The 119799-nt window shown below is 42.8% G+C and overlaps 1 protein-coding gene across 3 annotated transcripts; it reads right to left on the bottom strand.

The window, feature by feature from the left end:
• Window positions 1–3299: 3299 nt before the first annotated feature.
• Window positions 3300–99793, bottom strand: PITPNM2 (phosphatidylinositol transfer protein membrane associated 2). 3 transcript variants are annotated; one of them, XM_065417677.1, is made up of 26 exons: window positions 99716–99793; window positions 72039–72253; window positions 70907–71028; window positions 68922–69155; window positions 58529–58858; window positions 52851–52946; window positions 45965–46066; window positions 44818–44888; window positions 42222–42466; window positions 41514–41703; window positions 40420–40539; window positions 39392–39603; window positions 34889–34894; window positions 34162–34337; window positions 33527–33697; window positions 32088–32237; window positions 23725–23889; window positions 19570–19782; window positions 16573–16721; window positions 11734–11850; window positions 10488–10604; window positions 10047–10195; window positions 8508–8657; window positions 8217–8400; window positions 4348–4476; window positions 3300–3644 (listed from the first exon to the last, which is right to left on the bottom strand). In XM_065417677.1, exons 1-26 carry the CDS (start codon window positions 99791–99793, stop codon window positions 3300–3302), a joined length of 4236 nt encoding a protein of 1411 aa, XP_065273749.1. The 3 variants fall into 3 exon arrangements, with proteins under 3 accessions (XP_065273749.1, XP_065273748.1, XP_065273750.1); XM_065417676.1 differs by lacking the exon at window positions 34889–34894; XM_065417678.1 differs by lacking the exons at window positions 19570–19782; window positions 34889–34894.
• Between the last annotated feature and the right edge of the window lie 20006 nt (window positions 99794–119799).

The raw sequence follows: 119799 nt of genomic DNA, 5'->3' as shown, positions 1-119799 counted from the left end.
AAGGTCTTTAACCTGACAGTGCCCCTTTAATAAGAATGGAAAATACATTCAGCTTTCCCCAACTGTATCCCAATGGAGCCTCTTTTGTGCATTTGGAAAGAGTTTTTGTTTCAAATGCACCACTCCCTAGAACATTTCAGAGCAGTTTATAAACACAAAGTTAAACTATTGCTATTGTTCTTAGAATGACAGAGTAATATACTGATCTTCGCTTCAGACAGACAATAAGAAGACAGGGATGTATGAGACGATATATTCATGGGGAACTACAGTGTACTTGTATGGGTGAAAAAAACTATCCACATATTTCATGTTAATACATGGCCACATCATCGGCTATTATTGCAGTGATGAACAAAGATTCTGCACTACCATTGTTTTCTCTGTATGGATTCTTACAATGGAAACAGATGGGGGAGAAGTTGGAAAATCCAAGAAGCTTAACAAAGGGTCAGAACACAGGTGCTATGATTGTCAGTCTCACTGATTATTATTGGTTTAAAATATGGAGTGATGGAGAGGTGATTATAATATTGCACTTCTGCGGTCATTGACAATTACATTAAACTTGGTCCATAAAATAATTGCTTTGTACATAATGCCTGAAACAAAAAAGCTACATTTTAATATTAATAATCTCTGAAGGTTCTGTTCCCTCCAGACACTTTTTCTCTACATAAAATAAATAACTTTCACTTTGTATATACCCACTTTTGTTTTAACATTTACATTATCCTCAGTTTTACACTATCTACACACAAGAAAATGTTAACATCTCATCTGCATTTTGAAAAAAAAATGTACATATCATGCCTTGGTTTGTGGACTCTTCTTTCAGAGTAAGATTGAACTTTGTAAAGGCCATATCCAAATTTGCAAATACGCTTTGTGATCATGGTTTGGTTACTTTATAGAATGGACTGCAGCTTGCTTCTAAGTCAGATGGCAACAGTTTGGTACAATATTCAACTAGCAAAAAGCTATGACACAATTCACATTTTTACCCAGTAGCTTTGGATATACATTCAAGGTAACTAGGCTGAGTCAGCAGAAAGGGAAGTAATTTTTTCAGTAGTAAAAATCTGTAGGTATGTTCTGTAATATGATAATTATCAAAGATGAATGGTGTAGTAGTTTGCAATGAGGCTAAGAGTAAGTGAGATGCACTGTTAGTGGGTGGATCTGTTAAAGCTCCATCAACCTGGACATTCTCAGTAGTTAAACATTGTCCTCTTTATATCACTGTAGGGATAGAGCACGCATTCTAAATTAGTTTTGAAACTTGAGGTTTAAGCAGTAGTCATGAAATAAGATTTTTGATGCCTGGATGAGTTATGTCTGCCTCCTGCAGCTCTGAGCCAGTTAGCAGAGCAGTGTTCACAGTGCTGTGTGTCTCGGTGCAGAAGTGCTGCACTTAGTACTGAAACAGTTAATAAAATGAAGCAGACAGTCTAAAAAATCTGTTATAAATAAGATCCTTGTAAGTAGAAAGTGATATAAACATAGTATATTGTGGTGGAGGAGAGCAGGATAATACTTAGCCAATGAATGTGCTATGAATATAAAATCTTCATGTGAAATAGGCAGGTGGGAGCCCCAAATATCCCAGTGTGGATATTTCCCATACCCCAGTTGGTGTGTGCAAGAAGGAAGCTGCACCCTTCACCGAGGCTGGAAATTCACAAATCCTGGCTAGTTTGACCTGGGAGGGGGCAGGGCTGTCAGGCAACCCCTCTGTTCTAGGCACTGTTCTCTGCTCCTCAAATTATGTCCTTCACCTTTGAATACCTTGTGGCTGACAATCTCCTCTTCTGCAGTGGTCGGTAGGGGGTGCTAGCAAGCAGCCCAGCACATTGTCCTGCAGACTGGAAATGTCACCTCTGCAGTGCTCCCAGACCCTGGGCATGCTCAGTGCAAGAGAGAGATTCAAGTCATGGCAGCGCACCAAGCCATCAGCTCAGACACATCCACTGAAAGAGGCTAGGAAAATTAAGATATGGCCTTTTCTTAAGCTTGTGCAACTTAGTTGGCACACTTCCTTACAATCTCCTTATTGTTGGAAAAACTTCTGCACAAATTTATATATATATATAGTATATATGTATATATATATATACACACACCCTGGCTTAGTAATATTTAATTGTCATGCACTACAAACAATTAGGTGTAGCTACATGAGATGGTAACAGGTCTCCATTCTAAAAATTATCAGTGCAAAAACAATGAGGTTTTACAGTTGAATAACTACAGTTAAAAGAAGCAAGTCTAATTCCCGTGAAAACTGTTACTGATATCGGAGAGAACCTGGGAAGAAGAAATGTCTCTGAGTTGGGGATAGTGGTGAAATATTTGGACTCTGCATTTTGATGACAGGAAATGCAGTGTAATCTAGCTGTTGAGTACTTTCAGACACTTGCAAATATATGGTGGTTAGTTTCTGAAATAATATACAGCAGTAATACTTGGAGAACTATACAGTAAAGTAAGTGGCTGATGTTTTTAACAGCTAAAATAAAACTCCTTGTTTTTATTAATAGCTTAATGCATTAAATTCCATCACCTTTCAAAATGTTTAAAACAAAAACAAAAAACTAATGACCCCACTTTCTAGAGCATCAATCTGCTGACATACGGCTCCTACCAACAGCAGTTGACACTTCGTTAATGCCTTGCTGATATACATCCTCCTGGGTACAAAGTGGATAAATTCTAAGCTCTCTGTACATGTAAAACACTTGATTGCTTCACCCAGTGCAGAAGAAGCCTCTCGTTTCAGCCTCTCTGCACCTTGGAAATGACATACTTAGTTTAAAAACACACACAAAAGTACTGGTATCCAACAGTCTCTTTCAGTCTGGCTAATGGAACAACCCAAGTGAAAGGTCTAACCAGACTTCTTCTCCTTCCACCCCATGGCACTGAGGATCACACTCAGTCACGTGTATCTAATTGATGGCTAAGAAGGTGAGGGAGGCACATATTTACAGTCACTAAACCTGGATAAGAAAAGGAGGCAGAAGAGAGCATAGTCTTGATCTGGAAACTGTTTGTTTTCCCCCTTGGTTCCCTAATTTCAAATGGTTTTTCAGGCTAGTGTTCTGCAAACCCAACACGCCATTTTAAGGCCTGCACATTCCATGTGGAAAATACACCAGCCTTTCCTCCTAGCATACCATGTTGTTGTTAGAGAGTAGCACCATATTTACCCTTCCATCTCACACTGCTGGCCTTGTCCTTTATTCCTTCTTTCTCTCCTCTGGTGGCTGTGGCCGACTGTCACTGGCTCCTGGCTGGCTCTACTTCTGACCTAAAGTGCCAGATTCCAGTTTTGAGGCTGCGCTCCGGCCCCAGCACCCAGTGGCAATGCTCATGCTTCTTTGGCTACGCTCCCGCTCTCTCTCCCTATCGCTGTCCGACTGGCTCTGCGTTCGTTCAGGTCTGTGGCTGGCATTCCCGGTCGTCCCCGGGGGCTGTGAGGAGATGGTACGTAGCAAATGGTTCCTCTTGCGCAGGAAATCTGGCTGGCTGGGGAGACCAAAGCTGCCTTTTCTCAGTGCCATCCGGGTCGTGTTTTTAGCAGGCCGGGAGCGATGGTTATACTCCAGCTGGGCAAGGTGGGCTGCGTACCCCTCAGTAATGAACTGTGAAACAATAGGTCAGGGGGGTTTACAGGACACAGTCAACTTGAAATCAAGCAACTTTCAAAAACAAAAAATGGAGTCACAGTCGGTTCAGATCCCACATCTGCCTTCAAGTCCCTCTGCCAATTGCGGTTTGACAATCACTTTCTTAAATGTTTCTTTCCCCTGTTGCTTTGTGGAAATCCCACAAAAACAGCAGAGGGAAGTGACTGAGGAGGCAACCGACAGGGACATATGGTGCTGTCACATGCACAAAGGAAACTAGCTCTACAGAGAACTGCCCCCTTCTGATCTTCTGCTTTACTCAGCCTACATAACAGCAGGGACAAGTTCAGACAAAAGGGGGATTTTTAAGTGGACACGACTTCATTAAAAAAAAAAAATCTAATTATATAACACTACAAAACACAATGCAGTGGAACAGCAACTGGTATTTTCACTCCATTATTTCCATAGTGGTGATGCATAAAGCAAGGAACCCTCACACCTCTCAGAGAGATGCGGAGGGATCCTGGTGTGTGGGAACTTCCTCTTTACAAAACAGTCTGATCTTGCTTCTGGTGAAGTTAGTGGGTACGTCCAGATTACCCGCCAAATCGGCGGGTAGTAATCGATCTATCGGGTGTCTAAACTCCCACTGACTCCAGTAGGGGCAGCATCAGCCACTTTAGTGTTCTACAGACGAAATAACCTGGATTCCTACCTGACACTGGTGCTGTAATTTCTTGGTTGGTCGGCCAATGATATAGATGTGCGTGGGTGGCAAACTAATGGCGCTGTAGACCGAAATATCCTTAGTGGATCCGTATGCGGCGTGGATCCTCATGTGGAGCTGTGGGAAGAGGGAACAAGTTTATGCTAGGACACTGCTCAGACACAGCGATTGTAGGAATATCCAGTCAAGAGGGCACTGCAAGTCCCACCTGGACAGTGCTCTGCAGAATTATGTACTAATTAACCAACAGCAGTGCTGAGAGTTTGTACTATAGGCTGATTACTGTTCTAGCTGTACTACAGAATACAAGGGCAGAATGAAGTTAGGAACTACACTCGGAATGTAGCTATGTTTACCTAATGTCCTTTCTTTGTGTGGCGTGCTCCACAGCTCTGTTCCAAGGATTTTTATACATACTGTGGCCAGGGAGGGAGCATTTTTCAATTATATTCAGTACCTATTTACATGCATCTGACGAAGTGGGGATTCACCCACGAAAGCTTATGCTCCAATACGTCTGTTAATCTATAAGGTGCCACAGGACTCTCTGTTGCTATTTACATGAAGAATTCCCTTCCACTGAGAGACCGCCGCACGCAACACTGGCTTGGAGGCTGGGTTAGCCAGACCGCATCTCTAACTTTGTTGGATTTTGAGGCGGTTTAGACAGACAACTATGCATATCACCTTGCATGATGTACTGGATTTTTCTACCCATAAGTAGTTACTGCTCTGTTCCCACAGAGCAGAAGATTTCAGTTACCATTTAGCCAGACATTTGAGGTGGAATAAAACTGGTGGGGCTCTGCAGGAGGAGGTGCTTATCCTGCATGGACCCATCTGGTTCTGCCTGCAGAGCTGCAAGCTGGCCAAAGACCCACTGTAGCAAATCTGTGAACCTTAGTGCTCTCTGGAAAGGTAGATTTCCAACAAGAGATAATAATATAGCATCTTCTGTAACAAGGGGGTTCCAAAGACAGCTCACTCTTGACATTTTCGACTTAGATTTCAAGTTACAGGCTGATTCCAACAGTCATTGTGTTCAGTATTTAATGATGGGCTTTCATTTTGTCAAGGTGGTGGGAGAATAAGGAACAGTGGCCCTAGAATAATGGACATTATATAATAATAATAATAAATGGAGATATCCTATCTCCTAGAACTGGAAGGGACCCTGAAAGGTCATCAAGTCCAGCCCCCTGCCTTCACTAGCAGGACCAAGTACTGATTTTGCCCCAGTTCCCTAAGTGGCCCCCCTCAAGGATTGAACTCACAACCCTGGGTGTAGCAGGCCAATGCTCAAACCACTGAGCTCACTATGCTTGACAATGGCATATGTGATCCAGTGGGCTAGATAACTTTGGGATCACCAAGGTGGCCCCATTAAGTAGCCCTGATTTATCACTGAAATAAAGGGGAAATTCGAACAACCTAGGTCTAAGACATGATAAAAGCCCATCAGTTACCAGGCTGAAATATGACATTATGGAAATCTGTCCAAAGACTGCACTTCGCAGTCACATTGCTATCAGAGCTTGAAAAGCCCTGACAGTGACATCTGCTCCAATCCCAGAGGCCAATGTAGAATCAATCCCCTCAACATATTTTCTAGTATTCAGCCCAGTCCAGTTTTAAATGTCACAAGCTAAAAAGCTTCCATCACTTCCCCCCGGACGCTGTTCCTACAACAAGTAGATCTCATGGCCAGGAAGTTTTTCTGGTATTCAGCATAAATGTTTGCATTCTTAATTCTTTGAAGCCACTCCTCCTAGTTACATCCCTAAATAACTCCTTTCGCTCTTTGCAATTTACACCCTCCTCATGCAGTAGACGTTTAGCATGTCCCATTCTGAGTCATCCTATACCCAAACTGCAGATACAGTATATGCTCTTGTGATCTTTCCTCCAGCTCGCTGATCATTCTTGTTGCTCTTTTCTGCTCTCTCTCCACTCAGGTAATGTATGCAGTATGACCTCGGGGGGTCCCCACAGGCGAAGAGTACAGTGTGCTAGTCTTTACAAACAGAGTCTGTGCAGTAGGTTTTATTTTGTACTTCATTCTCCACTCTCTCTAACAACCTTTTGGATTGACTGGGTTTAACTGCATGCAGTAAAGTTGGTGCCTTTCTATTGCTTTCACATTTATTACACTGTCTGGTCTCCTTGGCACCAACAGCCTCTATAAAAGTTGCTGGTTAATTTCCATGCTGAGTGAGAGCCAGATCTTGTGAGGGGAACATTTGAATGGGGTTGTGGATACTCTGGGCCTTGCAGAATAGGGAGTACAAACCAAGCAGTTAACTCCTATTTACTTCCTTGGTTGTGCACCTGCTACAAAGAGTATGCACAGCCTTTGCTGGAGAGAGGCAAAGTGATCTCATGGTTAGAGCAGAACACTAGGACTCCTGGGTTCTAAGCCTGGCTTTTCAGATGATCCTCTCTGTGATGGGCAACTCCGCTCTGTCTCTCAGATTCTCTCTCTGTAAAAGGGGGATAATATTTACCTACATCAGAGGTGTTGTGAAGGATGGGTGATCGATAGCAATAAAGTGCTTTGAGATCCTCCACGGGAAGGCGCTGAAGCAGTGCCATATCATCATCAGTTGGCTGCTGCCGGGCAAACTCACATGTTCTGATATGCCTGACAACATTAACATCTTAGCAAGGGATGGATTGAAGTCCTGCCATCTCTTGTGACATTCACTGATCTGTCAAAGCCCCTCTCTAGCTGCTCTGCTATCACCTGAACCAGCACTTTCTTTCCATCACTACATGCATCACCCTAAACTACTCCAATTCTCACCAACCCAAAACAGTGAGAGATGGAGACCTGGAGGTCTTCTTAAGCCCTGCAAAGCACTGCCAGGGCAGGCCAGTCTTCAAAAGATAAAGGAAATTATATGGCACTTCTATAGAATCCTGCATCCAAGGATCTCAAAGGACTTCACTAACATTCAACTACAGGAGGAATTAACTATCTCAACTGGCATTTGGCCATGACAACAAGGTGAACAAGCCTTCTCCTGCAAAAAGTGCCAAGGGATTTCTAATGAGCACATTTCACATATGGAGATATACCCCCCTCAAGGATTGAACTCTCAACCCTGGGTTCAGCAGACCAATGCTCAAACCACTGAGCTATCCCTCCCTCCAAAACATTGGTTTTGTTTCATCTAAAGGATGGTATGCACCCTCAGCACCATGAGAGGGCATTCATTCATTAGATCCCCCACCATCAATCCTGCCTGGATGTTCCTTAAAGTTCTCTCATCCAAGTGCTAATCCGGCCCAACTCTCCAAGTAGAGATGAGTCCACCCCAAGCCCCTGAACTGGAACTTTGGATCAGAACTTGGCATCTATATAATGGACCTCACCCAAGCCCCAGATCTTAATGCTCACAAACATGGAGATTCCAGTCCAAATTTTCCCAGATAACGGGGTATTTGGATTCGGCCCAATATGGAGACAGGCTTGAATTCTGGGTTTTGGTTGGCTGCAGGTCACAATCTCTTTGACAGCCCTCTATCTATAAGGCATCCCTTTATCTGCAGATATGACAGGCATCCAGAAATGCACTAAGCAGGTGGGGAGAAAGCACAATAATCGTGATTCCCTCTAGGGCAATAGGCATTTAGTAATGGAAGCAGCAAGGATTGCAGCACAGCGCAGAATGGAGCGAACATATTTTAACTGCACAGACACCTTTGTGGAGTTAGAAAATAAAAAAAAAAGGGGGTAGGGTGGCTAAAAATAAAATGAATGCAGGTTAATCTCCCACTGCAGGGCAGGACTTGACTAAGCCGGGTCAAGTGGATGAACCCTCGCTTTGCTCACATCTCAGTACACCCATGCTTACGTCTGTAATGAGGGTTTTCAGGAAGTTGGCCTTGTGCCGCAGTGGGTCATGGACAAGCCCATCACAGAATGAGACTATCCCATGGGGAAAATTGTGCTGTGCTAACCATGCCACCACCCTTTGCTTCTGCATATCAGGTCGGCCTGTGACATAGATAATGAGGTAGCCAAGGTCTTGCCAGTGCCTGGTGGGGAAAAAAACAACAGCGTATTATGGACCTATATTTGAGGTAGGGTTAAAATATTCATTTAATACGAAAGCATTTCCCCCAGCCCTCCCCCTGCCACTGACCTTACAACATCAACTGCGCCAGCTCTGACTTTGGGGTCACTACCCATTATAGACACGCTGGCTGCAAAAGAACCATCAATGCTGAAGACCACAAATTCCGTCCCCTTAGGTAGAACGGTGATATAGCTATCTGCATATGTGTGGTCACCCCTACAAGGAAAGGAATAGGGGGTTAAAAACAGTGGACAAACCTGGCTGAGAGATTAAAGCTACAAGGCCCATTTGCAATACCAATTCAGCAAGCATACAGTAAACGACCAGGGAATGCAGAAAATTAAGGGCCAGATCCTGCCATCACGTCACACACACAATTCTGCTAAGGCCCTACACCCCCTGCTGTGTCTTAAGGGTTAGATCGTCTCAGCTGATGTAAATCAACACAGATCCACTGATTTCAGAGTTACTCCGATTTATACCAGCTGCAGATATGGCCTGTTGTGTCTGTATCTCAGCACAAGTGGTAGAGAAGACTATCCACTGATCTGATAGGTATGTACTCAGAGAGGAAGGAAGGTCTTGTGGGTAAGGCGCTGGAATAAGACTCAGGAGATATGGCTTCTGTTCCTGACTTGGCAAATCATCTTTCTGTGCCTCAGTTACCCATGTGTCAAATGGATGATGCTAATGATTTCCTACCTGGCAGTGTTATTGCAAGGATAAAGGGACAGATTTTTAAAGGTATTTAGGCACCTAAATTTGCAGATAGCTGCCGAGTGGGAGTTTCAAAAGCACCTAACCCCCACTGAGAGGCAGTGCAGGGCCTTTCCTCAATGGTAGTTGGGTACTTATGAAAATCCCACCAGGTGTCTATTAAATATCTTTAAAAATCTGCCGCAAAGTCATTAATGATACTACAGCGAGAAGCCCCACAGAAAATGCCTATATGTTAGATGAATATAATTACAGTGACTTGGACTAGCGTTGTGGGGGGCTCCAGCTTCAGTATGTTTCAATGCCTCTAGAGCAGATTTGTTCAGTTCACCAATGACAAGATGCTTTTTGGCGCTGCCTGCTCTGAAAGCCAAAAGTCAAGCTAGAGACTTTCTGCATTGTGCATCATCACTAATAACAAAGGCTCTGCCCTAAGGGGAACCTGGGCAAGTGCAAGTTTACAGTCTTCAAGGTGCGCTCAGCTGTGCAGTTCCACTGAAGACAATGAAGTTGCACATCTGGAAAAGGAGGAAAAGTCTGGCCCAGCAATTGGAACTCCGTTAACAATGCTGTTGATGATGCAGGAGGCAGAACAGAATACAGCTCTTTGTCCCATCACTGGTGCTGCAGGGTAACAAGAGTAAAATTGTTTTGTCCATCAAGTCAGCAGATCAGACTCTGATGATACAATAGGGAGAAGAGTGTTTGATAAGAACATGCCACTTTTTAAACACAGTCACTTTTCAGGTAGAATTGCACTTGACCAGTTAACATTTATTGTCTATGATTTTCTATCATGCAATCAGAATAACGGAGAAGTGTCTACAGTCTTTTTCAGAGGGTCCTGTCAAACTGGGGGCTAAGCCAAATGAGCTTAAAGCTCAGCACCTGACCACCATCTTGATGGGATATACGCCAATCCCCAGACGCTTGTTCTCAGGGATAACGTAGGAAATCCGGCCACTGCTGTTGCTGATTTCGGTGTCAAAGTAAATCCACTCTCCAGATGGCGGCTGGGTCATGATGTGAATGTCCACCTGGGAGGCAAAGGAGGTTCAGGACTAAGGAAGTATTAAATAACTTTGATACTAGACAGGATCCTAACCTGGGTCTGAACATGGCGTCCTCAAATCTCTCTCTAGTGTAATGCAATAGATAGGCTGGGCAAAGGGGGCTCTTAGTGGATACAGGAAAAGGTGCTTGATTGTGCAGGTAACTGGACAGTTCTCTCTTTTAATGTTTACAGATACAAAAGGAATATTGGCCAGCAACTACTACTGCCTATGTCTTTTGCTATTTATGGGCAATGCACACCTAAGGCAAATGTACCTTTTCCCCAGTGAGTGTGACCATGTCTAACGGCCCATACATAAACCTTCCTGTTAAGGTCTGGGGTCCGTCTTCATTAGCGATGGCATCATTGATTCTGTGGTTGGCTGTGACATTCTGCAGACGTCAAGGGAAAAACAGAATAAATCTAGTTAGATTCCCAGCAGAACCTCATGGCTAATGCAAAGTTGCTATAGTGATAATAATGCCAAACACATGACAACCAGGAGTTTTTGGAGGAGTAATTTTCTTCTTGTGACATCCTCTGTCCCCCTACACTATTATATATCTATATTAAACAACACACATTTTTAAGGAAAAAAAAGTATTGTACATTTAGGACAAGACTTTTAAAGGGCCTTCTGCACTTGGTCTCCGTTTTAGCTATAGTAATTTATGGCCACATGATTTGCACCCACCATCAATTGTGGGTGTGGATCCTAATGTATTTGGCCAAGGAGCTGATGTCTGGGTGCAGTTAATTACCTAGTCATGTAAATGGTAGAATTTGCACCTACAGTTAATTGAGCCTGCGCATTATTTGAGAAGGGGCCTCTAACTTGGTTTCCCTGCTGCCACTTCTAACAGGCAAAATTTGAGTCTGCAAAAATGACGGTTGTCCTTTCTGGACCTTTATACATGCATATGCCATGATCTCACACAATGATACTGTCACTGGCTAGTAATACTACTCCGGATCCTTCGGGCACAAATACTGTATAGTCAGGGACACAGAACACCTTGAAAATCCGATCCCTTGTGGTGCAAAATTCTGTATGTTGCACCTTCAAATCAGGAGGCAAAATGACTGTCATCGGGAGTCTGCTGACATTATTACTGGCTAAACAAACTTCCCGCTCATGGAATCAGAAAAGCTTCTCATCCTCTGGATTCAGGAACTCCAGGGAATGACAGTTACTGTACAGACAATTCAGGACACCAGACTTTGAAACAATTCCGTCTCCTTTCTTGACCTATAACCAACACTCAGTATTTTATATGGAGGAGACCTTGTGGCAGAAAGTGTCTCTCTCTTCCAGAAATCTATAACTGGGATATCTCACGGACACACCCGATTACTGCAATGCAACCTCTCCAGCCCTGTGTAATTGTGCAGTCAATGGGCAGTAACAGAGTTGTACCCATATTGGTTAACTTTAAAACTGTTCTTATTACAGGCCCAAATCCAGCCAAATCATGTTTAACAGTAGTTTCCTTTGGGGAGACGTAATAGAAACACTATTACCCTTAGCTTAACATGCGTCCTCTTGCGCAGCCACTTCTCCCTGGGCTTTGAAGGAGTGAATACAGAGACCTCCTTTCCATCCAGTTCCAGAATGCTGGAGTTTTCGTGTCTCATCACCTAAGGAAAGAGCAGCCCCCATCAGCAACTCATGACGCACCTGGGCTAAAACCCAAGAGCTGCAGGAATTTCATAGTGAATGCACCCGCTGCAGCTTTAGTATTTATTCCTCTCTGCTGCGTTTGCAAAGCATGTGATGGAATCGCAGCATTTGCTGGGCAGGTGGCTTTATAGAATTTTGCTTGCAGGAAATTTGCATTGTTAGCCTACAAGATTTTTCTGGCCCTCCCATAACTGTATGATGTTAGTGATCTTTAGAGCCAGGAAAGGTTGTTGCCAGAGCTGAGTTATTAACAAGTGGGTTGAAGCTATAAAAGGGAACCTTAGACTGAGATGATAAGTAGGCACATAGGAGGGCAAGTGTGAAAGGGTTTATTGGTGAAGCATGGTTAGGACTAGAACGAGAGAGAGATGAAAAACAAGCCGAGGGAAGCTAGAAAAGGCTGAAGAGAGTCTGGGAAGAGTTAAGGAACAGAAAGAACTATAGGGGAGTTTAACAAGCTGAGTACAAAATGGAGCAAAGGCAACGAAGCACAGATGCTGATCACAGATACATAACTGCTAGGCTGCTAGTGTAACTCTCTTGGCTTCACTGGGCTTATACCAGGGATGGATTTTGTCCCAGATGTTCAATTAACACAAACTGAGAGGTTGTGGCACCCCAGACCCTGCTACTTCCTTGAGACCATGTCCAAAAAGCTGCCCTTGGAAAATGCTCATTCAGCAAACACTGCAGGGGAAGAACTTTGGCACTCAGGTACTTATAGAAAACTGCCTCTTCTGTAGGGAATCCTACAGTTTGCAGCCACTATCTCGCCTGACTATGCTCCAGCCTTGCCTGCCTTCTTGCCAGGTCCTCAAGTCACATACGCATTTCCAGTCATTATTTGCTTGCCATTTCAGTAATTCAGATCCATCGCTACCTGTTCCGACTGTGCTCGCTTGTCTGCATGTGTCATTTCCTCAGGCTTGTTCTTCAGAAGTATTCTCATCATTCCCTCCAGTCCTACTGAGTCTGCCCTTAACGGGTCTGCGCAAGCTGGACCCTACGAGGGCTAAGATCCCAGCAGGCTTCCTGATTGGGCTGGAGTCAATCCCAGTTGCCTGTCATCTAGTGTTTCTATTTAAATACATTGCACATGGCATTCTCCTGTCTTGCTTCTTGTGCTCCTCTCATTTTGATGACGACATTAGGTATTGAGCCAGGTTCAGCATTGGGCCAGCAGTGTTCTGTGATGTAGGAGACCAGAGTTCAGGAGAGGAATGGGGCTCTGGCTCTCTGGGTCCATGGAGAAGTTCCGGCACATCATACAGTGTGATGTTCCTGCACTGGAATGGGGATGAGCGGACTGACACAATGAGATTTGCAAAGTGTGCAAACATTTCCTATGGTAAGCTCACTATCAACCTTAGGGGACATCTGCCGGCTGGACCAAATGGCAGAGGGAAATGGGGTTATGTCCTGGGTTCACATTGTAGCTAGACTGTTCTTAGGTCAGTTCCAGAAGAGGGGAATCTCACACAGAAAACAAAAAAGGACTGGGCAGAGAGATTGCATGGAGCATTTTGAATTGTACTATGATCACATGGTTTTTTTTCCAATTTTCTCCCAGGCCATGAAAAGATTGAAAGGGGCTCTGTCAAGTGAATAAACATATTTTAAAAACCTCACACATTCCCTCACGTGTTACCATTTGCCCCATGTAGATTAAAACTGAAGCAATCTGATAGGCCAGTTTACTTTGCAGAATTTAGACTGTTTGTTTCATTTTTCCATTTCACAGCAAAACAAGACTGGTCAGTTTCACCTCCTGGTTCTCCTAATCCACCTTCCCCACCTCCACCTCACCCCCAATGCTGTTGGGAATGAAAAGCTAAGGGGATGAATAAAACAATGGCCTTCACTGATGAGAAATTTAAATCATGAAAATGTTTCTGATCATATTTGCGTTTATTTGTTTTAATAAAGCCTAAGGTTTTGGGCCTAAATCTACTTTGATTTAGGCCCACTTGATAGTTTCCTTTTAACTTTGTCCGGAATGCCTTTCAATGAGGATTAAAATCATGTCCCTATTATTAGCTTTCCAATGCTGGCATTCTAGGCTGTTGAATAAGAGGGGAGGCAGCACAGGGCCTTGGAAGAATAGGGAGGGGGTGGGGATTGAGAAAGATAATGCTCTAGAAGCAGAGGTGGGGCAACAGAGAGAGACAAGGCTAAATAAACAGCACTGCAGAGGCAGCCACTGCTGAGCTCCAAGGGCTTTGAATGGATGGCAAGGATATTTTTCATGCCACAAGATGTAAAGTCACACGCTGCCTTACACAAACATGTTTTTGTTGCATTCTGAGTAACTGGCTGGGCTATTTCTAGAACAGGACATTTTGTGTGTTAGACTCCTTAAGACTCTGACACACACACACACACACCGTTTCCTTCCTGCAGCCGTTTAGGCGAAGTTCCCCATTGGAGCCTACTGTTCAAAATCAGGAGACATAGCATGTGAGTGCAACATTGGCCCACTGGGTTGGAAACTAGAGACAGGGCAGGGAATAAAAGGTCGAGATCGATTAATATTAGGGTACTGCAGCCACCAGTGCTAACATCCCCATTGTTATGGAACCTACCGACAAACTTGGACGACAGCAATGAAAAAGAGTTTGCCAATAGAGGGCTATAAATAACGGAGAGCTGCAGTCAGATATGCTGTAACAGCGCTGGGGTAATTTAAACAGCTGAGCTAATACACAGCAAACCCAGGCCAATATGAGGAGCTGGATCCTACCTGGTGCTGAGTAGCTGCACAGGTGAGGATGCTAGTACTTCACTTAAGCCAGTTCAAAGGTTTAGACTAAAAGGAGTTGGAGCATAAAATCAGGGTACTGGGATTAAATAATTATTCTCCATCCTTCAGCACAGGGTCCCCTGGGATTTTTTCTGGCAAAAGGGACTAATGCAACCAACACCAAAGTGGATAGATCCCCTCTGAATGCTCCAGCACCATGCCACTGGCAATTCAGAATAAACGGGGGCAGAACCAAAACGGATACAACTGGCTCCAGTTCAGCTACAGTCTGTGGAGTGATGATCTCAGACTATCTCTTTGTACTGGGTGACCTGTCCTCTCGCTAGTGCCAGACAGAAGAGGCACCAAATGAAAAGATGTTTCCAAATCCTTATCAGGGAAAGAACTTGGGACAGGGAAAGGAGGGAGAGAAGAGACTCCAGCCCACTGTGCATCTGGAAGGACACGGCCAGCGGCTTGCAATCCACAGAAGCAGCCCCCTCTCCGCTGTGATGAAAATGACAGAGAGCATCTCTGCTTGAGTTTTAGAAATGAATGATGTTGGGCCATGGCAATACGGTCACTAGAGCAGCCCTTTGGGCTCGTGTGTTTTTTCTCTGCGGACCGCAATGTTTGTGTTGCAGCGAGGGATTGTTATGCTCTGACAATGCACTGTGCTTTAAAGGTACATTGTCAACTTAATAATCTTGGCAAGAGTTTTCAAACCCTGGGGGCTAAAGTTGGGGCTTCTAAATCTATATTGAGACAACCAAAATTCCCAGGGGTTAAGCACTTGCAGCTCCCACTGACTTCAGTGGGAGTGTGGTATTCAGGGTCTCTAAAAAATCAGGCTACGTTGATTTAGCTGCCTAAGCATAAATCTAGGAGCCCAACTTTAGGCCCCTGATTTGAATACATTGGCCCACATGTCACAAGCTAGCAAGTTTCTTCTTTAACTATTTATGCTCCTTGTTTACTCTTTGCATTTCTCTCCAGGTGGACAAGGGCAATCAAGAAGAATGTGTCTCCCTTTTGTTCATGGTTGTTTTCACCTCCAGGGTCTTAGTACTGCTATTTTTGGGTTTCATGCACTTCTGGGAAAACAACTATTTTCAATGTTTGTTTGTTTGTTTGTTTGCTTTAAAGGGAAATATCCCCACTGGTTTTAGAAAAAAAATGTGATTTTGCAAAATTTAAATGTGTCACCAAAGTTAAACTGAAAGAATCCAAAATGTGATGGTCGAAACCATCATTTGTTATTTACCTACCCCCATGAGAAGTAATTTGAACTGTGGTACCAAGTTCTGGATCTTGAAGCAAAAATCCATAGTCCTCAGGGTGTTTAAGTGTTAATTTGAGAGCCCAAATGGAGGACTGAACACTTTAACTTAGCAAGCCAAGTCTGAAACTTGTACAAACTTTTCCTTCTGTTTCATTGGTTTGCACCGAGAGCTTCCCTTTGAGCTTCAGGTTTGAAAGGATGTAAAAATTCAAAGCAAAGTTCAATCCAAACAGGCAAGCATCACCTGGTTTTTGCCTCAAAATCATGCAATGCTGCAAGACTATGATATGAAATGGGCCCAGATTGACTCCAAATGATTTAGATCATTAGTGAACCTCTCTCCAAGAACCTGCTCCAGTAACAAAAGCCAGCACCAAGCAAGTCATGTGTGATTTGGTGGTTTCCATGAAAAGACTGTGCATAGCAGTAAGTATTATTTGCAATGCAGCTGTCTTTGACACAGCATGGGAAGGGAAAAAGATGGATCTGCAGTTGTGAAGTGTACATTTCCCCCCTCCATTTATACAGTAAGCCCCCGTTAGTATCAACAAAAGTTATTCTGGAGGGTGCAGCAAGGCGAAAATAGACTCCAAAATATTTTCCAACCAAAGTTAGGCATAAGGGAGAAGAGAGAGAAGCATGAAATATTGATGGTACCTGTCTCAGCAGGAAGGAGACTACATCTGTCGATTCCCAGTAGCTTGCATGGAAGAGGTGTGGTAAGGCTACCGTCGGAAAGGCAGTCAGTGCATCGGGACAGTAAAGGGCATAGTCTATTCTTTTTGTTCCCCACCATCTGGCAGCAACTAATGAAAGAAAAGGCTTGTTAAAAAGAGAGGAGTGAGCTGTTTTAAATGTTAACCTTAGGCCATGGGTCCTTGCGCTGGGCAATTCTTTCCCCATTGATTTTATTGTTAAGATGGAGCAGACTTTGAACAGGGCTCAAAAGTATTAATGAGCCACCCAAGGATTGTGCGAGGCACAGAGCATGACATCTTCTTTATTCAATCAAACAGGATATCCCTGGAGGAGGCAGTAACTAGCCATTAATCCACACCCCAGGGGAATGTGAGGCACAGATCAAAGGCTGGTGACTCCATGCTCAGCCAGGGTATTAGAGGCCATTAATACATACCCTAGAGTCTCTTGTGGATACTAGAACAGCGATAACCAAAATAACTTTCAGATTAGATGGGGCATGTACATGTCATCAACGCTCCTGGGGACAGCCAGTGGGTGTCCTCAGTGCAGGGTCACTCCCACTCACAGTGAGTTTGTGACAATGTGCTGATACCGTGGTGATGAGGATCAAACAAACCTCTCAATCCGTACAGCAAAAATGGAATAAAAAGAGTCTCTGCCCTGGAGGTGGGACGGGGGAGAACCATGGATGTGTCTACGTACTGCAACCTTTCCCAGACCTGAAGAGCTCTGTGTAAGCTCAAAAGCTTGTCTCCCTCATCAACAGAAGTTGGTCCAATAAAAACTATTGCCTCACCCACCTTGTGTGTCTAATATCCTGGGACAGCCACAGCCACAACAACACTGCACACATATACCTGAGTCATTTTCAGCTCCATGGGCCTGCTTTAAGCAGAGGCTAGCAGATGCTGTTAAAGGCAAAAAACTAAACAAACAGGATGTTTCCCTTTAATTTTCACTGAGGCATAAACCCTCTCAAACCCAGAGAGTTAAAATCCCATATTTTATTATTAATATCAGAAGCAGAAGTGAACAATATAAAGGCAATGGAGTCACAGGTTAGCTGCTATGGAAAGACATGAGCGAAACACTGGGAGGGGGAAAGAGACTGGTTTATGAGTAAGGCCCATGGTGAAGCATTCATCATCACCACCACCACCATTCTGCAGGCGGCCAGCCTCTGGAGGGCTACTGAAGCAACTTGCTCAGCCTCTGCAGGAGCGAGTGTCTTCACAACCAACCCTCCGGCCCAACAAGAGAACCAGCAAGGAGTCGCTAAACCCTGCAGCTCTCAGAACAGAGGCTCTGACGAGCTTTGAGGATGGGGGCATTAAACGGTGAAGCTATGGACGAATCTCCAGGCTTCATCAGCATCTACTGGGACAGGGGCTACAGGGGAAGCCGGTAGCTACAGGGTAATTTAAAACCCAGCAGAAAAGTCAATGACCGTATTTTAATACCAAGTCATTCTCTCTTCTAGTAACAGAGCCACACTGCAGGGATATCAATGGGAGTGAGGTGGTGATGCGGAAGTGCTCAATGGGGGCAGTTTGCACACAGATCACCACCAAAACACAAGGAACTGCCAGTCAGATCCTTCAGCTAGACCAGAGGGTTCCCAACTTCTTCCCTGTAAAATGGATCCACATTCCCTCCCATGCCCCACCCCCACTGCCCAGATCCCACTCCCCAGTGTTGCTCTTCAGAATATCTCCTTCTGCAAGACCACAGTTTGAGACCCACCGGCAGCCCACAAGTGACACCTGGCCAGTGGCTGTCACACTTACCCGACTGGGGCACTGCCACAGTTTAACCCCACATTGAGCGCCATTGTAAATAACCACGTGATCACCTTTTCAAATGGGTCAGACCGAGAGCACTTCAGCGCATAGATTTCAGTGCCAAAAGCAAGAGGCTGACTTTCTAGACGCAGGCAGCCTTGAACTCCCACATGGCTTTGTGATGAAAAAGCACCCACAGAAGGAGATGTAGAGACCCCAGAGCAGTGGTGTTAGGAGGAGTTACTTCTGCATGCAAGTAGCAAGCTGGGGCTTGGACAAGGAGCTTGGGATTCCCTAGAATAGCTTTGCTGGTTCTCTTGAGAACATTCTCCAATAAGGCACCAGACACAAAAACGAGACAGCTTGACATGGGAGGGGATGCGATAGCTGCCACCAAGCAGACACCTCATTTGAAAATCTGGGCCCAAGGGAAGAGTTGCCCACTCTCTCCACAAATGACTCCTCTGCAGGCTGTCCTGGCAGGAGCCACAGCAGGGTGATCTGAGGTATGGCGTTGGTATGTGCATACGCCCCCTGGTCCAGCAATGGTGGCTATGAACCAGGCTTCCCCAGGCCAACTATCCCTGATTCTAGCAAGAATAATGGGCAGGGTATTCTGCTGGCAGCCAGAATACAGGTGCTGCCTTTTCTGAGTATAGGTGTGCCAGTTCCGTTACTCTGCTTTCCCTGCTCGGCCCAGGATTTGACACTCAACAGCCATTTATACAGAGATTTTGACCTATCAAAAGACATGATCTTCTGCTTGCGTTTCTGGCTATGGAATCACCAGTTACTGGTAAAGTCCCAGTTACTGGTAAAGATCCAACTTTCCATTTCTCATGAAAGTCCTATTCTCAGTTAATTTCAGATTCTTTGTACAGATCAGCCAGGAGTAACGCCTTCGTGCTAGGAAGAGATTGCAACAGGGGCTATGGGCCAGTGCGGTTGCTCCCACGTCTTGTCTACAAGCGTTTGTGCCATCGCCAGCTGTTAGCAGTGCTGCTGTTACTCTTTCAAGCAATATGAAAACAAGTATTTGTTAAATAGGGCTAAGTTTGCGAGGGCCCTTGGTGAAAGGAGAAAGCAAACAGATTTCCTCTGGAGAAGAGAACTGCCCCGGTTAGATGATGTAGGAGATTAGCTGGATAGATAAGTCCCCTCTCCAGAATACCTTTCTTGATGTCCAGATCTGGTATTTGTAGAATAGAGTCCGGATCCCAACTTGATGGCCCCTCAAGCCTTCTTCCTAAATGATTCTGGGGTATTTCATGTTTACGTTGCCTACGTCTCTTGGGCGAGGCTTGGGTGGGGGATTTGTGAGGGAGGGCAAGTTGGGACAGAAAGCTAAATCCTCCTCTGGCATGGTTAAGACGATTTTTGTTTTCTAAAGGAACAAAATTAAAAACACACACACACAAACAAAAACCCACACTTATTATCACAGCACGCACATGCAGAACACATCAGTTTTGTCCTCCAGCAATTAACATGATGGAAAAGACACATGGATTAAAGGAACGAGATTGCGATCCTATGTGTGGGAACTATTATTTTGGAGTTGAAATTAAGCATTTACATCTGTTTCCTTATAAAGAGATGAAGGCTGACTACCTGCCACCTTGAGTAGCCTGTCTTTATGGTGGAAATCTAAGGAGGTATACAGCTGGGAATCTTCTTTCCCTAACTCAATGGCTGCAAAGCTGCTGCCACTGTTGATAGGATGTTGCTTTTCCATGGGGAGGAGGGGTTAAGCCTGTGCATCCACAGTTAGCTATCCCCCACCACTCTACGGTGCCATGCAGAGGGAACTCCCCGGGAAGCAGGGCTGTGGAGGCCCATGTTGCGGATTCTCACTGGACTTCACGCAACGGAATCACAGTGGCTTGTTCCCAGTATCTGAAGCTGGCCCTGGAAGGGATATAGAAATGGAAATGTATTTGGAAGGCCTAACTCAAGTGCTTGCTGAGGACGGGCCCTTTCACAATGAGACAAAGTCAAAACCTTCAGTGCTACATTTCTGGCTCTCGAGGCCATCTGTGCAGGAAGACAAAAATCATGTTGCAAACAGAAGTCTTAATAATCAAACAAACGGGGGTGGGGAGGTCAACTTCTCTATTCAGCAACACATGCAGAAGTGCCCCTGAAATGAAGGAGGGAAGTTAGTTTTAAGAGGGCGTCTTTCAGTCCAATACAAAAGCACCAGCTTTCACCTGACGAGCTAGATTCTGCTTTCTCCATTAAACTCCATCAATCCCACTGAGGTCAGTGGGGTTATGTAGGCATGAGCAAGGGCACAAATTGTTCCCACCTTCATATAATGAAGGCACCTGGCAGTCTGAAGAGAGCTGGCCAAATCCATCCCCTGGTGTAACTCCATCAGAGCTTGTGGCTTAATGAATTTGACCCACACTGTCTGCAAAGCTTCACTTCCTCAGGGAAGGGAAATGTTGGCTATTTACACGAAGGCTTTATTCAGCTTGTCAACACCTGAGGGCAGCAATCACCTCGTTCTGTGCTTGTGTAGGCCCCAGCGCACTGGGGCCCTGATCCTGACGGGGACCTTGGGGTGCTACCATGAGATACATCTTTAATAATCAACCCTTAACCACTCCTCCTCCAGGATTTACCTTCCTGACTGGCTGAGCTCAGCAATTACCCCGGGGTGTGAAACGTGCACAAAACAAACCCCCTGGTAAGGAACCTTCTATCCAGACAGATTAACATGTAGCAAGGCAGAACACATTTTATTGGGCAGTCCCACTGTGTGTTTTGTGTATTTGCTCTGATACGATAAACAAAAAATCCTCCTTAAGAAAGAAAAACCCCATTTATTAAAGCGCAGGGAGTTTATTCTCGCCACACACTGACATCTGGCCAAAGAAAATAAGAAGCTACTCAACCCCACTGTGACATATGCACAAAAATGTTACATGGCATAAACACGGGGTGCATGAGAAATCCTAATCCTAATAATACTAGGAACTTATATATACTGCTTTTCATGGTCAAAGTATTTTAGATGCTTTAACTGATTCATTGTCACATGCACATAAGGAGGGTAATATTATTATTCCTGTTTTACAGATGGGGAAACTGAGGCAGAGTGATTCCATGACTTGCCCAAAGCGCTCAGAGGAGGTATATGCACATATCCAGAAGAGCAGGTGCCCCCTTTGTTTGTGGTTTAAAGCTGGAATAGTCAAAGATGCAGGAGAGAATTGGGCAGATTTCAATGGGAGTCAGGAACATACAAACCTTGGGCTCTGTTGAATGTCCCAGCCTACACATTTTACTTCACATTATGATATTTACCTCAGGAGGAACTAAAAACCTTAGTGTTTAATTAGAAACGTCATAGTTCAAAGCCTAGTGGTCCACTAAAGGTGACATGCACAAGTATTTTTTAAAACTGGGATTGTGCCTTTGGGGTTTTTGGCTTCCTTCCAGGTTCTCAAAGTTTTTTTTTGTTTTTTAAAAATTCTTTTTGGGTTTTTGCCTTAGCAGTATCAGGAACATCAGCCAGAAAAGCTAGACCAGCCCAACACTGATTTGTTGGGGTCGCAGAGAATGTCTATTGTTAACACTCACACCTTAATAGAGAGGAGGAAGAGGGTGAATTTTTAGCAAAGGCTGCCTTTCTCCAAAAGATTTCTTAGTCATTGAAGTTAAATGGGCCTTGACAAAAAATTTTTTTAACTCAATCTGACGAAAAACCACTTCCACACTCAGTTGCTCAGCTTTGGTTCTTGTAATGTCATCATTTTGCTAATTCTCTAGTCCTCCGGGCAAAATATGAGCTGAATTTCTAACGTGTAAACCAAACAACAAGAAAAACTTCAGTTCCCTCTCCCCCAGCCTTTTTTTAAAAACAGAAAGCAGCCCAAAAAAGGGACACACACACACCCATTTTTTTCCCTTTGCACATTACCTTTAAATAATACGTGATGTGCCACCTGTCAGATCTTACATTATTTATTGAAAAGTGCTGATCATATACCAGTTGCATAGATCACAATTATCAACTGAAGACTAGACATACCATTTGATTCCTTAATGATGCACAGGGGCCAATGGTTGTTCAAGGTTATCATTTATCTTTTATACATGAACAATTTATGCCCATAATCACTCCAACATGCATAATATAGTGGCAGTCCACTGTATTATAATTGTAGGCATCTGTTCTTCCTAAGGGTGCATTAACAATGTGTCATTGACAATGATAAAATTGGGCTTAGGTGGAATAGTTCTGACTTCTTATTAATCACTGAAAACAGCCTCAGACAAGCAATTACATTCGTTATCCTCCCTCACTGCAAGGCGCCCAGCTAAAAGCAGAGACCGACTCTTGCCATCGAATTCAGATACGGGATTTAAACAGCCCCAGACATTCTGGTTCAGCCCCACCTCCAGTGATAAAGTTAGCCTGTCTGAGTCTTCAGCAATGTTTGACTCCTCATTGCAGAAATTCATGTAAACCTTGTAGGGCTCAAATCCTACCTATTCCAATCCTAGCTGTGGAACGCCTGCTAATGAGGGCGCACTGTATTTTAGGAGAATACATTTAAACAAAACATGCAACTATTGTAACAAGAAATTAAGAGGACAAACAGCCTGATGGTTCACCCATGAATATCTGGAATAAGGGACCTCCATTTCTGCAGACATCAGTTTCAAAGGTGCAAATTAGATCAGTTTTCCCACTGGGAGAAAAAAAGTCGGCCAAACTATTGCATTCACACCCCAATTCCAAAGGACAGGTGAGTCTAACACAACTACAAGAAGTTATTACATTGGTATAGATAATAATAAATAGTAACACCACCACTCAGATGTAAGTATGTATATTCTTCTTGATATTCAGGCAGGGATCAGCTTTACAATGGATCGGAGAGCTCCATCCTTTGCAATAGACAAGGAAGCTGTTTTCCTTTAACAAGGAGCAAAATGCTTTTCAAAGAAGACCCTTGGCCATGCAGTCTGATGTTCTGTGCTGCTATTATTAGACTTAATTAAGCAAGCAATGGGGAGGACCGGCAGGTGTTATGACTGACCCTCACCAGGAAACACTGTCAACAGCAGGAAATACCCTCAGTGTCCTATTCTCCCCAACCCTTTGTATCTGATAACACTGCACAGTGTGGAGTTTGAAGGATCATGGAGCAATACAGTGGCTAACTCCAAACCAGGCTATATGTTAAAAAAACACACACAAAATAAAGACAGTTCTAAAGGTCTATCCTATACATTGAGGTCAGCCTGGTGTGTGGTGATGCTACTTTAGTGCTACAGTGAGAAGAAATCTTGGAGGGTGCGAAACACTTACTGTTAGCTATGTTGGAAGCAGTGTAACTGTCTGCCATTCCTGAGACCTGGCTGGCAATGCTGATCTCACTGGCCCTCCGGAATCCCCTGAACTGAGGGGTTGTAATGGGGGTGGAAAGGGACGCATTTTCCATGAAGACTGCACCATGAGACTGAACAACATCTGCTATGAAGTCGAAACAGGGAAATCAAAATATTAGACCAACAGACAGAGACCAGGCAAGACGAAATCAAGAGGAGAAAAGGAGGCAAACAAGGCAAGGATTGGCTTTCAGATGCAAAACCTTTCAAACCAATTGGAAGGAAAACGCATTTAATCTCAGCTCTATTTTGAAAAGAAAGAAAAGGCAAAAGGAGAGTTGGCATCTAGCATCTCATTGTCCGATTGAGAAAAGCAAAAGAATCAGTTTAAACCCAAGCAAATCAGGAAAGGTTTGCTTGAGCAGCAAGAATAGAAAGATGTGTCATGCAGACCCATGTGAATATATACAGCTTTATATATTCACGTTTAGCCAGAACAATGGGGGGAAAGGGCGGAAGGTAAAAAACTGAATTTAGGAGATACTAGTTTTATAGCATCTTTTAAAGTAAAGGGGAAAGTTTCCAGGGGAGATATTGTCATGCCAGGGTGGGCCTCATGTTGGACTTGTATTTAAGGTGTGTTTACATTGCAATCCAAGGTGTGATTGCAGCTCAGGCAGACATACCCAGGCTAGTTTCAACCTACATAGCCCGGCTAACAGCAACGAAGACGCAGCGGCCCGGGCTTTAATGTGGGCTGTATAAGCCCACCCAAAACCTTGGGGAAATACTAGCGTTGCTGGCCTGCACCAGGATTTGTGCCACTGTCTCTGATATTTTTAGCTGCGGTAGCTGGATTAAAACGAGTGTGGGGCCACCTACTCACACTGCAATCACATTTCCGGCTACGGTGTAGACGTACCCTTAGTTACTAAAAAAATACAGCCACCATTTGTGAAACTGAAGGCCTCCAGTTAGACTCCTAACTCCATATTTAGGCTTCTCAGTAAAAGTAGCCTGGGTGTTGAGCACTCAAATTTCCCTATAATTTAAATGGGATTTGGTGGTGTTCAGCCTTTTTGAAAATCAGGCCACTTTTATTTAGGTACCTAAAATCTGGATTTAGGAGCACAACTTTAGGCCCCCAAGCTTAAAAAGTTTGGCCTTATCCTTCAGGAAGTAAACACGAGGGGAATGAGGAGTAAAAATCACACTCATATGGAATGCGTGTGTGTGTACGTATGTATTATTAGTGGAAAATTAGTTCTATAATGCATGTAACTGAGAAACTGTGAGGTTTATGTGGATCTATTGGGCAATCCTGCTTTTCTGTGGGAAAAACTATACATTAAAAACATTTTAAAGCATGGGGGAGGCAGTGTTACCTAGTGGCTAGCGCAGCAGATTGGGAGTGAAGGTGACTCCTGGGTTCTTTTCCCAGCTGTTCCACTGACTTGCTGTGACTCACTCAAAGCCACACTTAACTTGTGTGTCGCATTTTCCTACCTGTAGTTGCTTATAACAATACCTACCCACCCTACAGAGGCATTGCAAGGCAGAATTAATTAATGTCTGTGATGCACACGGAGATCCTCAATTTAAAGAAACTATGTCCTGTATGTGCAACATACCTAATGGAATGCAAAGCTGACATGGAAAGCAAGCAGGTGAGTTTGCACTTTTATCTGAAGTTCTACACTGCTGCCCATCACCGGAGAATCAGAATATCGGCATCTGAACTTTATTCACAACTATCAATCGATTTTGTGCAAGCAGGCACAAAACACCAAAACAAGGAGGAAAATGCCTCCCCCAGCAACAAAAGTCAGATGTAAATTAGGACTGTCAAGTGATTAAAAAAATTAATTGCAATTAATCGCACTGTTAAACAATAGAATGCCATTTATTTAAATATTTTGGGATGTTTTCTACATTTTCACATAACACAGAATACACAGAATACAAAGTGTACAGTGCTCACTTTATATTTATTTGTATTACAAATATTTGCACTGTAAAAAACAAAAGAAATAGCATTTTTTCAATTCGCCTAATACAGGTACTGTAGTGCAATCTCTTTATCATTAAAGTTGAACTTACAAATGTAGAATTATGTACAAAAAACCCCTTCATTCAAAAATAAAACAATGTAAAACTTTAGAGCCTATAAGTCCACTCAGTCCTATTTCCTGTTCAGCCAATTGCTCAGACAAACAAGTTTGTTTTCATTTGCAGGAGATAATGCTGCCCGCTTCATGTGCTAAAGATTCATATGTCCCTTTATGCTTCAACCACCATTCCAGGGGACATGCGTCCATGCTGATGACAGGTTCTGCTCAATAACAGTCCAAAGCAATGCGGACCGACGCATGTTCATTTTCATCATCTGAGTCAGATGCCACCAGCAGAAGGCTGATTTTCTTTTTTGGTAGTTCGGGTTCTGTAGTTTCTGCATTAGAGTGTTGCTCTTTTAAGACTTCTGAAAGCAAGCTCCACACCTCGTCCCTTTCAGATTTTGGAAAGCACTTCAGATTCTTAAACCTTGGTTTGAGTGCTGTAGCTAGGGTGACCAGACGTCCCGATAAAATCCGGACCGTTGCGATTTTTAGCTGTTTGTCCCGCGTCCTGACCGATCTCGGGTCGGGACGCAATTTGTCTCGATATTTTGCTCCGCCGGCAGCACTCGGGTTTTTTTGGGGGGGAGGTTTGCCCGCCCCCCCCAGTGTCCCGATATTTTCTTCATCTCATCTGGTCACCCTAGCTGTAGCTATCTTTAGAAATCTCACACTGGTACCTTCTTTGCGTTTTGTGAAATCTGCAGCGAAAATGTTCTTAAAATGAACAACATGTGCTGAGTCATCATCCAAGACTACTATAACATGAAATATGTGCCAGAATGCGGGTAAAATAGAGCCAGAGACATACAATTCTCCCCCAAGGAGTTGAGTCACAAATTTAATTAACACATTTTTTAACGAGCGTCATCAGCATGGAAGCATGTCCTCTGGAATGGTGGCTGAAGCATGAAGGGGCATACGAATGTTTAGCATATCTGGCACGTATACCTTGCAACGCCGGCTACAAAAGTCCCACGAGAATGCCTGTTCTCACTTTCTGGTGACATTGTAAATAAGAAGCTGGCAGCATTACCTCCTGTAAATGTAAACAAACTTGTTTGTCTTAGCAATTGGCTGAACGAGAAGTAGAACTGAGTGGACTTGTAGGCTCTAAAGTTTTGCATTGTTTTGTTTTTGAGTGCAGTTATGTAACAAAAAAAATCTACAATTGTAAATTGCACTTTCACGAAAAAGAGATTGCACTACAATACTTGTATGAGGTGAACTGAAAAATACTGTTTCTTTGATCATTTTTACAATGCAAATATTTGTAATAAAAAATAATAATATAAAGTGAGCAGTGTACACTTTGTATTCTGTGTTGTAATTGAAATCAATATATTTGAAAATGTAGTAAAACCATCCAAAAATATTTAATAAATTTCAATTAGTATTTTATTGTTTAACAGTGTGATTAAAAATGTGATTAATCGCGATTAACTTTTTAATAGCGATTAATTTTTTTGAGTCAATGATGTGAGTTAACTGCTATTAATCGACAGCCCTACTGTAAATTATTTATTTCAACTGTGTGGGAAATGATCTAACTGGAAATTAAATATACTTGGATGTGGTCAGTCTGGTGTTGTATTAGCAAGCGCACAAATGAGTCATCTAAATATTGATCCGAGAAGCCCATATGCCCAGTGCTACTGACTTGCTAACTGGAACTCCAAACATTTGTACTTTCTTAGATACCTGCAGTTAACACAGGCTCTGGCATACAACTGACGTGAACTATGCCGTTCTGACGGGAAAGAGAATGGCTGAAAGTAGTAGAGCATGGACTTAAATGTTGGTAAAATCATTTCAGTGCTCGGCAGGAAAAAAAGGCTACAAGCTGATCAACTTAAAGCCATATGGACTGTCAGTGTCTAGGGCCCAGTTGGAGTCTGACCCTGACACTTTGTGTTTCATACACTGTATGAGTTAAGCCTGAAAGGCCTCTGCTAGTGTCACCCTCTCCTCTGATGTACGCTCCCCTCACTTCCTTCCTCTTTCCATTTTGCCTTGAGCTGCCAGCTATCAAGGTTGCTGCACAGCGTCTGTACTGCAGCATGTCTCACTGTGCCACGCTTTGCAGCAGTCTCATGCTCCTACTGGCACTTCCTTCAATAAAAGATTTATCGAAAGGAAACACACTGAAGCCACATTCCAAAAAGGGGCACAAGTCAAGCGTGGGAGCTGATTACAGTTCGGAACTGAATGGAGATCTGGCGTGGTCCAGTGGACAGGGACGCTGGAGTGGGAGACACGTGTCATGGGCTCTATTTCCAGCTCTGACACTAATCTGCTGTGCGACCCTGAGCATGTCACTTCCCCTTTCTGCACCTGATTCCCCTGCTAGCCTTTGTCTGGCTTATCTATTAGATTGTAAGTGCTCTGGGGCAGGGGCCTCTTACCATGTGCTTCTACAATGACTTATGGGGCCCACAGCCCTCCTATAACACAGAATGATACAGCAACAGGGCCTGGAATGTGTGTGATGGGAACAGCTCTCCATTAAATCAGCAGAGACACAGCAGAGCTCAGCTGTACAACCCCTCAGACTCAGAGACTTTATCCTGACTCGGAAAAGCGCTGAGTTTAGGTTGGGCTCAGCTAACGTGCTAGCTAAGCCTGATCTTTTCCCCTAGTGCAGATATAGCCTAACATCCTGAGCTCAATTTCAGTTGCTTGAGCTGCAGCCTAGCTAAATAATTCAATTTCAAGATCTTACCTTGCACCTACACTAGGGGGGGAAAGGTTGAGTTCGGCTCGGGCCTAGCTAGCACGTTTTAGCTACACCCAGCCTAAATTCAACCATTTTTCCCTAGTGAACACCAGGCCAGAGAGGTGGATCCTATTCAAGTCTCCACACTCTTATCGTCAGTGGCATTTGTACAGCTCCCTATTGAGCTACCTGCATTGTGGACCGCCATGCCTCACAGGATCAGGCCCACAATCAAAGATGTGCAGAGAAAGCATGGGTGGAACCCTATTTTCAGGAGGTTTTGCCAGGCTGCAAACATTTACAGAATTGCTGCAGCAAAACAGATTACTGATCAGACTAATGATCCAGCGTGTCTGGTATCCTGACACCTACACCAATGCCAGATGCCTCGGAGGAAATGACTTAACCCGCAAGGCACACACAAGGGGATGGGGGGCACTTTTCCTCCCATCCCAACTGCAGCCGGCAGTAATAGGGAGCAAGGACCAACTTTCAACCATGCCAATACAAGAGCTCCACCTAGTGGTGACAGTGCTGCAGCACTTGTGTAGCTCAAAAGCTATGTGGTAAGAGTGATCCAAAATGGCAGCCTCTTGGCATTTGGTGTCGCCAACTCTTACAATATCTGTTGTTTTTTTTTCTCAGAGCCCCAGCTGCTGGAATCAGAGATTGCAGGAGAATCTCGGCTTTCATGTAACATAAAAAAGCAAGTGTTCTCCACAACCAGGAGGGCTAGAAAGCTGGGAAACATGACGTGAGGCCAAAATCTGGATGCAAATTTTAAAACAAATTATGAAAAGAAAAATCTCATGATATTTAAATCAATCTCATGATTTTTTGGGTCTGACTCATGATTTTTGAATGCTTGAGGTTGGCAATACTGGGTCTGAAGCAGGAAGATCGACAGCCCTTTTGATATCGTCCTAGCTGGTGTCACCACAGACTATTCTCATTCACATAAATGTCTAAGCTTTTAATGTTACACCACTATTGAGCTTAACACTCTACGTGCAGATAAAGGGAGTCTATTGACTCTCACAGCAGTGCTCCCTCACGCGGCCTTAATTATATCTGCTTTCATATTTTCTTAAACCTCCAGAATCTCTCCCTTTTTTAGTGACAGAGTCCCCCCTTTTCAAACTATGAGCCCTCAATTCTATAACAGAGAGCTGTTTCCAGGGAAAATACAGGACAGGAAACACAAGAGACGAAAATGTGTCTAGAAAACTTAGTCTTCTCAATTTACCCCTTCTGTCGAGTATTCCGAAATCCCAAATCTATATTGAAAGTGATTTGCAAATTAAACCTTAGGCTGTTCAATAGAGAACCTCGTTTACTCACACAAATGACTGGGAGACTCACTGCATTACAATTCGCTCAGTATAAATTACTAACATTTTGCACAGTTTTAAAAAAGGATAATGCAACAACAAAAGGTCATACTTTCATTTAACTTGACGGGTGCAATTTAGTTCTAAATAAGATAACTTTAACTGTGTGCTAAGGCCAATGTTTTCAAACTGGGGAGCCTAAAGTTAGATGCATAAGTAACTATAATGGGAGTAGCAGGTGACAAGCTCCTTGGAAAATCAGGCCACTTATTTAGGTCTCTAGATACGGATTTAGGTCTGTTTGACTATGCTGGCCTAAATGCACTTTGTGTGGTAAAGATTTGTTTTGTTTGAGTAACGAAGACTTAGAAACAGGAGATCTCACACTGTAGCACCATCTCTGCTAGTAGAGCTTCGCTGAGAAGTTGTGTGAAGTTGCCTTTGCTTGTGTGAATTACAGAGTGTGTAGATCAATGCAGTGAGAATAAGCAAAGTTCTAATGTAGTTCCAAAGTGAGCAAAGGGTGGGGAGAGAGGAAAATCCTCTCCTCTCCCAACTCTGGGCTGTGGAGCTTTAATACATATTCAAATGCCACAACTCTTCATTTTAAGATGTATTTTTCAGTGCGCTCAGTAATTGCTTCCCACCAAATGACCAGCATTGGGCTATCTAATACATCAGTGGCATTGGGTTAAGTTCCTGGGGTGTCAGGGCTGCATGCCATCAGGAAACAGGCTGTTTCAATGCAGCATGGTACCCTGCAAAGGAATACATAGGCTGCATTGTGCCATTGAAGCAAAGAGCTCTTCAGCAGTTGAAACAAAAAATTGGGGTGGCATTTTAAATGCTCAGCATTGACCTAACTCTGCTCCCACTGAAGTCAGTGGCCAATACTGAGTGCGTTGGAAAATCCCATCCTTAATTTCAAAAGCAACAGAAAAAGAGGCTGAAGCGCCTTTTTATTAGTCCTGAAAATTCATCTGCTGCCCCATTCGTAGAGTCAGATATGGGCACAACTAGGCCACATGACACTCTTGAGATGATGGGGGATGGGAGAAGAGTTTTTTGTATGCATAGTCATGGTCAGTCAGCTAACACGGGATGAAGGCTAAGTGACCCTGCATTAGTGAAGTGGAAAGCGATGGTAGGCAATACTGTAGTGTCCTTTCCCCCGCCCTTCCTAGAGAACCTCAAAAGGCACAAATGGCAATTGGGCACCTAACATCCATCTGTACCTTTGAAAATCTCTCCCTGTGTCATCTTCTATCCAATGTAACCAATGGGAGGTGCTGCTGTTCCGAAATTACCACTCAGCACAATGGGGTTACTGGGACCAATAACAGCTGACTGACATGAGTAAGGGCTGCAGGATCAGGATCTCCACGGGGCATATTTAAAAGGGGTGGGAAGAGTAAAAAAAAAAAAAAAATACAGGAGAAAAGAAATAAAGTTGAAAGTCTCATTAACTTGCAGATTTGGTATCAGCTGTAATCGAGAAAAATATAGCCATGCAGCATTTTTGATAGCAACAAAAACCAAACTTGTTTTTAAAGCAGCAATTATTTGAGAAATCAAATAAAAAGACACCTTTGGGTCCTGAAAGCTTTGTCCACTGTGTTTAGATGATGCAAAATTAGTGTCTAAATATAAGATGTGCACCTTTGGGCACGTGACAATATCTGGTCACTTTCTGGTACAGACATACAATACAGAGTATGTTAATCTGTAGTTACGTGCTGACTGCACTTGCAAACTTTGTGTACTGCAAGCAAAAACCAGGTGTCAGTTTCAATGGCAGATTCTGTACACTGCATAAACTGTAACAGCAGGGCAGGCCTCAAGCAAAAGCAAAGCAAGCGTGGGGGCCCGGAGCCTTCCGGCCACTCGATGCCTCTCCAATAGCTCAACCAGAGGAAAAGCAAACTCATTGTCTGGCCCCAATCTCCCCTTCCAGCATTTGCAGCAGAAGGGGAGACAACTCACAGCTCAGTTTCCACCACCCCCTGTCAGTGGCTTGTCCCATTCTTGCCTGGGGTCTAAGAATACATGGTTATGCAGGCACTTCACTTGTCATATTCAGGTACATAGTGCAAAGCTTTCAGCCCCATGAGGTAGAAGACCAATCTCCAAGGAGCACCCCAAGTACACAACACAAGACACTAGAAAAGGGTAGGTTACACACACTCAGCAAAAACGGCATTTTTATTGGAAACATCTTGCCAATTCAGAACTGGAACAGGTATACAGGTTTCCATGAAGCTGTCCTGGCGCTGGAGAGCAACCAATGGGCTGCTTTCCACAAGGAGGATGGGGTTGTTCTGGACTGTCTCAACTAGAAGCAAGTGGGGAAGAAAACAAAAGGACAAGAACAACCAACATGTGGCCACAAACTGTAAAACATACAAACAACTACAATCAAACACTTGCAACTACAGTTCAGGGTCTTCTATAAAGGACCAACCTTCAATTAGAGGAATAGAAGCCAATACAGATGGTCTTCCAAATAAGCCTAAATTCAGTGCCTTACTAGTTAAAACAGTTATAACATCAGAAGAAAGCACAGGAATGGCAATTTTACAACAAAAGAAAAGGAAATCCTCCAATGTAGCTTTTCAAATTGATCACTGATCATAATTTTATAGTATATATAATGGAATCTTCTTAAAGTGAGAAAATTATTCCCCACAAGTGGAGATTTACTTCAATAAGATTTTAAATTTGCACACTGAGATGCACTGTAATAATCAGGGCCTTGCATTTGATTTCACTATGAATGGAAAAATAACAGGAGTACTTGTGGCACCTTAGAGACTAACAAATTTATTAGAGCATAAGCTTTCGTGGGCTACAACCCACTTCTTCGGATGCATCATTAGAATTTGTTAGTCTCTAAGGTGCCACAAGTACTCCTGTTATTTTTGCGGATACAGACTAACACGGCTGCTACTCTGAAACCTGTCACTATGAATGGAGTTCACTATAGACAAGTTTCTTAGGCTGAAAGAGGTCTCCAACTGCTGGCTTACATACGGGTAGATTACAAGAATTGAAAATGGTCTTTCTGAGCACTGCTCCCTTATTTGAGCCATTTGCATGGGCAAAATATGCAGCAGCATTTCAACAGAATGTGCCGTGCATAGCTAATGGTATTCAGACACCCAGTCCCCTCAGCTTGCTTCACCCATATGGATTGTGTGCAAAAAAGCAAACTGCATCCCTTACGTGGCTTTGCTCTGCTCCCTCCCAGTCCTCATCAACCCCCCTGAAAGATCAAGTCCCTAAATCTCAGCCTAGCTGATCATGTGTTCCATTCCTATGAAATGGTTCCAATCTCAAGCACTGCCTGGGATGTAAAATGGAGAACAACATACAGAGTACATTGCATATCGACTCACAGCAATTTCTGGGCTTTATTTAATAAATGACAACAATGGCATTTTGGATGTGAAGCATTGAATTTGTAAAGAGAAATCCACTTGCCTGGGAACTTTTTGAAGAAGCTAAACACTACGAGGCCAATCCTGTGCACCTGACATCGTTAAAACACCCCCTGACCTCAGCGTCTGCGCCGAGAGCACAGTCTTTGGGCCATAGGCAGATAACAGATAAAAACGGACGTACCCAGAAGAGCAGAACTGCCGTCACCTAATGGGAACCTCTGGTAGCGTGGAATATTGAAGGGAGGCAACACGTAGAATCTCTTTTCCAAAAGGGGCTCCAGGCGTGAGGCAGATGGGTCTGCAGGATGGAACAGGTTATAGACTTGTTGGCAGGCTGGCCTCAGCTGAAAGACTAAGGAGAAAAGGAGGGAAAAAAGAAACTCCTAAGTATTACAAAGTTATTTGTGAGGCTCGTATAAATCTATTTAAAAGGTGATTTACTAGTTGTAAAGTGCAGCATGGGGGGGGGGGGAACCCTTTAAGAGCGCTTACTTCCATCACACTCCAGTTGTAAGTCAAGCAGGACAACTGATGTTTCTGTGGAACATACTTTACTAAATAGTTTTTTGCTGCATATGTTTAGATTTTTGTTGTCTAGGGCTAAATGACAAAAAATGTGTAATCAATATTTATAGAAGTAGCTAGTGCTGACTTGTATGGTGGAACAACACATATATAATTTAGTTTCACAATATGTTCTACAGTTCATCTCATCCAAGTTACTAGATTTTTTCTTTGCAAGTCTGAAAGCTTTTTGTAGTAGAAGGTATTTAAAATGCCCACTAAGTGGAACCACTGGTGCATGCCAAAACCTACTGTCAAGAGCTGGGATGACGGTTTTTCTCAATGCAAGGACCAGGCCCAAGGGAGACCCAAACAGGAAGAAATCCGTGATCTCAAATTCAAATTTTCCAAGGTTTCCTCCATCCAACATTGTGGAGCTACTCGATCGTCTGGATCCTGGGTCATTTCTCAGAACACTAGAATGTAAACTAAAACAACAATACATTCATAAATAAGAACACGGTCAAAAGCCAAAATTTTGTTCACAAGGGTGTGGGTTATTTTTTTAAGAAATAATGAACACAGATTGTACTGTGGCTAATCGTGTAGACGATTCTTCTTATTTTAAGAAAAGGAAATGTATCCATTAATCACCTGTGCCTCTACATGCTAGTGAGAGACCCTATCAAAGCAGAGTCCCCTTGTTCCACTGATATGATCCAGCCCATAAATTCAAGCTCCAAGTGAGCTACAATCTCTAATATTCCTGTCCCCACTCCTCCAATCTCTAATATGCTCTTTGTGGAGTAAAATGCTGGCTACCGCTACTGAAGTAGTAATTTGCATGCTAGCAAGAGCAAACAAAAATTACTATAGTACCATGCAAAAGGCAGCATTTACAATCAATTTTAACTTAACTCCAAGTACATGTATTGTTATTACTGTCTCTCTTCTTGTCAACATAATAATTCTTTTCATCATTTTTTTCTTTTCATCACTCTATTTCTCAGTGCTACGGAAAGCAGTGAGCTGTGCTTACCCATTTCTTCTTCAAGGAAGTGGGACAAATGTTAGGGGATTACAAAGGAAAGAAAAAAGAAAATGGGAGGGGAAAGAGAAAAAGAAAGATCAAAATCTGCAAAAGCGTTTCCTACATTCTTGTGCACCAACTTCACGCCACAGAGTTTTCTAATAGCATAAGCTTATATAAAAACATATACACATTTATACCCCATATACTACGGTGGTGATTTCAATGTGATGAACTGAGCAAACCATGTGATAAACTGCATTTATCATGCACCAGCAATATCCTTCCCTGGATTCTGCACAGTAATCCATGTGTGTCCTGACTACTCACATTTTAAACTCCCCTCTTGCCCCATCCTGAGCAACTTCAGAAAGCTTCAATTAAAAAATATAAAGCCTGCCCCTAATTTGTTTCTTTTCCCCTTCTAAAGGGTCTCATTTCCCTACAAAATTCAATGGGTCTGAAGTGCAGGGCTGCAATATGCAGATTTAAAGGACAAGTATAAAGTCCAATATTCCTGGAACTCCAATAGGGTTAGAAACACAAGCTCTCTTACATGGGTGAGCTGGGGATCACTCCAGCTTCCAACAGGATAGAGTGCTTGTTTTTATTCTAGAGCTGGTGGATTTTGAGATATCAGATGCTGAATATCAGAATGTATGGATTAGAAAGAAGTTATTTTAGGGAATAAAGAGGGGTTGGGTTTTTTTTCCAGACTCTAGGAGTCTGAGTCTGAATTGTAATTTTCCAAGGCCTGCAGATTTAGACCAAGACAATCCGGCTGTATTTAAAGCTCTCTGTAACATAGTTGAAAGAATTTTCCTGTAAAATATGGGGGATCAATGAATTACATGACAGCTTGGTTTGACAGAAAAGTTCTACTGGCCTGGAGTCAGGGCTGACCCAAATGACACTGCCCTTCCTGGCTCTAGGGCAGAGTTCTAGAGGGGGTCACTGCAATTTGCCCTAGCTCTACAGGCACTAAGTGCTCATTCATTAGGGGCACTTCTGAAAGTGAAGTGGCTGCCAGGCAGTGCAGTGAGGTCCTGCTACTGCTGCTGTCTTGGAGCCCCCAGTGGAACATGGCTGTGTGCACTGTGCCGACTGGGATACTGGAGCAGCTGTCCTTGCATGCATCCTTCATCTGGGAAGGCCAGTCTGACAAATGAACAGCTGCGAATGACACACACACACACACAGCTGGGAAGAAGGTAAATTGGTTTCACTCTGATTTTATTTTCTCATTGTGCCTCCACTGGCTGCCAAACTAGACGGACACTAATAAAACCTTTGCACCGTACCACACTGTCATGTATTTTCTGTAATGCACACACTGCTCTATGTCTAGAGTTTTGGTTACCAACAAGAGCAAGTTATGATGCTTGCTTATACTATGCACACAAATAATTGAGAAAGTCAAAACAGTGGCATCAAGACGGTGAACAGCAATGACAGCTAAAATGAGCCTGTTTCCCTTCCTGTGATATGAACAATGCTCCAAGAGGTCACGCTGCTAGAACGCATGATGTTAGCGTGCGTGTGCAAAAGAACAATCCTCTGGTAAAATTAGAACCATTTTAGCTGTCAGGGCTGCAACACACGTTGGTCTTATGTGTAACTAAGACAACTTGATAAGCAACAAGTTCACCCTTTTAGAGAAGAACCAGTCCATTAGCTTGATTCAAATGAATACACAAAATGACAGACGGCACATATATCAGATGTATTATGGCAGGAACGGATTTTCTAGATGGGTTTCAATTTCTGTTACATTCCAAGCACCTTCCTTCAGCCTCCCTCAGGTCGGATATAGGGGAGAGAAAACACACTCTAATAAGCCGTTTGGTAGAGTTTTTCTCATTTTAGTGGATATGCAACAGCCCTTTTGGGAATCAAAGGAAATGAGATCTGAGGGGGAATCAGAATCCATCATGCCCAAAGCAATCCACATGGTCCTGCTTTTCCTTTAGAATGCTACAGCTGCAGTGATTAGACAGGATCCAATTGGGTTTAGTAGCAAGTCAACTAATTGACAATAATATAAAACCAACACAACCAGAAATATTGTAGCAGTGCAGAAGGATTGAATTTAAAAATAAAAGAGTGGTCGTCTCACCAGATGATGCTCTGACTTTGCTGGGCATTGTCCCAAAGTAGTGGATAAATCTAACACGCGAATGAAAATTAATCTGTCTTTGGCATGTGTTAAAATCTGCATTGGGCACCGATGGAAAGATCGCCATATGCCAGGCTGCCTGAATGACACACATTTGCTGTGCTCATTAGGAAAACTTGGGTCTCTCTCCTGCCAAGATCTCTGCATTAAGCCATGTAACCATATTACATCATGTCTTGGTTTTCATAGCAAAAATTCATACTAGTGGTAAAGTTATGTAGTGATAGGAGATTGTACTGGTTACCCTGCTGTTCATTAATCAATCATCATAAGCAGAGTGTAATGTAACAATAATGTAACATGCTGGTTATATGCAATCAGACAGGGGTAAACACAATGGACCTGCCAGTATCCCTAGCCCACCACCCGTTTTGCAAAGTAAACAGGAAGCTGCTTGCCAGATACCAAATAAGGGCATCTTCCTTGGTTCAGTCCAGGCTACAGCCCTCTCTGGCTTCTAGAGCAAGCAAGGAGGAGAAAGCAATACGTTTTGATTTGACCAGCATTTGCCTGTCTAATACGGGAGGTTGCCTTGCTAAGCTACGACAAGAGACTGATTGTCTTTTATTAGCCTGCTGGAAAGAGCTTATTGGTTTTCCTAAATGCAGCCATCTTTTTAAATATAGCAGTTCCATTTAATATAGCAGCCCCAATGCCATTCACTTTCCTACCTTCCCTCTTGTATAAATCTTTTAGTAAAGTGCCCCGGACAGGTGAGTAGAGTCCAAGCCCTCAAGCTGGAATGGAAAGAAGACCTTAGCTGGTGTAGGAGAATGAGGCTTGGAGTTGAATATAGGGTTCATTGCTTGTCAGGAAGTGACAGGGAAGGATCAGTAGAAAAGGTCTAGAACTCTCCTAATTCCACAAGCTGATGGAAATGCAGCAGTGAGGACATAAGCATCCTGCTTCAAAGACGTGCTCCTTGAATAGTATCTAAGTGGTAACAGGACCTTCCTCTAGGAAAGTAATTCAATTAATAATAAATTAAGTGATTTTCTCGAGAACCATTTAAAAAGTTCAGTATTACGCTACATAAGGGCCTCAATATATGTAAGAAACTGAAACAGACTTTTGATGTAACTGAACAGGCTCCAAGCTTAGTAAAGGGTACACATTAATTTGGAGGAGGGGGTTAACAGGGCAGAGGTAACTTTGGCTGCCTGTGCTGGCAATACAGTAAATATACAACACGTGCCGCTGGCTGAGCCTATGCACCGGGAGATTCAGGAGGGTGTTATGAAAGATTTCCCAAAAGGGAAAATTCAGGCTGAAGAGCAAGAACAAAAACCTTCCTCCCAGCACTCTGTTAGAGTGGGGAGCAATATGCCAAGGGAAGTGATGGGGGGACCCAAAGCTTACAACACGTAAATCTAATGCTGTGCTCAGTCTAGTAACCTGTCGAGGACACTCCTGCACTAACTGGGGACGTACTGGATGGGAACTAATTGGTCTCTTCCATCTCTAATGCCCAGGATTCTGTTCTTTTAGGATCCATGATCATCTCATTTCCTCTCCCAGGGTTCCACTGTGCCTCTGGCAGAGCCCTGAGGATCCCTCATCTCCCTGCTTGACATACAAGGCCCTGGTCTGCTCCCACTCTCCTCCAGGCAAGAAGGCTTGGCTTTGGAATCACCCTTCAGAGCCAGTCAATGCTGCTCCTTAAACAGGGTTAGGGTCAGTATTGGACAAAGCTGAGCAATTCTGGGGACTGTAGTGCTGCACCTAGAGCATCCCAAACCCCATGGCCTGGGAGCAAGGGACTACTGCCCTGGACTTGTGTCTCCAGAATAGCAGCAAAGGGCCCTAGGAACCCGGGAAGGGCCCAGGGTCGGCGTTCATATCCAGACTCAAAATATCCCAATGTTTAGGGATGCTCATAACAGATGGCTCGGACCCATCTCTCCGACCAACAGGCCAGCCAGGTCAGGATCAATTTTGATAGATGCCTAAACTTAAAATGACATTTGACTCTAAGTTCTCCTGTCTCGTCAGCTGCACTGGTTACATACTTACTCTGCTGCAGTAACATGGCAAAAAAACAACCACCAACGTCTTGCTACTCTTATGCGGCTGTTTCCCCCCCACTGTAATGTGGGTGCAGCACAGCAGCAGTTCATAGTTAATTTTGTCCCCACAATCACATGGTACCGTACAATGCTGCTGGTAATTCCTCTGTAAAGCCCACACTTGCCAATGGAATCTGAACACCTCTGATATTCTTCAACAACGTTCCTCAACCTTGCCATCCCCGGGGTTACAAAACAACATTAAAACTGCACACGGGTGTCTCTCTTGTCCCCGTGGATTCCTGACTCACTGTTCTTTTGAAACCTTACCTTGAAAGGAATGCCTGATGTTGCTTTATTGTGTCCATTTCGTAGGTTGATGAATCACTCCTTTTTCGGGGCAGCTGCTTCTTTGGATCCTCTCCGTTGCTCCGAGGAATATCAATGTTGCTTCTGCTGAGGTGTCTGCTGGCCTCCAGGTTGGAGCCACTGGAACAATAACTGTTGTTCACAATTATTCCAGGAGACAGGAGGTCAGTGTCCTAGGATTTGAAGTACACAGGCATCAAGTCAGAAGTGCAACCACATTAGACCCTCCCTCTTCAAACAGCTGCACTGCCTCCTCATTTGTTCCAGTTCAAATCTACCTAATCTCTCCATTTCCTAACACACCTACCCTATCTAAGTGCACTCCGGGAATTTGTCTACTTTACCTACCTCGGAGTGCAACTGAAAAGCTTAAAAAGGGCACTAACAACTTGAAGCTCCACTCACACCGTCTGGGAGAATAGGAGGTTTGATGGTCCTGAGCAAGATTACTCAGAACATCCTAGTCTGTAATGAATTTTCACTTGACAAATATACTAAAAAAAAAAAATAGCTTCATACGGGATTTCTGGTATTCAAACCTAAAACAAAACAACATTTCTATAGCCACTAGGCGGGCGTATAATACAAAACAATACAACACAGCAGGGTTGGGCAAAGCCTACCCCAAAAGTAGGGACACAAGCACACACCCCAGTGTGCACACACCCTCCATGAAACTGGAAAACGGAGCTTTGTTCTTTCTGATGAAAGCCCCAAATAAATTAGAAACAGTCCATGTTTTCTAAAATACATTCTTCTGCTTTGACAAGCAGGTTAGCAGTGGTGACTATTGCTGATATTAGGGCATCACTGACAGAGTCCTAACCAGTCCTCCATAGTGCCTCTGCCCTGGGCACAGGGGGATGACTGGAGGTAGAATGGGGAAGGATTAAAGGTGGAACCCTCCCTTCCGTCTGGAGCTAGGGGCGGACAGGGACGTTCTGTGGCCAACAGGGTTATCCTGACTGGTTTCTAGTAGGCTACATTACCTGCACACTCACAATACTCCCTCGTCGGCTGCTGTTTTGGCTCTCAGACACAGTCTGATTGCTGTAACATAAGGCATCAAATCCCAGGATTCCTCCTACGCAGTCCCCTACCAAACAGACCTGAAAGAGCAACCAGAGGTGGGAAAAAACCCCAAAATGATCCCCCTCACTTTGAATTCACAGAAATACTAGCTAAAGGAATAAAACATCTAAGCCCAGAAAATGGGGAACATGAGATCCTTCAATGTAGTTATCAGCATCACCGCGTAATCAGATAATATCTGCCTAGGAGCTCTCGCTAGCCCAAGCAGTTATGGAATTATTGACCATCATGTGTCAGATGGGTGAGTTCTGGGTCAGCAGTTACTCTATACCAGGCTGTGAGGTACCTTGGAAGGTTTCCAGCTCTGGAGCAGATCTGGCTTGAGGCAGGATCTGAGATAATTTCTTCCCATATGGGAGGTCATGAAATCCCTGATTATAAAAGGTGGGGAGAGGCAGAAGCACTTGTGATACATGGTGAAGAGGACAGTCTGGCGGTTAAGGCACCACCCTGGGTTTCAGGAGGCCCAGATTCAATTCCCTTCTCACAAACTTCCTGTGCAACCTTGGGCAAAGTCACTTAGCCTCTCGGTGCCTCAGTTCCTCGTCTGGAGACTGCAGCACTCCAGTGGGGACAATAGCACTGCCCTACCTCCTGGGGCGTTGTGAGGATAAATACGTTAAAGATTGTGAGGATCTCAGATGTTACGGTAATGGGGGCCAGAGGAGTACCTAAAACAGATAAAGAGCATTTCTTACACCTCATTTGGAGAGATACATCACACCTATGGTGTCTTTTGTTAAACTTCACATTTTTACAGCTAAATTTCTGAGCTCTAATTTGCATTTTCTTCTTATAAAAATTAATCTCCAATAAGAACAGTGTAAAATAAGGGAAAATCTTTATCTTAAAAACAAAACAAAAAGCCCAAGAAAACATTTTCATAAATTAGCCCAGCATTGTCAAACGTTTCCAACTCTTCCAAGAGATTCAGAGGGAAATGGCCTTGTCTGCTTTTCATTTTATTGTTCTAAAACAGGACCTTACTCACCTGGCCAGTAAATGATGTGCCTTCTTGTGATTTAATGAACTCGCTGTAGGCTTGATTGGCTCTCAAAATCACCGTGGCTACCGCCTCCTGATATTGTGGGGATGATGTTGCTAGCAGAGGAAGTGCAGCGAGTGGAATGTGATCCTGACTATTGGAGAGGCATCCTTCATCATAACTGTAAGGGCTAAGGCTGAATATAGGAGAGGAGATGAAAGAGACAGAGGCTTGCATTGAGTTCATCATTTGCAGCCAGCACAATCAATGTTTCAGATCATAAAAAAAAATCTCAAAGTACAAAAGCTGTGTGTTCTCTTGCTGGTAGAAATGCTCTAGGGCTGGGGAAAACACACTTCTTTCCCCCTTAAACCTAAATCTTCAGAGAACACACACAGTCAGAATGACGGTTGGACAATAACTCTGTAAAGTCAAGTTCAAGTACTTATCTGATTAATTTGAGTAAATCAATCACAGAACTCCAGCTGCATTGCTATTGTACTGTATTCATTACAGCCATGTATGAAATTGAGGCTGGAAGGCTTGCTAGTTAATTAATAAAGTGCGCTCTCAAAGTGTGTGGATAGCTGTCATCAATATTAGGCATCCTCAACAAGGTCAGAGCATACCCCATAGCGTTGATTATAGATGCACTACAACAGAGTAAAAATTTACAAATGTGCCCCTCTCCAAGATAAAGGAGCACAAACTTACTTGGATACCAGTGAAAAGGCTTCTGAGCAGATGGCTGGGCAAGGGACTAGCTTGAGTGCAATGTGTCCAAGAGCAGCTGGGTAATGTACCCTCATTACTGTATCAAACACTGTTGTGATAGTATTGACATCTCCTTGTTTTGAATTCTGGTCACCACTTCCTGTATCCAGGATGTTTCCTCCATGTAGTACCAAGATTAGGACGTGGATTTTGCTTGGCTGCATTGATGGCTGCACTGATTCATCCTAAAAGGAAATTAAACAAAATATAGTGGAAGTACTTGTTTCCCCCAAGCCTTTGGTATTTGCCCCAACAACACTATGTTTATTTAGCACCTTCTAGTCTACAGCCCTTCACAATGTACTTACAACACTGCCCTGAAATACAGGCATCTCCAGGGGACAGGCCAATTCCTACCCAATAGCAACAAAACACATATATTGTCCATACAACTGTAACTGGTGCACTTCAAGATACGGAACGGTGGAGAAATGGTTTATTTCAAGCGCAAGAAGGAATCCTGTAGTGAGGGTATCTTTAAAGAAACTTGATTCTTTCTTCCCGAAATGCCTGAGAGGTAATGCTGATACCCCAAAAGCATGTTCAAAAATATCCATTTTTACTTGTATCATCTAGGTAATAACTAGTGTCACTGACTCCTTCACTGCATTTGACCAGGTCAAAATATTCAACATATATTTAAGGCGTCATCATATAATTTTAGCAAAAACACTGTGGGAGTCCTGCTCTAATCCTTTCTCCTAACACTTTATCCCTGTATGGTAATGGAGGCTACATTCCAAACCTTCTTATGTTAACCCAAACATTTTTTTTCTTAGAATGCAATGTCATTTTTTATCATGAATTTTGTGCTCATGAAAAGGTGCCAGATTGACAGTTCTGTAGAGTAACTCAAGTCCTAATTTTTCCTAGCACAAGTAATAACAGTGTAAACTCTTCCCCACATCTACCCAGTATCAGAGGAACCAAGGTCTATGGATGATGTGTCTATCTGTAACATGGGGGTAGTGATATTCACCCAACTCAACAGTGAGTTTGAGATTCATAGATTTTAGTGACAGAAGGAACCATTCTGATCATCTAGCCTGACCTCCTGTATAACACAGGCCAGAGAATTTCATACAACAGATCCTGTGCCAAGCCCATAACTTCTGGTTGAGCTATGCAATCTTTTAGAAAGACATCCAGACTATATTTAAAGACTTCAAGCAATGGAATTTCTAGTTAGAATTTGTCTATGGATGGAATGCTGTATAAGAGCTAAGTATTATTAATTATTATTATTAGTCTCTGTAACTTACACCACCACTTACACCTTCATTCACTTTGACCTACTGTGTCTGCAAAGTGGATTCTTGTCTGGAAGTGCATGACTAAAAGCATGGGAGGCGCTGTTATACCAGGTCAGTATTGCTTTTACTTTCAGTAATAAATGTTTTATGTGTGTAGTTCTTCCCCGTGTAGTTCTGAGATGCCATGAATCACCCAGAGGCTTATCAGCAAGATGCCTGTAGGCTCCTTTCCTGTCAAGTTCAATGACTTCTGCTCGTAAAGGTAAGGTAAGGGGTTGAGAGGGCTATTTGGATTCTTTAATCCAATCAAGCCCTAGAAAATGACTTCAAGACACGTTTCTTGAAATACAACTATCCTTGGATAATTAAGACTTGTTAAACTTGTAAAATAAAAACACGGCTCCTCCCCATAAGGAACAATTCAGAGATTTTAGAATTACTCTATTACACCCTCATTCTATTTGTTTTCCACCTCATTTCTGCGCATGTTAATTTTGGAACAAAACTAGAGGGTGTTTGGTGGTGGGTGGGGAGGATTTGTCCGTAACGTGATTTGAGCTTGCATGTCTCTCTAGAGGGAGGAATAAAAATCCCTGCCCCACTTTGTGCTACAACGAAAGTTGAGCCTGAACCACAAAGAGCTCACAACGTCCCTGAACATCAGGGCTGTTTATATGTGGGGCTCAGATTTGGACCTATCTCTATAACCGAGTTGGAAAATGGTTCTGAACAGTGCATTGACAGCTACTGCTGAATATGTTTGCTGCTAGGCTAGTTCAAGGGTACATCATTTGCTCTTTCAGCTGAGGGACTTTATGATTGACAAGTATCAGAGGGGTAGCCGTGTTAGTCTGAATCTGTAAAAAGCAACAGAGGGTCCTGTGGCACCTTTAAGACTAACAGAAGTATTGGGAGCATAAGCTTTCGTGGGTAAGAACCTCACTTCTTCAGATGCAAGAAGTGAGGTTCTTACCCACGAAAGCTTATGCTCCCAATACTTCTGTTAGTCTTAAAGGTGCCACAGGACCCTCTGTTGCTTTTTATGATTGACATTCACAAGCTTTGTCGTTTTTTATGTGTGGTTAACAATATTCCATAGGTAGGTACCTTAGTGAAGTAACTGTGTAAGCATGGTCATGAACTAGCTCCATGACACAGAGATGCCACAGGGGTCACATAAAAAACATCTGCAGCAATGAAGTGCACTATTTACTCCATCACTTCACCAGCTACATTCTCTAAACAAACAGGGGATTTTAATTCGATGCAATCTAAGGCCTTACCTCTATGATGCTTAGCCTTTCCACACTGGAACCAACATGGTACTCTGTTGATGTTTCATGATACAAGTCATCTGGAATTAAAGAGGTTTCTAATGTAATACAGCCAGACTCCATTTTATACAACAGCTATATAAATGATGGCATTGGCTGTGGCAGTGGTTCTCATTTTTTTCCACATCAGGATCCACCTTCCACCTAGCCAGATTCCCTCTCCCATTTAGCAATATGGGAACGATGGGGTATGTGTGATCCCAACACTTTTTGGTCACCTCCCAAGTTGAGAACTCATGAACTACGCCATCATTAAATGTCCTAGTAGTTCTCTCTTTTTTAACATGAAGGTTTTTCTAAAGGATATCCAGCTGTAGAACTGAGGACACGGCCCATATTTTTAAAAAAGGGGCCCAATTCAGATTTGGTATGAGCAGACAGGAGCCCACTGAAGGAAATGGAATTGCAAATCGCTAACAGTCTGAATTTGGCCATATGTCTCTTCATCAAGGAGATAACTGTTCTTTTCCAGCAACTAAAGGGCGGCAGTGGGAGAGACCCTTGCACAGCTGTTAGAAACAATCAGCTGCACAGGAGCATGGAAGAGGCTGTTTGAACTCTAACAAGGGAATGGGGTTTGACCTGCTCCTGCATGCGTGGATTTACTTGAATCAGTCTAACTTGATGAGTCTATTTCCTTCCAGCACTTCAAAAAGGCTTAGAGAGGAAGATGTTATCAGATGAGGAGGATACAGGTGAGAAGGCTAAACCTTCTCCTAACAGAAACCCCTGTTGTATGGGGAGGGAGCAAGGAAGAAGAAGGGGTTAAAAAGTCTGAGGAATGTATGGGTGATTTAAGACTGCACCAGAGCATTTAATCATTTTATCAGATAATTGCTTTTGTTATAGTAAGAAATCAAACTGAAATGGAACGTAAGAGAGAGAGTTTGAGAGACAAGATCTCCCTATTCCTAACCCCTGCTTGGACACTGACTCTCTCCGGGGCCTTGGGCAAGTCACTTCTCTCTGCCTCAGTTTCTGCAGCTGTAAAATGGGGGTAACAAATTTTATCTTCTTTAGAGGCTGGTCAGGACGATTAAATTAAGTGACTGTAAAAAATGCTATGTACAGTGTGAAGTAAAAAGAAATAAATTACCCTGGACATCGCATTCAGAGCTTCCAATTTTATCCATGAGATCGTTGGAACTCCATTTGGTGATTTCTTTTGGGAACACCTCTTCGTTATCGGACAAGCCCTCTTTAAAGACAGAACAAATATTTTTATGATACACTTGTATACATGTGTGTGCAGATGTGTGTATGCACACACATACACACAATACAGACAGCATGCAAATTAACTGCAGAGTAAGGCTGGTCACTGGTTGAGTTACCTCTGGTATCACAATGGTCTAGGACTCTTGGCATGGCATAGATACATGTACTACGACTCACAGGTACAATTTGTAAAGTCAAAATGGCTGAAGACTTAGACATTGGATGGTAACAGATCACAAATCCCAGTGATGATTGAACCTGGTGATATTCTAAACAAAAAGAGTTCTCAATCCTTCTTGTAGCTGTCTCCATCGGTTCACGCTGACTCAATAGACCTTCTAGGCTTCAGAGCAACACACAGAGAGTGACAATCCTGGAATCTTATACAGACACCAGCTCTCAGGACAGTGAGAGCAAAATGCATTTTAAATACAAAAGAAGAACTGTTTAAGTTCATCAACAGAGTACACAAGTAATCTGTGTATAGCTCTGAAATGTGCATAAATAGCTTTAAATTCTTGTTAGCTGTTAGAATCCAAGTTTTGGTATTTTCCTTGATGCATTTTCTGTCCTAAACTATATTGTAAACACTGCTGTATGATTTTAAACAGCCTCACTGATTTACCCCTACTACTTCAGATCTGTCTCCTTCTGTCCAAACTAAAACCTTGGCTTGTCTCTCTGACATCGCCTTGTGGATGTCTAGCCACCAGCTCAAGTTCAACGTGCCTAAAACAGAGCTCCTGATCTCCCTCTCCCCAGCCATCCTTGCGATCTCCCTTCTCGATCACTATGGACAACACCATCATACTGACTGTCACTCATGCTTGTACAATGGGCACATCTTCAACTTGGACCTCTCTCTAGCTCCTCATATCCAGGGTGTGTCTAAATCTTGCCAATTTTTCTTGCATAACATCTCTAAGACATAGACTTTCTTATCCATCCACACAGCTAACTCTCTCATACACGCCCTCACCATCTCGCGTCTTGAATACTGCAACATCCTTCTCTCTGGCCTTGACAAACGCAATCTTGCCCCCCTCTTATCCACTGAGAATGCTGCTGCAAACAGTTTTCTTAGCCCATTGGTTTGACCATGTCAACCTTCTCTTTGCATCCCTCCACTGGCTCCCCCTTGTCTGCTGCATCCAACCTCAGCTCTGGTCTTCACTTTCAAGGCCCTTGATGGCCCTCTCTCACTGTCAGGATGTTGACTCTCATCTCCGATCAGCCCATGATACCAGCCTCCATTGCCCATTAGTTACATTTTCTAACAAGCGCCTTCGTGCTTTCTCCCACGCCTCTGCTTAAGCTCAGGAGGAGCTCTGCATAAACATCCACAAAACTAACTATCATCCACTGAAACTCTCCTTTGCCATGATGCCTACAAAAACAACCTGATGAGGGCTGGTGGCTGAGACCACTGCCCATCATGCTGACTGACACAGACTCATTGGGTATGTTTACACAGACCAAATAAAGCTCATGCCAGCAAGTCTCAGAGCCCAGGTCAGCTGACTTGGTCTCACGGGGCTCACACTGTGGGGCTAAAGACAGCAGTGTAGACGCTCAGGTGGGAGCCCAGGCTCGGAGACCCTCCCCCTCACTGGGTTTCAGAGCCTGGGCACCAGCCTGAGCCGGAATGTCTACTGTTATTTTCAGCCCTGCAAGCCCAAGTCAGGTGACCCAGGCTCGGAGACTCGCTGAAGTAGCTTTTTTTGCCGTAGGGTAGTCATACCCATTGTCTCCTTGTGCTCCCTGTCTGTCTGTATCCATCTGTTGTCTCTTGTCTTATACTAATATGGTTAGCACTTTGGTGCAGGGACCATCTTTTTTGTTCCGTTTGTACGGAATGTAATACAATGGGAGTCCTGGCCCATGAGTAGGGCTCCTAAGTGCTACAGTAATACAAATAATAAATAATAAACAAGCACCATGAGCCACTTCAGGAGTTGCTGCATTTCAGGAGTGGATGAAGCAATCCCTACATTTGCCGTACATATCTCCCAGAGGAGCTAGGAAGCTTAGCTGCCTTGTTTGTCTAGCTCTGAGATCTCTGCATTAAAGGGTGCTAAGTATCATTACTGTTAACACCACAACTACCTGAAAGGAATAAAGCGAACCTAATTCCCAAGGCTATTTTGGGCATTAATAAATTTGAATAAATCTAAGCCTGAACCTGGTCACATTTAGGAAGAGTAGCAAGACACCCACTTTGCACAGGCTTTCCACTTTATACTGACCATGGGCTAGAAATCCCAGCCACTAGGCCTAGTCTATACTAGAAGAAATTTGCCAGGATAGCTATATTGGCAAACTCACCTAGAGCATACGCAGCTTATACTGGCAAAAGAGTGCTTTTGCCGGTATAGCTTATACCCCTGAATGAAATAAGCTATATAGGTAAAGCATTTTTTTGCTGGTATAACTACATCTATACTAGGGCTTTACCGACACAAACATGTTGTTAAAAAATTGCACCCCTTGCCAACATTACTGTACTGGCAAAAGTTTAATGTGTAGACCTGCTCAATGGTGTCACTCTGTTCTCTAGATTCTAAGCACATGAGCTAAAGGAGGGAATGGTGCAATGGCTCCTCATTCCTGGACAAGGTCTTGGATGCAATTTTAAGCTGGGTAAAGTGCGCTCTAATAGTATGGTGATAGGCTCCTATAAATGTTTGATGTATGTAATGATGACATCATAGTTTGCTCAGAACTCTGAGCTCATGTCTTAGTAAGTGAAAAATTCTTTCAAATCACATTTGAAAAATGCCAAGTATGGCAAACAAACAGACGTAACTGTATAACACTCCTATTGACACACCGGCCTGATTGTTAGCCAGGAAGTTGTTAAGTTGTTAAGTGATTTTTTTCTTCTTTCAGTTTTGAGACTTGGAAGCTGGAGCATATTAAATATTTGTTTCTCCTACACTGATGAGTGGGACTTAGTAAAAACCCACCAGCAAAATCTGCTCTATTACAAATATTTTTAATTCTCAAATGGAAATGTATGAAAGTCCATTGGATTTGCGGCGTACCAATTATCTTCCTATGAGCTATCACCATTATTCAGTCAAGCACAGCTATCTGCAGGGATAGATTTAATTAAACACAGTTATTAAGTGACTTCATTAGTATTTCTTGTCCAGACTCAAGAGACATAGCAGCAAAGAAAATCTGTCTTGGAAGAGCATTAGAATCTGTGTTACCAGAGCGTGTGCAACATTATGCCTCATACAACTTCCACCTTCATTAAATTATTATTTGTTAAGCATAATGAGCTTGTCAGATGATAGGCACTATATCAATATCATTATTCTAAAACTTCTGACTGCCCACAGTCAGAGGCCAATTCTCTAGCAGACCATCTCTGACTTCTGGCCACTCTTCCCTCTGACACTGAAGAGAAACCACCTTAGATCTGCACATAACACACTGCTTTTGTTCAGCTTTTATGTAATCCTGATTTGAAATCGTATTTATCATTGAAGGTTAATTGTGTTTTAATTGTATTTATCGTTCCATGCTTAGCGATTTGTTTTCCTGAAGAGGTAAATTTAACTGAGTTATAAACATAAAAATGACTGCAATTTCAGCTGTCTCCAAGATGTAAAAGCTATAATCTTCAGATTCACAGGCTAGGGTTCTCTCTTTTTTTGTTGCTTTACAGCTACTAATAAGATCGTTAGTTGCAAGGTTCTTTGGATCAGGAACAAAAAGATTTTGAAACACTATTCTTTTCAGAAAATCTGATAAACAGCTAAGAGTTATATAAAGGGGGTTGAATGCACTGCTGCGGAAAGACTGTATTTTTAGTGCTTTTAATAACACCTCAACCATAAAAGATAGCGACCTGGAAATGGTCATGTCGACATGCTATTTAATTCTTCCAACCCCAATAAAACTTGAGTTGATCTGATTTCACTGCACAGAGAGAATGTACAAACAGGTAACATCACATGATACCTCTGCCAACGGGAATACACCAGAGAAATCGTGTGTGTCAAACAGACAGAGAACAAAAAGGGGGAGATTAAATTCAAAGCTTCTCCAGCAACTTAATCTAAATATTGAACTCATTTCCTTGAGAGGTTTAATTATAGGTCTTACTGCTGCTTTAGTGATCACCAAATATGATATTACTCCTGTTATTATCATTTATTACAGTATAGATATTACTGTATTTTTAACTCTCCTTACCAGAACATGCCAGTGACTGAGAACATGTGGAAAGTCTAACAAGATAAAAATCTTTATAGGCTCAGATTACACTCACTATTCAGCAAGGAAATCTGAACGTATACGGGAAGCACTCATGAGGAACTGAATTCATCATTGACTCATACCCCAATCAACACTTAGTTTCCATGGTACTGGCCCAGCAAGCCTCTCTTACAGTATTCACTGTAAGAAACACTCATTCCATATTCACAAATCCAATGCAGTTGGCATCTAATGAGAGAGCCGTCTGGTCTGCAATAAAGGGTGTAGCAGATTGTCACTACCCAAAAAAACAGTAGTCTTAATATGCATTGTCGAGAACATCGATTTGTGAAGAAAAAAACCAATCAAATTAAGCACATTTCAACCTAGACTGAATAGGATGCAGTCAAAGCAGAATAGGGAGGAATTTTTCATTGGCAGCAGATGAGCTAGATGATTTAAGCAGATGTTGTCCATCGCTAGATTCTATTAGTCAGCGATTAAAAGGTAAAATGCATGGTGGATAGCTATGAGTTTGTTTAGATCAGAGGTTCTCAAACTGGGGGTCGGGACCCCTCAGGGGGTCATGAGGCTATTACATGGGGGGTTGCGAACTGTCAGCCTCCACCCTGAGCCCCGCTTTGCCTCCAGCATTTATAATGGTGTTAAATATATAAAAAAGTGTTTTTAATTTATAAGGGGGGGGGGTCACACTCAGAGGCTTGCTTTGTGAAAGGGGTCACCAGTAAAAAAGTTTGAGAACCACTGGTTTAGATGACTCACTTATATTCATATGTTTACATTGCTATGGTAAAGCCCTGAGGTACAGTTGTTACAGGAGCTATATAAGTTAATAAATAAAGACACATAAAATAAGTTAGCCCTGGCTGATGGGCCAGTGACACTTAGGGTTTCAACCCCGAGCCAACCTGTACTCAAAGCAGCCTCTTAACCTGCAGTCTTACTCTATAGCAGCGTGCTACTTCCCACAAGAAAACATTTGAAGGAAAGCCTGAGAATGTGGGGCATGTTCGTAATATTTGATATCAAAACTTTTCTGAAGTAAATCACTTCAGCTGTACTACTTGCTACGGTCAATCACGAATGAAATACTATTTACAAAATGGTACCAGCAACTCCATTTGCCAGCTCCAGCAGTGCAGGTTAGCCAGCTTGTTAGATGATCATTGGGAGGCTGTTTGGAGAAGGGTGTCTTGGTAGTTAGTGCTTTGTACCAGTGCTGAACTCACTGTCAGTGCTTAACAAATATATACAATACGAGTCCTGTAGAGCAGTGCTTCTCAAAGTCGGGCCGCTGCTTGTTCAAGGAAAGCTGCCGCTAAAGGGCAGCCAGCACATCCCTCAGCCCATGCCGCTTCCCACAGCCCCCATTGGCCTGGAGCGGCGAACCGCAGCCAGTGGGAGCCACGATCGGCCGAACCTGTGGACTTGGCAGGTAAACAAACCGGCCCGGACCACCAGGGGCTTTCTCTGAACAAGCGGCGGCCCGACTTTGAGAATCATTGCTGTAGAGCGGAGCATCCTCCTTTTAGATACACACAGCAAACAGGGCTGGCTCCAGCGTTTTTGCTGCCCCAATAGGGTGACCAGATGTCCCGATTTTATAGGGACAGTCCTGATTTTGGGGTCTTTTTCTTATATAGGCTCCTATTACCCCCCACCCATTGTCCCGATTTTTCACACTTGCTGTCTGGTCACCCTACGCCCCAAGCGGCCAAAAAAAAAAAAAAAAAGCCGTGATGGGCGGCACTTCGGTGGCAGCTCTACCGCCGCTGCTTCATTCTTCAGCAGCAATTCGGCGGCAGGTCCTTCCCTCCGAGAGGGACTGAAGGACCCACCACTGAATTGCCACCGAAGACCCGGACGTGCCGCCCCTTCCTGTTGGCCGCCTCAGGCACCTGCTTGCTGCATTGGTGCCTGGAGCCGGCCCTGACAGCAAACAAAAATATGTGGAGAGAGCTATAGCACACTAAAACACTTCAGGAATTCTTACAGAAAAAAAACTTTCAATGCTGGTGAACTCTGACATCTCCCTTCACTCCCTTTTGCATTTCTTCGTGCAGGCATACAAGCTGTTAATAAGGACTATTACTAAAGACAGACTAGGGTCTCTTCTTACTCAGGCAGGAATCTACTTGTCATGAGCTTTACCACTTGGCTATTTGTAAACAAACAATCTCAGTCATGCTGAATAAGAAATATTAAGAGTTATATCCACAGCTTGTGTAGAGAATTGCAGAATTTTACCCAGGTGCATTTGCACCAAAAAAATACCAAAGTTCCATATGTTAAAAGAACTCAAGATCATTTCATGTTAAAAAATAATCAGACAGATTACATTAAACTTGAAATATTGCCCAGCTGAATGAAACAGTCTGCTGGGTGCTGCTCTGAATTACATCAATGCTGCATAAAACCCTTGATTAGAAAACAATACAGTTTCAAGCAAGGCAGGTGGTCTCACTGCCTGCTCCCCTCCCAACTCCACCCTTTAAGAAGATAAAACAACTGATCACCATTTTGGTTCCACATACCATGTGCATCAAAGAATTCATCATCTGAGCTGTCGTCTGAATCTCTGGCAATGCTCTGCATCCTCCACTCGGATATACTATGGCGGGAGGGGCTTGCTGGAAAAAACAAAAAAAAAGGCGTATGCGGAAAGCTACATAAACAAGGCAGAGTGTTCCTGACATGGTCTTTGCTACAGGAACATAGTCGTGTGCACCTTGTGAAAATCTATCACTGCAGCGGTAGATTAAGGCACAATATTCCAGTGATGCTGGTGTGATGTCAATGTACCACTTTACAAGTCCTGTTTGCTTACTGTGGTTATAACCTGCCCGCAAGCTGCCACATTAAAGCAAGCTGTTTGTATCACTCTTATGCTATTTTGAACGGCAGCTATTTATAACCATTAGTAGGATGTGTAAAATCATTTTGTTTTTAAAGTTTGCAATTAAAAAGGAAACAGTCTGATTTGTAAGCCTTCTTCTCGACTGTAACAGCACACAAGCCATGCTACAGCTTCCACTAACTTTCAGATGGGAAACTACCTGGAACAGTATGGAGAGAAATAATCTGTTTTCTAGAAGGAAATTGCTTCCATACCAATTGGAACAGAGATCTATTTAAACTTTAACTGGGGTGATTTAAATAAAATGCTATCAAACTATTTTTATGGAAGCTCTCAGTGTGCACTATGGACAGATTTACACTAATACAGTGAGAACAAGAGTACATGACAATTCCTTCAGTGTCTGTTTGCCCTCCTTTTCTTACATCTACTTGATCCCTTTCATTTTCCATTTCAAAGTTCATTGTGCTAAGTAAACCTTTTGTGGCATTAGCTTTCAAAATACAATTTAGAAACTAGCTACTGTGAACTCTTTTTAGCTGAGCTCTTCACAGGATACTAAGTCAGCTAAAGTGAAAATCATACACAAAGAAGCAAGAGAGACTGGTTCTCTCTCTCTCAGTTTCACTCATGATTGTGGTGCACCCGTCAATGTTACAGAACAGGGAGCACACACAAAGTACATGTAGCAGCAACATTCTAATGTAACAAAGCAGGGTTACAATTTTCCTTTAGCATACAAAGAACATCGAATGGCTCATGTTATTGTAATGGCTGTATGAAAACTATTTATTCCATTGCTGTAACAGGGTTAAATATGTGAGTCAGATTCTTACGATTCTAATTTTACCTCCTAATTGTCATGTGGAAAGACCACTGTGACCCTGAGCAGAGGCAGTTAATTACAGCTTAGTTGGTTCTGTAGCCCCCGACTATCCCACCATCCACCCCTCTGGGAATAGCGATCAGTGTGATTGGCATAGCCGAGCTAAATGACACTGGAATGACGTCAAATGCACTCGCATGCTAGTTTCTAAAAATAGAGCACGTAATAATATATGGGATGGTGACAAGAGCCCCACTCACACCAGGGGTCTTGCTTAGGCAGTGTAAAACGGATCAAGTCTGCATACAAAGAGAGGGAGTTACTTTCTTGTCAAAGGTAGCTGTAAATCCAGACAGCTCTTCGCATTTATGTATGTGAATATGCTGCCGTTTCTTAAACCTAGCATGAAAGAGGATTAAAATATCTGCATGACGTATTTCCCAGCTCATTGCAATTCACTCCTTTCATCACTTTTTCCAGTAAAATCCATGCCAATCTGAAGTTTAAAAATCATGTTTTGCTATCAGTGAAAACCTTTAAATGAAATCCTGAGAGGTGCTGAAGAACTGCAATTTCCATTGGCCAAGTCTACACCAGGGGACAAAAATGGTGTGTTTTTTACAAGAAGATAGCTAACAAGAGATGTCTCTGTCACTGTAAAATACCAGCACAGCCAAGGCAAGTGGTAGTTTTATCTCCAGGTAAGTGTGTATCAAGTGAAGAGAAGGTTACTCACCTTGTGCAGTAACGGAGATTCTTTGAGATGGTTGTCCCTGTGGGTGCTCCACTTTAGGTGTTTTGGCGCCCTGCACTTCTAATCGGAGATTTGTAGTAGCAGTGCCCTGGTTGGCCATGTGTGCAGCAACCATCTCGCGCCACTCTGAGCGGTTACCCCCGCGTGCGCAGCCAATTGTCCCCCAATTGCTTCTCTAACCCAAAGGATCAACATGAAACTCCGAAGTGGGGAGGTGGGTAGTGGAGCACCCACAGGGACAACCATCTCAAAGAACCTCAGTTACTGCACAAGATGACTAACCTTCTCTTCTTTGAGGAGTGTCCTTGTGGGGTGCTCCACTTTAGGTGACTGTAGAGCAGTGCCCCTCGGTGAAGAGGAGGGGCTTCGGAGTTGATTTGTGAACGGTGGAGAGCACCGAGAATCCAAACTGAGCATCTGCGGCTGATTGTTGCTGTAATGCATAGTGTTTGGTAAAGGTATGGGCTGATGCCCAGGTAGCTGCTTTACAAGTGTCCATGATGGATACATTATTGAGAAAGGCTATCAACGTGGAGAGCGCTCTAGTGGAGCATGCGCAAAGTCCAGAGGGAGCTTGCAGATCATAGTTTTGGTAACATCATTGGATACAGGTAGATATCCACTGAGAAAGTCTCTGCTTGGAGATGGTTTGACCTTGGGAATGTCCTGTTGTGGATACAAACAGTCTGGATGATTTTCTAAATGTTTTTGTTCTGTCTATATAGAACGCTAGCACTCTGTGGACGTCCAGCATGCGGAAGGAGGCCTCCCTGTTGTCAGCGTGCAGTTTGGGGAAAATACAGGTAAGTAAATGGGCTGGTTGAAATGGAAGGGGGTAGGAAACTTAGGATGTGGTCGTAGGATTACTTTGTCTTTGAGAAATGTGGTATAAGGTGGGTGCGCCATTAGGGCACCAGCTCTTCCACCCTTCCTGCTGACGTGATAGCTACTAGGAAGGCAACCTTCATGGATAGGTGCAACAACGAGCAGGTCATTAGTTGTTCAAAAGGTTTGCCCATGAGGGCATGGAGAATGAGATTGAGATCCCACATAGGAGTTGGGTCCCGTAATGTGGCATAACTGTTCTCTAAGCCCTTGTGGAAGCGCTTAATGGGTGAGTGAAGATGGTGACTCCATCCACCTTAGTGTGGAAGGAGGTGATGACTGCTAGATGGACTCTGAGTGAGCTAGTAGATAGGCCCGACTTTTTTTAGTGTCAGTATGTAATCGAGGATTATGGGTAGGGGGGCTGATTGTGGAATAATCTGCTTGTCCCGGCACCAGGTACAGAACGGTTTCCACTTGTGCGTGTATGTCTTTCGTGTGGTCAGCCGCCGGCTGTTCAGTAGTATGTAGTAGTATGTCTTGTACTTCCTTGGAACAGTCTGTCTCAAGTCCTGTCATCCACAGATCAGCCAGGCCTTGAGATGGAATATTGAAATGTTGGGGGTGATGAAGGCATCCTGTGTCAGCAAATGAGGCATGAGGAAAAGGATTCATGGTGGTGTCCCAGCCATCTGTTTCAGGTATGGGAACGACGTTTGTCTGGGCCATGCTGGTGCATTGAGGATGACTCTGGATTTGTCTTGCTTGATCTTGTGAAGGACACGGCTCAAAAGGGGGATTGCGGGGAAGGCATACAACAGTGAGGCTTCCCATTTCAAAGGAAAGGCGTCGCCCAGAGAGTCGTGTCCCAGCCCGGCCCGGGAGCAGTACTGCGGGCACTTGGCATTGTGACCCATTGCAAAAAGATCTATTGAGGGGAATTCCCATTGTTTGAATAGAGTTTTTAGGATTCCGGAATCAATCTTCCACTCGTGCATTTGTGAAAAGTTCCTGATTAGTTGGTCTGCTGTAGCATTCTGGCATCCTGGTAGGTAGAATGCCATGCTGTCTATGTTGTTGGAGATGCTCTACTGCCAGAGGCAGACTGCTTCTGCACAGAGTGGATAAGATCGGGCCCCTCCTTGGCAATTTATACAAAACATAGTCGCCAAGTTGTCTGTAAGAATCTGGACAGTCCTGTTGCAGATTAGGGGGAGAAAGTGATGGCAGGCACTTCGGGCTGCAAGTCAGACAGCATTTGAAACCTGGAGAGCCAGGGATGTCTGAGAGGCTATGCTGAAAGCAAGAATGGGAATAGTTCCATCCTTATGCCTCTCTTGTTGTTGGGTAATTACCCGCCTGAGGTGGGGGAAAGGTGAGGACTAGGAGAGGAAATGTTTTTTTGTTTTTTTAATGGTAAAGAAAAATTTAAGGCGAAATTAATAAAGAAAGGGTACTAGCTGGGGACAGAACTGAAATAATAGAAATATCGAAAGCTGTGAGGCACTGCTGTCGTTCCGACCGAAGCCAAAGGCGGAAGAGAAGGAACTGGGGGACGGTTGGCTGCACATGCAGGGTAACTCCTAAGAGCGGTGCGAGATGGCTGCCGCATGTGTGGGGCCAACCAGGGCACTGCTACTACAAATCTCTGATTAGAAACGCAGGGCGTCAAGACACCTAAAGTGGAGCACCCACAGGGACACTCCTTGAAGAAGAACTGTAGGTTGTCCAATGTGGTTCACTTCGCCCAACTACATCAAAGGGATGAATTCTGGCCCCAAGGACTTCAATAGGCCATGTTTTCACCCTAGGATTTTACAGTGAGATAGCTACCCTACTGCAAAACACACACAACTTTTTTGCTACTGTAAACCCTGCCACTGTCTTTGATGTGACTTGTGCCTGACGGAAACACTGACTAAAGATGTCACGAGTCATCTTTTCCAAAGAGTGGGTCAAGAAAATGAGGAGTGTACAGTAAAGGATACTTGAGAGAATGTGACTTCCTACTGCACAGGGGAGATTCGTGGGTCTGAAGTGAGTCCTTCAATGAGGTTCATTGGAGCCTCTTGGACATTTTTTCCTGCATGGCATTTAAAAGGAAATACAAACATGATCCATGGTGGCATCTGATCTCCTTAGCCATGGATGATGGTTAGAGGACATTAACAGCAGCAAAATGCAACAGCTGTCATTCACCTCTCTCTTCACCGACAGTGGTGACCTGCATTATTTTCCCCAAAGGCCAATTATGGTGCTTAGCTGTGCAAACTACATTGCAGCAGCCTGGGAGCCAACCCCCTCCTTAGAAATGAACGACAAGCAGTAACATTTATCGCTGACCAGGGAGGATTATGCCTGTCACTTTAACTGTATTTCAGAGAAATCCAAAGCAGGAGACATGGACTCTAACAATTAAACAGATCAAGGCCTATTCAGTGACTCTCTCTCTCTCTGCATCTAGCATTTCACATCAGACAGGCACATGTCCAGAGAGAGAACATCGCCTGAGGAATTAAACCTTATAAAAATGTCCATGTTACTAACAACAGGGACTAATCCCCCCCCCCATGGTGCCCTGCTTGTTTTCTTTTGACAACAATCACTGCCACCAGCTCTCACTGCCTTTCCTCATTTCCCCTTTTTGTAATTTATTTAACTTCGACGGAATTCATGGCAATGTCATTTCAGGAGCCGCTGTTGCAGCATGGGCATAACCCTCAACACAGCTCCACCAGAGGGGACTTTCACACCAAATGCACAGGCTAAAGAAGTGAGTCAGTTAGCTGGTAGCAATAAATAAGCTCTGACCCATCGTATGGGCTAGTCACTGAAGTGAGACATGATCACATTTACCCAGCATGTTACATCAGCACACTTTATGCTTGAACCAAGGCAAGAGTTGTATGTTTTTTTCCCAATGCAATTAATCCCATTACAAACATCTCACCTCCTCTTTTTGAAGATCGCGAGGATTTGGAAGACGTGGACCATTGCTTGGTTATCCCTCTCCCAGACACGGCTTCACCAATATTACTAGCAGCGTCTGCCGCGTCGACGGAGGACATGGCGTTGCTTTCAGCATCATTCTCGCCTGGGGAGTCTTTGGTTCCGTGCTGCTCTGCCTCACTTTCACTGTAGCTGAACTGGGCCATCTTCTGAGCCAGCATCAGCTGTGCCTCCTTCTCGAGCTGCCGGATGTCCTCGATGGTGAGCCCATACCATTCATCCTGCCAGCACCACGCCTGCCGGTGGGCTCTCACCATTACCTTCCGAAGGCCTGCAAAGCAACAACAAGCCAGTGACCAGCAAAGCTAACACACTGCAGAAACTTTATTCATTTAGTAGAAGTCTCTAAATCACCACTGAGTTGATTTTAGTGGCATTAATTACACAGAGCTAACCAATCTGCCATAAAGGGGTCTCTGCTAGGAGGGATGTTACCAGCCATTTGAAAACTATACAGACTGGTCAGTTCACTAACCCCTGACCACAGTGGCCCAAAGCTGACACTGCACAGACGTTCAATGGGCCAGAGTCTGGACCACTAAAGACAATGCAAGTTTTGCCACTGATTTAAATTGGGGATGGTTTAATATAATCCAAACCCAGAGCTGGATTTCATGACTGGCTCCTCTCTCTATATATAATGAGCCTAACTAAAAAGCCAGACCCAGCTACAACTCACACTCTGAATTTTGGGAGGTTTGAAGTCTGGATCCAAATTGTGTAGGTCAGGTATATCCCTGGTCAAAGCTTTGCCTGGCTTCCTATCCAGGAGAGTTTCAAACGGTGCTATCAGGTTTTCCCATGAATATTGCATGCAGCTCTACTTGTGGGCAAAATAGAATAATGAACATGAGCTTCCAAACTAGTGGCACAGGAGGAGAGAGAGAAGGGGAAATAACACTTTATTTCACAACATACAGGCTTTTTTTTTAACTGATGCATTAGAAACATCTAGTGGATAATGACATCATTTAGCATTTTACTCCAATGCACCACATTTCCGAAAGGGAGATCCTTCCAAACATCCACAAACATGAACAATATTTATGACTGTGCTGCAGAAACTTTCTTCCAAAGTTAAACATGATGGCCACCATTACCAGGACATTAAACTTTAAAGCAGATGTCATTGTTTGGGATTTTCAATGAGGACTACTTAAAATCTCATGGTAGATCATGCCCTTAAACTGGTGATTATCTCTGATGGATGCACAGGACATACAAACAGCACATTCCAACTTTCAAGTCTTTTACAAACATTAACAAATTCATTCTCACAAACCCTTCAAATAAATAACATTATCCCCACTTTACATATTGGGAAACGGAGGCAGAGATGGGTTAAGGGACTTGCCCAAAACAACAGAGGTGAGATTGGAAGTCCAGAGTTACTGGCGCTTCGATTATTGTATAGAGTCCCCACATTTTGAGTGGGAATGAGACTACACAGGAAAGCTCTGCAGACAGTCCACCATTCCAATGAGGCCTCTGACCTAAGATCACTGGCCACAATTGTGCTTCTGACATAATGAGCCACAGAGAGGTCACTGAACTGCCCCAGGATTATTGAAGCCAATTAACAATTAATTAAGGGGGGAAAAACAGTCAAGGCCGTGGGTAAAGACTGGCTCTCTCAGCCCTACAGAGAATAGAGATGGGACAGACCTAGTAAAGCCATCCTCCACTCCCTCTGCCCCTGCCGAAGGCAGAATTGCTCCCCACAGAATACAGTTTCTAGTTGTTTGTCTGAAGTGATATTCACAGCTTCCTTAAGAAAGCCATTCTACACTCTTAGAAATCTAACTACCACAATGATTTTCCAGATCTTCAGTCTAATGTTACTTTTGCTTAGTTATCTATCCTTTTGTAGCAGCCTAAATCATTCCTCTCCCTTCAGTCGCTTGCACCCTTTAATTATTTGTAACGTTACCTGATACGTCTTCCCCCCACCCCCTGTGATTGTTTTTATACATATATTTGATTCTTTCTTTCCATATAAGTCATTCTCTCCAGCCATAGGCAGTGTTGTTGCTATTCATTCTGGTGAATTCTCTATCAGATAATGGTGCTACAGTCAGTTTGCCAAGCACCACGAAGTCACTTATTGCCTCTGATAGAATGACTCAAGACAAGGCAGCGGTATATTGGGTCATTGGTTCTTGTGTCAGATCGGTCTGAGCTCACCGTATGCTCAGGCTATGTTTGCAAAATACAATGCCGTGTATCAATGTTGTGTGCGCGCTTGCCAGGCATCCAATGCCCTTTTTCAAGAGGTAATTTCATGCAACACATGCATGTCCTAGCCACCGCATTGTGACCTTTTGGGGGCAGGGCAGCAGTGATTAGCATCTCAATTCTGTTCAAATTTCCCCCCACCCTCGGCCAATTTGATTTTGTTTCACCAATCAGATTATTTGTCATGGACTTGCTGGGGAACTCTTTAGCTATGGGTGTCACCTCCAATGCCTTTCCCAAGAACAGCTGGACATTCAGCAGCTATAAACAAGGCTTAAACTGCCAGTCACATATCCCCCTTTTTTTGTGGCTGAGAGTTTATAGCCAAGAAATTCTTTCACTAGTTTCAACTGTATTGTGCTCTGTTCTGCCACAGCTGTGGTTGAGATCTACTATGGGTTGGAACTGGCACCTTTTAGGACGGTGGCAGCACTCTGAAAACGGATTGCTTAACCGCCTTGAGAAAGGGTGGGTGCTTGGTCTGATCACAGTGACCCTTCCAGCTCCATCTCAATGTTGGAAGCCTGCTTCCTCTGCCTGCCCCTATTCCAGAACTCGGGAGGCTCGTTAGCATGACAATCTCTGCTCACACTACTGAATGCAACCTGGATATAGTAATGCCTCAATTGCTCTGCTTCTCTCACAGAAACTCTCTGTGTAAAGGCTCAGACAGCTCTGATCACAGACCTTATTTTAATCATTAGGACCAAGAAAATCACATGGGATAGTAAGCCAGTCTCCTTTAATTCCTCTTCACCTCCCTGTCTCACTCCCCTTCCCTTAGATTATAGGAATTACATGTATAACCCCCATCCCAACAATGAGAGAGCAGTCCTCCTCTTCTGTACTAGAACTGGATGAACAGTTTGGCTGGAGATCTAAATCACCTCTTCCTACAGCACTATTCTTTTGAAAATGACATTGCGGGGCTCCCTGTTTATTGTGTGTCTGTCATTCCAGACCAAAAGTTTTCATTTAACCAGTAAATAAATGTTTTTTTCTATCTGCCAGGCTGAAGACTCAACCTGGGACAGGACAATTAAGCTGGGCATGGCTCTCTCAGGCACAGGACAAGATCTGGAGGCAGTGTACAATTTGACCTCCGGAAAGAATCTTTCTTGCTGTCCATGGTCTAAGTTCTTACCTGGCCCCCACTGCCACAATATTTGAGCATATCACAAACATCACTGAATTTATCCTCAACACCCCTCTGCGGTAGAAAAATAATATCGTGGCAGCTTGAGAACTGTGGCACAGAGGGACCATGTAACCTTTCCGAAGTCACAAAGGAAGTCTGTGGCTCAACTGGGAATTGAACCCTGACTTTGAGTGTCTGTCCAGTGGCTTAACCACAAGACCATCCTCCCTATGCACGAAGGGATTCCCAGTTCCACTGCCAGATCCCAGGAGAACTTTCTGGGGCTGTCAGAACAAAAAGCATTTTACTTTTAAGCTGGGCAAATGTGATCTAGAGTCAATAAGAGCAAATAACCATGGAACTCCATGATGCTATTTTTACAGAACAGAGCTGGAACAACCTAGAACGTTGCAACAGACACTGCTGAGCAAACCACTATCACATGGTAATATGGGTCAGGGTCAGGTTTGCTGAACTAGATGGATGTAACCTTTACTGAATTGTTTTCTTTCACTTTTGACACTTTTAAGGTACATCTACACTGCAGTTGGCAGCATGTTTCCCAACTCAAGTAGACTTACATGCACTAGCCTGGCTTGAGCTAATGCACTAAAATAACAGTGTAGCCAGGGGTAGCATGGGTGGGCTGCTTGGGCTAGCCCTGTGAGTACGAACCCGCCTGGACCCCTAGGGGGTATGTACTTAAGAACGGCCCTACTGGGTCAGACTAAAGGTCCATCTAGCCCAGTATCCTGTCTGACGACAGTGGCCAATGCTGGTGCCCCAGAAGGAATTAACAGAACAGGTAATCATCAAGTGATCCAACCCCTACTGCCCATTCCCAGCTTCTGGTAAACAGAGGCTAAGGACACCATCCCTGGGTGGCTAACCCGAGCCACCACCATGTTAACCCCAGCTACACTGCTATTTTTAGAGCATGGGAGCAGGGCCGGCTCCAGGCACCAGCATAGCAAGCAGGTGCCTGGGGCGGCCAATGAAGAGGGGGGCGGCACGTCCAGACATTCGGTGGCGGGGCCATCACTCCCTCTCGGAGCGAAGGACCTGCCACCGAATTGCCGCTGTAGAATGAAGCGGTGGTAGAGCTGCCGCCGATCGCGGTTTTTTGTTTTTGTTTTGTTTTGGTGCTTGGGGCGGCAAAAATGCTAGAGTCGGCCCTGCATGGGAGCTTGATCCTGTCTAGTCAAGCTGGGAAGCACTCTCCCAGCCTCAGTATAGACATATCCGTAGATTGGAATGCAACAGACTGGTCCAATAACATGAAGAAAAGCTAGTGCTACCATGTAGTCTCCCAAAGAGCTCTCTTTTTCTCATAAAAAAGACGAACAGTAAGGGAGAATCAGAATTGATTTTCATCTTGAGAAATTTATAGAGAACAAATTGTCACAAAGCCCTGGCTTGTCTCATTCCAGTTCTCACCTTCATTTATGGAATGAGCACAACCCTATTTGTCCTTATGCAGGCAAGACACCCACTAAAGTCAATGTGAATTCGGCCTATGAAAGAAATGCAGGAACAGTCTCTTTATGGATAAGCACCAAATACCTCTTCAGCCTACATACTAATAATAGTTAGTGTGGTTTTATTAACTCTCCAGGGAGTGCAACGTTTTGACTAAAACAAATAATATTGCCGTATTTTTGAGTTAAGAAAAGACTAGTATCTCTGAGTTGATTTAATTGTAATATTTTCCACTGTTTTAGGACAGATCATCCCTTGTGATTATCAGCAGGCGGTGGACGTTTAATCACTTGTCTTTCAAACTTGTCATCCCAGCTAACTCTGTTACAGTCAAATTATAATAATACTTCTAGAATTCAACCAGTGTGGAGCCATTGGAGGGCTCTGTCTGTGGCTAAAGATCTCTCTTCATAGTTCAGGGTTTGCTTTTTCTATTTAAAGTAAAACCACAAACAATCCAAGTATAACATAAAAACACTGCAGAATCTAAGTATATCTGGGCAGTTGTTTTTACACACAAGAGTGACGCGTCCCAAGCATTTTATAACACACTTGCAATTTCCTGGCTGCAGATAAAGGACGTCTGATTTCCCTTGTGTTGGCACTTTATTTCCTTGATAGCCACAACAGATACCATAACCTTGTCCGAACAGTTCTAGTTGCTTGAACATTTCTGATAAAATGTAACCCTGAAGTTGTGTGTTTATTTCCCCCCAGTTTCCCTTATTTAGGCTACTCACAAAGCAAAATGACATGGTTATGTCTGATCCTCCAGCTGCAATCTATTAAAACACAAGCTTAGAGGAGATGCCAACACTTGTACATATCAAGCTGTAAGGGCTGGCCAATATATAGGAGCCCTTCCATAGACTTAAATGGGCATTGGATAAGACATTACTAGATGAGTACTTTACAGAGAAAATTTAAGTGATGCAAAACTTCTCAGAAAAATACGAACTTATCCAGAAAATTCTCAAGTTATCAGCACTGGCATACACATTTATATAGTCTTAAGATACATCATCACTGATTTGTTTATGAAAAACAAAAGAAATATAACCCATGTACAAAGGGTACCAACTGAGTGGGAATGGCAAAAATCCTAAACTTGTACAACATTGTGCACCATTAATGTAATTAAACTCTTTGGGGTTCACTCCAAAGCACATTCAATTAGCACAGCAGACTAGATTAATAGCCCACATTTTCAGTGAATGTCTCAAGATGTCAGATAACAAAGCGACTGTCCAATTAGTTAACAAATGACTTCTATGTTCAATCAGAGACTGAGAACATTTCAACGGCCTCTCTCACAGCCATTCCCTTCCTTATCTAGCCTCTTAGTAAGTCAACCACACATTATAATTTTCCTATTTTTAACTAAACTAATGTTTTCTCCTCTTTCAACTCTTTCCCCGAACTTTCTATTGTACGTCATTACGGAACACAGTCTAAATAACTCCAGAGTGCAGAGAATTAGGAGTCTGAACTCCTGCAGTCCACTCCCAGTTCTGCTGCTGACTGTTGACCATGGACAAGTCACTTTACGGTTCCATGTGTAAGCTTCCCCATCTGTAAAATGAGGATAATAGGGAATTTGGGATGAAAAAAGGTCCTCAGAGAAAAACACAAGAGAAGTGCGAGGTCTGAGTACAGTTTAAACCCTCCCCCGAATTAGAGTTTACTTCTACATTGTGATTTTGCTATTTTGCTATTACCAATTTGGCCTGAGACAACAAGCACATCCTCTAAACTGTTACCAGTACCAAGGAAACATGTTAACAAAAGGCAAGTATTGCATCCAGGGCTGTTAAGCAAGGCTATCCATCTCCCACAAATACCCAACTTTTAATTTCCACTCTTCATTCAATTTTCTCACTCTGCTTCAAAGACCTCTCCTATTTTATGCAACTTAAAGTTACTTCAGATCAAAGAGGCATCATTTATATCAATAAAACACAGCGGTAAGGAGCCTGAGTGGCAGACAATCAGATGATATGGCTCACTGCAACGGCTGGATCAACAAGAGACTGAATGAAGTATTTTAGGAAATATACAAGAGCCATCTTTCCAAGAGACCACAATTTAACTTATGCAAAGCTCCTTTATGAAAAGGATTGGAAAGATTACATTTTTATTGCTAAATGTCAGTAAACATCAATTTCACCCAACACAAGCAAACCAATGAACAATATTTCCATCGATAATAATCATATTTTACAGATAGGCAAAGAAAGAAAAATGCTGCTTGAGAAGTTATTAGCGTTTGGTTTAAGGATATTTATTTTGTATATTTTGACTTGTGATGTTGACAATTTGTGTTTTAACAGTTATAAAGCTTTAATGTTTTGAATCTCAACATCCTCAGACATTAAACAATTGCTGTCTGGCCCCACACTACTGTCTGACACCTCCCATAATTTCACACAATGAAAATGTAAATTGATAACAAATAAAAAAAAATGCTTAAATATAAACATTGATACTATCAGTTGAAATCATGAAAAAAAACAATTCTGCCAATCCTATTTATGAATAATGGAAAGGGCCATATACTTCCTCTTCATTTTCCAGATAAAAAGGGCTCATTTTATTTTGTTGCCATGTTTTGTGACAGAGATGAAATTAACTCATTTCCCCAATATACTGAGGGGGTTTGTTATAGTGTAAGAGCCATCTATAGTACGGTCTGTCAGAGAGGAACAATTCGTCCACACCAGACTGAAAGACTGGCCAAGAGCCTCGGGTTATGGACAAAGTAAAACCAAAATGGCTCTAGCAGAGCACTCGATACCTGCTACCGAGGCTAGTGAATGGACTGTAACAGTGCTCCTGAGATAACTAATATGGAAAAGACAGTATGATTACAAACAATGGGACCAATGCTAACTAGTGTAAGCAGTACCACAGTCGTTCTGTATGAGCGGGCAGAATCAATTCAAAGAAGCTTTGCCAATAGGAAGGAACGACTGTGCAGATAACGTAGGAAAATGTAGCGTGAACAGAAGCTGGATGTCATTACTTAATGGAATCCAAGGGCTTTCAGTATATACATTTGAATTAGGACATTACATCTGGCATCTTCATTTCCATTTTAATGATTGTGTTTTAGTGTAATTACTAAAATCTTGGATTATCTGTCCTTTTTCCCAGCACTCACACATATAATTTCTGAGACATCTGTTGGTTAGCATGCACACATTCACTGCCCTCTACTTCCCACCTTCTCTAAGCCAAGAATTTAGCGCATTTTTACACAGAGTTTTAAAGTAAGCAAGAGCTGGGGTTTAGTACAGTTTTGTTTCAGGTAGCTGGGAACTCTTAAAAGAACACTGAAATTTTACTTGATAACACGAGGTACTTAACTGTAAGTGTCATTTACCACCTCTGCATTGCCTGGGTAGCCACTTGGCACTCAGCAGACTCCCACAGCTCTCTCCCAGCCTAGACTGGGCTCATTATAAAAACCTGTGGTGGATCCCCCAACTGAATTCTCTTGCGCTAATGTAAGACTATCCCCAATTGTTGCCCCAAACTGAGACCCAAAGCAAATTAAACTTCTGAGCCTCAATAAATAAATAAATTTAAATGGTGAACTGTTTTCCAAAATCCTGTTTCTGTTTTTCCCCACCCCCGTTTTTGGGAGCATCAGCACGTATGGGTTTGGGCAGAGATGGGAAGTTCCAAACTCCTGCAAGAAAGCCTGTTCTCACAAGGCATGATTTTGCAGACTCAAAGTTTTGGACAGTTTGGATAAGCAAATAAATTACAGGGTGTTCACCCAAACTGAACCAAATCTCTAAACGTTTAAAGGTCATCATGTCTTCACTTCATCTAGCACAAACTGAAGTGCCTCCTACTCTATACCGACAAACTAATGAAGGGTCTAAAATTTGAGATCAGCTGTTGGAAGAAAAAGTGAGATGTATTTTCCAAATGGATTACCTTATTCCACCTACTCCCTATGGTGCATGTCCCAGTAATTGTCCCCAGCAGGCAAACCCAGGGAAATTCAATCCAATCAAAACTAGAGCAGCTGGAAAGCAAGGAGGGAAAATGACCCATCTGAAAGTGTACCTGCAAATGAGATACAACTGGAATGGCTCAGTAGCAGGTAGAGGGGGGTTTGTTTGATTGTTTTTGCATTAGCTTTGCAATTTTCTAATGCAGAGGAGAGGTTAGAAAGCAGTGTTAACCAGTACCAATGCGTTCACAATTCACTGTCAAAGTGCTAAAACTTGGCATTTGAGACCTTACAGTGACTGGAAACATCAGTAAAACCACAGAATCCCTACTAGAAAGAAGAAATTATGGGGCTGCACTGGCCATTTAGTTAGCACTGCAATTGATGACCAATAGCCTTATTTAACACGCATCAGTGCCATCACTCTGTACTTAATGATAATGCATCTAATCAGTACAACATTTCTAGATCATTGAATGTGCATGTTCTGAGCAAGCAACCTTCTAGGCCCCCTATGTAGTAGGGCCCCCTATAGCCTGGATTCTTGGGAAGGACACTTGGCAGATTTCACTGTTTTAAGGAACCATTTCATCTCTTTTCAGACCAGTCGTACATCCTGCCTATTGTGGCGTGGCGCAAAAACTGTCTCAATTATGTTACAGATTTTTTGCAAAGCCAAAGCACAAATTATTACCAATGCTGCTGCCATCGTCCTGCCATGTACAGCATCCATTTAGCTAGTCCTCTGACAAAAACACAAGCTGGCCTCCTTTAGAGGCACCGACGCAAGAATGCACATGCTAATCAGTGTGGTACCTTTACTGTAGCTGAGAATTGTCACTGAACCACATTTAATTATAATCACAAGAGGACAGAGAGCCTTCAGTGGTGCATCATGGAGGACTGAGAGATTTGTGACTATGCAGAGCCACTGGCCAACCCTCCTCCCACTCAGAAGGGAAGCAAGGAGGCCTGAGAGAGAGAGCAGCTCTGAAAGTGTGGGGCAGAGTGGAGATTCCCCACCCCCCTCCACTGAGCCCTGTGGCAGGCTCCTCTGCAAGGCCCATTTACTTGTGTTTGGGAGGCACCTGAGGATTTGGCCCATTCTAAGGAAAACCAACAGACCTTTGAAAGTGTTTGTTAGATTTGTGACAGATGAATCCTTTTTTCAGAGGATTAAGGCCCTGCCCAACATTTTCCAGGATACAGCTATGACCAAACATGGTTAGGGTCCACACACAGTCTGACTGCAATCAACGGGAATGATGCTGAGTACTCTGGGCAGTCCCACAGCCATCCTGCATGGCCCTGTCAAAATCTCTTTTAAGGGCATCTCTTATGTTATATGCACAGGATTCTGTGCCAAGTGTTAATCTGAGTAGCCCAGTGACCTCTTAAGGCATCCACACATGAAAACTGGGCACATCTGTTTATGTAACATGCTGCTGCACTCTGACTCAGAAATGCTAAAAACAATGTTAAAATTTTGACAGCACGTACAAGACTACAATTACTCACCAACGTCGTGGATAAACCTCTCGATTTTGGACTGCATCCCCCAGTATCTGAACTCCACTTTGCACAGTTTATATGCACACATGATTGGATATTTCCCAGGGTTGTTCTTGTACCCCTCAATCCAGTCCTCTGACAATGGCCCTCTTTTAGTCTTCACAGATTTATAAAGCTTTGGATCCTCTTCTGACTTGTATTCATGTGGTGGGATAGGATCTTTAACAATATCAATTGGATCTAAAGGCAGAAAACACAAAGTTTTTAAAAAGTTTTCTCTTTCTGCATAACTATAAAATAACACTTTTAAAAATCGCTTTGGTGTCTATCAGAAACATTAAAGCAATTTAGCTCCTTTGTATTTTCCCTTAAACAACTGATATTTAAACTGTTTATACAATTCTGCTGCACAGTGATGTTGACAATGCCTGGAGAACTCACATGCAGTCTTAGCAAATGGATATTTTTGCCCAAAGATTTTGTAAACCGAGGGTATTTTGGCAGATCTGTTACATCTTTTCAGCTGTAAAAAGAGTTTTTGTATATTTCACCCTTCAGCTCCTCTCATGCCACCACAATGCTGTAGCTCTGCCTAAATTTAGAAGCTTACAATTCAACAGTTCTTTTCTAATAATATCATAGAACAGAGACTAGCCACTGAATATGGTATCATTGCAGAACATCACAGTGATGTTACTGGTTTACTTCTCATTTGCTGATGTTGTGCTATGGACAATATGTAATCTGAATTTTCTTTCTTTGAAGTCTAAAAATTATTTAATGAATATTTTTGTGATAAGGGGGACCAAGCAACTGTAGCTGAACTAATGAATGCATCCTAAAAGGTCTGTAAATAATCCTGAGATCAGAAAACATTGTTAGAGGCATCTAAACTTCCATCTGAAGCGGTTATATATCTCAGTTATTCCCTCAGAATTGACAGGCCTTTCAATAAGTTCTGTATGAAGGAACGTGACTCAAATCATTCTTATATAGAGTCAATTTAGTACACAAAGGCTGATCAGGCAGGTTTGACATTTAGTGATGAGAACACACTAATCCAGGCTGAAAATAACAAAAAATGTCAAGCCTACAGAAATTAAACAGTAAAATTGCACCTTAGATACTATCTTTGCCCACTGATAGGCAGCGTTTCAGGAGTGGCTAAGAAAAAAGGTACAGCAACCACTAGGTGTCCTTCTTCCCATCACTGGGATACTGTGCTTGCTAATCTCACAGTTCCTAAAAGAAGGCCAGGCAAAACTCAAATCAATCCATGAGAGTGTCAGTAGTTTCATAAGCAAGTGATGCTTTAATGGTGTGTAACTATAATAGCTAGCACTAACTCCGACACAATGGGTCTACTGCTTATGCCATAGGGACTGGCCAGGAGGAAATACAAGCGGCAGGAATCAGGATGACACTTGCCATTTTTGGCCTTTTCACAAAATGCCCCCTTTTGCCTTCTTCACATTGAAGTCCTTTGTAAGGCTCAATAAACGGATCTGCCCAAAAGGGTGCAAATGGGAATTTAATGCTGAAATGTTGGCCAGTGCTGAGATGGTACTGGGGAGAAAGGGGGAAGATCCTTCATATGTTTTGAAAGTTTACACAGGAACAATGTTTTCCCATACAAAGAAAATGTATTATTATAACATTATTTAAAAATAGCAATCCTTTCCCCTTTGATAGCTCTATCTGGTATCTCAAAGCCCTTTAAGAAGGCTTAGTCCTCACAGCATCCAAATGAGGCAGGAAAGTATTAGCCCCATTTACAGTTGGAAAAATGGAGACAGATGGAAAAAATTAAGTGATTTGCCTAGCGTCACACATAGTCTGCAGCAGGGCCAGGAACAGAGCTCCTAGTTACCAGTTCTTTTTTGTAACCATTAGACAATGCTTCTTCCCCTAAGAAAAATTACTATAAAAACTTCTGTGTAGCAATCAATAGGCAGGATAGAAGAAAAAGTGAGGGGAAAAGTGATATTCACCAAGAATTGTCTGTCTTTTTTCTGCAGGAGAAAGGCTGAATACATTGACATGATCCCCTGGATCGGCTTTATAATACGTTTCAATATCAATAGAGAATTTCTCCACAAAAGGACACGTATACCTGGAAGAGAAGAGTAATGAAGCTTAGACTAAAGCCTATTAGACTTGATGTAGTAGAGAAGTGCTTTCATAACAGACACCTAAATACCGGTTGCGAATCCAGGCCATTTCTCGGTCATGTTTTGCTTTAAATACCATTTAAGATGCAATCTGCATGTACAAAAAAGGAGCCAGTGATTTTGCTGTGTTAACATTTTGTTCTTAAGGCCAGAGCATGGCCTCAGGATATGGTTTATATGGGAATGCTCTGCTACACTAAGACTCCAAGACCACAGATTATCTCCGATATTAGGCTAAAAGTGACTGCTGCCCATCACGCTAATATCTGAATGCCTTCCAAATACAGTGAATGGCAATGCCAAAGTCCCTAGGGGGCCTCATGGAGTATTTGGCTCTCTTCCCTTTTGGGGATTAAAATCTCTGCTAGGTGTAGGGTTATTTCTTTTTTTAAAAATTAATAAATATATAATCAATAAAATAATCAATAATAATAATAAAGCCCCCAGCATGTTAATATCTGAGAACCTCCAAAGTATCTATTATTTTTATTTCTATCCTTAAATCTCTCTCTCTTCCACTTCTCCGACTCTCCAACCTAGAACAGGGTCGGGATGCAAATCCAATTTCACTTTTACTAGGCAGTATTTGACATGCTGACCTTGCCATCTTCACATACATTTAAATATAATCTAAGTTAACTATCAGATATTTGCAACAATTAGTGGAACATGCAGTGTGACACACAAGACTCTGTGTAAAACATTAATGATTTTCCACACTTTGGTGCACAACTGGGCTTACACTTTTAGACAATGGGCCAAATCCCGAAGTCCTCACACAGCCTGCTCACACAAATCTCTGAGGACTGAGTAAGGATTTCAGGACTTGGCTCCAATGTTTCCCTAAAGAATGTTCATGGAAACACAAGAGATGTCATTGTGACTCAGTCATGGCAAGTAAAGTGATATTCAGTTCCTTTCAAAATCTAGGGAGGGCTACATGGAATAGTACCTTGTCCTTGTGTAAGGATATGCATTCCATGACTCCTCTTCAACTCTTAAAGCTGCCTTTGGCAGGATAGACCGAAACCAACTGGGTATATGCATACCAATATGGTACACTTTATGGGTATACTGCCCAATGCCACCAGGACCATCTGTGTATGGCCTATTCTCCAGGATCTCCACTCCACTGCCTTCTCCACATGTCTCTTCTCTGCTCTTTTTCTGAAAGGAAAAGACACCACTGTTTTTACTCATACACATTTTACATACCACTTGCTCAAAGCACATTAACATGAGAGATGGCATTTCCCCTACATGAACTGACTGATATTCAACAACAGCCACTAACCACCAACACATACGAATGGCCCTTCTGGGTCAGACAAAAAATCCATCTAGCCCAGTATCCTGTCTTCTGACAGTGACCAGTGCTAGGTGCCCCAGAGGGAATAAATATAACAGGCAATCATCAAGTGATCCATCCCCTGTCGCTCAGTCACAGTTTCTGGCAAACAGAGGCTAGGGACACCATTCCTGCACAGAACTTCCTCACTGCAGAGTCACCCAATGGTCTCATATTACCACATGCTACCCCCAGAATCAGAGAGATTATAAATGGAAGAGACCTACTGGGTCATCTTATTTATCCACTGACCAAAGCAGGAAAGCAGGTATGGTCTATTAGACACCGACTCAGGCCAAAACTCTACTGCAGGACAGCCTGGGAACTGTGAAGAAGTTAAATCAAGATCCAAACCCAAATGTCACAGGCAACTCCCCTATATATAATAGGCTGAATCAAAGCTTTGCATTCATACACTCTGAAGTCTGGATTCAGATCTGAATTGATCAGACCACATCACATAACCATTTACATTACCAGAAGTAGCACGAATTGGGTTTTGCCTGCTTTGACATGTATTTTTGCAATGTTACATCAGAGTGACTAATCAACAAATATTAGCTGCAACATCACAATGCAATATATAGGCAGAAAATGTAGCATTTAGTGGCATTTTCCTTTAATGATCTGGCAAGAGACAACTCTTTAAGAACAGCCTGAAGACTACACCCTGATAATTAAGATATTTATAGAAAAAATATATTAAATTCGCCAGAATGCACACAGCACCCTCTGGCAGCTTCCATATACCGGCTTATGTTGAGAACTGTCCCAAACCCTGGCAGCATTCCTTTAATAAGAAAACCTAAGTTCAATGCCTGCAAAGAAAGACAGAGATGTCCAAAATGTTTGTGCACTTCTAACACACATGCTGCAGTGGGTAGGATAATGCAGGGACTTCGGTATTTCAGAACACCTGACTCATTTTCTTTTTTTGTTTTTTAAAGTGCATTGGAAAGGATGCACTTTGGAAATTAACAAATTGGAATTAGTAGCACAAATTGACTGCAATACTGACCCTTTCTTTTTGGCAGAAAAACAACATGAAAGGAAACATGGTTTAACAAAAAGTGATTAATAAGAAGCAGAAGATCAGAGTCTGTGTTTGAGGACAAAACAACAAGCAAAGAAGAGCTATTTACTTTCAAACCAATTCTCGAAGCATTTTAAATCTCCCCCCCCCCCCCCCGATAACAGACAAAAAAATCTAAATATAAAAATGTTTTGGGTCTTGTTTTTTGTAAATTGTGATATGCAGTTTAGATAAGCACATTTGTAAAAATAATTTATAGAGAGAGCATTGAGCTTGCTGTTCATTAAACACACATCCTCTTAAAACAAGTTACGGTCTTTCAGTGCTTATGTAAGCTGTGGCCAAGTCCTGTCCAAATATTTATGACAATAACATTAAATAATCTTGATGACCTGAACATTTTGTAATTTCATAACATAGCAGGTCTAAGAAAAAAGGCAGCAACACAGCAGGCATGGTGAATGTGTCAGACAGAATAATAGTAGAGCATAGGGTGACCAGATGTCCCTATTTTATAGGGACAGTCCCGATATTTGGAGCTTTTTCTTCCATATGTGCCTATTACCCCCCACCCGTCCCGATTTTTCCACACTTGCTGTCTGGTCACCCTAGTAGAGCATCTGGTCTGAAGAGCTGATACAAATTATGGTGCCCTAGAGTTTCATTACATGGCAGTAGTACATGGAAATCTGAAGCAGCAGGGGAAACATGGATGACATATTTAGTGTCAAATCACACCATGTAAAACCCTGCATTGGCTGCCTTGAGACCTACCACTAGAGATGATAAAGTCTCCAAGAACTCAGAATCAGATAACAGCTCCCTGCTCTGGGCTGAAACATGAAATAGCCCCAGTGAGCACCCTCAGTTCTCTCTGAAATCAGCACCCAGGATCAAGCCTATTATAACTCACACAGAACAGTAACTGTGTGTGGAGATTTGCAGACAAACACTTGCATTGGATTTGGATACTGAAATGCTGATGATTTATGTGGCCTGTTTTTATAACCATAGCTGATACCAAGATGGGTGGGGGAGGGGGAAAGAAATCTAGGCTTTATTCTTGATAAAAGCATGTAATTCCATACACTTTATATCATGGCTATAATCGAGTTAAGTCTGAGCACAATATCTCCACTTTTGACTTTCTGCTAAAAGTTTCTCATTTCCCTTATAGTCTTTGAGAGAGCTATCCAGTGGGCCAACCACTTTGCTGGCCCAAGTTACAACCTTGGAGGCCCAACATCTGCATTTCTTACTCAGATGAGACTCCCATCGAATGGATCAGAAAGTTGTGCCGCAGTAAAGGATTGTCTATAGGTTCCCTGCACAGCAGGTCATTTTCTTTAATAAAATACCATCTGCCTACCATGGAGCAAGTTTGAGACAGGATGGAATCAGGCCCAGCTGTCACCATGGCAGAAGAGCTTTGCTTTCTCATATTGTATTTACTGTCTATATAAACGGCATGAACTTCTGCAGGGCTTGAACTGGGGGAAAAGCGGCTGTATTCTCCCAAGCTCCACCCACTAGGCAAGCCACAGTGACATGCCATTCACAGCCCATTACACAGATATTCAAAATATGATCACGCAGGCTCTGCTGGGCTCCTCCCTTGCTGGGTTCAGAATCACCCTTGGGCAGGCTGGATTAAGGCAAAGCAGGCACAACTGGCATGTACCAAGGGCCCCAGCTCCCAGAGCATTTAAAGAGAGTTATGTTTCTAGTCCTCATGCTTACAGCTGCCGTTAGCCAGGAAGGAAGCCACCTGGCCCCACACCCACCAGCAGCACAGTCTTGTCCCTCACTGCCTGGAAGGCTGGGTAAGGGGCTGGTTGACAGAGGGCTTGCAGGTGCCTTGCTGGGCTCTGAAATATTTGCTCCCCCTTGGTGGGTCTCAAATGTACCCAACCTCTGCTCCTCCCCTCTGACATGGTGGCTCCATGGCTCAGATAGGGGCAGGGTGTGTGTGTGTGAATGGTGCTCCTCTCCCAAACACCAATCAATGAAATGAGACTCCACTCAGAGTACACTGTGCAGATCTGTGATCCTCCTTCTCCCCCCCTACTTACGTCAACAGCAGTGAAATAGCTAACAATGTTGACGTTTAAAATAGCATCACCGGACATCTGAGTTGCTAGCCCACTGAGGCGAATGGGGCAGCCCACACCTCCCAGAGCTACTGTTTCAGGCTCTCTGCAAATACAGGCAGGAATCAATGTCTCAGTGGAACTGTGCTCATGTTTTCAATATAGGTGAAGAAGAGCTCTCTGTGGCTCAAAAGCTTCTCTCTCACTAACAGAAGTTGGTCCCATAAATAGGGTGACGATATTTCTTAAAGTAAAAACGGGACAGCCCAGGGTTCGCCCAAGCTGTCCCCCTCACCTCCCCCCGCCTCCCCCCATGCACAGGGCTCGCCAGAGCTGCCCTCCCCATGCTGCCTGTGGCTGGGGCTGACCCGCTGAGCCCCGTGCTGCTTGAAATCTGGTGAAAGAGAAGATCTTGGACACTTCCCAGCCAACATCTTTCCTCATGTGAGCCCCAAACAGAACTCTGGTCACTGTGGAGGTCAGGAAACTTTTTCCAACCCTTTTTTTTATTACTGGGCTTGGGGCGTACCACCCGAGCGCTGCACCGGCGGGGGTGGGGGGGGGTGCGGTCAGCTCTGAAGGCAGTGCTGCCCACCCGCAGCCAATTTCTCTGCTTGCGTACTGGCAGGCAGCACTGCCTTCAGCTGACCCCTGGGCATCAGCCGCTGCTCTCCACTCTGCCTTGCAGCTGTGACAAATGCCCAGTTTTGGCAAAAAAGTAGGGACGGGCAGGACAGAGCTGAAAAAGGGGTCTGTCATGGCCAAAACGGGACGTAGGGTCACCCTACCCATAAAAGATATTACCTCACCCACCTTGTCTCTCTTAGGTTTTCAAGACTGTCTCCACCACTCTTAGGGTTAGAGACTCAGGCTATGGCTACACTACAGAGCATGCAGCTGTGCCGCTGTAGCATTACTAGGGCAGATGCTCTAAGCCAACGGGAGAGAGCTCTCCCATTGACTTAATTATTCCAGCCCCCGCAAGCAGTGATTGCCATGTCAGCGTGAGAAACTTTTCCGCGGACATAGCACTGTCCACGCTGATGCTTACGTTGCTGTAACTTACATAACTAAGGGGGGATGGCTTATTCACACCCTGAGTGACATAAGTTAAATCCATGTAAGCTGTAGTGTGTACAGAGCCTTCACTTAAAAAGCTGTTATCTGCTACGCTTTATCAGCTCCTTGTAAAACAGGCCTCTCCCTCCTTATCAGACAAAATTAACAATTCCCTGGAAGTAATTTGCATGCCTTTCACTGGAAATGTTTCTGCTGAGTATCCTAAGCATCTATAAATGTCGTGATTCAAAAACTGTTGATTCTCTGCCAGGAAGAAATCTCTTACATTTGAGATTGTCCAGCGATCAGTTTCACTGGTCTTACTCCACCAAGCAACTAGTTGCTTACAAACAGTGGGGCCAGATCCATGCCTGGGATCATTCTATAGTGACACCAGATGTGAAGTTAGCTCCAGGATGGTTTATAAATGTATTACTGAAAAGCAGAGTCATTTTTTTAGATTCAGAAACAGCTAATTAGTGACAGACAGTTTGTCAAGGATGGACCCAACATGAACAACGATCCCTTTCTGCTTCGGAGTCCAATGGTACCGCGATCATCACAATACACAGCCAAGATCAAAATTCTCTACTTTTTCTTTGCAATTAAGTTACTTTGTCACAATTGACTTGGCGTTAGAATAAATTGTCTGGTTTGTGTTGTATGGTTGGTACAATGGTGACCCTGTAATACCGTCTGGTTTTGTCATAGACAAATAAATAGTTGCATTAGCATCTGCATTGTTATTGCCTATGCTCCCCTGTACTTGCAATAGGAAATACCTATAAGCACAGGCACCGATTTTCCAAAGTGTCAGGGGGTGCTCGACCCCTGGCCCCGCCCCTTTCTTCCCCCACTCCACCCCCACCCTGTCTCTTCCCACCCAGTTCCACCCCCTCCCCCGAGTGCGCCACATCCTCGCTCCTCTCCCCACCCCCAAGCTTCCTGCATGCCATGAAACAGGTGATTGTGGTGGGTGGGAGGAGTGGGTAGGGAGGGGGAGGCACTGATTGGTGGGGCCCACTGGCAGGCGGGAAGTGCTGAGGGGGTGGGGAGAAGCTGATAGGGGGCTGCCGGTGGGTGCTTAGCACCCATCATTTTATCCCCATGGGTGCTCCAGCCCCGGAGCACCCTTGGAGTTGGCGCCTATGCCTATAAGACTGCCAACAGTGAGGTAAAATCATTTAGTTCTTCAAGGCGACTGAACTGTTTTTTAAGGGTGATGGGACAGGTGGCATTGGGCCATGGCACAGCCTGGTCACAGGTGAAAGGGGGTTCTCTCTTCTGCTGCATAGGTGCTCAGGGGAAGTTGTTGCCTGGAAAATGGGGGAGAATGCCTTTAGGAAGGCTGGGCTCCACGTCCAGCGGTCATCAGGCTGGCTTGAGCCCAAGCAGGGGCACTTTCCACTGGTCTACTGGCTGACCCTGGCTAAGTCACTTCCCCTCTCTGTGCCTCAGTTTCCCTGTCTTTAAAATGGGGCTAATGATACTGAGCTCCTTTGTAAAACGTTTTGAGATCTACTTGTTCTGAAAAGCTAAGCATTGTTCTGATACGATATAATTTCCAATTCCTTTTGTTTCCATGAACTCGTTCTGTTTTCTCCTTACAAACATTATCCCAGACGAAAAGCCTCCTGCCAACTGTGACTGTGTGTTTTATGTGGAGTCATTAAAATAGCTTATGGGTGACCACTGTAAATCTAGCTGGACACTGTGTAACTGTGCACAGATCAGGATTTACTATTTTACAGGTCGACCTTGCTACCTCTGGCATAGGTGTGCAATGGAAGCACTGCATGGAAGATGGTGGGCCATGGGGGGACGCAGACATGCTATGCCCCCCCCGCATGCCACAGAGTATTCCTTGTTGCGATCCCCTTTATGGCACCATGGAGAAGGGTTGGTGGTAAACAAGAGGTATGGCCAGTGAATCCATGAGCTGCATAGATCCAACAGCCAAAACGCCTGGGGAGCGGGGCTTGTAGAGCACCACAGCCAACTACTATAGCCCAGAGTCTGGAATAACAGCTCTAAAGTGACTCTGGCTAATTCACACCCAGCATATTGGGTAGGGGAGCTTTCAGGCACACCAGCCCTTCCACCTAACCTCTGTGTGGGCTTTGCAGCTGGATGAGAGTTTGGCCCTGCCTTGTGTAGTGCATATCTGCTCTTCCTGCGTGTAGGTTATTTGCACAAGCTACGTTGATATGCAGCAAGTATATTTTTCTATTAAATTTATATGAAAAATTAAGAGATGCTGCACTTTGCTCAATACAATTAAAGCGGGGCCTGAACCACGGACCTGAGATCTGGAACTGAACTTTCAGGGGAGTTTGGAGCCAGGATTCTGGGTTGGTCCAATGGGTACTAAAAATTCAAAACACGAGTTACTGTGCACCATCCAGTCAGGCACATTGAGAAGGACAGAACCATCACAAAAACAAAACAAAACAAAACCGTAACTGAATTTCTTTAGCAGTATGCTGTCAAAAGCTCCTATGCTTTCCATTAGACTACAATAAAAACCTACGTAACTACAATGGTTTGGCAAGGACAGATCTGGTTAGACTGAGAACAGTGCAATTTCCTAACTCAATTATAAACCAGTCACTTGAACAATGAGTGAATTCATCTCATGACTAAAGTAAAGGCATCAGTAACATGCTCTGACACAGCCAAGAAGATACCGTATACCTGTGCTCAATTTACAAGTGTACAAATTATACTGCATCCCTGGCTTTGATAATGAGAGAGCAACTTGCTTTTCAACTGTGTAGCCTTTTCATGTCTGTTGTGACTCCTTGCCATATTCTGAAGAGATGTTTATTACATGGAACAGGTCTGTAAACAACAATTAAAAAATAATCACTGATTAGGAAAATGTTTGGCTTGAGCAGCATCTGGCAAGCCTTTGCTGCTGAACGTTAGGTTGCTGGGAGCTGCAGATGTGCAGGCATTTGAGGTTGGGGCTCTTTAGATACTAATTTCACAGGACTTGTATCCTTACAAACTTCAACCTTTTAATGGTTTACCTTTGTGATTACTACCTGGAACTAACTGCTAACAATATTACATCTCTCCATACACATCTGGGGAAATGTCCCCAGTAAATTCAAATAGCAGCTAACAACCTTTAGATACGAGTTCATCTAAGCCATAATCACAGTAAACCCTCTTATATTATATTACAACAGGAAATCCAGTCATCCCTTTAGAACTCTCTCTCTTCTGCTGATGACACTCCATGTTCTGTACAGCCCCATCAATAGCTTTCCAGGACAGATGGTGACACAGAGCCCTTCCAGCTAAAGTAATAGCATTAAATTACTCGTAACAGGGAACCCAGAGAAGCAGATGCACCATGATTAGCAAGAACGCCAGTTACTTAAAGGCTTCTATTAAAATAAATCACTTGGCACAGCAGCACAAACATGGGACACAGCACATGACCTCACAATAACAATTATGGAATGAGTAATTCCAATGAATGTCATTTAAATATTGGGCTAACCTAACCCCATTTATCATGAGCCCTTCGCAACTGAAAATAAAGGGCTGTAAACAAAGGGTTCCACTCAAAGACAGGCTTTCAGATTTTCTGTCCCCTCCCCATATGAAAAAGTATGCCTCCCTACTAATTAACTGCCTGGGGCCCAGTCTTGCAAACACTTATTTAGGCAAGTGGTCTCACTGGAGTTAACCAAGTCAGGGCTAGTTGGATCAAGCTCTTATCTTTTTGTCCCAGGCTGCAGAGGCTGCTCTAGCCTCTGCTCCCAGAAGTTCAGAGAGTTTGATTAAAATCCTACCTGGATAGTCACAGGGATTGCTCTCCTGGGTCAGTGGAACAGGGTGGACACCCTCCCTTCACAGTCCACAGAGCACCCCTCTCCACCGAATACACCCTGTCCAGAGCAGATAGCAAGGATGTATTGAGGACCAGCAGAGATTAGGTAGCTGGGATTGTTAGCCAGCAATGTATATCTGATCTTCCCTGGGAAGGAGGCTGGAAGGCCAAAGACCCTGCAGAAGTAGCTCATGTCCAAATTGCTTGGGGGCGGGAGGCATTATTTTGCTTGCTGCCCTTAATGATTGTGAAAGACCCCCCCCAGCCTAAGGATACTAGACACAGGAATCTTCCTGGGGCTTTTCTGTTCCTTTTTTAAGGCCTAATAAATGCAGCCCAAATCCCAAGCAGTGGGGAAGTTTTGCAGGCAAACAACACTGAATGTCCAGTGTCTGTTAGGCAAGGAAACCCAGGCCCACTACAGCATACTTACTCCAAAGGGGCACCAATAGCAGGAGAACAAATCCTGCCAACTAACTGGAAATTTCACTTTACCCCAACAAGTGCCTTTCAGGATAGGTAAATTCCGGCCTCATTATCTAGTTCTGCACCATCTAATATAACAAGTATTCAACATAATCACAATCCTAATCACACTGAATCTCTTTATTTCTTTTCTTCTTTCCTTATGCCTCTTCTTTCCTTAACACTCAAAATGCTTGACTCTCAGAGATGGGGTTAGATGAGACACAGTCAGATCTCAGCCATTTTCAGTTCTTTTGATCTCTGCATAGCAGCCTAGATCTGGAGGTATAAATAATCATGCAGCTCCGTTGTCATTATATGACATAGCTTTGCTGTGTAACTAGGGATGCCAGTGGCATAATGGAATAGGAACCCTGTACAGTGAGGCTGTGTCATACCCTCTCATTTGCATCTCTACAATACAACACGTGGTAGCACTGCATGGGGGGATTTGGAAAAATCCTAACCCCCTCAGTATAATTTTTTGAACTAGTGGCCCCTTCTTTAGGGGCTGGTATATAACCTCCTTCTTATTCAGACCAAAATGCTTTAGCTGGTTATCAGTGTAAAATTTGTTGTGCTTTCAGAGCACATTTGAACCCAGGATCTCAAAGCACCTCACATAAGGTATTAAACCTCACAACAATTGTATAAGGTAGAGACACATTAATTAGCTCCATTTTACAGATGGGGAACTGAGGCATTGCAGGGTGAAGTGACTTGCTCAAGATCACATAGGAAGTCTTTGGCAGGCCTGAAATAGAACTCAGATCTCCCAATGCCCAGAAGAACTTTACCAGCAGAACTTGCTTGTCCTTCACTCCTTCAAAGTGAATTTAAATGGACAGTGGGCAGAACTCACTTGTTATACCAATTCCAGTCTTCTAGGATCATGAAGAGCTTATCTCGGTCTGCTTTAACATGGTTTGTGATATCAAAAAGACTTCCACAAAGATCTATTTTAGGTCATTCAATTTACATAACTAATTTGCTTAATGAAAGCTTCCAGCAGTAAGTTGCACATGAAGATGACTTTGCAATCTACACTCCGTAGATGTACACATGTTATTATTGTGTTTGCCGTTTATATTTCAACATGACTCATGAGAGATATTGATGATAGGATGATCCTAAACAAATCAATCCTATTCATCATGCTTTGCTTTCAGGGTAAAAATGTACCACATTTTGACTCTAAAAGCTGTAGATCCATAGTACAGTTTACAGTTAAACTGACAATGAAGGAACAGATTTCTCAATGTTTGGCTTCATTTGAGTTTTTTTTGTTTTTAAGTATAATTTGATACTTCTAGTAAAGCTATTATGCTGCAGAGAACAGTAAGAAAAGTGTAAGCTGTATACTAATAATAGGAGTCCAAGACATTGTTCTAGCTTTTTAAAATAAATTACAAAGTCTTAACTTGTTTACCGTTGATTATGGTTTACAGATGTAACCCTCAATCACATCCAAATAAATTAGACATTTATAACAGGCTGACATGGTTTTGTTTTACAATGAAGTTTCTTCATGCATGACTGTGACATTTATACAGACTTGCTTTTCATGAGAGATGAGGGGTTTTGGTTTGAACTGGTGTAACGTACAATGAAAAGATTGACAGTATTATACTTGATAAAACCGAGTGTCCATAAATAATGGACAGTCTATTCTCTGAGAACAATAACCAAGGGGTTTCTGTAACTCCGTAAGGCAGGGGTAGGTAACCTATGGCACGTGTGCCGAAGGCGGCACACGAGCTGATTTTCAGTGGCACTCACACTGCCCGGGTCCTGGCCACCGGTCCGGGGGGCTCTGCATTTTAATTTAATTTTAAATGAAGCTTCTTAAACATTTTAAAAACCTTATTTACTTTACATACAACAATAGTTTAGTTATATATTATAGACTTATAGAAAGAGACCTTCTAAAAACGTTAAAATATATGACTGGCACGCGAAACCTTAAATTAGAGTGAATAAATGAAGACTCGGCACACCACTTCTGAAAGATTGCCGACCCCTGCCGTAAGGTTTGTCTCCAGTTCGGTGACCAGAAGTTTTGATCCTCTGCTTCACTTTTATTGAAGTAACTGCTGGGATTTTTTAAAATTCTGTGTGAATTTAACACTGGTAGAAGGTGCCAGAGCGACAGTCCTGGAGAATGAAGGCATCTATTTACCCACAGAACTGGGTAAGGGAGCACTGGGGCAAACTTCCCCAGACTGACCTGCCAACACACTGAATCCTAACCCTGGTAAGGCAAAGTGGGAATTTATACTGCATAGCCAATTCCATTCCTGATTTTTTGTTGTTGTGATTAGGGTGTGTGTGCGTGTGCATGTACACACGTACCTGTCCATTGGGAACTGCACTGAGATCAAACTCATCTTTCAGAGTCCACTGAACAACAAGATGGTAGCAACCACCAGTCACTAGTGGCTTAGACAGCTCTGAAATATCCTATCACCAATCAGACACTGATTCCTTTCTGTTTACAAGTGCTGTCTCAGGGAAAATATCCCGGTGGCCAGCCAAAAAGACAGAAAACATTCCTCGCTGCCACTGTAACATGTGCGCCCTGGGACCCCCACGGAATCAAGCACAACCCCCACAGTAACTTCATACTAATTTGATTATTAGCAGTTGAATGTCTTTAGTCAATGGTGAATTCAGTGTTCCAAACACTTTGCACAGTATTCCTCCTCGCTATCTGCCATGATAAGTGTAAGCCAACTGCCCTCCGTCCATTCGCTGTCTCTTCCAGGCATGGAGCGCTGTGCTTATGGTGGAGGCTGCTTGTGTAGAGAAGGGGATATTTTGACAAAGGTTGCTGCTGGATTTCACAGTGTCTCACAATCTCTCCCAATGTCACGATCACATGTAGTACAATCTCCCTGGAATCCAGAATGGTCTTTTCCTGAGCCTTGGCAGTATTGCCAATCCCGACTCCCGAGCTTGAGTCAGGCCCCCAACAAAGCATTATTTAAAATAATAGCAATAAAAAATTTAGGGTTCTTTTTGTTTGCCTTTTGGTTACTGTGCTTTTAGAGTGCACTCAGCCCACATTTTCAAACTTTTCTCCACAACCATAAAAGCTAGAAACCATCTACACCTCTACCCTGATATAACACGACCCAATATAACACGAATTCGGATATAACGCAGTAAAGGAGCGCTCCGGGGGGGCGGGGGGGGGCGCGGGGCTGCACGCTTCGGCGGGTCAAAGCAAGTTCAATATAACGCGGTTTCACCTATAACGCAGTAAGATTTTTTTGGCTCCCGAGGACAGCGTTATATCAGGGTAGAGTTGTATTTATAAATGCAATCTGAAATTCTCACATATTTTCATGATTCCAGGAGCTGGGGCTATAAGAAAAACACCAAATATTGCAAGACTCATGATAAAGTCACAACAATTCCCTTAAGCTAATTAAACTTTGTGATGAGGTCAACTTTTCACAACACTAAATAAGAGACCCTCCTTTCCAGACCTTAAATGATCCTTGTTGCCCTCATCTGTATCTTCTCCAAAGGTAGAATGAATGTCAGGGTAGGAGGCATGGTCTAGTGGACAGACCACTGGACTGGAATAAATAGGTTCTATTCCTGGCTCCATCATGGGTTTGCTGTGTGACTTTGGGGAAGTCATTTCACTTCCCTGGGCGACTGTTTCTTCTCCCACCCTTTGTCTATTTAGACTGTGAGCTCACTAGTGCAAGGACTATGTCTCCCCGTGTGTTTGTATAGTGCCTAGCACAGTAGGGCCCCAATTTCAGTAGGGGCCACCCGATGCTACTGCATTCAAAAAATAATCAGTGCTCAGACCAGCATACAATGCTCCAAATGGGCTTTGAAAGAACCTTGTAAAGAATGACCATTATCTTCCTTGACTTATAATTAATTCCCTGATGCATTCTAGGGCACAATCTATCAGTCTTTCCTTCCCCTCCTGTGTTGCCAAGCACTGATTCCCTAAGTCTCAGAATATCACTCACTTATAACCTTAGTCCCTTTTCCACTTATGTGTCTTAAATATGTATCTATTCTGTACCATAATTTTGTTTGGTCAGAGAGTGATAATAATCCAAGTGAAAAACCATAGGGAATACAAAAGATTGCAGTCCACAAGAGACCAAATTTTAGTCTTACCGAACCTGACAATGTCCTTTTAACAATAATTCTTTTTAAAGAAACAAAAAATAAATGCCTCCACCCAAGCAAAATAATAGCCAAGCAGGGCCAAGAGTCTTTCTTGATCACTGAGGTCCTTTGAGTTCAATTTCAACCATTTATGGCGTCTTCCCTCCAGTGCTTGTGGAACTCCAAACCATCTGATGCCGGGGCCTTTTCCACTACTCCTCCAACAGGCAAGTGCAGTAATCAAAGGAGACAGTTAAATACAGTTTATTGTAACTGTCTGCACCGCTACTTACCACAACACTGTGTGTAGCCACTGATGAAACAGGGAAGCTATGAACAACCTTATCTATGGTTTTACACAGCAGGCGTTGCCCAAACTCTGAAATACCAAGGGATGCATTGGAAAGTTGCCAAGGGGAGCAAAATGGCCACGCTTATTTTGCATCCCAATCAGGATTGATGTTTGAAATCAAATACAAGCCAGCCTCACGTTAGCTGGTCCTGGCATCTTCTGTGATTGTGGAATAAAAACTGTCTGAGTTCACTAAGGATGAACCCAAGCTGATCAGGTTGGTCCCGACACTGCAGTGAGAGGCAAAGGGTGTGGGTGGGCCTCCATTAAGGCTCTTTGGCTGCACTGTGTTGTACACCTGGCTTACAGACATATAATCACAGTCCTCGCTTTCCCTCCCATCATTTTTATTGTTTTGTAGCCTTGTTCTCTATTACAGATGGGCTACACACATCACTACCGATACTGCATGCTGATCTAGCTAAAGGAAGCGTTTGTGGTTTGAAATGAGGTCTCCTCTGTTTATAGCTTAAAAATTGCCTCTTCTCTCATCCTTGATGAGCGTTCAATATCCTTTTATAGCTGCTGCCTGAAAAGCTGGGTCAAGTAATAGGTAGCACAGCCACTCAGCCTAACTCATGCATCTGGGACTATTGTGACCATGCCATTTACAAAGACTAGCAACCAGGCGCCACAAATAAATGGAATGATGACAGACACAAGGGTCTGGGCATAGTTGCTGGGAGCCATAATTAAATGGAAACAGAAGCCCACTGATACAGTTATTGGAAAAATACCTGAAGGTCTTGCAACTAATGCATAGTTTATTTTTAATACACTTTTCCAGGGTAAGATATGTCGTTTCCCGACAACACGTACTGCGATTATATGCGCACCCATGGGTGTATCATTTTTATTCTCAGCTGTCTCCTGCTGTGGTATGAGTCAGCCCTGTGTTTTGTTAACTATTCCTTTTTGATCATTCGATCTGACATCTAATTCATTATGAGCAATCTGCTTTCACCACCAGCAACCTTCTGTCTGCTGGATACAGATACCTATTAGTCCAGGTATCATTCACAGCTGGCAGTTACTTAATGTCTGCAGGTTCCCCCAAAATCATGTAATTAAATAGGAGAACAAAAAGTCATTTTGCCCTAAAAATATACCTGGGCAGGGGGTAGGGGAATTATTTATATAAAACAATATTAAACTGGGTTTTTAAAACAAGGCATCCAGTATTCCATCAAGGATCTGGAGTACCCAATTAAAATGTAAGCAAACTAATTAGGCTAATATTGGAGGGGGGAAAATCACCTCCAGAGTCAAAAGGGTTAGGAGTGGGGGAGAGGCTAATAATTCCACTCTTATCTCAGCCAAGGAGTTAAACTTCTTCTGTGTTAGCGAGAAGCCCACCTCTCAGTGAAGAGGAACCTTTCTGGAAGTAACTGAAATCAAAACCAAAATTGAAATTTTATCAGCACATAATGTGCTCTTATGACAAGTTTAAAAACACAACATGAAGACCAAATTGCAATCCATATGAATAAGAAAGTTACATATACTGCTGTAAATGCATTGCAATTGATTGAATGCTGTGGTATATAATAATTACTAAATGTTTATTTATTGGCTTCTCTATGGCACTCATCATCCTGGCATTCGATTACCTCTCAAACATTAGCAAATTTAGCCTCAACACAGGATGGGAATTACAATGGAGAATGTGCGGCACAGAAAATTCAAGAGATTTTAACACAGGGAGTCTGTGGCCAAGATGGGATTAAAACCCAGATCTTCCAAGTCCCAGTCCAGTGCTTTAACCACAAAGCCACCCTTCCTCTATCAATACTACTGCTATGAGCTTATATAGGGCCTTCTGGTGAAGTAAGCAAGTCTAATTATTCCCATTTTGTAGTTGGGTAAGCAGAGGTTTAATGGATTTACCCAAGGTCACTTGACAAGTCATTACTAAAGCTGGGATAGAGCACAGGAGGAGAGTGTTTCCCCATTACCCCACCCACCCACCCTTAGGCAAAAACCCCCCAACTCAGGGAGGTTTATCAGTACCTGTGAGCCTGTTCTATTAGTTGCGCATTGATATTGTGCTCTGCACTGTATAAGACACACGTAAAAAAAGAATTCATGCACTGTGCAGCTTATGCTCATTAGAAGTAATGTAGCTGGAGGTCAAATCACAATTAAAAACCTTTGTGTTTTGTTATTTCTCCAAATACAGAGACTGCCATGAATTACTGTGCACTTATAACTAGAGGCCCCTACATTATAAATTAAATCCCATTACAATTTCCCATTTTCTCCAGTAATCACACTCATATCCTCTTAAGAGTTATGGACACCACCAGACCATGCTTTTGTGTGCATGCATCATGTTACAGATACAGGCAACCTTAAGCTGCAGCATCTGTTTCCATGGCAATGGGACTGCATCAGCAATCCAATGGGTTTAGTTTAGGCCATCTACACACAAATCATTATTAATATCAAACTGAACTATGTCACCAGTAACCATGGTACCCACAGAGGAGGTCTCTGTGTCCCCTTTGTGCTGTAACATGCATCCTTTATGCATGACACAAAATTATTTTAATCCAATTAGTGCTGTGAAAAATAATATATTTAGAGGCAGCATTAACACATATTCAGCAAAGGGAGTTTACTTTGAGTCTCTCTAAGGAAGATCAGAACATGATGGATATTTTGAGTTCTAGTCTGAGCATATTGTAAGTTACTGAGGATCTGAAAACGTTCAATCACTGGGGGAGGGGGAAGTTACACACTCAACAAGTGACTTATTAGTAAAGGTAAAACAGGCTGCTGTTTTAAAGATCCCCCTTTTCTAGGTTTGATCACTCTCTGAGCAGCACACGGTGCATTGTTGCATCTGGACATTACCCCCCACCCACTGGCACTCAGCCAAATGTCTCAACTATAAAGTCTGTGCAAACACTGTTACTCTTCAGGCAAAACAATGAAGAAATCTAAGAATGCTCAGAGAAGGATGTCCGCAAAGTGAGAGAATTAAAAATATACAGAAATGATGAAACCTGGTAACATCACCACCAAGGGAATTGCTATTTTTCAGGCTGCTATAACAGATGGCCACATAGTACAGTGCTATTAATATGGAAACTCTCATAAGGACTGAGATTTTAGTGGCCATTAAGATAGAGGCCATTAGCACAAAGTTCACTGTATCTATTCGTATATAAATCAAAACATCAGCCCAGTGGCTCAGGACACGAGAGTTTGAAAGTGACCTTGGGAAGTCAACAAAATGCAGACCCTCATTACAAATGGTCTTATGATTAGGGTGCAGGACTGGGGTCAGTGCTCTTGGGATCTATTCCCAGGTTGGCCATAGACCTCCCAAAGTATCCTTGGACAAATCACCTACCTGCCCTATCCCACAGTTTTCCTCAGCAGTAAAATGGGAGTGTGGGTATGCTGGAATAAACTACAGATCACATCGTGCATCTACTGGAAAATATATGAAGGATTTAAACAGCCAAACCTATTAAAACCTTACATTGCTCCCAAAATCCCAGATATCTCCTGGACTGGAGCTTCAGTAAATTGGTTTCTTACTGTCAAGACTGTATTTAACATTTGTTTCCATTAAACCACCACAAGAGTTCACTGCCCTCTTGTTATGACATTGAAGAGGTTGTCTAGTGACCATTTACAGCTCTATGCTGAGGAATGGTGCTCATGTACATCAGTGCAGAGGGGCTAACTGGCGACAAAATGGACAACATCTGAACTAAGATGCAAGCTACGTGTTGCTAGTTTAAGAAAACAAAGTTAAATTTGGGTTTCTGATGCTGGCCCCTTCAGAAGCAAATTCAAAAGGCTGAACCAAGCAAGAGCTTAAGCCAGAACGACCAAGACAGCACTCCCACTTCAGTCTGAAGTGTCACTCCTGCTTGGGCTTGTAAAAATATCCTGCCTTGCATCACTAGACCACAAGAACCTTCTTTCACTTGGTTTTCAGCATGAAATCTGATGAAGGCTGTAATGAGATATACCCAGATAGGAGCAGCAGCAGCACACAACCTCCCTGTCCCCTGAAGAAGAGACTGTTACTGTAGTAGCTCCTGCAGCATGATGCACAGATGAATACCTCTGTTGCCTGAGGCTTCATTACTCTTTGCTGCTTTCACGGCAAATGTAAAATGGCCAGGTTGTGAGCAGCAGGCCTTCACAAAAGAGTACAGATGTACGTGCACGGCCAATTTGTACAAATACTATATGCACTCCATTATTTAGAACCAGGGCTGGCTATTAATGGAGCTCTTAGTACAACACACCATGATATTATGTGGGCAATCCGCTGTGCAAGTCTATAAATAATTAACAGCCTTAAAAGAGAACCATTCTTATACCCGTTCATAAATCACTCTGCAGTGCAAAGTCATACAACCACACTTTTGTTGGAGCTGGGCTGCCTGACGCACAGGAATGCAAAATGGAAATAACTTTATTATGAAGACACCTCAAACCTGCTTGCCCTACATGCTATATCTTTTAAACTGGCTGTTAACATTTCAGCTTCCATTTCCTGCTCAGTTTTTTTATTCTACTTGGCATTTATGTCCTGCTTTTTCTTCTTCAAAGATTTGCACAACATTAACTGCTCCACAAAGCACCATCTGTGAGAAATACTCTCTCTATTTTACAGATGGAGTAACTGAGGTAGGTAGATGAAGCACACTGCCCAAGGGCACTCAGTGCATCAGGGATGGGATGTGAAATCAAGACTGAATCTCAGTCTGACACTCAGACTACTCCCTTCTACTTTGCAAACCAAACACAATCAAAATTTTGCATTAAAATAAAATAAAATAAAAAAATGTGGCCCAGCTGAAAAGATAAAGCTTTACTTATTTAAAAAGTACACACAGTATTGCCAATCCCAAACATTTAATAATCATGACCCAAGGCCCAAAATTTCATGGGATTCGCTTAAAAATCTTGAGGTTTTAAGAAAGTCAGAAATTCTGGGTTCTTTTTATTTGTCTTTGGTTTCTGAGCTTTGAAGGTACATTCGGGTCACAGTTTCAAGCTTTTCTCCACAACTCCAATAGCTAGAAAGTTTCATTAAAAAAAATTACTGACATTCTCACAAAACATGACTCTAGGAGCTGGGGCTTTAAGAAAGACATCAAATACTGTGAGACTCCCAATAAAATTGCAAGAGTTACATTCTAACCCCAGTCTAACATCACATATTGAGTCCTGCTCTTAGTGCTATAACCAAACCAGTTACTTCATATAAAATCAAACCTAATCTTCATGCTTTTGGAGCAAGGGACACAAACTGGTACTGATACAATGACTGAAAATACTACTTCATGTTTATGTAGCACTTTTCAAACACTACATGCAGACAGTATTGCCAACTCTTGCAGCTCTATTGTCAGTCTTTCGATATTTGGTGTTTTTCCCCATTTCCTGGAGTTAAGTGATTAAGTGAGACTCTCAGCTTTCATTTTAAAACAGTATGTTTCTCACCCTTATAGCTGCACAGAAAATCTTGAAAACATGACCTGAGTACACCCTAATGGCCCCCCAAAAAACCCAAAACAAAACAAAATGGAAGACTTTTAAAAACTGCATGATTTTGGGAGGCCGACTCAGGATCTCTGAGCACTTCCAGTTGGCAATACTATGCAGATAGCAGGTTGAAAATGTGGATTTGGTTATGAGACCATTTTTTTGCTCTGAGAAAGGGACCTGCATTTCTTCTTCTGCTGCTGCTGTTGTATAACAGTACCGATAAGTGGCAACTGCCTTCAAAACAGAAACATGCAAATGATCATCCTCCAAATGGTGAAGTATGCAAAACAGATCAACTGCATCTTAATCAGTGGTATAAAAAGAAAAAAAGATTCAGAGAAAACAGATGACTTTTAGAGTCACTGTCAGATCTTGGGTGCTTTAATCTGTGCCATGCTAGAGACAGACTTTGAAAGACAAGCCAGCACTGGCATGGCATTGGAAGTCAGACAGATAACACAAACAGAAAGGGATCTGATTGACAGCGTGAATATCAAGTGCTGGTTTGAGGCACAGGGTACATGGGGTAGCCCTGACAACTCAAAGATGTAGCATTAGTGAAACAAGCCACATTGGTAACAGGGAAAGTGAGTTCTCCTGTAGATGAGACGCAACGTATGCACAGGTTTCACCCACACTGTACCTGCCAGTGTTTCTCCCTGTTCTGCAGTGTCCAACATCCAGAGATGAAAGAGTAGCTCATTCTCCAAACCCATTCTGTCCTTTACCTATCTCCTGAGGCCGCCAACAAAGAGGGCTGGCCAGTGCCAAATGCAGTGGAGGTTTTGCTGAGCTGGACTCCTGTCCACTAGAAATCAGACAGAATGCCAGGAATTCATTGCACAAACACACACTTAACTTCTTCAAATCCATTTTCAAGAACAAACAAGACTCTACTTGGCAGCTGCAAGCATCTCAGAGAATAGCCCCGCCCAGATGATGAAGACTGCCAAGAAAAAAATGACAACCGACGATTGACAGAATTCACAGTATATATGGAGAAAGAAAAACAACAGAGTCAATACCAATCAAGCAGAGAGGAGCAGCACAAGTGAGATAAGATTCTCACCCTTGAAAGCACTGCCTGCTTTTCAGAGAACACAGCAAATTATAGACGTCGGAGGATCATTGCAAGTCAACGTGCAAAAGGGTTTGAGCAGAAGCCAAACTACGGATGAGCTAGCAAAAAGGAGCCTGCAGTGAGATGGAAAGAACATCAAGACACATCTGACTAGAGATTTCCTTCCATTAATCCAGCAGAAAGCCCATGAGATCAGGTAAAGCTAAATGAATCCAACAGAACTAAAATATAAAACAAGGTCTGAGGTTTTCATAACTTAAATTTCCAGGACTGACTGCAAGTCTTGTCCAAATCATTCAAAAGGTGACACTGCAGAGACTTGCATCCACATAGGAAAAACTGTGATTGCCAAAGAACGACCTCAAATGAAATAGCAGATCGAGTATGAGGCTAGGAACTCTTAAATCCTATAACCATCTCAACTCTTTGGGGGCTTTGGACAAGTCATTTCCTCATTCAGTGTCCCCATTTGCAAAGTAGGGATAATAATCCTTATTTATCGGTATTATCAGGGTATGCTCTGAGGAGTATTGTCCACACAATGCTGTGAAACTGTGTACTCCATGCCAGAGACAAGTTCTGGCACTTATTCTTTAATTCTATTTGGGAATTCTGGGTAAGTTGGGTTTTCATGTGCGAAGGCCCTTCATTATTGCTAGGTATCAGGAATGGCTAACAAATTATAGTGGCTGTTGTCTCAACTCAATAGCAAAATATACTGCATCACACTAGAAAGCAGTGGCCTGAATATTAAAGGCTGATGTCCCACTTTTGCTTTGGCTGAGCTGAGCTAAACTTGCTTCCTGACTAGCTTATTTAGTTCAGCCATAATCTTCTGTTTTCGCTTGGTGGTTTTGTTTTGTTTTTTTAACAGTTTTAAACAGCCACAATCTCAGCTGAACTTCCTGGCCAAGATGCTAATAGGGCCACTACTGGGCCACTTGGCCATGAGCAATGGTGGGGCTTCAGGCTACAGCTGCTTTTGGACGCTATAGAAGTGCACCCTGGAGAGTTATGAGGCTTAATTAGCTAATATTTCCAAACTGCTTTGAGACTCTTGTATGAAAGGGCTGATTCTAAGAGGAGATAAGAGCCCGCAGAGTTCCTTGTGTTCTACACAATGTGCCTAGCAGAAACAGAGACTCTGGCCTCTAGGTACTACAAATAAGCATTGTCTCCTTAATGGAGTGCCTTGCAAGATAAGGCCCATAAAGTGCCAAACAGAGTACCAAGTATTATGATTCTTAGTTTAAGGGATTCATGCGTCAGCTTCAAATAACTTTCATCCTCAAAAGGCAACTGTCAAGGTCCAGAAGATGAAGAGGGAATGTTCTTCAAATATATGGTCTTCCAAGGAAGATCACAACCATCCTCAGGAAACTGCTTAGAGCTAGACAGGGCATGGTTATTTACAAAGAAAGAAAGTTATGAACACCGATTTTAAAATAAAATTTAATATCAAATGGAAATGTCTCCCTTCATCTAAGGGTCACAAGAGTGAGGACCTCATGGAATCCCAGGGCATATGGGAACTCCAGTAGCAACTGGCATGGAGATGATAAATGGACTGACCTTTACCTAACGATACAGTGATCTTTACGGTGAATGGGGTCAAGATAGAGCAGAATACAAGCTTTGACGAAACAGCAAAAAAGATTCAAGATTAAAATGAGTTTGTTAAAGGTGGGTAACAAGAACACTGTCAATTCCCTGATAAGGATTAGGGATGGCAAACTCCTGAGAAGATGAAAAAGAGAATTAGAAAGATGTTTTAAACTGACAGCATGGTTTGACGTGGCAACAAATGAAAACAATGTTTGTAACCCTCAATTCAGATTTATTGTATTTTAAACACAAGTATTGTGAGCATTTTGTGTTGAAGGTCAAAGGAGGCTGGTTTAGACATTTTCTCACACTTGATTTCCTCTCTCCATGGAGAAACGTCCACTTTGGGATTCGGAACAGGAGTCTCCATAACCACTTGGTAGAGTGAGACATTTCACAGAGACCCTCAGAGATGGTAGTTCTACTTTCCAGACTTTGGCTTTTGAAGAGTTCTCTTGGGCTGTATCCCTCCTTTGCCAGGATAGGAATGTGCACTTCCCCACACCAGATTGCAGTTCCCCAGGCTCATCATGGCAACTTGTGCAAGTTATTAGGCCTTGGTTACTAAGAGCAAATTTCACCGAGAGCACCTTCACGTTTGGCAGCAGGAGGTAGTTTTGAATAAGCATGTATCACATTTCTTGTTTTTTTAGCAGAGAGAAACGCTGGTAGCATACAAAAGGAGTGCTTGATATTATAGGAGACACATGAGTCTTCAGTTTGAGGAGGCTTACACGCAAGCGCCAGAAGCTCCCTAGGGGGGGGGGGGGGGGGCCCACCAGCACCTGGACCGAGGCGCCGCCCCAACTCCGCCTCCTCCCCCAAGGCTCACCCGCTGCTTGCTCCTCTCCGTCTCTTGCCCCAAGTCCCGCCCACTCACTCCTCTCTGTGGTGGAGAGGAGTGAGCGGTGTGCAGGGGCCACCTAGGGAAGAGGCGGCGCGAGGGCGAGGCCGCGGGGGAAGAGGCGGAGTGGGGCCACGGTCCGGGGACCGGTGCCTCCCCCCACTTCTTGGGAGCTTTGCTTCCAGTGCTCCTCCAAAGGGAGGTGACCCATGCCTCATCCATGGCGTTTGCCCTCCTGCATGGCCAGTGTTTTCTAGCGAGGTTTAACCTCCCCAAGCCTCTTATATGTCCTGCTCATGCTTGATATCTGCTCCCCCCAACCATCTTGTGGTTGGTTGGTGCCGCAGTCAACCATTTATCATGGGGGGGGGGGGGAGAATCACTGTTGTGATCTCATTTAAAAAAAGATGGAGCATGTTGCAGAGAGATGATCTGGTCAAATCAAAGAACAATCAATATGAAAATGACACGAATAAAATAATGTCTTGAAAAGAGATTTTGCGAATGATTTCAGTATTTTGCACTATTTTCTCAGTTCCCTGATTTATGCACCAGAATAAAGGAGATTGTTGCAGAAAAGGAGATTATTGGTTAGGAGCCTAGACTAAACAGATGGAATTTTTTCATATGGAGAGCAAATAAGAAAGAAATAAGACCATCATCAAGACAAAGATGAGAAGAGAGCTGTACATACAGCAGAGGATTACCTACCTGCCCTATTACAGATGCAACAAGACTTCCTGAACTGAACACGATGACAAGCATCATGCTAGAGATTCCCCATGGAAATACTTATATTTATAGAGTCTCAAATCTAATTGAGAAAAAACAATTTGGTTCAGATCTTCTAGTCTGCAAGCAGGTCAAGGATCCATTAAGCTCATTGCTGTAATATAAAATTAACTTATTTATTGAAGAATCTAAGTGCTACTCTGTGTACTGAAACCGCTGTCTCTGCAGAAAAGGATTCAGAAGCTGCAAAAGTGATGCTAAGGGGAAAAATGACAAGCCTCTAAGAAACTGGCCATTAATTCACTTCAGCCTTTTAACTTTAAACATCAGCAGGGAACCCAGAAAATGTGGGAGATGCAAGATACTAAGGAGTACAGAAGGGACAATTTATTGCTGCCTTGCGCAGCCAATAGCACAGAAAGAGCCAAAAACTAGGATGCCAAAATCTCATCCTGTACACTTTTATTGTTCCTATCCAGTGTACATTTACCATACATCATTCTAAGAGAAGCAGCAGTTGTGAGAACTTTTTGTTCTCTGTAAGAACTGATCCTGCTTGTAACAAACTGAAGGGGAATCTTTCCAAGAGTTCCAACAGGAACAGCTCCGTCAGAAGGTAAAGCGTGGCCTCTCCATACACTGTGTGAATAAGGAGGGGGGGAAAAGAAACAATGGAAATTCCTCTCTTTAAAAAAAACCTGCAACTCTTTTGGGCCTGACTTTGTAACCCTCACACAAGTAATGCCAGGGGGGGAAAGTTTCAAAAGCACGTAAGCAACTTAAGAGCCTAACTACCACGCGATTTAGACACTTTTGAAAACATTATCCATGGACTTCAACAGGCTACACTTATGCACAAAGCTTTACTTTGCTCTTAAAAGACCTGATTTGCATTTAACTTCAAGCTAATGAATAATTTCACCCCTATTCAGGAAAGCCACAAATAATATACTTAAAGTCAAGCATGTATTTAAGTCTCACTGAAGCCAAATATACTCTTCATGAACAAAATTTCCTATAAATTACCACATATTTCACTTTTGCAGTGCTGGAGATCTACCTCCTCTCTTAAGAACTGGTATGATTATCATTCTAGTGCAGCATCTGTACAGTGCTCTGCATAACAAATGAAATTTAAAACTAGGCTCTGTGCTCCTAAGGACATTTTAATAAAAGGAAAGAAAAGAATAATCCCTTCTCAAGGAGAGATGCTCAATATCTTTTCAGAACACGGAAAAGTCTCCCTCTGCATCATTCTGTCCTTAAAAATGGGCTTTACATTACTATATATTACATATAGACATCCCAGTTTGCTGGTCCCCCTGGAATATGCTCACCAACTAGATGCTATAACTCACAAAAAAACCCGTCTCCTGTGGGCTACAGATTCCAAAGGAATGAAAGAAAAGAAAAATAGTGATTCCTCTATAGCCAAACAAAAGGGTCTTATTAAAAATCACACTCTGAAAACATCTAGAAAAGTCTTTCGTGCTCTTTCCTGCTCCTTCTGAGTTAACATTCCCTGATTTCTCTCTCAAAGGATAAAGCAGTGTTCTTTTACAGAGGCAGTTAATGTCATGGGGACCACGCCAATTCCCACTGAAGTGTGTGGGAGTCTTTCCACTGACTTCAAGGGCAGATGGAACGAGCCCTTACAGAACAAGATTAAAGAAAGGGGAATTTAACCCTAACATTTTATTCCAAGGGCCTTTCAAAATATTTTGAGCTAAGATAGGTATTTTCTCTCAGAAGTGCTTATGTTCATTCTTAGAGCTAGATTGTGCCTTGGATGAATTGTACCTTCAAGTATGTGGGAGTAAGAAACCTTCCCCCACCTTTATACCCTTCTGCGGGCTGGACCTTGGAGCTGGGACACAGAGTTAAACAAGTTCACTTACTGCCCTGCTGGGCAGTGAATGGCTGGAGCCTTGGCTCCAACCACCTTCCAACCCACCGGCCAGTACAGCTGGGCTGGTGCAGGGGAAACTGTAATTTGCTGATGGGGCACAGTCCAGCAGCAAATTATGTCTGGCAAGGGGGCAGCAGGGGAGGAATATTGCTGGGATGGTGCATTTACGCACCACCCCTTGCTCAAGCCAGTGCCAAAAGGTAGAATCTAGACCTTACACACATCACCTGATAATGGTTTCAGGCAATTAAATGGAATCACACACTCTGTACTAATCTGATAAAATCTTGTTTATGGCTTCTGAGAGAACACCAGCAGAATTCCGCTAACTCAGTGGTCCCCAACACGGTGCCCGCGGACGCCATGGCACCTGCCGGGGAATCTATGTGCGCCCGCGTACTGGCTGGCAGTCAAGCATCCACCGAAATGCCGCCGACAAGCAGCGTCATCCAGAGGCGTCGCCACCGAAATGCCGCCGACAAAAAAGGTTGGGGACCACTGCGCTAACTAAACATTCCACCATAAAAAGACATTAAACCTGGCAGCAACTCTGATTCAACAATATTGTTAACCTGAGGACGTATCCCATAAGAATGGCTATAATGGGTCAGACCAATGGTCCATCTAGCCCACTATCCTCTCTTCCCACAGGGGCCAGATGCTGCAGAGGGATCAAACAGAACAGGAAAATTATCAAGTGATCCATTCCCTGTCATCCAGTCCCTGCTTCGGTCAGTCAGAGGTTTAGAGGCACCCAGAGCATGGGGTTGTGTCCCTGACTATCTTGGCTAATAGCTATTGATGGACCTATCCTCCATGAACTTATCTTTTTGAAGCCGTTTATACTTCTGGCTTTCACAACATCCCCTGGCAACGAGTTCTACAGGTTGACTGTGCATTGTGTGAAAGAAGAGCTACCTTTTGTTTTAAGGCTGCTGCCTATTAATTTCAATGGGTGACTACTGGTTCGTGTGTTATGTGAAGGGATAAATAACACTTCCTTATTCACTGACTCCACACTATTCATGATTTTATAGACCTCTATCATCGCCAAAGTCATCTTTCTTCTAAGCTGAACAGTTTCAGTCTTTTTCATCTCTCCTCAAACAGAAGCTGTTCCATACACCAGATCATTTCTGTTGCCCTTTTCTGTACTTGTTCCAGTTGTTGTGTATCTTTTTTGAGATGGGGCAACCAGAATGGCATATGGTATTCAAGTATTCTCCCCAACAAAGAGCATGCTGAATCTCTCCCACTAATGAGACCATTCTTCAACGGGTTCCTTAGCCTGCTGTTACATTTGCATAGCTAATATGTTTCCCCTCTTAGTATGATTTTTATTTAAACATCTAATCCAAATGTGATAGAAAAAGTCATGAGAAAATAATTATATGACATTTTTCAAAACAATTTTAGCTTCAGGAGAAGCTATAGAGAAATTAAGCCCCCTGAGAAAATGTTTACTCACTTATGCTAATATTAAGTTACAAATCCATTTATCAATTTATATACGTACTCAAATATTTTTGCCAGAAAAAAGAATTCCTTTGGTAATACTGAAGAATATATATTACGCTGTGCACTGCTTGGTAGTCAAGTCTAGCAATGAATTATTCTTTTTTTTTAAGAGGGGGCACTGTAAAAATAAAAATCACAGTATAATAAAAATAATTTCTCATATCTGGAATAATTTTTCACCATTTATGCTGTTCATTTTAGGACCCAATCCAGCAAAGCAGTTAAGCACATGCTTAAATACAAGCCTCTGGAGCAGTCCCACTGAAATAAAAATGGAACTGCTCTGTGTGCTCAGAGTTAGGCATGTGTTTTACTGGATTGAGGGCATTTTTGCATTTTCTTCAGCTTTATGGGCAATGAAACTAGATGGACAATTTCATTTCCTTTTTAGGTTTCAGAGTAGCAGCCATGTTAGTCTGTATCCGCAAAAAGAACAGGAGTACTTGTGGCACCTTCGCTGCTGGGTTTCTCATGTACCATCCTAAGGCTATTGTTTTTGGATTTCCATTTTTAGGAGGGGGAGCATGGACGATTGAGATTACAAAAACAAACATTTTGTTTTCTATTTTTTTAAAAAGTTATGAAAACATTTACATTAGATTTAATAAAAACTAAATTTTGTGCCTAAACTAAGATGACAGGATCTGTGTGCTTACATATAATTATTAAAGAAATAGTATGTAAGTCATGTGCTAAGCTATTTTTAGTTTACCTTTTGAAAGTTATAATGAACTAATATTTCCACATAAAAATTAAGGTCCAGTGCTTCCCTACATAGGAATAACCTACCCAAGGTGTGATACTTCCCAAGTTTGTACTAGATCTGTTTACTTCCAATTCTCTTTCAAGAGAGGAAGTTTTGCCAGTTTAAGGACAGCAGGATCCAGCCTTTAACTTGAAAGAAGATGGTCAAATAAATTTTAAAAGCAAAACTGCATTAAAAAAAGTTAGCTGAAAAGTCTGCCGGAAACGCCAGATTATTATGTTCTTCATCAAGACATCACTTTTTGCACAGGAAGTGAAGACCAAAATACCATTTGTGTAAATCAGTGTGGGCCCATCACTATGTCTGTTTGAACCATTACTAACCTGTATCATGTACAGCTGGGCAATCCGATACTCTTCCACACTCATTGGAATTGGAATATGATATTCCTTTATAAGCATCTTGAAGTCCAAGCCTTTTTGTCAGTTCAGAAATGCAATCCAGATATTTCTAGTAGAGTCTCCTTAAATAATGGTGAGTGAGTGCATTGAGGATCCCTGAAATAAAAACAGAGAGATGCAATTATTTTCTGCACTGATTAAACGTAATCATTTAATCTCCAGAGACATTAATTTATCTTAAAACAAGAAAGAAAAATCCCTTGATTGTTGCTCTGGAACCGGTATCAAGTTGAACAGACTCTTTTAGAAGAATTTTGATTTGCTACAGGGGACACCCTCAAAGCTATTGCCCTAGGGACCTTTGCCACCATATCAATCAGATTTTTATATGTAACATCTCCACGGGTGAGATATGACACAGCTGAAAATGAAAAAGTGAAGCTTTTGTTGTAGGACAATAATGTATCTCTCCAATGTCAGTGACACATCAGAGATGTAGCCACTCAGAGACATCAGATCTTCTTATCCTCTTACATGATTGCTCTGCAGCTGACAAAAGAGACTAATTAGGAGACTTCCTCAGCCCTCGGTAACACCACATTGGAGAACTTAAATTGGACTCTAACAAAGAGGTCTGTAAAAACGTACTTTTCTTCCCATTATTATTAACAGCATCCATTCTCTTTTCCCTCCAATGAAGTCCAGGGATTAAATCCTCCCTCCATTGAAGTAAATGGCAGAACTTGTTTTACACACCCATAGCATAAGTTAACAGCATTAGATCAAACTTCAAGTCAGAAAAGAAGTCCTACAATACACAGCTTCTGTGCAATTTAAAAGAAAATAGGACTGATCAACACAGAGGGCTAAGAGAGCAACTTTCGGAGTACCGCCAGGACACGGCAGATGAGGGGTGGTGGCTGTAGCAGTACAAAACATAGAAATGGAGAGAAGAAAGGTGAGGAGAGGAGGGAGCATAGAACACTGAATCGTGACTGCAAAACTCCCTCTGGCAGTCAGACCTGTAAATCTGTCTAGTAGTCCCATGGGCAGATTATCCAAGATAACACCAACCTCAGCAGCATTACGGGATAACATTGTCACTAGAATAAATGATTTTTAAAAACAGTTTCCCCAGCACATAAACCCCAAATGCCTTTCCTTCTACAGCAAGCATACAGGCCTCTTGTCACATCTGCTTAGTGAAACTGTTCCGATATAATTCTCGCAAAAAACAGAGGAAAAATCCCTTTATTGTGTTTACAAGGAGGCAGAAAAAAAGGTGTACAGGGGACCTTAAAACTTTTGAGTGATTTACTTTCTAACCTGAATAATGTTCTTTTAACCTAGATTTTTGTATCTGGTTACATTATATATATATTTTCATAAAAGAACATCTAATGGAAAAGCAGAGAAAAAATTGTTTAATGACTCATTCACAGAGTGGGCAATTTCAGGATCTTACACTTCCTTACAGAAGTAACAGGTTTCAGAGTGGTAGCCGTGTTAATCTGTATCAGCAAAAACAAGGAGGAGTCGTTGTGGCACCTTAGAGACTAACAAATTTATTTGGGCATAAGCTTTTGTGGGCTAAAACCCACTTCATCAGATGCATGGAGTGAAAAATACAGTAAGCAGTGTTGTGTGTACGTGTGTGTGTGTGTATATATATATACATACATATACACACACACACCTCTACCCCGATATAACACGAATTCGGATATAACGCGGTAAAGCAGCGCTCCGGGGGGGGGGGGGGGGGGGGCTGCGCGCTCCGGCAGATCAAAGCAAATTCAATATAACACAGTTTCACCTATAACACGGTAAGATTTTTTGGCTCCTGAGGACAGCATTATATTGGGGTAGAGGTATATATATACACACACACACACACACCACATGAAAAGATGGGAAAGATGGGAGTTGCCTTACCAAGTGGGGGGTCAGTGCTAATGAGGCCAATTCAATTAAGGTGGAAGTGGCCTATTCTCAACAGTTGACAAGAAGGGGTGAGTATCAGCAGAGGGAAAATTACTTTTTGTAGTAATGGGTCACTACAAAAAGTAATTTTTCCCTCTGCTGATACTCACACCTTGTCAACTGTTGGAAATGGCAGATGTCCACCTTGACTGCATTGGCCTCGTTAGCACTACAAAAGTAATTTTCCCTCTGCTGATACTCACCCCTTCTTGTCAACTGTTGAGAATAAGCCACTTCCACCTTAATTGAATTGGCCTCGTTAGCACTGACCCCACACTTGGTAAGGCAACTCCCATGATGAAGTGGGTTTTAGCCCACGAAAGCTTACACCCAAGTAAATTTGTTAGTCTCTAAGGTGCCACAAGGACTCCTCGTTGTTTTTACAGAAGTAAGATACTGTAGTTATACAAAAGAAACAACATGCTTCTATAAGGTGTACTTCCATTTCTCATTTCAAAATCAGGTGAATATTGGTTTGCATTATTTATTGTGTATATTTAGAAAGTTAGAATAAGATGTTCTACCACTAGACAAGTTTTTAACTCCCTCAAACAAAACAGAGGAAGTAAAAATTGTTAATGTTTCCATACTCAAAGAACGAAACACGTACTTTCAATCTGAATGATTTTAGATTAATGAAAACAACAAGAACTCCATGTAAAGTCTCCATGAGAATGCACACTGTATGACTCCTGTAACAGCTGCTGTGACTGATGACAATCTGGCTGCTGTCCCTGAAGAGAAGCAATCTTTAGAAACGCGAAGGTGCAGTACACGGAAAATAAAGGCATCCCAATTTCAAGATTGATACCACAGAAAAACTATGTGCACCAGGGCAAAAAATTTGGTAAACTTATTGTAATAATTACAAGAAAAGCGTGGCTGAGTTCTCCAACCTTGTCGAAGGATTCCACCCACGCTAAACGTTAGCTTCCAAATTCACATTTTTGCTAACAGAGGGCCAGAGCTGTTCAATAGAGTGAAAGCACAGTCCACTAGCTCATTATACAGCAAGATGCCTGCCTAGCTTAATACAGATAATACATTAAATCCTAAAATTTGCTTTAGTGATAATGATCCCACAAAAGCCACATGATCTAGTGAATTAAGCAGAGGGCAGGAAGCCTGGGAGCACTGAGTTCCTGTCCCACCGCTCTCACTGAGGGCCCCTAATAATACTTGGCACTTACACCGCACTTTATTGACATTAAATAAGGCTTGGCGATACTAAATGATATGCCCAAATCACAGAGTACATGAGCATCAGAACCAGGATTAGAACCCAGGCTCCTCCTCACTCCTGTCTTGTGCCTAAACCACATTGTGCCATGCCAAGAAGCACTCTCTTATAAGCAAGTTTAGACCCAATCCTGCAAACACCTACACACATTCCTGAGTTTATGCAATGAGAATATTAACACTTAACACACTTGTGTAAGTGTTAGCAGGATGGGGGTGGAAGGTTGCTGGGGTATTTACATAGGGGCTCTTAGTCTTTTTTTTATTATTATTTTTATTATTAAGGGGAGGTAATAAAACAAACCTATCTCACTGCTCACTGACTTGCCCAGAATAATTACCTGTCTGGCACTGAATTTTAAATGTATTTTTTTCATTTTTAATTCTGTTTCATGGCATTTTATTGCTTTTAAATTATTATTATTACTCCTGTCAGCGCAACCCCAGGGAAAATTTCCCTGACATGACAGACCCTGCGGGGAATACTTCTGTCAAGACAACCCCCAACACACACGCGTGTGTGCATTCTACCAAAAGAATTTCTCTGGCAGGCTAATCCACTAGGAGAACATTCCAGAATGGGGTGTGGATAATCTTAAGAGGCTTTTAATTAATGTTATGGAACAAAGCAATAATATTTAATAGAGATAGGCCCTGAACAACACCCTCCCCCCAAGATCAGAACATATCTGACCTTCCAAGGAGAAGCTGGCATCCGAACTTTTAAAGCAGGAGGTTTAACATAACGTTTGGCTGCTTGTGTGGGGTGGAACAGTTCAGTCTACGTAGTGATCTTTTAAAATTTAAGTTAAAATCTTTTTCAGATGCTTTGAAACGGTGTCACAGGCACATTGGGTGCATCCATCCCCTGCCTGTCTTCGCGCGCTTGTTAAAAACAGGGTATTTCAGTCGATTATAAGAGATGAATAAAACAAAAGAGCATCTTAGGAGCAATAAAATGGCAGGAAACAGGTATTGGGATGAAGAAAAAGTGTTTATAATTCAGTGTCAGACAGGTAATAAATAATAATTCAGACAGACTCAGGCAACCAAGACACAAGATGGTTTATTTTACTGCATCCTTTAAATAAAAAAAAAAGGCCCTAGGGCCGCAAGCACATACAGTAGCAGCCACCAGCAGGCTCAACTTGCACGTGGTCTTTGAGTTTCAGGCCCCCCTTGAATAGCCTGTCTTGGTTACAGAAATGGGCAGCGATCTAGCTCACATCTCAGTTTTTATGAGAGATGAGCAAGCCCTCACTGCAAAGCTCCCCTCCAGGTGTGGCCTTTCCAAAAGTTCAGTGCGTTCAGAGCCAAGGTTTTGGTTTGGCCCAATATGTGACTGACAAGTCTCCTGTTGCCTAGAACCACCAAGCACTCCACAAAAGAGCAGGACCAGAGGATCTGCCCATCTGGACTGTACTTTTCTGAATTCCTCCTGTGGCTCTGCTCCACTGCTTGGGTCCCATCCTGCACTTAAGGAAGCCTGCCATGGCAGATGCATACACATCCTCCACAAAACATAGTCTAAAGAAGCAACTATCCTTCTGAAGGAAACTGAGCTGAAATGCCAGATTTCATTTTCAACTTCAAGCTATGCGTGCCAGTCAGCCAATGTACCCAGGATTAGGATCAGCAGCTTGGTCCTGAGGGAGGAACATCAAGCACTCGGCACACATAAAGCAAATTTTTAAGTTAGTCCGAGTTAAAAAAATATGGAAAAATTTGGAGTCTGGGCTGCCTTTAACCTGAAAAATAGCAACCTGTGTCAAACATTGCAGTTTGACTTAGTGGCAACCCAGGAAAACGCATTGTATTGGGAAGGATAAAATACGGATATTGTCCAGATTCAGATGTGAGATATATCCATGCAAATTGGGAGTTAATGCACTGAATCAGCAGTGTTATTCCCAATTCACACTGATGGACAGTGGCTGTCCTTGTAAAGACGTTTTGATGGTCATAGATAAACAGATAGCATGACCTTGGTATTTGCAGTATTCCCGGTACCAAGTATAGTCAATACTGCAAATACTGCACAGAGGTAATGTTATCTAAAGCAAAAACAGAAAGCTTTTAAGGGTGACCACCAGTGAGAGATCAGAACAGGGCTCTAGAGCAGGGCTGTCAACAGTCTGTGAATTGGGATCAATTAAAGTTTATTTATAGTCTGTGGGCCAGGTCTACACAGGTATAGACTAGCCCAATCCACTGCTGAATCCCCACCGCTTAAAGTGGGGGGTTGTGCAAAGAGGTGGAATATGGCCATTAGGTTGCAACTGAGGGCATCATTTCAAGAGTGGCTCTGGATTTTGGCTGTCCAACTTCAGGCATCTTGGGCCTGATTTTCCAAGGCGCTGAGCACCTGCAGCTCCTGGAGGGCACTAAAATCTGAGGCACTCAAAGCTAGTTAGTAACATTAAAAATAGGGAAATAGTGATACAGGGCATTTTTAGGCCCACTGCTATTTGGCTATTCGTATATGCCGTTACTCCTTTGTACACAGAACTGCAGTAACTATTTGCATATATGCCAGGTTCATAATTTTATACTTCAATTATTTTAAAGTCAGGCTCTTAAAGCATCGTACTTGGGCTTCAGAGTTAATGCCCCACTGAGATGAGTCAAGTCAGTGCCACCTCTGAACTATAATTTCAGGCTTTCTGAAGACACCCCCCCCCCCCTCACTTCATTGAGTTCTGATTGTAAAGGTTTCCTTCACAACAAAAGGCTTGGAAACTTCCATTTAAAAAGAAAAAAGATTAGATTCAGCAGAATCCAAATCCATCAGCAGATGCATCTAATCACCTCAATCCAGCCCACGTATCGGTTGTTTGACACCAGAGGTTTGAGATGTGACTGCCACAGCCTCCTTGGCATTAAATGACGCTTCAGAGACTGCAAAAGGGCTTTACTGAAGGACTGATGACAACTGAAACCTTGTAATTAGGGAATAAGATTTAATGAGTGCTGAGACTATTAATGGCAGATACTTAAACATCAAAAGTCCTGAAGGCCAAACCCTGATCAAGCTGAAGGGATGACCCTAAAAGGTCTGGGTTGAGGATTATAACAAAAAACAACATTTTTTTTTTTTTTTTTTACTGTCTTCTGGCTGCTCAGCTTGTCAGTTGGGTCCAATGTGGGAAAACCAATCACCGTCTGGTAAATTCAAGCTATAAATACCCATTATTGCTGTACCCCCAGCTGGGCTGCTACAAGCTCTCCCAGCTGTCACCTCAACAACTCATTTCTGATCAGCTAATATTTTCTGAGAGCTGCCTCTGCAGTACACAGAGCTGAGCTAGGACTGAAATGAGCTAAACAGCAGAAGCAATAGATGCCCCATGCTGAAACTAATATTAAACATATTCATTAGGGGAGAAATAAATCCTAAAAGCATAAAGCAACAGAAAATAGCTTTTTCTAGCTGCAGGTATGAGCTCTATCCCACACAATTAGAATTAAAAGGTATAAATGTACACAGACAGGTACACCCAAGATGTTTATTTTATTATTAATACCTAGCTCTTACATAGTACTTTTCATCTGTAGAACTCAAAACACTTTACAAACATGGTCAGTATCATTACCCCTATTTTACAGATGGGGAAACTGAGGCACACAGCGGGCAAGTGACTGATTCAAGTCAACCCACAGGAGAGCTGGGAACTGAACCCAAGTCTCCTGAGTACTAGTACAGTGTCTTATCCACTAGGCTATACTACCAACCTACTAGGTTAAGAAATGGGTGTGACTGAATTTCCCTCCCTTCCCTGCGAAACAGCCTGCTCCCCCAAAGATCCCACTATTTAAGACTATCAGTGTTCATAACTCAAGTACCAATTAGTTTTCCTCAAAATATCTTCACACAATTATGAAATGAATGGTAGTTAATAAGGAAACAATGGTAATATGCAATACGAACAAATCAACTAAATAATATTGAAGGGGTTTGTAAAGGTGTTACCTAGAGACCATTTAAAAATTCCATGTCCCTTGTGCTCTGAGCCCCTCTTTAGCTTCTGTATGGTTTCTTTATCCCCTGAAATGACCTCTTCGTGAAGAGAGTGATATTTAGCATTTGGATCAGTCCTGTGTCCCCCCTCCACACTCCCCACAAAAAAGTCTGTCCCAACTGCATTAGAATGTTCATTCTAACCACCACATTTCAAGGAGCTGTCCCCTAAATTGTTTTTCTTTTAAAATCCTATCAATCCAAGAGGTCCCTGAGGGGAGAGTGAGCAGGAAGGCAGATAGTACCACACCCCATCCCAACTCTATCAAGACTACAAACACTACAAGTGATACACAGACATACCAACGCTGCTGAGAGAGATGGTGTAAGGGTCCTAAGACCAAAGTTAATTTTGCTAAGTGCTACTTCGTTCGGGGAAAAATACTGTTTACAAGGGCTTGCTGAAGAACATGTGAACATTGTGCAATTTTTAAAAACATGACACGTTATGCACGAGCAAGTAGATTAGTTCATGTAACTTTCACATTAGAAGTGGAAAAAACACATTTCTGCGCAATAACTTTGTGACTACTAGGGTGGTTATAAACACCTACTCCTGAAAGTAGTTAGCGTTAAAAATATTTTTCTATATTTCTTCAGTTGGTCCACCTTGTGCATTTGACAGCACTTTTTGTACAGATAGTATCCGTTTTCATATATAGTTATATAGCAAAAAATAAACTAATTAACTGGAAATATCCATATAAACATCAGGAAGCAGAAAAATCCTTCAAACCAGCATGGTGTGAATTATACATGTTTAAAGGTATCTGTTTCAGCAAATGATATTTTTGGAAATTAGTTTACAAACAATTCAGGTTGATAATGTCCCTTCAAAAACAAACAAACAAACAAACAAACAAAAAAAACCCAACCCCCCCCCAAAAAACCACCTCAGTTTCAAAACTTGCCTTAGATCACATGTGAAAATCAGTTGGGTCCCTACCCAACATTTGCCCACGACACAGAATCACCACACAATTTGACACAATCCAATACCTCCCCGGAGTGGTGTGTTGAATGCAGGAATGGGTTAAGGTGCATTGGAAGAGCTGCGAGGGGGAAAGGCTGCAGAATGCCTGCATACACCATATCTGTCTCTAGCCTGCAGTACAATTAGTCCCACACTTTCAGGAATATAAAAGAGATAAACAAAAGGAGGTGTGGGCATGTGTGGTTGGTGATGCTATTAAGATGCAAAGCTCAGAACAAATTCACTCAGATACGGAACGTGTAGATAATGGTGCATTGGGATGAGGACACAGACCAGAAGACAACGCAAGACTTGAAGAAAACATTAAGAGAAAAAGCTGAGTTTACAGTACTTAATCTTTTTTCCATTATTAGATGCAATTTGACGTCACTTGTAGAATTTAAGAGCCCATTGTAAAGCCAACGTTTATTACAACAGAAGGATGGAATCAGTCCAAATGCAATACAACTGCACTGTGGCTATTAAATCTTGTTATAGTTCACTGGGCAGCCAAATACTGGCTTGCAGCAAAAAATGATTAATGAAACATTTTTTAATATGAAGCTACAATACAGTATCTTATAACCATTTCCATTTACTCTATTCCTGCGACATCTGGGTACAGGAATATTGCGTTTCTTTCTTTCTATTGTATTAATGATGCTACAGTGTGAGCTCCCCGAAGTGCTCAGTTCAGCTTTTGGCATTCTAACTCCAAGGGGATTTAATAGCAGGGAAGTCCATTAGCCGAATGGTAGTTGGAAAATTAATGTTTAAGGTTATGCTGTGCCTGGAGGTTACGAAAAAATGAAATAAAGAGAGACATTAAAAACCTGCGATGCATAGTGAAGTCATGGATCAGTTTAGGGGAAAAAAATAAAATAAGCTATAATTCCCCCTCTGCTGTTGTTTAGAAAAAATGGATATAAAAAGGAACACATCTGAGATTAAATGATAAATGCTTCCAAATGGTCTTTATTGTATGCACATTTCAAGCAACAGTCACAAAAATGTCACGAGCGCCCTGATGGAAGGCTTGCAGCAGAGCGACTCTGGTCAGGTTCTTGCAGGCTCAGCTCTGCGGAAGAGAACTACGCAGACCCCACTCTCTCAATATTGTTCCTCGCCTGCCTCCCTCCGCATCATGTTGCTAAAAATAACTGGATACAAAAATATATATGAGCAGCATTAAGAGAACGGTAACTGCAGGGGGTTGCTGTAAATAGGCATCGCAAACCTGAAGGGACACAGTAAAGGGGGGCATTTTTGCATCTGTTCCATGGTAAATCCAATGGCTGCGGACTGTTAAGAAACTGCCATCTGGAAGCCTGCGCAATTTGTGGGCAGCACCTAGGGAGGTGTGATGCCTGGCCAAGAATGCTTCGAGATGGCTTTTCTGACTTTGGGTACGCAGCACAACAGCTGCTAGTGTATTTCCCTATGCAGGCAGACATGTATTAGCTCTGCTTGAGCTAGCACCTCACAATAGCAGTGTGACCTCGAGCTAGCTGCCCTACTACAATCCCACCGACCCCCTGGGTACATACTCAGGTAGCCAGCCCGAGCTGCTGTCCAGAACTCCACAGCCACACTGCTATTTTTAGGCACTCGCTTGAGCTGTCTGCCTACACTGGGAATTGCACCTCCCAGCTGCTGTGAAGACATCCCCTAAGATGGCTATGGAAGAATCTATTGCTCCTACACGCTTCAAGTCAAAGAGCTTTTGTGGGGGCCTCTTGGAGGAGTTTAGGAGGAGACTGTGTGTGATTGTGTTTAGCCAGTGCCCTTTGGGCCAATGAAGGCTTTGTCTTCACTACCAGACAAAGATGTGATTTACTGTGAGATAACTCACATGCGGTAGCCATCCCGTGTAAAACCCTAGTGGAGACAAGGCACCTGTAGTTTTTACCATGACATAGCTAGGTGAGGTCAACGCCATACCCATACCCCTGGCCGTGGTTGACATCACCTAGTTACTGCCCAGTCAGAATTATTGGTGCCTTGTCTCCATTAAAACACTAACACATGTTAGTGATCCCACCATCATAAAAAAGAAGAAGAGTCACTTTTTTTTTGCCGTGAAACACAGCCAAACACTGTGGGGGAAACCTCATCTCACTCTACTCGTTAGTTCATATGAAAACTTGAATCCGCCTTATCTTCACTAGCATTCCACTGTGCGTTAGCTGTTAAGAACAGGTCTTTTTGAGTTGTGAAAATAAGACCTACGTTAACAGCACCAAGTGAGAAAACTAAGAGTAGTAAAAGGAAGAGCTAAGGGAGCAATAGCCCTCCGCATACACCTGCCCTCTTTGCTAGATGGTGTCCATTCGCCAATCGGAGTCTTCAGCCATGGGGCTGAGGAGGATGACACCAACCCTGCAGAGCTCCCAGGCTCAAAATCACATTTAACACTGGGGTTTCTGAAAACAAAGCTGCAACAAAAAACCCAGCCTGCAATTGTGAAAGCACTGCCGAGTGAACAGGAGCGTTTCACCCTTTTCTCTGCTGCATAAAAGCCAGGATTAAGGTCGCAAATCTGAACACTGCAGTTGTTAAAACGAACATTCAGAACTGGTTTAAAGATGGTCTTATAAAAGGAAAAAATATATTACACTCTCAACCATGGAGTCATCACCATGGCTTCACAATACTCCACACTGGAATCTGTCAGTGCGAGGTCTACCTTGCCTAAAGACTGATTAGGGACTGAGAAAGCATGCACTATCTATCCCACAGGAAAACTGCCCAGGTACCTAGAACTGCCCAGAAAGCAAAGGATGGGAGGAGAAAGACGAATTAGTGGGGGCTGATGACCAATACTGGAACTGAGATTCAAAGTTTGTGATCCTTATGTCCTGCTGTGGTGAATGTTTAATATCTGTGTCTGTTGCTTCTTTCATCCGTAACACCAACAGATTTCACACACTGCATAATGCCTTCAGAGTTTCAATCTCGAAAATAATTACTCTGAATATCTGATAAGTGCCTTTTATGGTGATTTTCAGAAAAGAAGAGACGTATGTTTCCTCCCTTCAACACTGCACCAGGGTAATGAAGGTACATGGATAATCAAGAACTTTTACATATTAATCAATCAGTCAGTACATTTAGGGGGCTGATTCCCCCCCCCACACACATGAAGTGATGCAGCGTTTTTACCCGTCAGATCTTATTGCTGCTACAAATCATTCCTAATACTGACTGCAACATGGAACCCAGCCTCTAATAACGCCTAAATAATTTATGGGTTTCCAGAATATTTTCAGCTAAGCAGATCGCGAGCTGATGCAAAGGAGTCCAAATTGAGCTGCACTGGTAAATTGGTGGGATTTCTTCTTCTAGCTGTGTAACAAAACATACTGCTCCTCTCTAACAACCCTCCTGCACATGTGCCCCTGCTGCTACTCTAGGCAATACTGGGTCCTTCAACGATTTACACACAAGGTATATAATTTCTGTTAACTCCCAGCTATTGCCCATCGATTATTTAGGTTCAGAACAACAAAGAGGCAGATCGTCTTCTGGCTCAGCTATCACTAAGCCACTTTTACTCCCCTAATTCAAGGGCTGGCCAGGGGACCAGTCTAGTCCCCGGCATAAGCAAGAGCAGCTATTCTAGTTTATGCCTGGCTGCCCATGACCCACAGGCTGTTCAGCAGCCAGGCCGAGTGGGTTATAGGGGTGCCTTGGCCATGACCCTTTCCCTCACACAGTTCCAGAGCAGGAGGTGAGTAGGTGGAACAGGTACCGCTATAAAAGCTCTATGACACCCAATAATTCTCATCCACCATAGCATTACCAAGCAGGGCCCAGGATCTGGCCCAATATCTTTCAGAAAGAATAACTAAGCCCATCTTCTTGTTCTTCTATTTTTATTGAAGGGAGTGGAGTTGAGTTGGTTGCTTCATGAACATGAGACAGCCGACAGTTCTGACTGGAGCCAAAATTAGTATTTTAATGTTGTACTGGAATGCCGCTACAATAGCAGCAGGGTGAGGTTTGGCAGTTTTTGGAAGTGGAAGAAAGACAATTCGGTCCCAACACAGACAATTGCCAGTCTTTGGTCACATCTCTGAGAATGTGCATGCACATAGAACAGCTGCTGCTGATTCAAGTTTTAAATCCTTAAAACTTTCATCTTCTTATAAAACTGTGAAAACTGCTGGCATTCCACAAAATGGAATGGTTGGCAGCAGTATTCTTCTTTAGCCCTACTTATGTATGGGACGTTCTCTGTAATCAGTCCTCTCTTTTTTTATTTTATTTTGCTTGTACCAATTCAAACCAAAAGTATTTGTTATTTAAAAAAAAAAAATTATTTGATTTTTTTTAAGTCTGATTTATTGAACATCAGTTTGATACTTTACCATTTCTTATTCTTGATATGTGGTTTTTAATTGCTTGTTACTTTTTCAGCTAATAGCATCTGCAAACAATGCCCTGGGTGCAGGAATATTAGGATTTTGAAATTAAGCCATTTTGAACCTCAAAGACTATGTTCTCTTTGGGATGGCTCAAGGAAAATGCCATATTGATTTTGCTCTGCTCTCTCTCACTGGTACTAAGGTTTTGCAGGTAGCTGGGGTCTTATGTGATCATCAATCCAAATGAAGTACACAAAGCTCAGATGTAGACTGGTAACTAGAAATCAACCAGGAACTGGGAAGTCAGGATATGACTGTTCACAAACCCAAGGGTATTCCAATTCTAGTTCAAAGCCATCTTTACCAAGAACCTTTTAAAATCCTAATTCACAGCAGAGCAACCACTGACGTTTCCACCAGATCTTGAGCCATTGTTATCCAAAGACATTTCTAAAGAGCCAAAAACAGTATTGTATTTCTCATCCAGAGAACTATCTCATATGCAGGAAGCAAGTGCAGCATAGGACTAATGCCACAAACCCCAACACATCAACCATAGTGGATTAGCAGCAATCCCACATACGGGCAGGAAAGCATTGCTTACTTACATGATCTGGCTCTCTTCATTACGAGAGAAACATTTCAGACACAAATAATGCCCCTCCAACAATGCCATATTAACAGCCCTCAACTCTCATGTGGCTACTTACCTACAAGGTGGCTGGATGATAAGTCAAAGTTTGCATGTTAAAAAAGACATAGTAAACACAATCTTGGTGCTTGGAATTTGACAAAAAGGGTAATAGTCCTAAGAAGACCAGTATAAAGCCAGATATTAAAAAGTGTTTCCCATTCCATCAGCCATGGAAAATTCCCCAGTAAGTGTGAAAATTCAGTTAAGGCCAAATTCCATTCTCTGATCCATAGACATAAATCTGGTTCAACTCCACCCAAACAAAGATTCACTCCAGATTTGTGCCTCTAAAACAAGAGCAGAATTTGACCCCTTGATTGTAAAATTCCAGAGGCACCTACTATCTATGCTTCCTTCGTTGATGCTTTGAGGACAATGATGATGGTTCAAGAATAAACACAATAAGAAGAGCAGCAAAGGCAAGGGTTGAAGGTAATGAAGGTAAACATTTAGTTCAGAGTAAACCAGTGTTTCCTAGAGGGCCTGATCTTTAAGGAGGTCACAGATCAATATGGGCTTAAACCAGCAACTGCAGTTGCACCACCCAGAGTTCTGAAAACTGCCAGGAAACATTTGCTCCATTGTATGCACCAGGCTGTCTCCTGGGACCTATCCAATACCCACTGAAGCCAACAGGAGTTTCTCCCTTGACATCTGTGGGAGTTGCATTGGGCCCACTGTCTGGCCACTGTAATTGAAATAGCACTCTTATCCCAGCTGGCTGTAATAAAGTTCATATTATTTTATGTTTTTTGAAGGATGATGGATCGTGGCAGCACTGACAACTAGCATCCCCGCATTTCCCCTGCTTGCTGCCTGCAGTAACTTTACCTGCAGATTTTTCATAGTACTTTAAACTGTCATACTAACTTAATCCAGTCTCTAGATAAATGTCTGTATAGGAAATAGCTACACAAAATTGATATCCAAGCCCCTATGAAAAGGACAGACGCCCAATGCTATTTCTTTCTCATTAAGGACTAAGCACAGGGACTTAGCAAGAAAGGCCTGGCGACAAGTTATTTTCCATTGTACAGCCTGGAGCAATATGTCTACCTGGCAAAACTCCCACAGAGCTTGTGTCACGACTGAGCACCATCCAGGGTGCTAGTTCTCCCCATAACAGCATAACCACTCCTCTGCAGTGTTCTGAGCAGAAGTATTTTCCTATCAAACATCCCAGACTATCAATAAACGAGAAACAGCGCAGCTTGCAAAGCCAGTCAAGCATTGGATGAGCCCAGGGAATGCCAGAAAAGCTGTCATTTCAGTGCATGAGTCACAGGAGAAGCAGACTTGCCTACTGCAGGAGGAGGAAAGGGGCCACGAAGCAGTGCAAAGGGTTGGGGGGGAGGGGTTATTTTCACTATTCCCGTTTGCAGGATCCGAATTAAATGGACAGAATAAAGAACCCCTAGAGCCTCTGTGGCAGCACAATGGATCCCACGCAGCACCTGTAAAGCCTGGGGTTAAGTCCCCGTTTCAGGCAGTCGCAGGCCCCATAGCTGCTGCCAACAGTTGGGTTCATCAGCATTCTCCCCACGCATGCTCCCAGGAAACACCTGCTGGTTATCAAGGCGACTTGACAGCAGCCCCCCTTTTCCCTTGAAGGGTGGGGATATAAACTCAGGAAGGAGAGACTCTGATGGGAGCCTGGAGAAGTCCATATGGGTATGAGCCTTCAACTCATGCCCACAAGCAACTAATCACAGCAGGGAGCTTGACCCATTGGCTCTCTGCTGTAGGAAGCCTGACCCTGTGTTTGAACCTCAGTTATTGCAAGCCCTCGATTTATGTTTCATATCTAGCTGAAGGAAGCCTTTGTTTTGCACTGAGCGGTGCAAATTCATTCCTCTCTGTGTGCTAGTCACACTCCTACTTGTGTACCCTCCAAGAATGTAACCCAGCCTCAAATACTGATCAGGGAGAATGGAACAGCTTCCTGGGATCCTCTCTAACACTTGCTGGAGGCTTCAGCCCAACCCGCATCAATGAAGATTAATATTAAGGCTAGTTCTCCACATTTACTATATCCAGTGCCATAATTCTGAGGATCAAAGTACTTTACAGGCATTAAATATTCCTCATGATAGCTTTAAGTAAGGAAATATTATCCTAATTTTAAACATTGGTAAACTGGGGCAGAGAGTGGGTAAGGGATTCACCCAAGGTCACCCCCACCCAGCAGGACAAGGGCAGAGCTAGGAATAGAACCCAGGGCTCCCATTTCTCAGTACGCTGTTCCTCTATCCCATAAGCCACATTCACTCGCCAAAGGATATGAGAGCTGTGGGATGCCAATTCTCTCTTTGGGGAAATTTTTTTCACAAAATCTTGAGGTTGTGGTTAAATTTGGGCCTATGTGAGATCTCACCATCCCCAAAACCGTCCTGAAATTACCAGTATTTTCACAAAACCTTTGTTCATTTTGCAAGCTTTTGGTTGAACACCTGTTTTCTGCAGCTATTTTTGACATTCAAAACAGCTAAGTTTGCATGGTGGGGGAAATGGAAGTAGAGAAAAGGCATTTTAAATATACAATGCACAAAGTGAACTGGACATGCATTTTACACCTGCCAATATAAACTGGAGATACAAAGACAGTGAATGTAGCTTACATAGCCATATTGTACTGGAGGGGAAGAAAAGTCAAATACATATTTTTTGCATGCAAGCAAACTCAGGAAGCAAAGCAAATATGTATTCATGCTGGACATCTGAAAAGCACTGAAGTGGTTAATGAAATACACAGTTTCCTTTTGCTTAATTGTTAGACTGGTTTTTAAAAGTCACCTCTCCCCCAGTTTCTTATCACAATGCCCCAATCAACTTCCCACTGAACCCACATTCTTCTCCATTAGCCCAGTCATGTCTGATGATTCTCAATAGCAAAGCTGAGCTTTTGCAAACCTCAACTAAAGGACACCTGCATCAAAGTCGATCATAATAAAACCCAGATGCAGAGACAGGCCACGGTTAGAGAAGGCTGATTATACTGCAGAAAATGACCCTGCCAGTCCCAAGAGGGAAGCCAGCCATACCTTTGTATATTTAAACTTGTAGGAGCCATTTTGAATCAGAAGTACAGCATGTTTCAGCACAGTACTAATAAACCTTTTGCAAGATTAAACTCAATCCCACATTTGTTTGGTTTCCTTGCTACAATGTAAAGAACATTCAAACTGTATATTGCAGCAACAGCTGTAACAGGACGAGCTGGAGAAGGGAAAGAAAACAGCACTACAGGAATTGTAGCCCCTCCATGTGGTCGGTACTAAAAACCCTGAGCAACATCACAAATTACTCTGAACTGTTTTCCTGCCCCTGTCGTCCTAAGTGACTACTCTGCAAGGTGTTCCACTACCTGAACTGTAAAGAGGGGAATCTATTGGCTTTTTTGTGTTATTTTAAAATGGTTGATTCAGAAAACAAACAAACAAAAACAAACCAACAACGACAAAAAAGAAAAACCACAACAGCACCGAACACTGCCTGAAAATAGACGATATAAGACAGGGACCAAAGGTTAACTTGGGAGGAAAACGGGTAATATCTGAAGCATGCTTAGCGCTCCCATCACTCTAGTATCTAAGCACACCAATTTTGCAAAGCAGGGAAGGATAAAAGAGTGATGGTGATCAACAAGTGCTGTAAGAGTAATAAATAATACTTAGCTGCCCAGATCTAGTGAATTCCTTGCAAGAATCTCAAAGCATTTTACAAACATTAATGATGTAAGTCTTGCAGTGCCCTTTTGAGTTAGGGTAGTATCATTCTCTCTAGTTTGCAGGTGGGGAAATGAGGCAGAGAGAGAGAGACGAAGTGCTTTGCCCAGGGTCACACAATGAATGGGTTATAGATCTGGGAATAGAACCCAGGACTTCCTGGCTCCCACTTCTAGGCTTCAGCCACAAAACCACCTTTCCCCTCTCTAAACGAACTAGGCTAAGTTCCATTGATCAGCATCATTCTGTATGGCCAAAGTAGATCCCTACACGGGGTTTACCAATAAAATCAGAAACAATGTGTACTAAAGATGTGTTTAAAGTTACTCCTTAACACATGCTGCCTTAAAACTTGGAACTATTAACTTCCAGAGAAATGGATCATTCCTGGAAAGTGCCCCAGTTAAATGGATTCTCCTTTCAGAACTAAGAGTTTCTCCTTATGTCCCTGTATAATCTTCCACACGCATTGGCTAGCCCAGCTACGAAAAAAGACTCCTCAATGCCACAAGGACTTTTCTTCTTTAAAACTGCCATCATCAAAAGGCACCACCCTTGAGCTTGGGTCCCCTTTTAATATGGGACAGGGCCCTTCTAACTGGCAAGGATATTGAGGCCACTATTTATAGTGTAGGCAAGATAACTTTTGAAAATTTCCCTTACTCCTTGGAAATGTGACTTCAATATCATGAATGGAAACAGGAAATTTGGCAGACCACCACAATATAACGTGGCATCCATGGATGGAAGCTCTACTCCTCTCCCCATGATACTAGTACTAAAAATCTGTGGAGTAGCCCCTTCCTCCAATGTGTCATGGACATTTTTTCCTAAATACCAATGGCTTCGGGAGATGATCTAACCCTGATTTAAATGGGCTCCTCGAGAGAAAGACTGGTGAAAATAATCCCTGCCACTGATAACACATTATCAGAAGTGGTTAACTTGAACCCAGAGCAGTCACTTTAGCATTAATATTTTGGGCATACAGGAATGAATTCGTTTTCAAATGGTCAAATACACAAGCTCAGATTCAGGACATATGTGACAGCTTCATTTTTAGTACTTTATTTTGAGTTGTTTTGCAAAGACTGAGGTCTCCAGAAACATTTTTCCCTCCTGTTGGCTACTCTAAAAATCTGAGATCTGATTTTGTTAAGATTGTGCCAGGTTTCATCCTAGACAAAAACTCATTTAGAGGAGCAAGACTGACCATTAACTATAATGGTTTCAATGCTATAATATATTACAGACTTTCCCAAGTGTAGATTTCTTATAACTATTGACAAATGCTCATGTAATTCCATGTATTTTTGTTTCTCAAAACAAGCTGGACTTCCATTCTCATTTTTTCACTGTTAAAACAAAACAAAATAAAAATCAAGCCCGGAACCCAACACTCAAGGGCAGCTCTATAACAACAAACCATTGTGTGCAGGGGCAACAGAAAGCAATTAGTAAAGATAGGAAACAGATTTCAGTTTCAGCCTTCCATGGCTAGTATAAACAATGAGCAAACCATTCCCCTCCTCTCCCTCCCCCTTCCTCCTGAGAGTGTCCTTTTAAGAAAATCCTGTACAAACCAAATTCACTGATCTCAGTCTGCAAAGGTCATGGCACAAATTTATTTTTTTATTAGAACAGTTACAGGAAATAATGAATTATTGTGTCAGTTTGACAATAGCTGATGTTGTTACGTTGCACCCCATACGGCTTTATGGAAATATGCTTATGAATGTATATATGACATAACTGGAATATGTTTTAGTCTACATATGCCATGTAACATATCTATGTAAAGGTTATGATCTACTGAATCTATTCCTCCTATTTGTAGGCATGCATCGTTTTTGTGTTCGAAGTTATGAATATTGGCTGTGTACTTGTTTGATTTCTAAATAGCCTTAGTAAAGCATTTGGTCAGCTTCTTGAGAAAGGAATGTGCAAGTTAAGTGCCCAATCAAGAAGCACTTAACAGACAATGGATCTTGGAAGGCTTCAATCCACATAAGAAGTCTACTTGAGGACGTTCAAGGCAGCATGTGAACCCTGGCTGCTACCTGTAAGCTGAGTCATGCATGGACATGTGACTTGCCCATGTGACTCCAAAACTCCATCTTGGAGCTGAACTTTGCATAGGAGAGAGGAGGGGGTCTCCACCCACAAGAGAAAGTCTATTTAAACCCCTGGGATACCTGAGAGAAACTGGAACAAAGGACAGTAACTACAGGGGGTGTGAGTGATTGCTGGACCCAGACTGGAAGGAGACTAGTTTGTAAAAGGAAGCTTACTGGAACACCTCTGAGGGTGAAGTTCTATCTGTATTCAGTTTTCTTACTGTATTAGACAGACTTGTGTGTTCTATTTTATTTTGCTTGGTAATTCACTTTGTTCTGCCTGTTACTACTTGGAACCACTTAAATCCTACTTTCTATATTTAATAAAATCACTTTTTACTTATTAATTAACCCAGAGTATGTATTAATACCGGGGGGGGGGGGGGACAAAAACAGCTGTGCATCTCTCTCTATCAGTGTTATAGAGGGCGGACAATTTATGAGTTTACCCTGTATAAGCTTTATACAGGGTAAAACGGATTTATTTGGGGTTTGGACCCCATTGGGAGTTGAGCATCTGAGTGTTAAAGACAGGAACACTTCTTAACCTGCTTACAATTAAGCCTACAGCTGTTAGGGGACGTGGTTCAGACCTGGGTCTGGGTTTGCAGCAGGCTAGCGGGTCTGGCTCAAACCAGGCAGGGCTCTGGAGTCCCAAGTTGCCAGGGCAGGAAAGCAGGGGCAGAAGTAGTCTTGGCACATTAGTTGGCAGCCCCAAGGGGGTTTCTAGTATCAGAGGGGTAGCCGTGTTAGTCTGAATCTGTAAAAAGCAACAGAGGGTCCTGTGGCACCTTTAAGACTAACAGAAGTATTGGGAGCATAAGCTTTCGTGGGTAAGAACCTCACTTCTTCAGATGCAAGTAATGGAAATCTCCAGAAGAGAGGTGCCACAGGACCCTCTGTTGCTTTTTAAGGGGGTTTCTGTGATCCAACCCATCACAGATGTATTC

Source organism: Emys orbicularis, chromosome 16 (genome assembly GCF_028017835.1).
Source record: "Emys orbicularis isolate rEmyOrb1 chromosome 16, rEmyOrb1.hap1, whole genome shotgun sequence".
Taxonomy (NCBI): Eukaryota; Metazoa; Chordata; order Testudines; family Emydidae; genus Emys; species Emys orbicularis.
The sequence above is the reverse complement of the archived record's forward strand: the minus strand, read 5'-3'. Positions and strand labels throughout refer to the sequence as shown.

Coding starts and splice junctions, on each gene's coding strand:
- PITPNM2 (XM_065417677.1), bottom strand. CDS start 99,793: ATGCTTATAAAGGAATATCATATTCCAATTCCAATGAGTGTGGAAGAG. Junction 58,859..68,921: donor GAGGTTTATCCACGACGTTG/GTGAGTAATTGT, acceptor GTTGCTTTGCAG/GCCTTCGGAAGGTAATGGTG. Junction 11,851..16,572: donor TCTCCTTCCTGCTGAGACAG/GTACCATCAATA, acceptor CTCTTTCCTTAG/GTGATGAGACACGAAAACTC.